Genomic DNA, 144,179 nt, shown 5'->3' with positions numbered 1-144,179 from the left:
ACAATCAATTTACTCCATTTTCAATATAGACTTCGACAAGAATGATTTGTTTATGCTGTCACATGAATCAGCCGCAGTAAACCAGACCTGCCGAAGTTACTTTTTCTGAACAATACAGTTTGCTCTATTTTTGACAGCTGGGCAGTTGGAAGAGCTATTGTAAATAGTGTGAAAACTTGAACATCATGAGGTAAGCTATCCTCCTTTAGATCTTATTCCTTGTGCCAAGAATACACCTCAGAGGCACAAAGGAGTACTTTGTTTTTGTCTCATTTGGAAATTGATAAATAATAATAACAATAATAATGTTATTTCACACCTGGATCTTGAACATGCTACCTGTGTGTACCAGTAGGCATATGGAAGAAAGGTAATTGTAATGATAATTTATTGTGATAACAGAACAATATTTCAGCTGGTTTTGGAAACTAGGGCTAGCTTGTAGTATTGAAGTTAGTAGGAAGGAAAAAGATACTAAAAAGTGGGCTGCCTGGTTTATGCTGAAGGGACAACAAAAGTTTTACATGCACGTCAAGTTGCGTCAGCTTAACTTTCATTTTTTGTGCAAGATTCTGTTTGCGTTCCTCTGGAATTGCTAAGGAAGCTTTCAGTTTCATTAAACTGACCAATGAGTTAAACCACAATGAACCCACTTTAAACATAACAGAAGTATTGCCACTTTCAGTGAGGTAGCTCAATTGTTTTACATAACAGGCTTTGCTGAATCTGGAGCAGTACTCTTACGTAGACAGGCCTTTAGTGCTCATTAAAGCAACGGAGTCATGTCTGCTTATATGAAGCCTGAATTTTGCCCTTAAAGAAATCTTTTAAATCACAGAAAAGAAAAAAAGAAAAAAAAAAAAAAAAGAAGAAAAGAAAAAGAAAAGAAATTATTGGTGTAAACTTAATAGTGGCTGAAGAAAAAGACACATCACAGATGATCAGAATGATCTGCTACTAATTGTTAACTTTGGCTCCATGTTCTCTAGCTCTGATTCAACCCACCTAATGGCTTTTCAATTTGAATGTTCTGCTAGAAAGTAAAACACTCAGTGCTTAACAGACCTTCATGATGGAGTTCATTTGATCAAGGCAGGCCCAATTTATAGCCTCTTCTCCCTAGAGTCTATTTACTTTTCCAGGATTATGATTTGCTGTTGTAATATTGGGATGTCAACAAAAGAAGCCGAAGACAAATGTTGTTGATTGATGGCACCCTCCTTTTCTCCAAGAGGAGTGCTTTATCAACATCATAAAGGACCTTATCCTATCCAAAAGCAGGGGGATTTTTGCGGCCATGAAAACCAGTGAGGGTTTTCTTTCATTAACAATGTAAGCAGTTCTGTAATCAGACGTATTTCTTCTGGGTCTGAGCAAATCCTGGCGCTTAATTTAAGAGTCTCTTTATTTCAACTCACGCTCTAAAACCAGAAAGTGAAGAGTGAGTATAGGATTTTAAGAATGAAAGCAATTTTTTCATCAACAGCAATTCAAGAATGGAGATTGCTCTTGCAGTTTTCTTTTTTTCCCCTTCCGATCTGCAGTTCTGAATATTCTGGGATTTTATTATTATTATTATTTTAATCTTGGAAATAAATATTTTAATTGAATAGTCCTGAGTATTTTATAGGCTTTAGTGGCGGAAATCTGTTTATGTAATTGGTAAAGTGCCTTGCCAACCATAGCTCGTATAAGTTGTTTTTCCTTCTATGAATAATCTCATTGACCTCCTTGGGGCAGGAATACTCACGCAGTCTTCAAGAATATTTAAAAGACTTGGCTTTTACTGGCGGTGATTTTTAACTCACACCACTCTGCTTCCTTTTCTGTCCTTTAATTAAAACCCGCACGGATCTGACCTCGGCACCGAGGGAGGCCAGACCCGGCCGGCTCCTGCCAGTGTGACCTGTGTGTGCCGGAGCAGTTCCAGCCGCTAGCAATGAGGGTCACTTGCATCAGTTAAGCTTTGCAAGATTAAGCCCTTCTCTCAGCGTTGGGACACAGAGCGCCGTCGGTGCCGCTGCCTCAGGAAATGCCCAGTGTCTTTGGGAAGATCGGACAGGCAGCTCCTGCCCAGCACAGCTCGAGCCACAGGCACTGGTCGTGCTCCCAAGCTGCCCTCTGGATCTCCTCAGTGGTCCTCAGACCCCACACAGAACTTTCCTGTGCCCGACGGCCCATCCCAGGAGCAGTGCTGCACTGCCCAGCTCAGCCAGCGCCGCTCAGGAAATGCTGTTACCACAGGTTGTGCTGCAGGTCTGAGCTTGGGATCATTGCTCAGACACACATCCTGCAGTGCCTGAGGTTTCCCAGCGCACTTGGCCTCAAACTGTGGACACACTACTGGGTGGTGCAGGTTATCAATGCCAGTTTCACTCCACTCAGGTTATTTCCTCCCCCCCCTTACCGATCCCATCCCACAGCATCTCCTTTACCTCCAGGAGACATCCCTTCTCCATCTCTGGCTATCAGTTCTTGCCTACCTCAGCATTTCCAGCTATCCCAGGAACCCTACTTCTCTTCTATCAGACAGTTCTCTTCCTTCCAGAAATCCCTCGAGTTTCTTCCTGGGACACAAGTGGCTGCACAGCAGCAAGGACCATGGGGAAGTGTTTCCCTGTGACACAAGCCCTGCTATCTTCCTCACACGTGCTCTCTCCCAGCTCTCCACACATGCTACCTGCTAGCCACATGCAGCCTAAATAAATTGACCTGATGTCTGTGTCTAATCACAGACAACATGATGAGTGGGTCTAGGCTAATGTATGAGCAGTATGGGTCTGATTCATCCGTTCATTTATGACCACCTGCTTTCCTACAGTTGCATTTGATTTATAAGGTGCAAGAACATAGGGCAAAAGTATATTTTCCTGCAAATGATGCAGCCTCAAACACTACTAGGAAGGCCTTGTATAGAACAGGCTTTAAGATACTGTAGCTTTGAACACTTATTGGTGAGAAAGTGATCCGTGCTTGTGTGCCCTTCCTCAGTTTCAAACAAGAAAGACCAGCACCACTTGGTGTTCTTAAACATGGGCAGTGGGGCTGGCATGGCCACCAGGCTACCAGATACCTGCCACAGTAGCAAACCCTCCTGTTGGTTATCATACCACACAAGTCTGGGGATATGTTTTGTGCTAGCAGATGGTAGAGAGCACTTATGGAGCAGTCTGGCTCCAAATCTCTAGTTGAGAGTCTACTCAACTGGTACCAGTCAGCTCACGAAAGCTCACGAAAGCTGCAGAATCGAAAGATGGGAGGGTTTTCACATGATGATCTAGTGTGAAAGCCAAAGTTCGTGCAGCAACTGCATCTTATGGACTTCTGACTCCTTTACATTACTTGCTGATCCATGCTGTCATTTGCCGAGGGAGTTCACCAGTAGATCCAAGTCATTTCAAGAGTGTTCAAGAGGCGTCTGGATGAGGAGCTGCGAGATACGGCTCAGTAGCTTGTGGTAGCAATGGTAACGAGAAGATGGTTGGACTGGATGATCTTATAGGTCATTTCCAACCTTGTGATTCTATGATTCTATGATTTCCTAACACAGTTAGAAGATCCACCTGTATTAGCAAAGATGAAGACCGCTAAGTGGTCTTGTTGGCTGTTCTTTCAATGTGAAGAGGGAGAGAAATGTTCCTTCCTTGCCAGCTGAGAGAAGTGCTGAGCCCTTCTTGTGAGGCTATTAGCATCTTCCATGAAGGCTGTGACAGCTGGGTATCTGGCAGAATTCAATCTGAGTTAAACTTGGAGCATGAGTTTTGGAAGCTGCAGGTTTGTGCATGGCTGCAGCTGCTGTCAGGTGGCCCACGGAGAGAAGGGACATGGTTTGGTTGGATTGGGGTGGTACGGAGAGCAATGAACACGCACGCTGGGATGGGATTTAAAGCTTCAAACCAATTAGATTTTTAATTATTTCTTTTTTTTCTTCTGTTTGTTAGCAATTGTGATTAACTACCCTAGGCCAGTTGATAGTTAAGACACATCTCCATTTAGGGACACCATATTCCTGCTGGTTTTGGAAATCTGTTTTGAAAATGAGACCTGAATTCTTTCTGATATACCTTCAATGCACAAAGACTATAGAAACCAGAAAAAAGAAGCAAGTTTATTTACTGCCACAAATTGAGAATGTTTATTTCCTAAACGCATTGCACTGCAATCTTGGAACGATGGCTTTTTTCCTTTACAAACAGCAGTCTCAATATCCTTTGCCTCACGAGTGTTTGATCTCACCACAGTTGATGTTTAGCCATGGTAACACTGCAGATCTTTTTTTCACGCCTGTTGCTTTTCTGCCCCCCCACCCCCACCCCCGAGACTGATTGATTTGGAAACTCTCCAAGCTCTCTCAGCAGTGGTATCAAATTCACTCTGTTCTCTCCACACCTGACCCATTCTGAATTTCTTTAAGTGCTAAAACTAGCAAGGGCCCAGCCGTGGGGAAGAAAAGTCAGGAATCTCATTGCAGGTTATCCCTGTGCAGTAAAGGTAGCTAATGGGCAGCAGTTTAAACAGACCTACAACAGTTTCTGTTAAAAAGGAAATTGCCAGTCAGGTTTCTTTTAGTATCAGATCGTGTATAAGAAAGAGAAAAAAATGCACACAGGTATTTGTGGAGCAGCTGTACCTGCTTAGACACTGCACTTACACACTTCACTTTCTCCCTACAGCCACTCTGTGGTCACATCCATCCATTTGCACCCCTTTACTCATGCAGTAATAAAAGCGACTCTCCCCCATGTTCTTCAAAGCTTTCATGAATGCAGTGCAGTTTAATCTGATATCTCATGTAATAATCAAACCAATCCCCGCGCTAATAGCTACACACATCTGTGTGTCTGCTCTGCACATACCTGACCTCTGGGAAATGGGCTCTGGGCTGGAGTGGGAGGTACTCAGGCTGAGAATACAATGAGTTTAAATGGAATAAGCTAATTTGTCACTGTTTTGTTATGATTGAATGTATGTGTTTAGACTGAAATTTAATTTAAATCCAATTTGTAACATCTCTGTGGGTGGGACAAAGGAAAAAAACCCAGAGGATGTATTAACTGGATACTGTACTGTGAATGTAATGGGACTTCTGAGTTCAATGTTCAATTAAAAAGCCCTGCATGTTCTTATTACTGTTTACAGGGGTGGGTTTGGAGGAGATTTATGTTACAAAAAAACTACGCAACCCTTTTTTGTCACTGACTCGTGTGCAGTCTTTACCTGGAGCATTTAAGCCGTCTGTTACTCTTGAAAGTAAATTTCAGTCTCCGAGGTTTCTAGAGATAGAAAGAGCATTTTTATCTAGACAGTTGCCTGAGTGTCATGCGTGCTGGTTGTTTTTTTTCCCTTCAGAAAATGAAGATGAATTAGTACAAGTGGCTGCTGTGGTCTGCTGTGATTCAGAGGAACGAACCATGCCCAGCCCCAGCCCCTGCGGAGCACGGTGAACTGCAGTAGGAAAAGCAGCTTGCCCCCTCTGTGCGCTGTGGTTTGCTGCTGCACACCTGGCTGCTGGGGTCCAACCTTGTAGGCAGGGCCCTGCTGTAGGAGTCACGATTGCTCTGTGGGCCCTTTTCTGTAATCACGGCTCTTGGAGGGGTATATAAATACATACCTATAATAGGTCCTGCAAAGCAGATGTATTTATTATGGACCCTTCAAATAATTACTTTGTTGCTTATGCAATATGTTCTTTCATTTGCATGTTATTTAACTAATATTAAGTAAGGACGTATTACAAGCCCTCAAAACAGATACATCCCTTATTGGGTAATTAATACTAATCTTGCAAACACATTAACAACACACAGACAGTAACAGCTACCTTAGGAGCTGTTACAGTCCATCTTGTAAATCCTTTCTTAGTGCACAGATTAGTTCACACTTCTTTGGAGATGCAAGAAGCTATGGTGTTGATTCCACTGCCAAGCCCAGGGCCAAGTCTGCAGGGATCCCTTCCCCTCCAGGACTGGGAATTTTCTGAATACAGCTCTGACAGTACGTTGGAAGGGTGAGAGACACAAAAACCTGCAACTTGGATCCAGTTCAGTGCCCTCCAAAGCATTTAGTTGGCATCAGGAATAAGGAAGCCAAGCCTTTAAAGATCACTTTGAAATGTGAATAAAGCTAAATAAATCAGAAGCCCTTTTAAAAAACTTCATTTTTTAAAGAAAACAAGAAATGTTATTCAGGATGATTTGTTCTCTGGAAAAAAAGAATAAAAATCTCTAAGCTCTGCAAGCGTGGTGTTTTCATGGAGATAGGAACGTGCTTACAGATAGTAACTTCCAGAAATGGTTTCCATATCAGCAGTGCTAACCAAAACAACTGTAAACATGAGTGTACTGTAATAATTTGTGCAGATGAGATACTCTCATATATATTTACTTGAATGGTTTTTAAAATTACTTTTATTCCTGGATCCCAGGACCTAACTTCTTTATCTTCCTTCCGAATATTTATCCAGGGCTGTTCCCAAGAACTACGATAGCCTTCCTCTGAGGAGGAATGAGCAGTATCTCCTACCAGCACAGCTCACCGAGCACGTGGTGATACAGCTGCCTGCTGTATTTGCCTCCAAAGAAATCAGGAACAATTCCGGGTGAGAAGAGGACTGTTTTGGATACAGGTCATATTGACAGTTCTAAGTCCCAATTTATTAAAAAAAAAAAAGCAAAAAAAAAAAAAAAAAAAAAGCAGAAGGGTGTTATAATGAATTGAAATTAAATGGATTTCAAAGATAGCCTAGGTCCACGTTTAAAAAACATGTAGAAGTCCAAGCAACAGTGAACCCAGAACCACTTTCTGACACCTGGAAATGCAAGGTTAGTTTAAGTACTGTAGTGAATATACTTTTGGTTTGGAAACTTGGCTTTCCACATACTCTCTGGGACAAGAAAAAGAATCATACATCAGTTGACTATATACAGCATCTTCTAACGTAGTCTGTCTAGAAAATTAGCATTCCTTCAATTTTCATACTCTATTCTCTTTATTTGCATTGTCAAATTAGTGTTTGTAGTGGAACAAAGGGAGATGTGCTATAGATAGTCCAACTTTCATTATATTGGCACCCAATGATGCAGGGGTGGATTACAGTTCATCATGGGAGAGTTACTGTAATTGTCTCAGAGTTTCATTAGCTGTCAGTCCTCCCCTCTGTCTGACATGTCAAAACCCAGAGACAGGCTGCTAATTTCTTGTCTAAAGCAGTCGCAGTCTCTAGAGGCTGAAAAGATGCACAAGAGCCTTCCTGTTATGCTAACACACCTGACAAGTGCTGAGTGCTCTCACCCCCCAGAGAAATCTGACATCAGTAGGTGCTGTGGGTGCTCGGGGATCTCAAGTGGCCCCATTAAGGACAGAGACCTCAGTGTTTCAGCTGGGTTGGGTTTGGTGTCTTGGTGCCCATCTCTGGCTCTGCCACTGACATCCTACCTGACCTCAAGTAAATCCCTTCATCTGCCCATTCCTCTTTCTTGTTCTCAAAATGGAACCTGAAGATTACTGTACCTGAAGATTAGACCATAAATACTGGTAATGTGTTCATTACAGCGATGGTTATTTTCTGGTATAGCGAATAATAATATTTGGATCTTCATTCCGTACATATTGAATCTATCCTAACTCCATGTGGGGATGAAATGTAGGTCCAACATGACCTGTATTCTTGCTTCTTTGAGGCACAGTCCTGATGTGCAGTGTGGGGACACATCTGCCCTGCAGCTGCAAGGTCAGGCTGCACGCTGGATCTCCAGACATGCAACACCGTTTGTTCCCTCCTGAAACCTGTTTTTCTCAAGTATATTGGAGGCATCTTCGAAGCTTTGTTATTTCAGGCCTTGCTGGGTCCAGAGCAGACCTTGGAGTGACTCTGTGAAGGCTGTGTGGTTTGGCCTACACAGCTGCTTTAGGCAGCAACACGATAAGCCACGGCCTGTGGCATCGTCACACCCTCCCACACTGGGGATGACTAGAATGCACAGTTGTCTTCCTTGTTTCCTAAACTAGAACAGGATTTAATAGCCCTTGGATCCTGCACAGATCGCAGACAAGCATACAGATCTCTCACAGCGCTAAGGGGAGGAAATCCTGAGAAATGCTACATGTCTGCAAGTCAACCAGAGTTGCAAGCAAACCTCAGCTCTCAGGGTCAGGTCAGCTCTTTCATTAAAATATGTTGCATCCAGCCATTTTGCATTTAAAGTAGAATTCAGATTTTTTTGTATGGATGGCACTGGTCAAAAATATTGTCTGAGCACTCAGATATTTATCTAGTCTGGACTGCAATTGCCTTTTGCAATTTTGCATCTGTTATTTTTAGCTCTGCCTTTCTACAGCAGGACCTTTTGGCATCTGTGTGGAACAGGAGCAGGGTCCTGATTTAGCACAGCTCCATGACACTGACACTGTATAACTGAAGGAAGGAAATAGTTCCCTTGGTATGTACTTTCCCTGTAAGCAGCATAGGGATGTTTGTTGCTATTCATTGAGGAGTAGATGCTGTAAGAAGTTGCAAAGAACTGTAGCTCTCCAACAGAGGACAAAGGCACAGAGGCTCCAAGGGAAACAGGCGACCTTTTTAATTCTCATAATGCTTACTCTTCTTTGCTTCCAAGATGAGCAAAGCAGTAAATATCAAGCAAAGGATGTTGATTGGTATGCACAGCTATTGTCAGAATAAAAATCAGTTCAGACCCCAGTGACTCTTGCCAGCCCTTGTTATGGCTGTAGAGACGTGAATGCAGAGAAAGTAAATAATACTTGCAATCCAACTTCAAATTCAGGCTACCCATCAGATTGTAAATCCAGGCAGACATTCTCCTTTCCAGAAGGCACTCTGGAGGATGGGAAGTTTCCACAGGAAGGGTGAGGCAGGGGGAGCAGGACCTGCTGGTGGGGGGAGCCGTACCATCAGCCCCGAGATGCTGCTGGCATCCTGTTTGTTCCAAATAACAAAAACCCGCTGCAGAGCACAACAAAACGAGAACTGTGTGTCAGGGCGTAGATACCAGCCTGGCCATTAATAAAACAATAAATGAAATTAATAATTTATCAGTGGATGTTTTTACTTATTGGGGTTTAGTTTTGTTTTTTTTTACAGCACTGCTAGAAGGATGTTTCCACTCAGACTGAACTGGAGTGAAATTACTTCTATCGCAGATAAAACATATTCAGACGAGTGGCATACTTTCCCCACAAAGCTAACTGCAATCCCAATTAACACTTCTCAAAACTGAATTTATTTTTTTCCCCTTACTTCCTAATGAGGTTTTTCCCTCCCTGCTGTCTTGATACAAAGCTTTATGCCGTATGAGTGTGTTCATATGGTGCTTGAGTGCGTTATCTGACCTTGATTGGTGTTTTGGGAGCCAGTTAAATAGATTACATAGAGGTTACCTTGACAACTGTCTTTGCTGATTTAGCAATGCAGTTCATTCTTGGGCACAAGACTCTCAGCAACTGTGGAATTCCACTGACTTCATATTAATCATTAACACAATGTTCTGGGGAGGCTCTGTCGAGCCAGCAATAAGGACTGTATTGAAATTATTTTTTTTACTGGGTAAATGTTATAGACCAGGAGATGTTTACAGAATGAAATGTTGTTCACAGTCATAAAATGAAAATATATGTTCCTGTTTATTTTTTCTCTCTCTTCCAGTTTCAACAATAATATTGGAATAATAAATCTCCTATCATGTCTGATGGGAAAAGATGGTCTTTTAAATGAAACTCTTTCCTTAACGCTGATCTTATACCGTACCTTCTTTCAGGTCTGTGCTGTAACCTCGCAGGCATGACAGATAGTTAAATTCAGTGTGCAAAAGCTTAGGAGCTTGGAATGTGATCTCTATTAACTTTGTGGAATTGCCTCTGATTTACATTAACGCTTCATAGCGATCAGAATCCGGCCCTTCTCAGAATGTGTTTGAAGCAAAAGATACCCATTTGCTTTTTCAAATCTGTGGTTTAAAAATTCAAACTTGTTTACAGTGTACTTGAACATTACAGCCATTATGTAGCCAGGGCTTTGGGCTTCGGGCTTTGTCTCTAAGATAAGGCTTTTTACTTCTAAGTGCCAACCTCAACCAGAATTTTGCAGGAGAACGTCAGGATTCTGGAGCTGCTTTCTTCAAAAGTCTGGAAAACCTTGTGTAAAGTAGAAGTCTTTTATGAATTAAATATGAAAATGAATAATGTAGTCAGGGGAAGGCCACCACATTATTTCTTCTGATAGGAAACTCTGCACCACCTGAGTTCATGTGCACGCCCCCCATTTTCCATCTGCTGTGTTGTGCTGCAAATCCAAGTAGTTTGAGGGTTGAAAACACCTTGTGTCACACAAAATATCGTGCATTAGGTCAATGAGGAACATGCCTGGGGTTTATTTCACAGGAGGATGATGACTATATGGAGTTTATGAGAGACATACCACTAAATATTTTTGGTAACACTGTTGTGTAATGAAATACCAAGCTTTTTGTTTAAATGCAGTCACTGAGATTAAGAGTCAGTTCATTACAAATAGGATAATCCCAGAGCAGGTGTCTGATGTTTCCAAACTCAGAAAAAGAGAACTAATTACAGTGACTTCAACTCCTGTTCTTGAATTTAGCGTTTGCCCCGTATGAGAAATATTTTCTTTTGACTGAAATCATACTGAAGATTAATCACTATCACACGTAAATGGCTCAGTGAGACATAACATACAATTGTTGTTGTATTCCTGATGCTGTGCCCCTACTGCCTTGGCATGCTGACAACATTCAAGACCAACATTGGGTACATCAGTAGCCATCAGTGGAAGAAACACTTGAAATTGTTGCGTGGCTGAGTTACTGTACCTCGGTACCAGCCTTGTTCCAGAGGAGCTCTTGCCAAACCTAGGATTTTGGAGCATAAAAATATCCAGGTCTGCGGCTGGAGCCTAATTTTGGGTAAGCACCAAAGTATCTCTGAGGCAGTGTAGTTGCACTTATATTTTGCTAGTACAAGCAAGATCAGCCTGAATCGGAAGCATGCTGATGGGGTCTGCAGGAAGATTTTCAGAATACTCAAATTCTTCACAGCAATTGTGAGTGGAATTGCTTAAGGATTGCTTAAGGAAAGGACCAAAACTTTGTTACTAGAGATTTTAATCTGCCACTTTAAAACGTTTCCAGTATGTGCTCTAGGGCGTTTCACAATCGGCAGAGCTGATTTGTTTTGGAGGCCTGTTACCTTGCAAGAATTCTGAAGTAACACACCTGGGGCCTCAGATCTTAAGGTGCAGGGTACTTCTGAGATTTCCTTGATGCCATTTCTCTTTTTCACTTCTAATATCTGGGTTTGAACATTGAGCACATGGGTGCCCAGCTGCCAGCCACCAGATTATTATGCAGTGTTGCAATATTGACTCTCCTGGAAAAGGACACGGTGAGGCAAAGCGTAAACTGAGAGAGGGTGTTCTGTTAATTGCAACAGGGACAAAACGCAGGTTTTATCAAAAGAACCTAAAAGCATCAAGTGCATAATTTCCGTATTTTGTAGAAATAGACGTTCCAACTGTCTCTGACTCCTCGAAACCCAAGGGCTCAACAGAAGTCTCCTTTTAGAACAAGATGCAGTGCAAACTGGCTTTAGCCCTATGTCTTTTTTGTGCTCGTGTGCTGATTTCTGCAAGCTGTGACCTCATGAAATCATCGGGATCAAACCCTTCACTCTCATCTGTCATTTATTTTTGTCCTAGAGAAGAGTAACTCCTCGCCATTCTGGCTCTGCAGGAAAAGCAGGGAAGTGTTTTTGTCTTTCACGAGGAGCCGTAAGGACTTATCTCCTGCTTGTATGTGAATATTGTCTGTAGACATGATAGCCCCATGTATTAATAATTACCGCATTCAGCTTTTATACCAAAAAAGGCTTTTCATGGATATCAAATTTTCACTGGTACCAGCTGTAATAAGATGTCCATCAAAGCACAACACCAGCTCAAGACAAACACTGGTAGTAGCAAGGTAGCAATCCTTCAGCCCCTTAACAAGCTTAGAAGTTTCAAAGGGCGCAAGAAAACTTTCCCAAGATCTCTGGATGCTGTTTGAAGTCCTGAGACCACCTCCAGAGATTAATGGATGCTTATGACTTCCACATTTGTGCTGAGAAATATATAAAAGCCAAAACTTTCACTGGCTTGCATATCACAAGAGGCAGCCATTGATAATTGGGAAGAAATTTTAACTAAATTAAATTAGCAGCATGGTTAAATTACGAAGAATTGAGCAGTACAGTAGGTTCTCACATTCTCACAAGTGGTCAAAATACCAGTGCTGAAGTTATGCAAAGAGTCAAATAAGGCATTCTCCAGGCTGATGAAGCAAGGGCTCTGGAACCTATTAATTCTTTTCCCAGCCAATCCTCCCGTGGCATAGGGGCATGGTTCCTAATGGGCATTGGATGGGAACAAAAGGCAAGTTTAGATGTGGCTACTGAAGGCTGTGCTAACTTCTGTTTGGGGACTGTCACGCAATTAGCTTGGGATCAGGTGATTTCAAAAGTGACCTCTGGACCTTCAGTTTTGAGCTGTGGTGTGCATTTTTTCATCATATCCCAGACCATACTGGGGCAGATGACTGCAGAATTAATTCACTACACTGCTCTTCTCTACATACCAATGAATAGAAACCATCTTGTATCTTTCAGAGATTTGTTCTTTTGAAATAATTCCAGAATGTGGGATTTGTACAATATTTGCCTGGGAGGAGACCCACTGCAAACTTTTGCTGTTACAAATGTTTTCCCACTGTAAGGGCAGAGCAAGTCCGAGAGTGCCTCCTTAGACTGAATGAATACAAGTCTATGGGGCCGGATGGCGTGCATCCCAGGGTCCTGAAGGAGCTGGCTGAGGTGGTTGCCGAGCCGCTCTCCATCATATTTGAGAAGTCGTGGCTGTCAGGTGAGGTCCCGAACGACTGGAGGAAGGGTCATGTCACTCCCATATACAAGAAGGGGAGCAGGGAGGACCCGGGGAACTACAGGCCGGTGAGTCTCACCTCCGTGCCTGGGAAGATCATGGAACAGATCCTCCTGGACAACATGCTTGGTCACATAAAGAATGAGCATGTGATCCGAGACAGCCAGCACGGCTTCACCAAAGGAAGGTCATGCCTAACTAATCTTGTGGCCTTCTATGATGGAGTGACGGCATTGGTGGACGAAGGGAAGGCGACCGATGTCATTTACCTGGACCTGAGCAAGGCCTTTGACATGGTCCCCCACCACATCCTCATCTCCAAATTGGAGGGAAGTGGATTTGATGGGTGGACGACCCGATGGATAAGCAATTGGTTGAAAGGCCGCAGACAGAGGGTGGTGGTCAATGGCTCTATGTCCAGGTGGAGGCCGGTAACAAGTGGTGTCCCCCAAGGGTCTGTCTTGGGACCGGTGCTCTTTAACATCTTTATTAATGACATCGATGAGGGAATTGAGTGCACCCTCAGCAAGTTTGCTGACGACACCAAGCTGAGCGGTGCGGTTGATACGGTGGAAGGAAGGGATGCCATTCAGAGGGACCTCGACAGGCTGGAGGGCTGGGCTCGGGTGAACCTGATGAGGTTCAACACGGCAAAGTGCAAGGTTTTGCATTTGGGCCGGAAGAACCCCCGGCACCTGTACAGGCTGGGAGGAGCGGTCCTTGAGAGCAGCTCGGCAGAGAAGGACTTGGGGGTCCTGATGGACGAGAGACTGAATATGAGCCAGCAGTGCGCTCTGGCAGCTCGAAAGGCAAATGGGATCCTGGGCTCCATCAGGAGAGGGGTGGCCAGCAGGGACAGGGAGGTGATTGTCCCTCTCTACTCGGCTCTTGTGAGGCCCCATCTGGAATACTGTGTCCAGGTGTGGAGCCCTCAGTACAAGAAAGACATTGAGATTTTGGAAAGGGTCCAGAGGAGGGCAACTAAGATGATCAGGGGGCTGGAGCACCTCCCCTATGAGGACAGGCTGAGGGAGTTGGGCTTGTTCAGCCTGGAGAAGAGAAGGCTGCGGGGTGACCTCATTGCAGCCTATCAATACCTGAAGGGAACCTACACCCAGGAGGGGAGTAAACTGTTCAGAAGGGCTGATAACAGCAGGACTAGGGGAAATGGTTTTAAGTTGAAGGAGGGAAGATTTAGGTTGGATGTTAGGGGGATGTTCTTTACTAGGAGAGTGGTTAGGCCCTGGAACGGGCTGCCCAGGGAGGTTGTGGATGCTCCGTCCTTGGACGTGTTTAAGGCCAGGTTGGACGGGGTCCTGGGCAACCTGATCTGAATGTGTATGTTTGGTGGCCCTGCTAGGAAGGGGGGTTGGAACTACATGATCCTTGGGGTCCCTTCCAACCCGGGTGATTCTGTGATTCTGTGATTCTGTGAAAGGTCCTTGATGTAAAAAAATAATTCCACCTGTATCTCATCACTCAGTGTAAGGGTAAAGATGTCAACAGACTGTGCAGGGAGAACAGTGCTCCAGCTCCTTCATACTGAAGTGAGATATACGTGTGTCCAATTCCTTACATGTTACCTGGAAGGTTTCCTCTGAATTTTACCAAGTCATGTAATTAACTCTGCTGCATCCCCCCCGGGACTCTGCAGTTCTATTTCTAACCATTCAAAGGCCACTATTTCAAACCCAGGCTGTCCTCAATGTTAACAGCCAAGAACAGGAAGCAAGAAAACTTGGATATGAGTCTGAATGGCAAAGGTTTTGCTGAAGCAAGACAAAGCACCAACTTAGAATAAAGAATGATTTTTCTGTCTTCTCAGTTTTTTGGGTTTTTTTTCTGTTTTACTTGGGGGCTGTAGATAAAGTAGGAAGAATTGTCCTCTTAGGTCAAGGTTGAAGACTTTGTAATGCAGAACAACAAAGCTTGACTGTGATCATCTACAGAGCACCTGCCCTGAGGACAAACAAACAATTCACTTTTTAGTGCTTTCAAGTATGCCATGTTGACTTTTATGAACAAAATACTCTTTTGAACCTTCTAGAAAAGAAAAAATGGAAACCTTAAGAACAAATAGAATTATATTTCATATCCTGTGATAGATTTTCTGTTTAACAGAAGCTGCAGCAGGCATATCAAATTGATCAGAATCAAGCATGTTATTAACCACATGGCTGGATCCAAGACGAAACTGCTTTCCCAGTTTCTTCCCACCTCACTCTTGCACTTTATTTTGCCTTCCATGTGATCCTGGGGCTGCTCTGCACTTTGCTCACTGCAGGAAACACACCTGAGATTAAGCTCTCGCAGTCCTTGTTTCCCCCCTTTAAGGACTCCAAGTTTTAACCCGTCCATTAGCTCTCTGCTGGTCTTTTTGCTCAGGATATACCTGTTACTGCTGAAAATTCATTCTCTGATCCTTTGGGCATGGACAACATCTACAAACTGTGTCTGTAGTTTGGCTTTATTTTTTCTGAGTTGGCTAGAAAAGACTTGTGTTAGCAATCCAATTCTCTCATGCTTGATTTCCCTGTATCAAGGTGATATTCTGAGAAGCTTTGCTAATCACTGCTCTGTAGTATCTTTTCCAGAACTCCCCAGCAGCTCCTGTTCTTCGCAGCCTAAAGAATCCCCTCCTTATACTCCGCTCTTCCATCACCTTCTCTGAGCAATCCAAACCTGCCTAACAAAACATCTCACAAGCCAACGCCGATCGTTATTTCAGACGACGTTCTGATAGCTATCAAAATTCAGAGGGACTGCGAGGAAAGAAAGCACTGTCAGACAGTGCAGGGCACAATTAACCAAGTTCACATAATGCTAAGCACAGATACTGAGCCATGTATTGTCAAAATACAGGCAAAATGAAAGGGAATGTAAATCTCACAGGTTCCCATCAGGTTGTAAAGGGACAACTGAGTCCAACACGCATGTCCTGTCCCATTCTTACCAGCTACAGCCAGGTTCTGGCCTGGAAATCCCTTATAAAATAATCATTTATTTACACTGCCTCACAGATCAGATCGTGTGATTATTTCAAGACTTATTTTAGAATGCTCATTGAAACATCTATATGCAAAGAAAATGTGTGTTTATGATTCTCCTCTTGGTTCTGTTTTCTCTAGATTCAAAGCCCCAGTTCCCACTTCGTGATGAATCCAAGTTCAGCTTCACTTCTGTTAGCACCACAGAGAAATCTCAGACAAGACAGATGCCTGCAGCCAAAAGAAGCCTTAAATTGAGCATCTAAAAATAGAAACCTACTGAATTTATAAATATTTTTTGCAAATCAACCTTTTATAACTACCCTCCTTTTGTAGCTATGGTAGTTAGCATTGAAATCCAAGTACATTTCAGCAAAAGAGAAAGCTGACCAAGCAGCCCAAGAAATTCTGCAGAGTTCTGCAAATTGCAGGAGGCCCAGGGAAGGAAATCACTGCATGCCAATTTCTTCCTACTGATTTCTATTGTCTCTACTTATCATATGTTGTATTAGCTATTCATTGTGGAGCACTGCATCTTCCACACAATCCTTACCTAGCTAATAGCCTGATTATATTTTATGACTTTATTCTCATTCAACATAATTTACTCTCAAGTTAGAAAACAGGACTGTCCCCAGAGAAACATCCAGCCCTTTGTTCTCTTTGTTCACAAATAAAATTAAAGAAGGACCAACCAGAAGTGTAGAAAGCTTCTATTAGATCTGCTAAGATCTCTTCTTATTCAGATTTGATTTCTGCTGCTGGAGACAAGTCTTGATATTTACATGGAAATATTGTTCATCCCCTTAACAAAGAGATAGTTGCTTCCATTCACTTGCATGAACCTCAGGCAGTCTTTACACAGTATGTATTCAGAACATGCCAGCAATTTCTTGCCATCCTGTACTCTCTCTGGCCGTGGGCTGGGCTCCTGTTTCATTGGAGTCATTCTGTTTACCTGGAGTCCATTTTAAATCTTCTTCTGTGCAACTGTTTCCCAAATTGCCTAATTAAATGTGATTACGAAGAGGAAGAAGTGGAGAAAGAGGAAGAGCTGCAGAATTTCCTTGCAATAATTTCCTTCAGCTCTTCTTCCAAAGACATGTTCCTCTCTCCCTTTCTCATACCTCAGGTTTGGATACCCCCATGTGACTCCTTCCAAACTGTAGGGCTCCTTTCTCTGCTTTCCTGATGCCAGCATGTGCACATCACTGTGAAGCCCACGACCAAGTCTCTACGGATGATTTCCGTTTATATCCAATGGCAGAGAAAACTTGGGGAGTTCTCTCTTGCTTGTCAGCTAATCTATTTCTTCTGATTTCACATCACTACGAGAGTATTCTGGTACAGGTAGCTGGGGACTCTTTTAAGCAGAAAGTTGCTCCCTGTTCTACTTCCATGGGAAGTCCTTGCTGTCACCTGAGGTTGGTCTGCACTTCTCTGGCTCTGATGTGGAGCTCAAATCACAGTCTTCTTCATGAGGATGAATTTTTTCTATCACTATCATGGTCTGGTAGAGATAGGACAAGGGGGAGCTGCTTTAAACTAAAGGAGTGGAGATTTAATTGCAAAAACGTTTTTACTCGGGGTGCTGAGCCTCTGGCAGAGGCTGCCTAGAGAGCTGTGAATGCCCTTTCTCTGCAGGCATTTAAGGCCAAGCTGGATGGGATCCTGGGCAACCAGAACCAGTAGGGAGAAACCCAGCTTATGGCGTAAGGTTGGAACTAGATGATCTTTGAGGACCCCTCCAACCTAAACCATTCTATGATTCTGGGACACTACGAAGTTCTGTGTCTAAAAACGACGCTATTGTTCGTATTGATGATAACGCTTCTCTAATTGCACAGGCCATCCAGCAAAGGATTTATTTCGCTGCTAGAATTTGTGGCAGCACAGGAAATCTCCTTTCTAAGCTATTCTGGCAAAATGCTGCCTATGTAATTCTTTGCTAAAGAGATCACTACCAGTGTATTTTTTTTTCAGCCTGGGAATCCTTTCTATTAGACCACTGTGAATTTCAATGGAAACCTAATTTGGGTCATAGCAAAGATGAGACGAGGAAGGCAAGAGGCATCATTACTGTACTTAAATCCTAGTCAGAGCAGACAAAAGGCCCCAGCAGATCTCAGTGGGCATCCAAGTAGCTCAGATACACGTATCAGCCATTGTCAGGGAGTGTGAACATTGATAATGTGTAACTCCATAGTGCCGTACACTAAAGTCAGCATGGACAAGACATATGAGGTATTTCTCTTACGTTTTTGCATTCCTTTGAATATGTAGAATCTTTCAATACGTGGATGCACGGCTGGTTTAGATTAATGCCAATGCACCTATCTATACCAGCTGACAACCCGGTCCACAGTTCACCAAGTGCTGTTTATTAATATTTTATTTTATTTTATCATTGCCACAGAAATGACATTGATGTACAGGTCAATTCAATCCTGCTGACATAGCCTCAAGGTTTTTTTGTTTATTTTTTGTTGTGGGTTTTTTTTCATCTCCCAGGAGCATCTCGTTTACAGCTCTATTTTTTTGGTTAATGTTTATTTAATAAGATCAGCACATTGACAGTCTCATAAGCTTGTTACTTTATGTATCTCTCAATTTCTTCAGCTTTATTAATCATCATGGTACTTGAAGTTGCTAGCATGAAAAATGCATTGTAAGAATAAATAATCATTATTATCAAAGTGCTTTCATAAAAATGATCTGTAGGATTAGATCCTTATTAGAGCAGCGTTATTAGTCATAATTATTATTATTATTATTACATATTTATTAGCAGTATCAAGATAGTGCAGCTTAACATCCACTTTCAGAATTGTCTTTGCCAAAGTCAGTTTAACGTGAAGATTTGAATTCCAATAGATTTAGTAGTTCGAGACAAGGGAGTGGGATTACAGTTGACATAATTTATCCCGCTCTGTACTTGCAAAGAGCTGACAATGTACTCAGTGCTGTACACAGCAAAACTTGTGTGAAACTCACACTTTAAGAAAAGGAAAGGAGGTAGTTGCATTAGAAGAGGTCTTTATTCCTTAATTCTGGAATCCGTGAGTTCCATGAGTTTATGGCTCTGCTGCTTCCTGTGCTGATTAAATTCTGTGCTTTGTCGTTCAATCTTTCCTTGACCGCACTGATGTGCACGAACTATGTTACTTGAATTAACCTTCATAAAGCATTTTGACTTACAGCTGTTATATGAGAATGGAGCATTTATACCGTATCTGAGAAGCAGCTCTACTCGTCTGGATTCCCGTGTCATACGGCAGTGTGTTTCTCATGTGTGGTTGTTTGGTTACTGTAACTGCGAGGGGAGGTGATGGGCAGACTGTGCACAGCACTCTTCTCTTTTCTCTTTTACCTGCTATGATATTACTATTCCTTCCCTTTGATGCTATAACCCAGCCAAGCTTGAAGACACAGGGATGAGAAAAGACTGACAAATAAAATATTGTTATGGCAGGTCATGAGACGGTGCTATTCGACGGTGCTAGTCTTCCAAGTTCCTCTTGCATTCTTTTCCCTTAATATGTGAGCAAGTGCTCAGTCTTGGGGAGACACACCGTGTTTGTAAATTTTAATATGGATAAAGAAAATCAAATAAACAACTTGCTTTGTAACCTCAGCCTCTGGACAGTTATTCTGGAGACAGCCACTCCCTGCTAGATAGGCATTGGTACTTTGCTAAAATTCCTGCACAAATCAATTACCCTGTTGTTGCCCTCTCTTCTCCTGGACTAATTTTCTCTCTGGCTTCCCTGTTTGTGTCACACCTCAAATTAAGTATCCCAAGCTTCTAGGAGCAAAGAGCCACACTGAGATACAGAAATCTGACTTAGATACAGGCTCGGCATGCACAGCATGAGGCAGGCTGGGTGCTTAAGAAAGAAAGTCCCAGCAGCCAGAATATCAAAAGGCAAATTTTTGAGCAAGCCAGGAGGAGATGCTCTAGAGAAGGACAAGTTTCTCTTGAGTGCATAGATGTCTCCTGGGATTCTAAACTTGCTGTTGAAAGTAGCAGCCAAAATAAGTCCAGCTCTTCTTACCAAAACATAGCGAGGGTGAGATCATTTCTTTCTGGCAATTGGTTATCTTCCAGGAAATGGGAAGTTCCCATCTGGGTCTGGCACATGGAATTAAAGTCAGGACTCCCAGATCTTAGAAAAGACTCTGCCCACTAGCCTTTTGAACTGCTGTGGGCTTTCTGCATCTTCTAGTGACGCTGCTCCAATTTGCAAAATACTGGCAATTCCAAGAATTCCTTTGCCATCCACGACACAGGCACGCAGCTGCTGTTTATGGGATCTCTGCCTCTGAATCTTTCTGTCTTGAGAAGAACCTGGCACTCATGAAGAGACAGCAGAGATCTGGGCTGAGGTTTGAATCCAAGTGAGTCAGAACAGGGTTTAAATGCCAGACACCCATGTCACAGGCATGTACTCTAGCTCCTTGTATCTGGGTCCTGGTACACATTGTAAAGGTATCTACTAAGTCGATCCCTGTCGATCACAGAATCACAGAACATAGAGTTCAGAAGGGATGTATGGAGATCCCCCAGTCAAACCCCCTGCTAAAGCAGGTTCCCTACCATAGGTTGCACAGAAACACGTTCAGGCAGATCTGAATTTCTCCAGTAAAGAAAACTCCCCCACACCTCTTGGCAGCCTGTGCCAGGGCTCTGTCACCCTCAAAGTAGACAAGTTCTTTCTTATGTTTGTATGGAACTTCCCGTGTTCCAGAGGTTGCACATGGCCCCTTGTTCTGTCACTGAGCACCACTGGAAAGAGCTTGCCCTCTTCCACTTGGCTCCCACCCATTAGGTATTTACAGGTGTTTGTAATGTTCCTTCTCAATGTTGTCCAGGTTGAACAGTGCCAGCTCTCTCTGCCTCTTGCTATAAGAGAGATGCTCCAGGCTCCCACCATCTCTGTGACCTCCTGCTCTCCAGCAGTTCCCTGCCTGCTTTGAACTGAGGACCCCAGAACTGGACACAGTGCTCCAGATGTGGCTTCCCAGGGCAGTGCAGAGGGGGAGGATCACATCCCACAGTTGCTGGCCGTGCTCTTTGTAATTTACCCCAGGATCCCATTGGCCTTCTTGGCCAGCAGGGCACAGTAAAAAAAAAGGGGTCCAACCTTGTAGCATTCACCAGCATTCAGCCCCTCTGCAAGCTGCTGTCCTCGTTCCAGTCTAGATTCTTGTCATTAGAATGCCATGGGGAGCTGGCTGTATTAGGGACATAATGACTCTTCCTCTAAGAGCACCAGACCCTTCCTGAGCTCAGTGGCCTTTTGGGGTATGCAAGGAATGCAACAGCAGGCTGCCAAGAGCAGCTGAGCAGTGTGAACTTTCTGCTCGGCTACCCTATTTAAAATGGATGCCAGCAGAGCAATAGATTGGCATCTGATGTTAGTTAGATAAAAACTCTGCTCTTAAGTGGTACAGTAGCAAAGTGATTTTTGTAAATCTCTGGAATTAATAACTACAGCTATTTGAGAAGAGAAACAGTATCATTCATACTGAAAAATATTCTCTTCCCTCCCACAGGGGAAGCCTGTGTAGGTGTGGAGCTGTAGTCTGGGAAATTAAAAAATGCAAATTAAAAAATGCAAATGTAAAAGAGAGGCAATGCTCGCTGCAGTGCTCTAAGGGTTTTCTTGAATAGCAGCAAATTAAAGAAATGCTATGTAATCAAAGTTTATATCAAGCCTATGAAAGAAAATCACCATTATCTCTAAATATAGTGATAGCACTCTCTACTCTCGGTCTTCTACACTGTGTACACATTACCAGTAAATTACAAAGATACTGTATTAGATTTCCAATAAGTCCTTGAAGAAAACGCGCATTACCTTTTTATGTACACCATTTTATTCTGTTGTGCTAAAATATTATGATTAGGACAAAAAGGTAGTTGGGCTCTTTTCCTTTCAAGCCAGCTTATCCAAATTTCTTCATTCTGTTTCCCTTTTCTGCTCAGTACCAGTGAGGACTTCCCAGCCACAGCTATTCACGTTATTGTAGTTCAGCCACAGGCTGCATTGATTGCATGCGAGTTTAGATGGTAGATACATTCTGCCTTTCACATCTCCTCTCGATGTATCCCTATATAACCCTACAGGGATGCTTTTCTCAGCTTCTCATCAAAAGATCTGTGGCCCATTCACATTTTACATGAAATGCAAACATGGGCTGTTGAAGGCAAGTAACTGCGTGTGCGTATGTTCTCTGCTCCTCATTTCGAGATAAGCACAATGTATTTTGAGAAGGAATGCTTGTACTGTAGATATGGTGCTGTGGTATCCCCATCCATAGCAATAAATATGTAATAGAATAATATGTTAAAAATGTTCTCCAAATTCGATGTTGATAATTAGAAATAGCAATTGGTGTTCCTGGTGGTCTTCATCCCACTGTCTTAAACAGATTTTCTAAGTGGAAAGTAGGGGCATGCTGGGCAAGTCCCAGTGGCTTAGCAGCCCAGGGGGTGGGCAGTATGGCTGAGAAAAAGGAGAAACAGCCGAACAGAACATCCTAGCAACATGCAGGTAACCTGTGGGTCTCCAAGGTGATATGTAACTGGGTTAGAGAGAGATGAGACCGCTGCCAACAAAAGTGGAAAATAAGCTATGATGGAAACTCATTCATTTGATTGGTAATCACAAGAAGCCTTACTTCTTCAAGCAGAACCCACGATCTGTTGGGCACAGCTAAGAGCAGAGATACAGCCATAAACCTCATAGCTAGGAATTGCACAGAAGGTAAGTTCGTGCCATTAAGGTCTCAATTCCCACACTGGAAGGAACTTGTATGGCTGCGTGCTGTGATGATTTTGCAAATTCCATGCATTTTTGTGACTCTTGGTCATTTCTCTGTGCCAGAAAAGGCAGTGGGGCTGAGCTTTGTGCATGACTGTCTCTGGGGTCCTGCAGAGATTTCTTTCCTCAAATGCCTCGGTGGGAGCTTGTGACCACAGTGAGCTGCAGAGTCTCTAGGCTGTGAGAAGCAGAGCAAAGTAAAAAAAGCAGATGTGTGTAAAAGCTATACAGCCCCTTCACAAGTGCTTGTGACCCCTGAATTCAGTTTCTATCAGCTGAAGATGTGTCTGCAGGCTGAGCATTACAAGAAAATAAAATGCAGGTTTGTGGATTTGGTGCATTGAGCAAATGAAGACTTCAGCAGAATCTCTAGGTAACTGAGGAAAGTAGGCCAAGCATGCCCAGGTAGATAGCCAATGAATAAAATATTTTTTTTACACTCTGATTTTAATTAAAATAAAGCATAACTACCCCATTGTGACACCGCTAGACTTACAATTCTTTCTTCACTTATTTAATCAGTCCAAGTAGATAAATCAGCAAACAGAGCTTACAAGGTCTCCTATATTAAGAGATGAAACTCAGATAGCCTTAACCAAATAAAAAGTTAATAAAACCAGAATTAATACGTTTCCCCAAATACCTCTGTGGATAAAAAGTACTAAGGGGTTTTGAAAGCAGCTTTTAACAATGTAACATGTAAACAGTACACATTTCTAATTTAATAACATAATATAGGATATGCTGCTCATTCTTAGTCACTGGACAGTGAATATTGAAATAAAATCTGGCTCAGATTGAGATACCCTGCAGTGGATAAAAGTTGATGTTTCCAGCAGCTGCTTTCACCATGATGTGGTGAGGTGAGAAAAGATTCCTCCAGGGCATCAGAGCTTACATTTCAGGGCCTGTCCATTCCTCTTGGGCTATCTGGCACTGGGACAAGAACAGAACTGCATTTGGGGTGCAAAATACTCAGTGCTAGGACAATGCAAGTCACTTCTTCTGCGACCTTTACTACCTTTACTACCTCTGAGTGGCAAAGAGATGCCATCCAAGTCGAATGCTGCAAACGGAGCTCACCATCGCTGTTCATGCTGCTCACATACGTACTTACCACACTTTGCTAACTAGCCCAGCTCTGCTGTCTGAACAGCGGGCTGTTAGGAAGGAACTTAAGACACGTTTCTATGATCAACATTCCAAGTACCTCAAGGTACGACACGTGAAATGCAGGTCTTCCTCTCCTTTGACAATTTAAGACTAAATTGAGATGGCTGCTCGGATTTTAAGATCATCAGTGCATCTCTGTGTTATCCATTTAGCAGCCTTGAAAATCTTCCAAATTGGCTGCCTTCAGCTGCTTAGAAGATTCCATTACTCTTCAAGGCAAATACCCTCATAAATGCTGCCACAGCACCAGGAGTGCTCAGAGGGTCTTTGTTCATTTCACTCAACATCATCAGAGTGCTTGAAAAGGGGCATTTGTGTTCTGTGCCTAATTTAATACACTTTAAATGTAACTGGCATCAGGAAAAGGTGATGAATTTTTCAAGGTCTTTAAAAAATCAAATACATCTTTTCTACCAGATTCTCATAGTCTCTTGCTCAGGACAGCTGGAGTCGATATTGGCTGCTTTATATCATTTAAAGCTGATTTTAAAAGTTACTGAAATCACTTTCACCTTGATGGGGCAACCTGGGCAAAACCAGGTGCCAGGCTAGTCACTTTCAGACAGCCTAAATCCTACCTTCCCGCCCTGACGTCACTGGAATTACCCATCTGTTTTAGTGCCTTGCTGGTTTGAGGACCACCTGGCTCATGTTTCTTACTAAAAGTGATGCGCTGAAGCACATCAGCAGGTGTTGAAGGAAGCTTGGAGCACTTATTTGGTGAAAAGATTGAGGGACTTCTACCTCTAAAGCCGTTAATCTTGTAACTTCCAAGCACAGAAATCAGTAATATTTTGCAAAGTCAAATTGTTCACGAAGGAACTGTGGGTGGTGTCAGTGCAGATCTTTTGCAGAAAAGATATTTACTGGAAAGTACAGAGAAATGTAAGTATTTATTTGATACAGGACAGCGTTTCTCAAAAATGTGACAAATATCTCTAGCAAGAAATAAACAAGGAAATGCAACAGAAGTGACCAAGCAAAGGGGAAGATGGGAAAACACGTCTAAAACCAAAAGTAGCATGGCCATAAGAATAATGAAATAATCAAATGCAAACAGCGGCTAGAACTGGACCACAGTCTGTAACCTTTTCCTTCCAATGTGGATTGAAATCTTTCCAAATATCAATTAATCCCTAATCTACCATGCATTTCTTAGTTGCTTCCTGTTCATTATTAATGGACTGGTCACCCTGAGATGAAGGTAGGAAGTAAAAGCAATTAAATTCCTCTCCCACCCCTGCAGATACAATTGACCTGGAGGATTCAGCTACAAGTAAAAATTAAAAGTCTCCCAGAAAGAATAAACATGCCCTTCTTGCTCCAGTGTCATTTTAGAGGCAGCATGGGAGAGCAACAGCAAACTCCTTTACCATAAAGCATCAGATTCTAAGATCCAGGGCTGATCAAGGAAAAGAGCAGGTGCCCGCTCTCGCTGATTTTTCTTGGTGTTGTTCTGTAGCTGAATGAATACTTTGAGCCAGAACTCCAGACACTGATTCTTTTTTCAGTGTAGAAAAGAAAACCCCATCTGTCTCCTGAGAGGTATTGATCCCATTTGAATTCGAAGAAACAATTTTAACCTCATGTTTTTGCGCAGGCTGACAGCCACAGAATTCAGTGAGGCTTCTGACTGTATAATGCGGTTACCTCTGGCCTGAGAGGGATACAGTCATCCCAGCCTGCAATTATTGCACAGACCCGTCAGCGAGGATAACAAGGAGAGCTCTGTGCCTGCTGTTTACACTCTAACAAGATTCATGTTTGTTTCTACGATGCTGTAATACTGAGGTGAAATTCTGCGCCTTTTGACCTGATCAGCATCATTTGTGATAATGTATGAAGATAACACCAGCATCTATCCAAATGATCCCAGATATCCCGCGGCTTAGGAAACGTCTCTCTTCTGCTTAGGAATAGTCTTAAGAAAAGCAAAAGGCTAGTGAAGATTATGTTGGCAGATTCAGGGTGTGAGGGAAGAAGGGAAATTCTGACTAGACAACACAGGAAGAAAGGGAAAAGAGCATGATGTTGTTCTATTGAAGATGAGGATCTGAGGGTCTCTGAGGCCCTTGATTATACCCCTCCTGTATGGGACTGGAAGTGTTATCTCAGTATTTCTTCTCTCATTATTCCTCCCTTGGTCTTTGAGGGTCAGAGAGCCCTCAGGAGGACACCAGTCTGGTGATAGCGAGAAGAATGGAGTGGCAGCAGGGACAGAGTCCATCAGAAACAGAACTGGTGGCACTACAGAGAACCAAAGCATGGCCTTGCCGGTGACAATAAAGGATTTAATGTGCTGTGCCGTTCCCAGGTGGGTCTGTCACATGCAGTCCATGACCTTCTTTGGCTTGGTTTAGAAATTAGCACCAGCAGCTTTGCACAGCGGTGAGCACTGTCCAGGAACCTGACAACTGCACAAAAAGGAAAGGTTCAAATATGATTGCTGTGGAATTTAAGAGAGGCAGACACAGAAATGTAAAAGCTAGGAAGAGCAAGGCCTTGCAGTGGTCGTGGTACTCTGACATGGAAATTGTCACAGAGTGGGAGACCAAAATCTGAAATAGGAGGAAAGCTGTGGAGGAGCTGGGTGGAGGAATGGAGACACAATTGCAGCATGCAGGGCTTCGGTGAGATACTGGCCACCCACTCTGTCATATTTATGTCTCTCTTAACAGTTTGTACCTACAGGAAAAAGAAATTTTGAGTGACCAACTTCAGCATATCTTTTCTCATTTCATTTACATGTGTGTATTCTGAATACTTTGCGATATTAAGGGCACGTTTTGTGAACTAATTAGTTTCTGCTTAAAGCCATCCATTACTCGGCCTCGTTTTGCGGTTCTTCATGAGAATACTGGGAAAGCTGTTTGGGGATATCCAGTGGACACTGCGATCAGCGGGGCAGCAGGGCTCTCCTTCGCATGGAATCCTGATGCAGCAGGAGAGCTCCGGGAGCAGACACAGAGCTGACTCATGCTCAGCCAGCGAGCTGGGCTCACAGAGGAGTACAGCTTGGTATGACTGGAATGGGAAACAGGAGGTGTTTGTTTTACATTGTAATTAGGAATGGCATTGGGAACACGGAGCACAGAAAGCTGGACTAATAGCTAAAGCTGAAGTAACCACCAAACCACAGGCAGGATGTAAATTGGCATTGTCATAAAAGACTCAAACAAAATGATATCAAGTACCAAGAACTATGCTTACATGGCAACAACTCTAAAGTAAAAATGAAGAAAAGCCACAGAACATGAGCTTTGGGTGATTCTGTGCCTTTTAGTGAGACTGCTGTGCCTGTTCTTTACGACAACATGAATTAAGGAGAGATCATCAACTTTAACTTTCTGTATGTTTGTCAGACTGAGCTTCTAAAGCAATTTGTTTTTCATTTAGTTATTTCAAAAGAATGAAAAAGACAAAGATTATATTCTGGTTGCTTGCCCAAACTCCTTTTTTTTTTTTTTTTTTCCCCTTTTTTCCCAAGAATCAAAGCTGTTTAATGTTTAAGAATCCTTTTTATAAGTACAAAATACTACACTTTACTCTTCAATAATTTAAAACTGATTCTATTAATATTAGCAAAAACGTCCTCGCAGACAGATTGAACTCTTATGATGCAACTCAAAGCCCAGCTAATTATGGCTCAGCTGTAAAGTCATAAGCTCTTGAAAAACAAGGTTTACCAGAGAAGCACTGACACAGCCTTAACTATGGCCGTGTGAATGGAGCCACTGTAATATTGTTTGGAAATAGTGTTCTAAAAGGGAATCTTGTGAAAAGAGATGCCAGCTGTTCACTTTGGAAACATTTATTTCATTGGCTCGTGACAAAATTGGCTGTGGAAGATATTATTCTGAAACAGCAACTTCTTAATTTCATTACAACCTGAAATCACTGAGAAAGACATGACAGCTCCCAGGAGCTGTGAGAAAGGACTGTCATCGTTTCTTTTATTTATACTGCTTTTAAAGTAATATACAACTTTCCTTAGAACAATTCAGGCTGGACAGGTCCTCAGAAAGTCATCTGGTGCTTCCCACTCAAAGCAGGAGATAAGACATGATATGCCATTCTTATTACATTTTTGGAACAAAGAGCTTCTTTCTACTAAGAAAAAAAAAAAAAAGAGAGAGAGAGAAAGAGCAAAAGAAAGAGGCTGCAGAAAGCTTGCTTTTTAAAAACAGTTTTTGCTTTTTGCAATACTTTACCAGACCAGAGCCACTTACTTTCGTCTGACAAGGCAGAATTCTGCAAGCATGTCAAGAACCACCTGCCTACCCTGCCATGCTGTACAGCCCAGGATCACACACAAACACGTCTTTAACCACGAGAAGACAAAATCTAAAAAGATAAGTGAGGTGGGAAAAGGTGAAAAACAGAGGAGTGTGTCCTGCTGACTGCCTTGTGGGGTCTCGAATCTGAGTTGAAAATATTGCTAGGTGCAGAAATGAGGTCCCGAATCTGGGTGCCTGCAGGGGATAAGCCACAACCACAGTGCTGCCCTAGTGATATTTTTACCTAATGGGAAGTAGCTCTCTGCCCTCAAAAACAAGATCTGGCTTGAGTGCCCTGTGTGCCAAGTGCAGCTTTTTCACCTCACAGCATCCTCGTGCCCCAGGATTAACAAAGGCATGGAGGGGTACAACTCTGTATGCATCTAGGTGCACCTGGCTACGATGATCTGAAACTATATCCAGTGCATCTTATCTTATACTTTATATACCCTACGTCTTATTATAAATCGCATTTTAATAGTGCAATGTTCCTGGTTATGCAGGGCAGCATGCAGCAGTACTTCTGCTTACCTGGGTTGTTTTACTTTAACATACAGTGCAGTGCTCAGGCATGGATGGCTGCACCTTCATTCCTTGATGCTACATCTTTTCGCCCTTGAATAGTGCAGGATGAACTTCTTGTGCTGGCCAGTGCTGCTATTATTGACTACAGTCTCTATCCTTTGCCATGTCATTGAACTTCCATCACCATTGGCTTCATTAGCAATTATTGTTTTGGTTAAAAAAAAAAGAAAAGAAAAATCTTACATCACACATTATAAGATGACCTGAGGCCGTTGTGGAGCTGAGTGTTCCCATAAGGATAATCCAGCCACAATATATCAAAGCGCTGAGAAAATATCCTTTGTCTCAGGTCATGCAACCAATGTGGCTGTTAAATGTTTTAAAAGCAGTTATATAACTGGCATTTAAAATGTTTTATTGAATACCCTCACTGCTACTGTAACTAAAGTGACCTTTAACAGAGTAAAACACGTTGCACCTTAAAATGGGATCTGATTAAAGATACCAAATGCCACAACGTGCTCGTGCTGCACGTGCACCATCCAGTCATACCGACCAGAGTAGATGCACCAGCTTTGACTTTTGAATGTTACTTTCAGCCTAAACCAGGCTACTTTACAGGCAACAATTATTACCAACTTTTAAACATTCCATGTAGTATTTAATGTATGAACACTTAATTACTGGAATTTTCTTGAACAGGTGATATGTTTTAGGGCAGACATCCACAGGGAACGTCTGATCGAGGGAGAGCTGGTTGATCAGAGGATTCTCATCTCTTCCCATGCTGTGATTATATTTTTCCAAGAAATAAAAAAAAATAAAATAAAAAACACAGAACTTGCTACACAATTGTAAAAGAAACCACAGAGTTGCAAGGAAGCAGAGAGTTGTTCTTACATACTAACATGGCAAGATGACCATGAAACTTCTTCTCTTAAAAGATTGCTTTCACTAGAAGCAGATTAGAAAGATCCACAGGGCAAACTTCTATGTAAAAATGCATTAAATGTCCCATTAGCAGTTACATGCCACTGATCTGTGGAGTTCCTAAACAAAAATACCTGAATAACAAAATGGAAACACCTTTGAGCTCAGGATAGGACAGGAAAAGGGAAAGGAGAAAGAAAAAGATGAAAAAGAAGAAAAAGACAAAACGGAAAGGAAAAGATTCGCTGGATGAGAATTGCACAGAGAGAGACTCTAATGAAGAACTAAAGAATCAGACTCTGTGATGATCTGATCCACTGAGAATGCAGAATCCCCTTCTCACTTTGTTTCTCTAAAGAGAAGTAGGTGGGGGAAAAGTTCCAGGCTGTGAGAACAAAAGACCTTCTCATCATTCTACTTATTTACCTTATGTAAATAATGGGTTATATGGTTATAAATGGGTTATAACCCTCACTATTTTTCAGTCAGGAAGTTGAGCCATACAGGAATAAAAAGAGGTGTCCAAGATCACCAAGAGAGCCTGGGACAGGGACAGAAGATTAATAGAGTCCCAAGCAAATCTTCAGATATTCAAACACTCTCCCTACCCAAAACTCCACCCCCAGTGCATGTGAAAATAGCTCACCCATATTGAACAAGCAGGATGGACAAGATTCCTGCTGGGCACTAGATTGTCTGGAGCAGGATTCAGGATCACAGGGAAGAGTTTGTTATCAGAGAAAATGGTAATTTGTTGATAAAGTGAATGCATTCATAAGTGAACTGAATGTACAGTTTGGAAAAAATCCATCCACAAACACTGGAAGAATGGTGTCTTACTGCAAGTGTCAAGAAACAGTGGGTAGTTCACAAAGCTTCGTGCTAAAGAAATGGGCTAGATAACTTTACTGCTTCTATTCATGCTTTCAGAATGCTTGCCATACTCACCTCTACCCACCCCAAACCTACAAGATACAGCCACAAGCTTGTAAATACCCTGCAAGTCTACTAGTTGAACATTCAGGGGATTAATTTAGCAACAGCTGCAGCACATAAAGAACAAGGAGAGGTCCTGCAGAAAGGGAAAGGTCTTGAGGCTGACTGCATGCTGCTGTTTTGGAAAGAGGCGGCATATCTCTGCTAGACTGGGTAATGAAGGGCTCTTGGGATGGAAGTGGTCCAGAGCACTGGGGGAACCTGACAGAGGAAAGATGAAGAATATGAGGTAAGGAATAAGGAATATGATAGGACAAGGATAAATAATATGAGGTACTGTAAGCTGTTTGAGGAGAGAAATGATGCTTTGTCTTTCCCACTGTTTATGTGAGGGTTGGCATTTGGCTGTGACAACCCCAGAGGTCGGCTGGGTGAGAGCAATCTGATGGTGTTGTTACTGAAAAGCTGGTATGCTTTGATAGTGGATGATCTCTGGAGCTACGAGGGGCCTTATGATAAAGCTTCCAGACTACAGGAAGTTAAGAGTTCTACTAAACATATAATTGTGGTGCTATTGAGATCAGAGAAGGCTCCATTGAGGGGTGACAGCTCTGGAACCATGATCAGCCTGCTTGCTGTGAAGAGGGAGGTTTGGGGAAGAAGAAAATAAGTCTGACATTTCTGAACGCTCAGAAGCAATCAGCATTTGTCCTTGGACAAACCAGGACTTGTCTGACAAACAGTTTGATTTTTACAAAGTGAGAACAACGGGATCACATATCCAAAAAATTATTTGTAGAGGGGAGTATTGTAGTCTGACCAAAAGAAGAAGGTGGATGCAGAAAGCACAGACAAAACGCATGCTTAAAACTAATGTCTTTGAGCAAGAATAGGAAGAACTGGAGAACTGGAACAAGTGGAAGCAATAATATCCCAGAATAAACAGCTGCAGAGCTTGTGGATAAAATAGCAGGCACAAAGGTGGTGGCCTCCATATGCTGCTGAGGCACGGGGCCACAGTGGAGATACCAGCCAGTTGGTAGTGCATTACTTACTGCGATACCTTTTTGATCATAAATTGTAATAATCACAAAGCAGGGGCAAAAGAGATGTAAGAAAAGTCACTTTGGAGCTGGGGAACCAGTAGACTTCCCATGAAACTTCTTCTAAAAGAAAAACATGAAATCACCCAGGGAACAGTAAATCCCAGTAACTGTTCGTACACTGAACTTCACTCTCTGATGTGCAGTTCAATCCCCCTCCACTACAGGGCCCTGGGGTGGAGCTGGCAATTAATCTACAATTGCCTGGGAGGGAGCAGGTCACAGCTGAAGGGGCTCTGTGGATTATAAATTTAGCAAGCAAAATGGGAAGTCAGAGCCCTGGTAATAAAGGAAGTGCCAATAGTTAAAGCTATAATCATCAGGACTTTAGGGCAGATAATCAACACCTATATGGCAATTTTCAATTCAATAAATAAAGCTAACCGAGTTGCCTAACAACGCCATTGAGCTGCAATTTCAACTGGCAGCATTATGTAACTGTGACAACCAGGCGAAGCGGAACAAAAAAAAGTGAAAGAGAAATGCATGTATATTTCCAGCCTTAGTTACTGAAGTAGTCAGGGAATGGAGCTCCGTGTTTGAAAGCTGCAGAGGAAGCAAACTACAGTCCATTTCAGGTACTCCTCATCAACACCCGCAGGGACTGCACACACACACCAAGTGAGAATTAGACAAAGGCACTCTCTTTCCTGACTCTGAATGTGGCACCAGACCCGTATTCTCACCATTCTTGAGCTAATGCAGTCCAAGTACCTTTAAAGAACCTGGAGGCACGGCTAGCCTAGGCTCAGCCACCAGTGTGGAATTTTGCACTGCGCCGTTCACATGCCCAAATTTACCATAGCAACCTCCACATCACATTTAATACACAGAGACATCCCTCCTCTTGCCTGTTTAAAGAGCCCTTGTTAAGTGGTTTTGCTGTATTTTAGATGCCAAGATGTCGGTAAGATTGATGGAAGGGCACACAATCAAACCTGCAAGGAGAGCCTAGCTTCTAGCTCATTATGTAAGAGAATTAGCAAGGCAGTTCTTTTGACATGACAGTCCATTATGGCAGCTGTCACTCATACCTTAGCATATGCTTTTTTTGTCTTCTTCAATGATTTTTTTTTTTTTTAAGGAAAAAGGTTGTTCCATTTCTGTTCATCATTAAAGTATTGTGTAATGTTTCGTGTGCGTGCATGGTAGCTGATCTGCATGGGCTGTGCTCTCTCTACAGTAATCACTGGGTGAACAAATGATCGTGCATACATGTGTAATTCTGACTAGGGTTTGTAATTCTGACTAGGGAGGCTCTTTGTCCCAGCTGTACACACACACAGAAGCTTAAATCTGCTATTTCTTCTCATCCATCTGATGCATTTGGTCCTTTCATATGAATATCTAGATGTCTTGATACAGAAAGTCTAGGTTTGCTTCCGGCAGAAATCCCACCCAGAAGGATAGTTATATTTATTTGTTCCCTTTTCAGGAGAGGAAAGAAACAGTTCATGCTGCATTAACTTATAGTGGCAGTTATAGCAGAATAATATTTGTACCTCTACCACTTTTTAGTAAAAGTACTTCTATGTTCTGAACAGAGTTGCATGAACAAAGGCTGGAAAGTGAGCTCATGCTGTACCGTGGTGTAAGTAGGAAAATGGAGGCACGGGGGAACTGGAAGGACAGACTGCATCAGAAAAATAAAGAGTTTCCTTTGCAAAGCCATGTCTTGACTGGTGGGCTCATCTGAGAGATGGTAACAGCAGCAGTGCACACTAGGGAGCCTGGGAAGCTAATACATTAAACAGCAGTGCATTTGCAGATAATGAATGTGAGTTGAGGTAGAATTGTGTTTTCAGGTCATGATTAAGAGAAAAAAATCATTTGTATTACAAGACAACTCTTGTAAATTGTAGCCACATCTCCCTTCAGTTCACACAAGTATATGACACACTATAGCTGAGACTGGGTGTACAGTTTTCTAGATGAATTTTTGGTTCAGTCCATAGATAAGCTGGAAAAAAAAAAAAAGCTTCACTGCTGCACACCCATCTTCCTGCTGATTTGTTGGGTTTTTGGTTAGTTTGTTTCCTTGGAACATCTCTCTCTTCTCACCATGTACAATGAGATTCTTTGAGGTAACATTAAAAAAAACTAAGGACAACTACTGCCACAAAGCTGGGCCACTGGGAAGGAGGTAGCACATCTGTCCACTGAACTGATGCACCTCCAGTAGAAGGCTGGCTCCGTGGGAACAGCAGGTTTCAACACAGTAGATTGTTCAGATGTTGCATTTATTAGTATAAGTAGAAAGTGGGGTGGCACTTGAAGATTGAAGGTTTCGGCGAGAAGTAAATACAAGTAAATGCTTTCTGAGGAGCCCTTTATAAGTTTCTCCAGTTTCTCTCCTCTTAGTTTATCCCCAAACGATCTGACGTTACTATTTAAATAATCCACTGTCACCTACAGTTCCAGCCAGGATGGAGCCTCCATACATGCACGCTACATAAATACCAGGTAAATGACAGTCTCTGCCCAATCATCAAGCAGACTAAGCTTTCTGTCCTGGAAACTGCTGACTGAGGCAAATATTCTTGTCCACACGCATAGGCAGGAATTTCTCGAGGGTCTTCAAAAGCCAAGGCTCAAGACACCTTCCAGAGCAAGTTTTGGACAAAGGTGTCACAACCATTGTCCCTGGTCTGTGGACTGAGCACCACTGGCTTTGCTAGCATTGCTCAGATGTGCAGTAGTGTGCAGGTGTTTGCTTCTGACCTTTCCAACCTTTCTCTGTATTCTTTTCCATTAAGGATAAATAAATGATATCCTGAAATATCAAACATGAGTCTGTTCACCTTATCCTTGCTTACTGCATGTTAGGTTTCCCCTCCTGTGCTAACATTTAATAGTTCCTTAAATAAATAATTATTCTTTCTGGGGAAAAGAAGATATCCACAAACAGTGAAAAATCTTCAAGGGCACTTCCTTCTACGCTTTCGTCCTAAGCCAGCCATGTGTTGACTCCACTCGGCTCTGATCTACAACGAAATCAATCAGAAGTATTCTATTAAATTAATTTGGCTTTGAATCAGATGCTGCCTCTGCAAACCGTAGCATAAGCAGCCTGGTCTTTGTGGTATCTTCCATAGCAGCGCGGTGCGGTCCCAGTCCTGCAGCCGTATTCTGGGAAAGTCCCTGTTGATGTCAATGAGCGCTCCTTTAACTGAAGTTACACAATCAGGCAATGGGAAGCAGTGAGCATACACTGCCCGCCCTATTAGATCCTGTAATCGGACTACTTCTGATAGGCTTCTATAAATGATTTTCTATGCCAGTCTGTGCTTGCAGCAGCACCTGCTCAGTTAGTCCCTCAATTCTTCACTTACTAAACCAGCTTGACACTGCAGGTGAAAAATTCTGAAGTGTTTTAATGAACTAGCTTGCACACCATTTGATTTCTATCTCTGTAGATGTTTCAGAAATCCTGAACTGCTTCATTCTATCACTGCCATCAAACAAAACTCAAACATATCGAACAGGCTTCTGTAAGAGGACAGGCACTGAATTTACATTGGAAAGTTTCTGTTGGGTCACTGTAAGCAGTTGTTTCCTGCAGCTCATTATAACTGGGAGATTTGACTGGCAACTTTTCTCAGGCTGCACGGGCATAAAAATTATGGGGCAGATCTTATAGTTCTGGCTTAGACAGCACTCCTATTGATCTCAGTACTTTTAGTTCTGGACTCATCTTGAATTCTAGAGAATGAAAAAAAAAAAGATTAATGGGAAGAGCAAAAAATCCACCTGAGGGATTTTAAACTCATCATTTTTCATGTTATACAAGAACTTGCATTTCAACGGGCTGACATTGCACAGAGGCAATCAGAGCTCTTTCAGTTGTACAGTGAAATAATTACTGAAATGCTCTGGCCATACTGGCAGAGCTCAGTTCGATGGGTCGGTGCTGTGTGCCTACTACCAAAAAGCACTCAGCACAGCAATTTCTGAGGCAGTGAGCATGCCACACGCTGCTGCGCCCTATCTCCAGCCCTTCCTTCCCCAGCAGCATCTGGAGAAAGGGGGCTGCAATCTGACTGTGAGGAAGCAGCTTCCTCTCAAAGGGCTCCACACTGACCTGTGTTCAGCAGGTTTGGTTTTTTTTAAACTGGTTTGATACCAGACTTCTGAAAAATGCGAAAGGTAAGATGGACAATAAGAGAGAGACAGTGATGTTTGTCATGGCCAGTGGAAGCCTTTTCCCCCTCTCTTCTCAATCCAACCCAGATGGCAATAATATACGGCCTTAGCGAAAAGATAAAACATAAAGTTCTCCTGTAATAACTTGCCTCCACAATATAAAGCTTCATGACCCTTATAAGGGGATGAAAGAGTAACAGTTTCACCAGTATTGCAGCAAAACCACAGTGTGCTTTTGTGGAATCCAAAAGGATTTGAACGTGACTTAGTCTGTAAGGAATGAGTCTTAAATTTCTTACACGTGGTCAGAAATCTTTAATAATCAGCAAAGCGCTGCTGAGGGAAAAAGAAGTGTGCTTTTTCTTTAGTGTGGGGCTACAAAACAGGTGTCTCTGCACAGTTACGAGTGTCACTGTTCTGAAGTATTAATCTGCTGGTATTTTCCCATATATTGAGCACAGTGCTCCGTTGTGTCTTTTCATAGTTTCTGAACAGAATCCAATTTAAATAGTTAAAATCCATTTACGGGTAACGTTCCTCACAAACACTGCACCATTGGGACTATTTGTCTTCCTGAACTTGTGCAAGTGCTCCCTGCATTAGCAGTTTAATCAGATTCGTTAATGAATAATGTTTCACTTACGAAGTAGAACTTATGTGCATTAAGCTCCTGACTGTGGAGGTGCCACAAGTGCAGGAGGAAAGGCAGCGCACCCTGAAGAACCACAGACAGGCTCCTTCATGCAATACCAACCAGTCAGGGACCAGTTTCAGATGTGCCCATTGCTCACCTGCTTTCCCCCAGTCCTCTGAAGGCAGCAGGGGTGAAAAGGTGACTTATTTTTTCCTTTTGGCACAGGGCAGAGTACAGGCAAGTCGACTCCTGCACATAACAACTTAACCCTGTAGGTGCAGTTGCTCTATTTCTAATCACCAGGATGCTTTCCCTCTGGTGGCTTCGGAGGTTAACTTTCCCTCTTTTGCTCAGTATTATAAGAAAATAACCAAAAGATGGAAGTTTGAGATAGGTATTCCGTTAACGTATTCAGCCCCGAGCAGGCTTAGCCTGATACTTCTTCAGGTCTAATTGTTATTTTTATCTTGAAGGTTCATGTTATGTATTTTCTTGAGTGGAATCGTTTTACTAGTCAGAACATATACAGGCCAGCATCCTCGTTGCATTAACTGGGCAGACCTTCTGCTGAAGTACCAGCAAGGTTTTACACCTGACTAATGATAACACACAGTACTGTGTGTGAAAGTTATTATTTAATTCTAATGTACAACAACGGGACAAGTAGGAAGAGAGGTTTTATTTCTATCTGAAATACTGAAAACCCCATTTCTCATTTCTTTTTACCACATTTTTGGCTTTGGGTGCCTTTGAAATGATTTTTTAAGAGAGATTTGAACTACGTCATAGAAAACTGCACACCATTTTTTTATTTTAAGGGACTGGAAGTACATATGAACTTAGATCACCCGATTCCTGGATTTACAGTGGAGTTTGTGGGGCAGCTTTTTGTCACTTTTCTGAGTGCAGATCCGAAAATCTAACGTGCTTTTGATTGCTTCAAAGTTAGACACTTGTTCAGGAATTTATCAGGTAATAGGAAGCGATAGCCTGAATCCAGATGTTAGTGATCAATTCCTGCCTCACTTTGGTCGGCAAAGCACTTCTGTCACTCTTTTAATGATCTCTGTCACCCTCCACAGGGATTTCCCACGCAGGGAAGGTTAGCACGGCCTCACGCTGAGCTGACAGCGCCTTCTTTATGCCATTCCTTTTTCGTATTGGAGCTTGTAACTCTTGCTGCGTGGCTGGTAATCAGACCGCAGAGAAGCAGGAGACATGGGTTGGTAGGCTGTACTACAGCATGAGGGGCTATCGGCCCCCCACGGCTGGGGCAGCCATCGCCCGTGGGAAGCACCTGGCTGTTCAGCCGGCTCCGTGCTCCATCCACCGCGGATGTGGTGAAGCGGAGAGCCGGGGCAGGCCTCGGCTACCAGAGCCCTCCCACAGCGCCCCTCAGCCATACTGTGCCCCCAGCACAGAAGGCAGTGAGCGGCAGCTCTGCTGCTGCCCCAGCGTGACCACAAACCCTCTGCGCACCGCTTCCTCGTCCTGCCCTCCTGCTGGCAGCTGCCCAGGTGAGGCAGTGCCGGCAGCCAGGCCTCCTGGCAGCAGCACAAGGCGCTTATTCAGGCTGCCACTGCGAGAAGTGCTCCCCTCCACCTGCGTTAGCCCGCTCTGCCCTGCTCGAGCGGCGCTAATTTGGGAGCAGAGTGCTGGCATTCTAGCCTGGGTCTCTGAAACAAACCTGTTTGATTTTTGGGGTTTTCTTTTCCCGTCTTAAAAATAATAAAAACTCGTGGTTTGCGCTTTCCTGCATTCCCCTTGCAGGTCTGGATCAGGGCAGGCAGTGGCTCAGCAGGAACACGGCCGTGTCCCGGCGGGGCTGGAGCTCGGGCCCCCTGCAGCCCGCCCAGCCAGCAGCTGTCCACCAGCGGAGGTGACGAGGAGCGCTGGCTTGTGCAATCGAGCTCCGGCCACAGCGTGCGCCTGGAGCTGACGCGGTAACAATGCGCACAGTGAGCGAGCCGGGCGGCGGGCCAGCCCTGCCAGGGTCAAACGCACGGCGCAGACGTCACTGCTACTTACTGCTCTTCTGCCATAGCCTTCAGTTCCTTCCTGTTTTTTTTTTTACTCTTTGTGGTGAATGCAAGCTGAATGCTCTGTTTCATCCCTAGCAGGACAGGGCACACCCAGTGAGAAGCAGAAAGTTCATCCTGGCTCCAGCCAAGCTCACAGACTTCACGGGGTTACTGTCAACACCGGCTGGTGGAGCTCGTTTGAGCAGGGAAAAACGACGAGCAAAACTTAGAGAAGGGGCAGAGCCAAATCTGTCAGCTCTGTCCAGAGCAGAGCCTAGGTAAAACTGCTGTTTCTTCAGCTCCTTCATCCCCTTATTCCTAGCAGAAAGGCACAAAGAAAACAGACTGTGATGGCAAACCTGATCTTGTATCACTCTGGCACTGCATTTCAGCTGTCAGGTGCTAGCGGAAGGACAGAAATCATTGAAATTAACGTGTATGTGACTGTGAATCCTTTCCTTGTGTACATGGGAGGAACAGCCTGGTATCTCCACCCGATCCTGAAGCTAAGCTCCTTCTGCTCTGAGATTTCCATGTAAGTTTGTATGGCTGCTCTTCCTAATTGCTGAAAGGCTTTTATTTAGCACCCTCCGCTGTTTTAAATTCTTTCTGTATCCTCCCTTCCGAGTGCACTATATGCTTTCAAGGCTGCAGAGCACTCCCTGCCCCAAGGAACACTACAGCTTGCCCTTCAGGTGATCCCTTTGGGTTATTCCACCCAGCCCCTGGCAGAGACTAATATTTCAGAATGTTGCTAAACCAACACCATTTTTCTGCAAGCTCCCCTCATCAATCCAGAAGGCTTGGAGGAACAGTTGCTCCATCTCTGGATCAAGATAACTTCTGACATCATGTAATGTTTTATAAATACTCGAGGCAGGTTTTTCAGGAGGGGAGGCACACTACCCATTATTAAATCCACAAGCAGTCAGCTCTGTCTGAGTTTACTCCGGCATTTAGAAACTTTTGAAGTTTTACTCCAGAATTCAAATTTCATTTTTTCAGGAGATGCAGGACATTCTTAGCAGTTTGGTGTGATTACTAGCACAGTCACATCCACACCAAAATTACACGATTTCATTTCTCAGTTATGTGAGTGCAACTAGATACCCCAACACCATCCATCTACCACGTACCACGCTCCTGGGGCAGCTCTGTACGCGCAGTCCTGGTTCCTTTCTGGACATTTTTAGCAAGGTGGCAAGCTGTGATGCCAAGGTATAAAGTGCATATGAAGAGTGGAGCAGCTCATCAGCACAACTGGTAGTAGAGCCAGAATGTACAGATCACGTTTCAGTGTGGACTGAACTGTGTTGTGTATACACCGGAGAGAAAAATCCCAAGCCACTGAGAATACTGTTAAATAAATAAAGTTATATTTATTTCTTTGACTCGAGAAAAGGTAGTGACTAAAATACTGAGGGAGATCACAGTGACAATGCAATAAATAAAATGTAATAATCAGTGAGTCCAGCTTCCCTCCTACTAAGTGGTCGAATGGGGCAAAGCAAAACAAGTTCTTGAGCTCCACGGTAATCACAATTGAAATAACTAGCTTTGGAGCATGCGAGAGGGGAGGCTATTCTTAGCCATGCCCTAGCTACTGTAGGTGAGCTGGCTAGAGAGGGAGCTGCTGCCGAAGCAGCTGTGAGTGTGGTGTGCAGTGCTGTACTTGTTTGCGAGCAAAGCTGCTTCTTGTATTGAGAATGCACAGAAACAACTGAGAAGAAACCAACTGTTTTAGAATACTTTAGGAAATAGGCGAATTAGATCTGACTGATAGTGATAACTGAAATAATGAACGAAAGACAAAAGTTGCATCAGGGAATTCTCAGACATCTTTCATCATGACAGAACCAAAAGCCATGCAAGATATGGAAAGTGATATGGAAAGAGATTTGTCTTTCAAGATAAGGAAAGATCTTTCTTGTTTTGGCAAATCGTTCCCAGTCAGAGGAGCAGGAGGCTCAGCTGCAGAGCAGGTTCTTGCTTGCACGAGACTGAGGGAAGTTGCTCAGACCTTGTACTCACAAGTATTTTTTTCAGCTCATGTGTAATGTGTGAAAGAAAATATTACTGAGACCTTACTAGTACTCAAGAAAGGACAATGAAATGCTCAGAAACAGGTCATGAGCTTATCTACAGTGATATTAGCTAGGATAAAAACCTTAAGAGATTTAAATGCTTATGATTCACTTCATATATAAGCACTGACTGATGAGACTGAAGGAAACATTTCCCTTTAGGGCAGGCTTTTCCATAATTAAACATTACAGGCACATTTCTTCTGGTTCAGGATATCAGACTACAGAGAGAGCTGAGCGACCAGTGCGCATCTTCCTACAAGGCAATCCCAGCTCTCAGGCACACCTACTGCTTACACACAGTCCATTTTTGTTTTTCATCACACAGATGCTTTGTTTTCCCCCACTTATTTCTTTATCCCCATTTAAAGCTTCTTCCCAAGTAACCTAGTTGAAAAACTTCCAGTCATTGGGAGTATTGATCTGATGTTACCTGTAAATAGCAATAGACACAGTGCTCCTTGATTGTATGCCTGTGTTGTTATTGTTGTTATTGAAGGACATACTGTGAGCTATGCAGAATATTATTCCAAGAGGGACTCCCAGTTAAACTGAAAAACAAAACAAAACAAAACCCTATTTCTGATGTACTGCAAAATTCCTTGGTACAGTCCCTGGCCTGCTTTGGGCAGAACCCTGCTTCTACCAGTTGGTGACACGTGGAGCAGCTCTGTGCATCCTGACTGAGGGAAACTGAGGGAATTCACAGCAGTAGCACGATCTGTAACAAATAACCGGTAACACAAAGGCATTAAAAGTTAAAATCAACTCCCATTTCTTTTGACAGATCTTTAAGTGCCTTCCGCTGGAAATCCTGAAGTTTGCAGTTAAAACAGAAATGTCTAAGAAGTATACTTTTGTCAGTATCTTTCTTGACTAGAGGCTAAAATTGAGTACAGTGTGTAACCGTGATGCAATAAAGAGGCTTCAGGAAAAAAAAGAGCATGAGATGTGTACGTTATAGATGTAAATATCACTGGCCGGTCTGTGCTGCAGAATAAATTGAAAAGCTTATAATGCGTTTCTGTCAAGAGGTTGCATAATAGTTAGAAAGGCAATACACAGTTCAAATTCACAGTTCAAGTCTACAAATGGCAGCAGATGGAAAAGTATTGATTCATATTAGTGACAGTAGAAAAATAAAGGAAATAATTGAGCTACTTCAGCTGTTTTCATGCTGAAAGAACAGCGCTCCTTTTACAGGTGCTCCTTGCTACTGGGTGTCAGGGTGACAGCTGTAGAGATGCCTGTATATCAACCACTGATTTACATCTTTGAGCTCTGAGGGCCAGATAAGTTAATTTTAATAGCTATCAATGCTGAATATGATGAATCTGTATTCAGCTAAAGCAACTGAAAGCAGAGTCATGTCTTAATGGGAACAAAAAAATAAAAAAAATTAAAAAAAAATTTACCAGATTCTCCAATGCTGAGAAGTGAAAAATGTCAAAGATGTAACCATAATACCTATACGCTGATCAGTCATTACCAACTGACCCTGGATGACTTAAATGATCATGAGATCACTTCAGTTTACACTGTTGGAATGAATTTTTCATGAAATGGAGAATCACTGGAGCACAGCGTCCCAAATACCCCTTTGTTCCCAGTTAAAATCCTTAATGAGATTGGAAAGACAGAGAAATCACTTCCACTTGGTTTTATCCCCTCACTGGGTTTGTTTCTGGTCATTTAGAGCAAAACATTTCTTTGTGGCATTTGTGCAGGATCTGGCTTTCTAATTTAGGATTTGTAAGATGCCTCTTTGGGGGCTGCAAGTGGACTGAACGGATTGGAAGAGTTCCCAAGAGTTCCTTGTCTTCCAGTCACCTGATTCTGCTTGTTCCTTTTTGCCCAGACAGCCAGGTTCCTTCCTCTGAAGTCAGGAGGGCTGATGGTCGGCTGCTGGATCTCCCCTTGAGGGTAGCAGGGCAGATGAGGCAGAGATCAGATGTGGGATTGTACCTCTCCCTGTAGAGCCAATGGCATGAGGATGGGACAGCATCCAACGTGCAAAGGGGCTGCTGGCATAACAAACCTCTGTTCTCTCGGCTCCTGTTCACTCCCTTCATGTCTCGCCTATCTTTCATGAGCAGGAATGCCAAGCTGAAGCAGGTAGGTCCCCGTCTAGCTGCATCTCCTGCGTGGTATTGTGCTGGTTCAGGGAGTTTGAATAGGATTCACCTTGAATACAGCGTCTCTTGCAAATGCAGCTGTCTGGATAGGTGTACCTGAACACAAGGCCTTATGCAACTCAGCCCCGGACCAATAAGGGTTTTGTAAATTAGGATTAGGACTTTAAATCTGATTCAGAAATGACTCTGGAGCCAGCTAAGGCTGTGAATCCTGTTACACAGGCCACATATTTTCATCAGCCTTTTTGGCACTCTCACCAGTAAGATGTTAACTTCTCCAGCTGAATTTACACTACCATTAAGGTAACTCCGGAAGAAACAGCTACGTGTTCCACTGGCTGAGCCAGCCCCGAGGGCCTTGCTTGCATCGCTTTGGAAGAGCTGGTGCGCCTGGCACCGGGAGCACGACCGACCTGCAGGCAGCTGACAAGGCCCACCACTCCTCACTTGTCCATCTGCCCCCATAAGACACAACGTAAACCAACAAAAATGACCGCGGTTTCTGGAGGAACCTAGCCCTCTTTGTAAAGGAGCACTAATGTTGGCTGCTGCGGGAGCAGATGGGATTTGTAGGACCCCCCAAGCTCCATCTGTTCACAATAGTCTTGATGAGCCCAAGATCCAGGGCACAGCTGAACGCGATGTCAGCCCAGCACTGTCAGCTGGAGGTGTGGCACAAATGGGTCAGAGCAGCAGGATTAGAAAGCAGAAGGTAAAAGCTTCTTTCTGGAAGATGACAGAAAACACTTTTTACTGCTGCTGAAATATACATGTGGTAACAGCAAAAGTCTAGCAAGGCCTCAATCTGACTCCCTGTCCCTGAACAGCCTCCTTTTACCTTCTAAGTTACCTACAGCTGTGGTACGCTGAACAAATCAGCTTGCTGACAGCAGCCTGCAACCTTTTACTTAGTGGGTGGAGCTGGCACAGCAGCATTTGTAACCTCAGAAGCTTGAATAACCCAGTTTCTAAAATCATCGTACTCGCCAGCCTGTGCAAAGAACATATAATTAGAGCAGCCTCGACTATTTCTATTGAAGCAGTTTTTGCAGCTTCTTGTTAGTTCTGATAACAGGAATGTTGCAGTTTCTGCACTAATTGCTCTAACAATCTTCTGAGGGCTCAGCCCTGCAGTTTGTACATACAGTTCCTGCTGAGCATACTGCTCTTACAAGTAAGGGACTACCAGCATAGGCAAGAGCAGGGAGCAGTGCTGGCTGATAGTCTGTAAGGCTTTTTTTTTTTTTAATTAAAAGCTAGAAGATACATTTTCACTTGTTACTGATATGCTTTGTGACTGTAATCTGTTCATGTAAGCATCTTTGCTTCCATGAAGATCTCCACAGCTCACCTCTGTCTGCCTCCGTGAGTTCAACTGTGACCTTCAGGAGCAAGCAGTCATTCTGTACTGGGGGAGGGAGGAGTGCCCTTGGGTAAAAAATGATGAGTGCGTCTCCGATGTCATCCCTTTGCTGATTAACTCGCTGTTTCACATGGGGAGAAAATGCTAAAGCTTCCTTCATGCTCTACTACTTGGACAGGTTTCAGATTCCCCAGGATGGGAGAGGTTATGCCTTGGTTAGCTGCTGCCCCCTGGTATTTCCAGTTCTGGAGTAGCAGGGCACAGCTCACCTCTCCATGGCATAAGCCCCTATAACTGCTCAGCCTTGGCTGAGACCATGGTTGCAAGCGAGCTTCTTTGCTCAGCTGCATTATTGTCATTGTAATCTCAAACTACATCTGTGCATGCACTAAAGACAAATCAACCACACATCCCAAAATACTCTAGGAGATCGTCAGAGCTTCCCCCCTAAGCTCCTGTTGGTGCCTTATGCGTTAGCAAGGCAGGATCTTGCCATGTGACACAGGTTAGAGTGGTGTATTAGAAATACTTCAACAAAAAGTTTATTGGTTGCTCTCTCTGGGGAATTTGTCTGATATGTTGCAATCATCTGGATATTTCAACAGTTTCAATAGACTTGCATCAAAATCATTTTACCATCATCTTGACATAGTAATGTAGTCTCCAGTGATTGCAGTGACATTATTTTGCCATCATCTTGATATCATCTGTTACAGCATTGTGGTCCCTATGCTCTGGCATTGCTGAGTGCTTTGCCTCATTATATTATTTTCATAAGCTTGCTCTGAGATTAGTACAAAGGAGCTGTGGTTTTCATAACCAGTTGCATGCATAGGGAGAGTTCCCTGAAATCAGAACAGATATTTCAAGTGCACTGATCAGCTATTTTAAGAAGACTCCAGATTTTTAACATTTTTCCTTCAAATGACCAAAATGTTTAATTCATACAAAGCTGCCAGAAAGATGTTCACTTAGGAGGTAAATGATGTTTTACTCAGAATTTGGCAAGAGTACTGAAAACTGGTTCCAAGTTATGCTTTTGTTCATCTTTCCATCACTGAAAGCAACCAAAACTTGCTTAATCTTTCTGAGGTGTGCAATGGAAGAAACACTGGATCACAAGCATAAGAGCACTGTGACTACTTCAGGCTGCAAGAAGCAAGGATGCCTGCATTTGTGGCCCACCTTATTCTGAATAAGCCTAATCCTCAACTTCATCATTTTAAGTCTTGATCACATTCACAAGCATATCACAAATACAAAGGCACAGGTCATTTCAGAGGTGGATACTCTTGTTAAATTGATTGGTACGGGTAAAAACTTGAGTTTGAGTTTGGCCACTTTAGTGTGGCCAGATTTAGATAGACCCATATTGAATTCATCCTTTCTAGGCGATTAAGACAAACTCAAGTTCTACAAAGGCAATGCTTATGTGAGAATGAAGCATGCACATAAGCGCTTGGAGAATACATAAGTAGTGGCAAAAGCTAGATGTAAAGATTCCCACTGATTTCAGTGGCTCCAAAATGGCATTAGTAGATTTAGATCGGGCATTAGAACTTCTACTTATTAATATTTGTAGAAACAGGAGGAAATTTAAGCTTGGTGCATCAGTCAGTGCACAGTGGTAAGCCTCTGTCAATCCCGTAAGGATTGGATTTTGAAAGTGAAATATGAAAAGCACTGTACTGTGTTTCAGCTCTCTGCAAACAGTAGGAAAAACTACAACGCTGACATCACTGGTTGACGTGGAACCTGATGCTAAACAGCAGTTCAGATTTTGCTACTGTTCTGCAAATTGCTGGGGGGTCTCTCATTCTTATAAGCTGGTTCTCTCATCAGTTCCGCTGGTCTCTTTTTCACCTTTTTATAAATTAATCACATTTTCTACAGAAAATAGCAGTTAAAACATTGTATCCGATGAAGGCGGTAATCCGTTTTTCATGCCTTCATAGGAGATCAACATGGAGTTTGGGGAAAAAAAGAGTTTATTTCTTATTCAGGGGGAGAAAGCGGCTGTTTTTGTTTGTTTGTTTTTGCAATGGACGTTACCCTATTCAAAAGTATGCACATAGCAGGAGTTTTAAAGTTTCAGCTTTTAAAGTATGTTGTATCACATTCCAGCATCAGTCCTTGCAGTGCTGTCTCTTGGTTGGCTGCCCTTTCATTTCTCTTCAATTACAGATCCCTTGAAAGCTGTATAGAAAGATGCAGAAGAATAATACAGGGCATTATTCTAGGCTTGCGGTGGTGGTAGACTTCACTACAGCAGATGTTCAAGAAATGACTGAACTATGGTATCCCTCAGAAGCTGCTCTAATGAAATACCATGAACAAAACTCACAGACACAGTTAACGTGTAATTGTGACAAGTCTTAGGATGATAGGGAATCTCTTTTTGTTCAAAACCAGAATCATCTGATAGTTCTGTAAGCTTTATTAAATATCCATTAGTCCAAAAATGAGACTGAAATCAGGCCATTCATACATACACATCTGCTGAGCTTACAGATGAATAAAACTTTGTGTTTCTCTCCCACATTCAGTGGGTTGGCAAACAAATAATTATTTTCTGTTTCTGTTTTGCTCATACAGAGCGAACAGATCTGGGTGCAAATACACGCAGCAGTAAATCTCCCATTGTCTCTAACCAGAGCTGTGTCTGGGTCCATCTATATGCAAGTTGTTAAGTCTGGTGAGAAAAAAAGAGCTGCTCAGTAACCCTGTTGGTATGCCAACAGCCATAACTGCAGGCTATTTTATGGTGCACGCTGGAGAACTATTTGTGCTAGGGAAAAAGTTTCTGACAGAAGCAGCCGCTATCCCTGGGATGAGGAACCGGGCACGTCCCTTAGCAATTTCTCTGTCAGTGGAAGGAGCAGCTTATCTTCCTAAGGCAGCCAAGGGAAGTCTGAGCCACTATCAGGGGAACGGGTGGACAGCTGTGACTGCAAGCCGAGTGGGAGGAGAGAGAGAATGGGACTTTTCTTTTTTGTAAGGAGTGGGATGGGAGTCGGATAAAATGAAAATAAAGTCGGTGTCAAAATGAGAGTGTTTAATTAAGAAACAGCAGCAGTGGAGAGCAGGGGCAGGAAAACAGCTGGGACTGTTCAACCTCCAGAAGAGAAAGCTCCCAGTGAACTGAGAGCAGCCTTTCAGTATCTAAAGGGGAGCTACAGGAAAGAAGGGGACAGACTTTTTAGCAGGGTCTGTGATGATCGGAAAAGGGGAAATGGCTTCAAGCTTAACAAGGGTAGATTTAGGTTAGATATGAGAAAAAAGTGTTTTATAGCAAGGGTGTTGAGGCACTGGAACAGGCTGCTCAGTGATGCCCCATCCATAGAGACTTTCAAGGCAAGGCTGGATCAGGCCCTGGGCAACCTGATGGAGCTGTGCGTGTCCCTGCGCACTGCAGGGGAGATGGGATAGACGGCCTTCCAACTCTAAGGATTCCATGATTCTCTGAAAAGTGAGGGACTGAAAATCACACAGTAGAGGAGCACTGGGGAGAAAGTGACCAAGTCAAAAAGCTGCAGGGCCTCCTAATTCTGTATTTTTGATAATGACAAACATTACCTCTGGGAAAGAGCCCATGCGGTACTGCTGCAGCCATGTGGGCAGGAGCTGTGGGAGGAATGTCCATGGAGAGTTTAGGCTGGCCCTCGGCAAGGGAGCGGGGAACCCAAGAAAAACTTCTGAGACTTTAAAACAGGTGATTAGTTCTTAGTTCTTGGCAGAGGTAGGGCCCCTTTTCCCCAGAGGCAGGTGGCTTTTGTGAGCCCAGATGCTGAAGCTGGTGAGATAAGGTGGGTGAGGAACAGCTCAGCACGAAGGGGAAGGGGCCCTCACTCTGGGGCCCCGGGGCTGAAGCACAGCACAGAACATTTAAAATGCTTCTGCAAGGCTCTGTGTGCATCTCCCATTTTACAACAATGAATGTAGTTGCTCTTAATTTATGGTAGGATTCTCAGAGCTGGCAGATCACCAGCGTTGTTTCTTCTCTCCTTGGATTAACCCAGCCAGCGTGCTCTGTGTTTCCCTGAGCTGCTTCTGCCAGTGTTGTTGTTTTGAATCCTGCTGCTCCAGCTAAGTCAATCAATCACCACAATCAGTGCTGGCATTGAGACACAAAATAACACGGAGGGAAAAAAAAAGAAGGGGAAAAAAAAAAAAACAGAAACAAAACTCACTGCTCTGCAACACAGCGAAGGGCTGGGTGGCACTGTGAAATCAAGAGCAGACACATCCTGCCAGTGGCTGCATCAGCTGGCGGCTCCCTGCTGTGTGTGTGTGTGCACACATGTGCTGTGGCTTTTTCTTTGCTGCTACAAGTTGGAGAAACTTGGCCTGGTACGCTAGAAAAATGATCATTTGAAACAACAAAATATTTAATGCATCCTCTTTGCTTCTTAACTCCAGTTCAGGCTAGAGCAGAATGGGGGAAGGATTTGTGATTAAATAGATTAGTTTGTGTATTTATAATACATATTTTATTAACGTGCAGCTAAGTGTTATTAAGTAAAAAAAATTGTGCACTAAAAACCCACCTCCTTTACAACAGCCACCTTAGGAACTGTACCTGTGCTCGTACAGAAGAGAAGTGCAAGAAGGCTTGCGTGGTTTTCTTCTTCATTTACCAGCAGACAAACTACACCTTTTGATATGCCCAAATTTTATTAATATCACATCGATGTCAACTGCACTGCATGAATTCAGATGCATTAACCTTCTCATTTATTGGCAACCCCAGCTCTCTGCTGCACTGCAGCTATAGTGGACAGAGACAGAGTGAGGATTATCTGGGACTGCAGTGCGTGGTGGGAACATCAGTATCTTTGAGATGGTGGGTGTAATGATCAAGACTCTAGAGGCAATTTTTAAGGGAAAATGAAACAACTGTCATTCAGTGTGTTCTGAACACTCCACTTTGAGCACAGACTCCCTGCGGACCCATGCGGACAGTCCCAAGCAGGGCAGGAGGCACAGTGGGTAGGCTGAGGTCTGTGTGAGCCTGTAACTTGGGCTTCAGCCTTTCTGGCCTTAATGACAGCACTGGGCGCTTTGCATCCCACTGAAACGAATGCTTAGCTAGCATGTGGAGTGCAGGTTTACCTTTATCTCAGAATAAGTCTCCTTGTGGAGCTGAGCTTTGGGTCGAGCACAGTCACTCATGGTCTGCAGAAGCCCCTCTGGGTTGAGTGTGCTGCTCAGTGCCTCAGCATCAGTGGGTAAACCTGCAGGCAGCCGTGCTGCAACTTAGCAAGAGAGAAGGCTGCCAGCTCGAGGCCCTAGCTCAGTAGAGCAGTGAAGCATCTGCACAGGAACATAAATACATGCAGGAGGGATTGCCGCTAGGCTGAAGGTAAAGCACCTGCTTAGCATGCTGCTGGGACTGTGACACAGGGGCTGCTGGGCTCTGTGCCGTGCTGGCAGCCAGGCAGACTCTGGTTTCACCACAGTGAACTTTCCTTCAGAGGGGAATAGAGGAGGGGAAAGACCTAGCAAAGTGACTTGGTTTTGAGGAGTCACGCATGTCCATCTGCAACTTTAAAAGCCTGGCTTTGGATAGGTGTACTCTTGGCATGCTCTTGAAAACCTGCACAGAGGTAGGCTCTTCTGCTTCCCCAGGCATTCTGTTCCTGTGCTTAACTAGCTGTATTACTACCGAGTGTTTCCTAATGTTTAACCTAAATTTCCTGTGCTGTTTAATCCAGTATTTCTTACCCTATCCACAGTGAATAATGAAAATTATTTATTTGTTTGCTTATTCCTTTCCTCTTTATGTGCACATGCATTAACTATGCCTTTTCTGCTGAATGAGAACCTTCCAAGTCTTCCCTAAGCTCGTGTTTCTGGGAGTTCTGGCTATTCTCTGCTAGTCCTTTTTTTCTCAGTCCACATCCCTTTTCATTTTTCTCTCCTCTCCTCTCCTCTCCTCTCCTCTCCTCTCCTCTCCTCTCCTTCTCCTTCTCCTTCTCCTTCTCCTGAAATGTGTTACCCCAAACTGAGCACACAGTTCTAGCTGTCATAATTGCATTGTATTCTGAGCAAACATCCTCAGAACAACTCGCTGTCACCTGTGCAGCCCTCCTCAGTTTTGCTGTAGCAGAAAGCAACTCGCTGTTCTAGCAAACAAGGCTGTAGTAGAAGCACTTTGCATTACACAGGGCATATGCCTGCAGAAATGCACTTCACAACATCCGTCCAGTTTGACAGAGAACTTCGTATGTTGAGGAAGGCCACCCTCCTCCTAATTTGCATATGACCGTGTTCATGAGGAGGACAATACTGGAAAGCTGTAATAAAGTTGAGATTTATCTACTGTTTTCCCCCTGCTCCCACTGAAGGAAATTAAATTAGTTTAACAAATCCGTGTTTCTGACAAAGCCATGCTAGCTGTTACTCATCTCCTTGTTATTTCCTGAGTGGTTACAAATAATTTGATTGTTTCCGTATTTTTCCAAAAAACTGACCTTCACTCACAGCACTTTAATTCCCCATTACAGCCTTTTCCCTTGCTAAAGCAAGGGAAAAAAGAAAGGAGAGGCACTATGTGCCAGTTTCCTGTTTTCTGGATGCTCACCCATGTTCCACAAGCTCTCCAATCTTGCTCCAAACAGTCCATAGGATACCCTAGGATGAATTGTATCTGATCTAGGCAACTTGAAAGATCTAATTTATCTAAGTACTACTTAACCTGTTCTTTCCCTGTTTTCACTTGTGTTTCTACCCCTTTGCCTCTTGTGCTGTTTCCTGCCTGATCTCATTTGACCTTTTTAGTAAAGATTACAACAAAAAAGCATTAAGCACTCAGCCATTTCAGCATCACCTGTCAATAACTTTCCCTGGCTGCTGAACATCAGGCCAACACTTTTTCCTCACCTTCTTCTTATTCTGAAGTATGGTTGCAGAATGCTTTCTCATTATCCTTCCTGCACCTTGCTAGATACGGTCCCTGCTCTTGCTTGACCTCCCTGGCTTGGGCCCTACATTCTCACAGCTTTCATCTTTCTCCTCAGCAATCCAACCTAGGCTCAGATTTCCATGTGCTCCTGGTGTCTGAGGTCTGCAAGGAGTCTGTGATTTAGCTGTGGTGGTTTCTTACAACACCTCTAATGATTTTGCTGCTTCGGGATAATTTGCACTTGTGCTCTTAATAGAACTATTTTAAGGAACTGTCAACTGCTCTGAACTTGTTCCCCATGAGATATTACTTGCCAGTTCTCTGAGTTTATTTAAGCTGGATTTCTTCAAGTCTGTTGTCTGTATTTTGCCTTCCGGGAGCCGTGAGTTTTCTCATTCCATGATGGCTATTGCCCAAATTGCTTTCTATTTTCTTATTTCCAAGCTTCTCTGTTAAAATCAAGAGCAAGGACTCTCCAGTCTGCTTCCCTGTCATCAGAGAGCTTGCATCCCGTGATACTCTGCGTCCTGGCTGCTATCTCCATTCCTCACGTCAACATCCCTTCACCATCTTCAAGCCCTATGTGCATGCATGATTCATCTTGTGTTCTCCACCAGAAGTAGCTCCGTCCATCTGTTCTCTGTGGCTTTGTTCTAGACACCCCCACCCCCATCGTGACAGCACCTGCCTTCATCCCCTCCGATGTTACTAGGGAGGGATTTTCAGCTGGTTCATTTCTTTCCTCATTTCCCACTGAGAAGCAATGCAGTTTTTCCCTTTTTTCTCTGAACAAACCATGCTACTGATATTAGTATTCTAGTCATTTGAATTATCCCAACAAGTCTCTCATGCCAATTCATCATTTTGATCACATAGCAAAGCTTCCAAGTCCTCCTGTTTGTTCCCCGTATTTATTGCATAAGTTCTTGTGACTGCTTTTTGGAATTGCACCCAGTGTGTGTCAGGAGTACCCCTGTGAAGTCAGTGGGTCATGTTTTGCTGCCGTTTACATGAATGTCAATCCAACATCCAACAGATTTACTTGCAAGAGGGAGAAGGAAGATTTTGGCCCATACAAATGAATTGTGAGTGAAACAGGTCTCATCCAGGAGGATTAAGTATGTCTGTCTAATTGCTAGATGTGTTATACTGTATGTAATCAGTGTAATGGCCATAAAATGGTTGCCACACCCAGAATATTTCATCACCGAGCTTTCTGAATCCTGTAATTGTCCTTCCCTTGTTACTGTGCTCCCATTAATAAGGTGCAGGGTTTTACATAACTTGAAAAAATAGGGAAAAAAATAGAAGTGAGAAATGTAGCTGAGGTGCGCATGAAAGCAGAACGTACCAAGTAGTTTGTGCTACAGTGAAGCAGCAGAATGTGGGGTAGAAAAAGTCTGCGTTTGAGGTTTCATGACTTTTTGCTTTGTGATGACTGGCTTCAAGCCCACACATTTCTTGAATACACAATAGGGAGTTGGGCAAGACTGCAGAAATAAATTTTATTAACACACAATCACTGCAGCACCAGACAGAATAATCTCCTTTAGTCTCCTCTAGCTGGCAGAGTCCTCTTTGTACCAGGTCAAGTCAATTAGCAGTATAATGTACGACAGGTTTTATTTAAAAAGGGTTTAATTAAAGTTTTGTTACAAAGCTCATACAAACTAACAATCTGTCTTTTAGGGATATGTATTATCTAGAAATTGATTTTAACTTAAATACTAATTTATAGACTGTCCCCTTTAATAAGTATAATTCCTTGGAAGATATTAAGGTCCTCCTGCCCCAAATAAATTCGGGTCCTGATTCAGCAAAACACATAATTACTAAGAACTTCAATGAGGCCACTCATGCACTAAAAGCTAAAGGTGTGCGTGAGCACTTTGCTGAGCTGCGGCCTCACTGCATAGCGACTGCACACATGGCTCAGTTCTGTCCTGTCTTTACTGAGAAAGATGTTTTGAAGACATCACTGATTCTTTTAAACATCTTGTACAGCCCATTAAAGATGGGAGCACACCCTTCAGCGAGATGTAGGTGGCTTTTCAATAGTTCTGGCAAATTCTTAATTCCTAATTTCTTATTCCTAAATGATTATAATAATAATAAATAATGATTTGTATGTTACCTGTGTATTTATTTACCCCCTCAAATACGGACGCCACTAATTCTTCTGTTTTCCTCCACTAGAAAGCCAAGGCTTGCTCCGCAGCAGATCTACCTGAGTGCGGCTGCATTAATTGATATTGAGCCACATCCGTTTCTGCAAACTGAGAATTACACCCAAAAACCTTATTTAAATAAACTTTCTTAATGAAAACTAGCTTTTTTATTCTGCTGATGGCTGAAGGACATGCCTGGGTTAGCTTACGGCCACGAAGCCACCATGATGGCTAGAGACACCAAGAAGCTGTGAGAGGCATGTCTTCTCTTCACAGCCCATTTGGGAAAATCACTTTTTTGTTGTAATGCTTACCGCTAAAGCAAAGCTCTCTCATTTTTATTTTTGCTTTTTAAATCTTTGAGGCACGTGGAACAGAGACCAGAATTGGCTTCGATTAATCTTCAGTCTGGTTCTACCGTGTCCTCCCCTGTGGTATAAATCCAGACTGCAGCTGGTAGGGGGCTGTATGCCTAAAGAAGTCTCAGCACCAAAACATTCAGACTAGCAAGCCTGTCTTGCCCTCCTTCTTTGTCTGAATGTTTGGAAAACCAAAATATAATTCAATTATCTATTTTTCCACTTTATGCTGAGATAAGGCAGAGAAGAAAGGTATGCATTTGAAATATGCATAAAGGACAGGCAGAGGGAAGGGGAGATGAGTGAATTCAGAAAACCTAATGAGAAGAATCTGTTGAGCAAAGAGATTCTGTGGGACCTGCACTGCACTGCCCTGCACTGTCACGGATGTTAGTGAGGCCTGTGACACTGCAAGCTGCTCAGGCTATTTCACCGAGATGGCCTTGTTTCAGCAGAGCTGTTGGGTGGGGATGCCTGGCCCTAGGAAACATCACAGCCTGCCTCTCATCTAGAAGAACAGGCTTGCTCCTGTAAAACTGAACCAGGCTTTGAACTTCTGTGCACAACTGAGGAGCACATGAAAGGGTACAGTCTGCAAAAATCACGGGCAGTCTGAAAGATTCACAAACCCAACTTTTTCGTGCAGGTTAAATGTAGGTTGGCTGTGCCTTATTTTACAAAAAGGGAAAGTGCCCATGGTTTGTTGCACAAGCCCTGGCACTCCCCTGGTGCGGGGCCAGAACAAGCGCCCAGCTCCTATGGTGTGCAGCCAGAGCTCCCAGCTGAGGTCACCAGGCCAAGAGATGTCTGGCCCCTGCAATTAACACCAATCAGTGAAAATATTTGTGTTTCTTGTTGGCCACTCAGCAAGTGTGTTTGTGGACGTTTGTTTGTTTGCTTTTTGACTTGCCATTTCACAAGTGCAGTCTGTGTGACCCTGTCGTTCACAGATTGAGGGAGTCCCAAGGATTTAAGGACTCAATTGCTATCTTCCTGCTCTGTGTGTACACACATACGTGTGCGCCTGGTGTGGTGGGATGGGTGTGCAAGAACCTCGTACATATGAGCACTGATGACCACCGTTTTGAATATGGGTGGAATTTTGGCGATCTTGTGTGAGGCCAGGAGCTGCACTCAGCGTCCCTGTGGGTCCCCTCTGACTCAGGATATTCCATGGTTCCACGGTCCCAGAGGCTGTGGCGTGGCAGTGATGGAAGCCCCGTGCTGGGGCTGGGCTGCAGTGCGAGCCTCCAGCTGGCGTTGATGCTGGGTGTGTGGGCACACGGGTCACTCTTAGGGTGCTATGGTTCTGCGCAAACACACGTGCAGGTTTAAAACTCCCATGGTTTTAAAAGCACGATTGAGTCTGGAGCCAAATAGATCAGCACAGTGGGAGTTCAAGCCCTGTAAAGCAGAACAAACCAGGTCTCCACAAGATCCTGATGCATTATCCCACTTTCATCCACCCTTTCCTTCCCTCCCCTCCAGAAACGGTCTCACCCAATTTTACTATAATGGAAAATAGGAACCAGAGTACACTAGGACTCCTCTAACAATCCAGATAGGACCCACAGAGCTTCTCACCAGTTTTGCTTCACCTGATCCAACTGCCCATGTGGGATAAAACACAAACAGTACTAATGCTAAAAGGAAAAGCGCAGCAGAACAGATAGTTGCAACAAGAATTAAAAAAAATCTGCATTTGAATTTAGCTAGCATCCACTATCCTTTTAACGTTTGGAGTTATCTTCCTCTGGAAAAAAAAAAATAATAATATTAAATTAAGGTCAACACACAAACTTCCTCTGCTTCCTGGAATTCTTACATATTTTCACTATGATAACATGATTTGTGTGTGTGTAAATGCGAGGGGAGAGGCGGCCGGGAGCTGGCGGAGAGCCCCCTCCCCCCCGGTCCTGGGAGAATGCCTGAAGCATGAGCTCAGCTGCTGGGCTCAGTGCATGGTGCCGTGCACTTCCACAAGCAAATCCACAGTGACACGAAGAAAGGAAGATCTGGGGCCCTTGCCTCTGGAGCGCTTGGTGTCAGTCAGGCAGCTCCCAAATAAAGGGCTGTTTATTTGTTGAACTGCCAAATTGTTACCCTTGGAGGGGGGTTGCAAAAAAGAGGAGGTCCTGGATTTTTCTTTGGTACATGCACAAAAAATGTGTTTTCTTCCGTTTGTTTTCTCTGAGAGAAGCCCAGGTCTCTGGGTTTGTTTTTCTCCCTCCTCCTCCCTCATCTGTAAATGCCTTCGAAAAAAAGGTGGCCATCAATTAGCCATTAGTTAAGCCCTTTACAGGTTTAAAACAAGCAGTTGATGGAAGCATAGGAAGAGGCTCTTGGCACAAAGCACGTCTGTATGACATGGTGCGCTTCCGAGACACAGAATTTAAATGATTTGCATATGGCCACCTAAATATTTAATGGTTTTGCAGTTTAGGAAAGCAGGCTGAAAGCTGTGCTATGCAGCAATCCATGATCCTGTCTGGCTCTGCTGGCGGTGGTAAGGCCTGACCCGATGTTCTGAGGGCCTGAGCCCGGTGTTTTGGCCCCACTGAACCTGTGGCCACTGTCTGGTGCATGAACTGCAAGCAGCTGGAGCTGTGTGTGCCTTCCTGGAGCCACTCGGGTTCCGTGAGCCTCAACCTGGCTCTGCTGTTCCCTCACAACGAAGCTCCAAGCTGGCACTGCCTTCAGTCCTAGAGGAGGGCCTCCCACCCCACCCACAGCCATGGCCGGCTCGCTTCATGCTTCCAAACTCAGAATTTTGAGATCCTTTCAAACATGCAGATGCACAGAATGCTTCTAGATGGCTGCAGGCAGCTGCAGGGCTCACGATTTGGAGGTGTGTCCAGTTATACAGCATGGGACGGGCCGCTCTTGAACAACAGTAAAATATTAACCAAGCTGAGAAGTTAAATAAAAAGAAGCAGCTCTTCCCAGTAGAACTGTAGCATTCTCTCCTCTTCACATTCTTTTGAGCTCATTCATTCCTTTGAGCTGCAATAACAAGCCAACTATTTGTATATGGTGAGACTTGTAATGGAGAAGAGAAGGAAATTCCCTTGGAAGAAAACTGGTGACTTGCTGTGCTTTTTGCAACACTCACTGTGCTTTCTTCCCCAGCCACAGATAGGCTTCTTCCCAAAACCATGGCAGAGCCCAGCTCTTTGGCCCAGTCCCCTGCTCAGGTCTCCCAAAGAACAGCATTTTCAGAGCCCTCGCTCCCAGTGCTCCTTCCAGCCAAGCACTGCCTCCAAGACCAGGGCCCAGGAGAGCAGTAGCCCTGGGACTTCTTCATATCACAGGCAGTTGGGTTTTTCTGGTCCAGCCTTGGTCACCCCAAATTCCTGTTGACACCAACGGGAGCTGCAGGTGCTTGAAAACCTCGCATTTCATTCATCATTCAGCTGCAGCCCTGTCTGGACAGGAAGACAGTAACCTTTAAAGAGCAACACTTCACAACCACTAAGCAACTAATATTTCATGCATTTGTATCACGGTTGGCTCCAAAGCCAACCCTGGCAAGTGTCTGGGGGTTTCTCTGGAGAGTCATTTTGTCTGTTTATACTGCTGATGTGTTTAAGGTGTTTAAGGCTGTCTCCCTGATCCTTCTTCATTAGAGGTAATTGAAATAGTTTAGAAGCCCGATCGTTGTTTGGCTGAGTCTTCCCACTAACAAGCCGCTGATTGTTCATAAGATATGGGGCACAGAAGGAGAAGTTTATTACCATTTTCTAGCACTCAGAACATCTTAGCGGCGGCTTGCAGGCTACTCCCCACATTTTTATAAGCAGTTGTGGATTCAGATCTGACAAAGCGCAGAAAGCCTGCTGCAGCCCACGACATCCTCCTTTGCTACAGTTTCACGGGTGACTTGGGAACCAATGTCCTTTGCACAGGACACACTCTTGAGGAAGAAATTCCCTCCAGTTGTCTCCCAAGGAGACGCTGTGCGGCCTCAGGAGCCAACCCTCCCTGCAGGCTCCAAGCAGCTCCACGGCCTTGCTGCACCAGGAAGTTTCCCTTCACCACCACAGTGAGACAGAGCTTACCACCTGCCTGGGGCAGGCCTGCAGCTCAGCCATGCCCATTAGAAGAGATGCCTCCCAAACGTGTATTCCTGGTTCCCAGAGTGACTCTGGGATGCTAACCATGCCTCTCTTTAGGTTGGCTAAAAGCTACCACGAGGCAATGTGGTCACAGGATGTCACATACCATCACAATGAGCATAATGTGCATTGCTAACTAAATGGTCAGGGACACTTGAATTCTCATCTCAGGAAAATCTCTCTCCTTTTTTTTTTTTCTGTCTCTTCGATACTAAAAAGACATGGGTGAATTGCCATTCAGCTCTGCTTACTTTTCCAGGACATAACATGCCTTGCTTCCCTTGAATACACAGCGCCCAAAGTCACAGGTACCAGCCCTGCAGGCTGTGTGGGCAGTTCTGCCCTAGCACAGCGAATGAGCTGATCGGGTTGTATAGGCAGAATTGAGATGGCTGTCAAGCAAGGATCAATTATTTTAACACTGAAGATGCTCTGAAGATTTTACAGAAAGAAATGTGATAATTGGAAATTGTACCCACTGTGTTTGTATCACAGCAGATCTGGCATCATCTCTGTATCACAGATGAGCCCCAACAGAGACAACTGCTCTTACCTCCATGCTGCTAGGTTTCATTGTTATTGATTTCAATTCAGCTGTCTTGAAAATACTCCCCCATAGCCCCTATAGAAACTGTGATAAATGTTCATACGATCACCTTACAAAAAGCCTCCAAAATAATGTGAATTCCTGGTGAATCTGAAGTGTGATTGCTTTCATCCTAGGCCTGGCTCTCCAAAAGCCTCAGTCTCGTTGCACCACAGATTGCATTATTGCTTACTGTGATAAGCATTCAGAGGGCTGAGCTCCCTGTAGGAGTGGTATGGCTGCTGCACACAGGAAAAGGAGTACCATCATTTGGCTGGCACACTGTGGTTAGAGCATCCTGTGCTACAGGTGTTTCAGATCCACCCAAACCAACTTAGTGGCTGTTCTTTTCTCTGTCATAGTTACAGCTATTCTTCCCTCTCTAATAATGGAATAACGCCACCTGCTTCAAAAGTGATTCCTAAGGACTGATCAAAGAATATTTGTTCAACTAAGAGAAGAATGAAGTCCTACATATATGTTAATACATCCCCGCTGACAGAGTGGCTTTTTGTTGTTCTCCTCTGTCTGAACGTGAGCAATTTATAGTCTGCTGGTGCATCTAATTAATGGATCTGATCCTTAAATTGAAGTGGTAGAAGCTTGTGATTTCAAATCCTGAATTTCCAGAAAAAAAAAAGACTTTGCCAAAAATTCGGGATATGGAGAAATACATCTAAATGCCAATGTTGGATACAGACAGAAAATAAGAGAGTGATCTGAAGCAGTTGCATATCTGTTGGTTCAGATTCACAGAGCGAAGGTAAACTGCCTTCAACACAGATATGTGGGAAGAACTTGGCCTCATCTAGCTCCCTCTTTGGTACTAGCCAAGATAAAAATACATCAGGATTACCAGGATCAAGAAAATAGCATATGGTGCTACCACAGAATGTAATACGTTTTAGAAAACCATGATTTTTCTCTTCTTGTGCAGTTCCTTATTAAACTAGATGCCATTCATTCTCTGCCTGGATTTTTCCCACATTTTTTCCCATGAAAAGAGAGGACACGCTTGAATTAATTGAATTGCCAAATGTTTTGTTCAAATAAGCTGTGGCAGAAGTAACTTCTAGTAGCCAGTAGCCCCTTCCCTGCAGCAGCGAATGTGCATTGCTGCTGTCAGCCCCCTGCACTGATTCCCTGTCCCTCTGCTCTCAGCATTCACGTGCCATGGGAAGCTGTGGTGCTTCCTATCCTCTCTCACTCTCTCCTTTTCCTGCAGGAGCAAGATGATCTCTTTGTAATTCAGGAAAACAAACCGTCTTCAAATACTTTAGGAAGAGCTAGTCTGCCCAGAAGGAATGTGAAGGTAAGCCTGCTGGCAGCTGCCACTGGCTCAGAGCCGTACCTCTCGCTGTCCTGACCTGCAGAGGTGTAGCACTGTGTGCATGGGCTGCTCCTCTTCCCACTGTTCCCATCTTAATTCTTGTGCCCTGTGCAAAAAAGCTATCCTGTAGATTCTGTTGTTTCTTCCACTGCTGTCAGCCCTGAAGGTTCTGTATTTTAGTAAATAGATAACTCATTATGACGTGCGTGCACCAAGGGAAAATTGATGGTAAAGAAAAGATTTCTGTTTTGGAGAAAAGCATACAAACAAAAACATGTTGTCAACGCTGAGATGGGCTTATACCACAGGCAGCACACAGCACAAGTGTCAGCGTCTTTCACCAAATCCCACAAATGCCACTGAACTTCCAGAAGCAGCCAATGACAGCCATCACATGAGGGCTCTCCCGTTGCGGGCAGGGAGCGTGGGGCGGCAGCAGGGTAGGCAGAGCCATCCCCAACCCAGAGAGCTTCCTTGGGGATGGGAGCTGGGTTTAGACATTGGGCACAACTGAAGGGCTGGGAGAAAGGCTGAGCGGTAGGGCCAAACAGAAAAAGGGGGAACGCCGTGCAGGTGCAGCCAGGGGCGACGGATGGGTGGGGGACAGCAGGCCTCAGCTGAGAGGGCGCTTGTGCCCAGACTCCCAGTGCAGAAGGAGAAGAGCACGGACCTTCCAAGTACTGGCAATTCGGCTGCCACTCTTGTCTGTAATGGAGGGTGCGGTACTGTCCCTGCCGGCCCTTCGCACTTGTGTGTTGTGTCACTTGCCCTGGACGGATCTGCACCTCAACAGAGTTAAGGTCCAACCTGCTTCTTTGTGTACAGGAGAAGTCTCAGAAGTCTGAGGCTGGAACTACCTCATAATTTAAATCTCGTGAGCCTGTTTCTTTAGGGGGAATGCAATTTCTCAGGACAATGCTTTCTTATGCATTTTCAAAACAAAATGTAAAATTCTGGATAGGTGCCAGAGCTGTGCAAGTCGTGCTGAGATTGTGTTGGGCATAGAGCCCTAACTTAAAAGCTGATCTGCGTTCCTGCACCGAAGGGGAGGAGAGCTTTATTTTTTTGGCTCAAGAAACCTGACACCAGTTAAGACAACACACTTCTTACACAAGGCTGCAGCCCAGCAAATGGATGCATATTCATATGACAGGATGTGCTCGGTAGCCCCGGGAAACCAAGATTTGAAATCAATAATTTCTAGTAAATCACAAACTGACATTGGCAACATCCTAGTCTGGCTGAGTATCTGTGTCACTACAGGCACTCTTCTTTAATAAACAGAACATGGGATGTTACATGCATTGGTTTTGCATTTTCTTGGCAACAGTATAAAAGTATAATTCCTGTGCTTGATCCAAGGGATCTCTGACAAAGGGAAAGGGGCAACATTTGCTTCTGTGGGTTTTATGGTTTTAAATCTCAGGGCCAATTCTGCCATCAGGTAGCTTATGAATATTCATGCAGATTGTTTTGAGTTGAAGAATATCTAACTTTGCCATGTGTCTGGCATGGAAAGAATAGCTGACAGTCATGAAACAGAGACTACTTTAAAATGTAGCACCAGCTCTAGTGAAGAGAGGAGCTTTCTGGGAATGAAATGGAAAATTAAGGAAGAAAGGTGAATATTTATTTCCTGAGGGAAGGAAAATTATGTGATCCTGCCTTCGAAAAACAACGAATGTAGAACAATTTTTGCAGATGTAGATACTTAAATCAATTGAAGCCTACTGCATCAGGTATGGACCAGAATCTCCTCTTCTGTTCACTTCATTAAGAGCTGAGTGTGATCCGTATGTCCCTGATCACTGCACAACATGTGTAGGAGCTGTGTGATCTAGCAGTTAGGCAGTGGTGAATCTAGAATTACTGCTACACCCTTTTTACATTATTGCATCCTTTTGGTGATACCTTACTTTCAGGAGGGTACAGGAATCAAACAGAGGAGCCCCACTGCATAGGCCCATTGCTACCACAGAAACCTGCCAAATGCCACCTGCCCACGTTTGCTCAGCAGGGCAGCACCAGCAGCCCCTGCCAGGCATCGTGGGATGTGTGCACAGGCCAGAGCCCGGGAAATGCCATCAGTTAGCAAAAGTTTTCAATCTATTGTTGCTGTTGTATTATTGCCACTTCTATCAGCCTCTATGCTTTTTAACAGAAGAATCTTATTAGCTGAGAGAGAATTAGAAATGAGGTGACGGTGAGTCCTGTACAAAGAATATTTCGACCTTGAAGAAGGCACGCAGGGTATTTGATATTTTCCTACCACTGCTTCCTAGCCTCTGTTCTGGTGGTGATCTGCACTCCAAATGCTTTGTGACTTTGTACGGCCCGGCAGTAAGCAGAGATGCAGGGAGTCAGAACTCTGCAGAGCTAAACCTGCAGGCCAGTGTTCACTGCATTGAAAACGAAAGGCCTGAATGACATCAGCAGACCTATGTTTACCCAAGAAGATCTCAGGTAGTGATCTCAAGTTTGGGTTGTCAGTATGGCTGTAGGATTTTGCTTCATGAAAGCAAGTGCAAGTCACACCAGTGCCAATGTGCAGATGTATCTGTGTGCTTACCTCAGCACCCAAGTAATCCCTTCCATTTCTGAGAGTCATAAACAATGTTAAGCATGAGTTTAAGTGTATTTTTGAGCTATGCAAATAATTGATTTCTGTATTTAAAATATAAGTTCAAAGCGGATCAATTTGGAACAAGCATTTGGCAAGCAGCATACATTAACAGCATGGCTTTAACCTGTACTTCAGTAGCAGCTGGTACTTTGATGCTATGTAACATTTTACAGAAGCACAGAGAAATTACCAATGGTGTTCTCAACTCCTAACTGCTAAGCACAGAGAGCTCTATTTTCCAAGCAGGAGACAAATTCAGCACTCGATTTATATAACTTCCTAAACTAGTTCAATGACATGTTAGCATGTCAGTCCATACTTTGGTGATTTCACCCATTATGTTCTTCCATGGGCACTCATGTAAATAATGATCTACCAAAGCCAAAGTTGCCTTCATCATCTGCATTCTTCTTTTGTGTCCAAATTGCTGGAAGGCCACATTGAAACTGTAGTCAACTGCACACAAATGAAAGATTTTTCCTTGAAGCTTTTTGTTTTTCTAAAGGCAATGTTTCTTAAAAAAATATTAGAATCCTTTTGGTTCTGAAACACTCATCTGTGGTAAAAATCTCCCCAGTTCCATAGAATCATAGAATCACAGAATGATTTGGGCTGGAAGAGAGCTTTAACATCACCTAGTCCCAACCCCTGCTATAGGCAGTGACACCTCCCAATAAAGCAGGCTGCTCACAGCCCCATCCAGCCCAGCCTTGAATGCTTCCAGGGAGGGGGCATTCACAGCCTTGCTTAGCAGTATCATTAAGTGCCTTTTGAAAATTATATCCAGAAGAAAATTACTCTGAAGTTGCACCTTTCATCTGATATAGGATGGGAGTTCTTGTGTTCTTGTTGGCGTTATGCTGACTTGTGATCGTGCCACACTTGTATTCTTCATTCCTTCAAGACAAACACAGTTGGTGCTGTGTATTTTTTTCTGTAATTTTCTACCAGAGGAATATTTTTGTCTCTTTTTTTTTTTTTTTTTTACGCTCTTCCTTATCATCCTGGTTATGTTCAGCCCAATAATTATCTCTACCCTGGAATGGAGCAAAACTAATTTGTACATAGAATCGTAGAATCTTGTAATCTTTTGAGCTGGGGGAGGTCCGCAGGATCACTGAGCCAACTCCTGACTCCACACAGCACCACCCCAGCTCTCTCCCTTGAATTTTACCTCTCATTTTCAGATGCTAAGTCTTCGTATTTTGGGCAGAATTAGGATATCTCTTGTCTCAGCTGGTGAAGAGCTGTGTATTTATCTTGCAGTCCATGCAATTTCACCCCCAGGAGACCCAGGAGCTTTGCTTTGAGTTTTAGCTCCCAGTAAACATGCACTCAAAGTGTTTTTCAGACAAGCCATTGATTTTACTCGATTTCTGGTCAAAAACATGCAAGTAGCATGCATTACATGATTTCCACCCATCTGCTTTTGGATCACCAAGAAATTCATGAATCCTTGAGTGAATTTGTGACCAGCCCTTGCTCTGCTCAGTTGCTGCTCCCTTTGGTGTACAAGACATGCAGTGGGCAGCCTTTGCCCACCTAATTCCCCATCCGTACTGATTCCAGGAGTGCATGGAGGAGTCCCACAGCACGGCCACACAGGGGCTCAGCTTTGGGCCTATGCTTAGCTCGCACTGCCCTGCAGGATGCAAACCTCTCCCTTCACCTTGGCCTCGTCTCAGCCCATCCCAACTGTCTTGGGGCCTCTCACGGAGCAAGCATGGCACAGGCAGTTATTTAGCACCTCGCAGTAACGCTTCTCCTTAAGTAGGTTAAAAGACCAGTTTTCCCAAAGCAGTGGAGCACTGGACAAGGATTACTCCTATTTGTATGTTTCAGAAAAGACCGTTCAGCGCACTCCTCCCATCAGGGTTAGTCTTCAGGTGCACTTTGCAGCTCTCAGGCTCTGGCGAGACGTCTCAACTGGGAAATAAATGACCCCACTTGTATGAAATGAGCAAAGCAAATGATGTTTTTCTGTGAATATTAAAGCTGCAGGCTGAGGAAAGGCCTCCTGTCAATTCCATTCTCACCCAAGTGTTCAGCGTCTCAAATCATCTCCCACCTTCCCAGGGAGGACACAAGCCACCATCTGACAAGCAGATCCCCTAGACAACTGAATTAAGACAACAACATGATGCACAAGCAGGTACAGGCCAGGTTCATACAGCTGAGTAACCCCACTCATGTTGCTTGCTTCTGGGGAAGCCCTTTGGCCGAGCTTTACATGGCAAACCATGCAAATTACAGTCCTTAGGACTTCTGCTGTTTGTCAGGAATTTCAGGTGACTGGGGAGAGTCATGAGTGACGTGGTTTTCCAAAGCTTCCAGACAGATGATGAGTGTGTGCTGCAGGTCCTGCGTGGAAGCATGGCAGGGATCTGCCACGCATTTGTCCTCTGCACACAGTGTGCTCGATGAGCACAGCCTACCCTGCCAGCAAACACAGGAATCCTGGCACCCACAACTTTACACACGAGCTAGAGGCGTGAGAAAGGTGCAAGCAGATGCATCCTTGTTGATGAGCTGATATTGCTGATATTTGTTAGCTCAGGGTTGTTGTGAAACATGAAAAGATGAGCTTGGTCTACAAGCCAAGTGTAAGCTGAAGATCACTGCTGGATGGAAATCTTTCAGAAAAGTGAGGCCAGATCCTGGCTCCAGTGGTATGCGTTTGGGCATAGTCAGTGGGTTTTATTAAAATAAGTTCTCAACTTTGTAGACTATAATTTTCTACGAGCTCTGTTTTATGGCTGGTACAAATCAGCCACTTCATTGGCAGGGGTGCAACATCTCCCACGTCTCACCTGCTGTCAGTGTACCGGACAGGGCTTCCAGCACCTCCAGGACAGTGGAACAGGAGGGACAGATTTAGGAAGGTACTGAAATTATTCCACTTATTCACTGACTCAGCTGCCCTTCTGACTGCCTGAAGTTTGCTCGAGAGGTGAGGGTGGGCTCTTAGCTTGCAGCTGGTGGTCTGTCAGAATGAACAGTCTGAGGCTGCACTGCTAACCAGTCTGCTTGCAGGCAGGAGGAGAGTGGCAGCTCTGTGTTTGGATTTGTACCTGTCTTCAGAAATATGAGCATAGCACAAAGCAGGGAAATGAAACAACTGTGCTGCTTCCTTCTTGCTAACCTGGGTTCACCTGTGTGAGGTGAATTTAACCCTTTTATGACTGTTCAGAATGCAGAATATTGTACAGTCATGGCATGAAAACAGGAGATGACACTTCTGCTCTTTGTGCCTGTGGCATCTTTTCAGTGATTTGTACACTCAGATTTGGGGGGGGGGAGTAAAGGGGAGTGCAGGGAAAGAATTCAATCCATGGACACTGTTTTCTGGAGCTAGCCTACTTTTGCATTACGTGAAATTGACGCCTTGCAAAGTAGGCTCTAAAGTTGCTCAGCAGCATTTTGCATCTTAAAATGCTGTCCACGGACTGCTGAATTTTTGCCTTTGTGTACATGAAAAAGAAATTTCCTTGGATCTTTGAGGTTTCCAGCTTCTGAAGAGAGGAAAGTGCTGCTTCCCCTTTAAGCCCCGAGCGGTGTGTGTGTGAGAGTGTGTGTGAGTGTGTGTGTGTCTCCTCCTCTTTGAGTGACACAGCACTTAGATATGCCTATCAGTAACTTAAACCCCACAAACTCCACCTTCTAAGTGAGGAAGCTGTGGGTTGATGGAAATGTAGCGAGCAGATTGAGACAGACAGTGAATCATTAGCAAACTGCAACGCCAGGATGAACTTGTCTGGAACCTAAAAGGAGAAAACAGTCTCCGAGTCCTCCGCGGTGCCGGGCTTTGCTAAATACAGCCAAAGTGGATCTAAAAGCTGGTTGATCCCCACTCCAAGATGCTGCTGGTTTCCCAGCGGGTAGAAGCACCACGTATGGAGCCGCATATTCCGGTAAGCACCGTTTGAAATCGATACGGCCGAGGAAGTCGGAGTTGCGCCGAAGGAGCTGGGCACCCCGCGGGCCGAGCCGGGCGGGCAGGGAAAGTTTTCGAGGGCGCTTCGGGGCAGTTGCCGGCGGCGGAGCGGAGCCCGAGAACTTGGCCGAGGATTCCGCCGCGCTCCGAGGGAGCTGCCGGGCCCAGGGACCGGGACGCATCTGCGGGTAGGGGACCGGGGGTCCGTGTCACTGCCCGCGGGTCGGTGCACGGGACGGGGCCAGGCGGCGCCGGGCACTGCCCGAATCGCAGCTCGCGGCTGCGCTGCATGAACGCCGGCGGCTCGCCTGCACGGGCGGCCGGGGGATTCTAATTTAAACTCAGAGCGGACAGAGGACGGTAAAGCCGTCACAGAACGGAGACTCCTCCGGGAAGGTGTCACACGAAGGGTAAAGCGCCTGGTGCTGAGCTGCGTTGTTTTTTTTTTTTTTTATAAAAAAGAACTCCCAGTATTTGCGTTAGCAGCGGCGTTCCCGGTTCTTTTGGGAGCCTGCAGCGCGCGTTATATCGGCAGGATTCGGAACAAAAGGCGCAGCAGAGCCCGGCAGCAGCCTCCGGGCTCCCCCGAACGGAGCGCACCACAGGCTGGGCGCCGGCGCGGCTGCGGGGACAGCGCCAGGTGCGGGACGCGGCGCGTGCGGCTTTCCCCGGGACCCAACCGCGTGCTGCTGCCCTGCGCCTCCGGCTGCCGCGGGTTCTCATCCCGACATAGAAAGCGCGACCGGGAGCGCCCGCAGGGTACCCGAGGCGATCCCCGGCCGGGTCCGGCGGCCCCGTGCGGCCGCGGCTGTCCTCCGCCCGCCGGCACGGAGCCGGCTGATGTTCCGCCGCCGTGCGACTCGGGCCTCGGCTCGGCGGCTTTGTTCGGCCGCGGCCGGCGGCGGCTGTCACGGGGTGACACGCCGGGGCCCCGCGCGGAGCGGTCGCTCGGCGAAGGGCAGCGCTTAGCTTTCCTTCCGGGCTTCTCCGCCTCCAGCCCGAAACAAAGCGCGCCGAGGCAGCTTTTGTTTCCCGGGGGCCGGCGGCGGAGCCCCGCCGTGGGCAGGGAGCGGCGGCGGGGGCGCCGCGGAGCCGCCGCTCGGTGCTGCCCCGGCGGCCGCGTGATGGCCGCACCGCGCCCCGTCGGAAGGCGGCGGAGCCCCGGGCGGAGCGCCACGAGGCGGTCCCGAGGCGGGGGGAGGGGGGTAACCTCCGCCCGCCCTCCCTTCCTCTCCCCTCCCCGCGTCGTGCAGCTCCGTTCCGACCCACGAGCGGCACTGAACGGCCCGTCCTCCCCGCAGCTCCCGGCCGCTGGGGCGTAGCACCCCCGTTATGTAACGCGAGTGTTCCCCCTCTCGGCCCTGTAATCCTCGTAATGCCGAACGGCCGGGGCCCGCCTCTCCTAGAGCTCCCTCCCCCCCCCGCAGGGCGAGCTGACGGAGAAATAAAGCCGCCGACGTGAGGCTACGCCATATGGTGCCTGCGGTGGGGGGCAGCTGGGGCGGCCTTAAACCTGCCGCCCCCGCCCCTGCCGTAAGCTGCCCCCAACCCTCTCGGCCCCCCCAGCCGCGTTACCGGGTGCTGCCGGAGAGCGGGAGCAGCGTGAGAAGTTGCACCTAAAAAAGCAACGATCTGCTCCTGGCACTGACCATTTTCAGTTCTCTCTCGCTGCCATATGCTTGGAGAGGAGGGGGGGGGGGGGGAAAAAAAAGCAATTTGGGAAAGATGCTCTCAGCTTAGAGGGAGGAGGTGGGCTGAGGGAGCGCGATACAAGGAAATTCCATGTTAGGAAAGCATTAGCAAGGGGTGACTTCTAATGTTTTCCTGCCACTGACGTTGACAGTGACACACATGTGTGGGCTGAAATTGGAACGTCACTGAGTTTTTAAACTGAACCAGGAAATAGTCTGTTGCTCAGGGATAGAAAACAAATAGTGTGCATTGCAAGGCAGGTAACAGGCGCTCCGTTGCTCCTCTCCAGTGTGTGAAAAGCTGCTTAATGCTTAGAACTAAGCAGCCCCGATGGAACTTAGCATCTTATTTTCAGAGTTTGTCTTTTTTTTTTTTTTTTTTTTTTTTTTTAAACTCGAGGTTTTCCGTCTCTGTTTTTAATCCTTTTAACTAAAACTTCACAATCGGAAAAGCAAATATTGACAGGGCTTCACTTGTAGTCCCTTGTAACTGCGTGGTTTGAACCTGCAAAGACTCCTAGATTTTTTTTAAAGCAAACGTTATTGTTAAAGGTTTTGGGGGGAGATTAGTAGTTACAGGAGGCAGTTGTATATACTGACTCTCTTGTATGGCCTCCCGCTCCACAGGTGGAAGTGTTTTATGAATACGGTGTGCTGCCGAACTGAGTTTTAATTTTTGCTCCGATCTCATTTCTACCTTTATAACGTGGTAGCTCACTGAGGTTTTAAATGGGTTTAGGGAGCAGTTGTGCCAGATGCCTTCTGAATGCATGTGAGATTGACTGTGAGTGCTCCCCACCCAGGTACCTGTCAGCACCGCTGTGCTGGGAGGAGGGCAGGAGGCAACCCAAGGCCAGGGACGGTGTTGAGAGGAGTCCCGGCCATCCCCTGTATGATGTGCTGTGCAACTCGCTGCTTCCTAGTCATTTAATCGATAAATGTGCTCTGTTGCTTGCTGATTCCATGGAAGTAGCCCTGAAATAACTTTTATGAGCTTGTGGCCATGGGAAGGTGAAGTAAATCTTGCAAAAGCCTTAACAAATGGACTCGCCCAAACAGGGGGTTGTCAGAGCCTCTAACGCGGAGGGAAGGCAGGATCCCCAGGTTTCACTGTTCCCTTGTACCTGCTGTTTCTGCGTTGTCAGCATTTTTCAGCGTCCAGGAGAAGGTGATTATAAGTTACGATTCAGTGGTAATTGATGTAGTCTCCAAATAAAGATAGTTAAATCAGTTTAAATGCTGCCAGCGCCTCTCCAAGGAGCCCTCTCTGTATCTGACACATTTGCCATTCACTTCTTTAAGGAACAGTTAATAAACAGTTAATAAACAGTTTGACTTGGTATTAAAAAAAAAAAAAAAAAAAAGTATTTCAAACTGAAGGAAGCAGAAGACACACCAAGGCTTCACGTTGCACTGGTTTATATCAATATTGATTTCTTTTTAAGGGAGTTTGTGTTATGAAGAGGGAGCTTTTATCCCCCTGAGCTCTTTGGCAATTATCTTCCTGCCATAAATGTTGATACGCACATAATGGATGTAACTAAAAAATCTCCTTATCCCAGCAGAAAAGGCTGACTGTTTGTTGGAGCAGAGAGAATGCTGAGAGTGTGAATAGACAAACCCATATGTCGCTGGTGAGAGAGATAAATGATGGACGAACGGGAGTTGGTTACTATGGATCAGCACAATAAACCAATTCCCATCATACACCTCTCTTAATAATATACCAGTTCCAATGCCACTGATGGGTAACCTAGGTAGCACCACTCAGCTGTAAGTTTTTCAACTGTTCTTTTATACAGCTCAAAGCAGAGTTGGGCCTGCTCTAATTTTTTCAGATGTTGGTGCTGCAGTTGTGCGGAACTTCCACCCTTGCTGGTAATGTTGAAGTGGAACTTTAGAACCTGGTTCTGAAATGCCAAATGTGTGCAATGCTTGTGTACTCACGACAAGTTTTCTTTCCTTTCACCCGTAAAATGGAATTGCTTAAAAATATGTACAGAAACTGTTTAGGCATTTAGTAGTGCCATCATTAGCGTTGTTTCTGATTGTACAGGACTTTGGAAGATACTGGAATGTTGTTTTGTTTTAAGTGAAAATAGCAAAAGCATTTTTATTAAGAAGATGAGCACACCTGCAGAACAGGCAGAAATCAATAACATGGTTTTGACTTTCCGTGACCCATTTCAGGGCTGCCAGCAGCTCAAAGGGAAACTTTGCAGAGCTCTCTGTGCTGCCATCACAGCTTCCTTTCTGCAATCTTTATTATTATTGCCAGCACTTTGCACAAAATCGACATCTTCGTCAGTTAAAGGTTTTACTTTATATCCTTCTCTTCTGCTATCTTTCCTTGCTGTTTGCAATTGCCTGGGCTGCTAACTCTATTCAAAATGAAAATGCATCTCAGTGACAACGTAAGCCCGGTGACTCCATCACCTCCCAGGCACCAGTTGTGCTACATGGAGTGATGCAATCAGAAAGGGGATAAGTAGCAAATGCAAATGTGCTATGAAGAGTCTTAATTCCTCTTGGGAAGCCTCCTCGCTGATAATAATTTTCTTGTTTTAAATGGAAGAAAATGTGTCGCTAAGTGGTTACTTGCCTTCAAGAGGCAAATGCTCATTTTGTGCACGTTTACATGCCGAGTCCCAGAAGCTGCTGGTGGAACTTGGCTTGGTGTGCAGCTCGGATGCTCCAGCATGTGCTCATCAGGAGGTGCAGGGGACCGTGCTGCTTCTCCTGCCAGGGCCCAGCACAGTGCAGTGGAACTTACCTTTGGGTGACACTGAGATTTGAACCTGGCTTTAAGGACTTTGAATAGGGAAGTGGGGTTGCTTTGTGCCCCCCATCCTGCTCGGTCTTGGCCACTGAAGGAAATGAGAAAGAAATGGAGCAGGATGAGGGAAGGTGCCATCGTAGGCTGCATTTATAGTGGATTCTTCCCTCCTGTGAGTGCCCAAAGGGTAAAGTGGGGGAGGGAGCTGCATGCTCCTCCCCTCCCTGGCCCAGGCAGCAGCTGGCAGGTGGCATGCGATGCCAGGGCCTGCCCTCGGGGCTGGTGGAGTGCCCAGGTGAGGGATGCAGGGTTTGGGCCGTTCCTCCCAGTGCTGCTGCCGTGGTGCCATAAGGCATTGGTGCACGCTGACCTGGTTCGAGACTGCCGCCCCAGCAGGGTGCCGGGCTGGCTAGAATTGCTCCTTGCAGGTTGGCAGAAACCAGAGTTCATCAGTGTGCCCTGTCCAAGGGCAGGCGTCACTTCGTGACTTGTTGAAATTCGCTTCGCTTTCCTCCGAAGGGGACTTGGCAGTGTTATTGATAAAGAGGTGTTACATAAGCACCCCATCAGGCATGTCCTAATTTGTTAATAATTGATGATCTGGGTAGTACAGAAATACCAGTGTTGTTAATGCACTCCCACACTGATGTGCAATCTCAGCCAGCCCCATGTTTTGCTTTTTTAAGTGTTTCCTTCATTCTCTTTTGGTGTTTGTTTTTTTCTTTTTTCAGCAGAGTTTTCAACTGCTGTGGTCGTGGTGCCCACCCGACTTCCCAGCTCAGGCAGGGGCAGCTGGGGCTCAGCCTGTCGCAGCCATGGTATGGATTACCTCTGCAGGGGAGGGTGTTAACTAGGTTATTGTTTCACCCCAAGGCAGCCCAGCTCTTGAGTGGCAGCCAGCAGGACACCAGCTTTCGCACCGTCCCCTAGCAGAGGTGCAATGCGTGTCCATAGGACAGGCTCCATGGGTGCCCCATTCCCACAGCAGGACTTCTCAGTTCTCTCCCCTGAGAGCAGGCTGCTCTCATGTGGGCTTGGATGCTGGCTGCTCCTATCCTGCTGTGGCCAAAGAGGCAGGAAAAATGTTTACTTCTGTCAACACACTCAAACAGAAATGCTTAAAGAGTTTCATCAAAGGGAGTGGGCTGACTCTTTGTCTTGCATAGTTTTGCTTGTGCAATTCCGTGGCAGTTCTTTTTTTCTCTAGAATTAAGCATCATTTAGGTTTGGGGCTTACAGCTACCCAGGATGTACCTGGTTACTGTTTTCAGAATAACACAGCGCACGTACTCCTGTGGGCAATGAAATCCATTGCCTGCGTCAAAATCAGAAGAAGCAAGGTAACTTTCTAGTTGTGTTGTGCAAAATAATGCCATGTTCACTTTGTTAACATCCAGAGGTGGATTATCCAGCAGTTAGGAGCCTGTTCTGCTGTGCCAAAGCCTGTCTTTAATGTCAGGTGGTTGATCCTGATCAGGCAGTGTGCAGCCCTGGCTGCTCAGAGCCTGCATCGTGCCCATCACGAGATGTGTGTGTTGGCATTGGCTACTCGAAGGCTTGCTCCGAATGCCAGCATTCCCCTCGTGCTCAGGGTGCACTCACCATCTCGTCTGTGCTTTGTGCAGAACTGGGGAAGACTGGCAAGCTTTCTGTCCTCTGCAGAGAGCCCAGCTCTGCTAAGCTGCCTGTCTGTCAGGGATTAATTTAACCTCTAATTACTACATTTTTTTCACAGTTTGCTGCACACGAGCATGTTATAACAAATACACAAAGAACTATGTCATTTTATTTAGCCACTACTCTGAAATTAATTTAGGGGGTATAGAGTCACATCTAACACACTTGGTGTTAAAATAATTGTGCTGGCATTAGAATTAAAGTACATAATCTTGTTGTTTCTAATGATACAATGGTACTAGTGTAAATAGGGCTGTTAACTTGTTAGTCTTAGCCACAGTAATAGAAATGATACTTAGTTACAGAGAAGTACCCAAAAGGATGGCATCAGAAAGAGATTGCCCCCTAAAAGGCATGGTTTGTCTCCGTCCCAGCAACCGTTCTGGGTTCGGGTTAGGTGTTCAGGAATAGTTGGTTGTTTTTTCCAAAAAGATCTTCCAAATTGCAACAAACAAATATTTAAGATGGTCTGGGTTTCTTCCAGCCTGATTTTTTTTTTTTTTTTTTTTTTTTTTTTTTTTCCTGTAACATGCGGCATGTTGGGAACAGTACAAAAGGCCATATGTCCTCTCCTGTCTGCTCATACTGACATCAGAAAGGCAGTATTGCACGTTGCATCAAGAGTAGTGTCTGGTCTGGAAGGAAGGGAAGGAGTCTGGATTTGTTGTGATGCATATAAAGAACTTCATCTTTTTGAGTTCTGTGTTCTGTAATATTTACAAGTAAGTGTCATTTTCGTTTGGATCGGGGAGGTTTGGATTGGGAAATGCAGCCTATCTGCATTTCAAGAACACTTCCTTAAAAGAGCTGCCTCTGTTCTGCCCCATGTCCATCACCTCTGAGCAGACTTGTTGACACGGCTTCAAAAATGCAATTTTTCACACAGCGTTGGATGTGTGGAGTTGTTGATTACACTGGCAACTTATTTCTAGTGAAAACAGAAGACGGGTGGTATATTTCTGTGTCATGTATTTTATGAAACACAGCCCAGCGTGGTAATTCTCCTCCAGTAAAAGCTTTTAGTGCATTTGATGGGAAATTTTCCCCAAAGATTCCCCAAGGTCAGGTAGGACACAGTTGTAGAGTCAAAGCTTGTGGTCCCTTTCTCAAAAGGAGGATTGATGTGGCATCCAGGCTCACAACAGCAGTGACACGGGATTGCCAAGACTATTGGAATAGATGGACGATTGATTCTCTCTGCTGCATTATTGCTCTGATTTCTTCCTTCAGTTCTCCAAATTCCCAAACGATAACCAGTTGCTGTGATTATGTACTCTAACAACTTCTCATCTACAAATAAACTGAACAGAAGTGGAGATCAGTGGGTGTGAGGGCCTCGGTGGGTTGGTGAAGTGGCAGTGCAGAGTGGAGGGCGGTTGGGTAGCAGTGTGGGATGGGTTGCAGGTTGCTGCTCTCACTGCTGGTGGAAATGAGTCTTGAAATAACAATCTGGAGATTTCCTAAGGTAAAAGCCAAGCCTCAGTAAAGCCTCTGCAATTTCAGAACTGTTAGATTTTATTTATTTTTTTTATTTTTTTCAGAGAGGTTGAATGTCTACAGCCCCGCTGGTCTCCAGAGGTGGAGGCAATTTTTGGAGTAAACAGCTCCCACGTTCTGACATGTCCTTTTTAAAATGTGAATAGTGGTGCTTTACCTTAAGGATGCTCAGTGTGAAGGTTTAACTCACTAAATATTTAGCAAAGCATGAATACTTGTAGCTAGCTGGGGTCTCTAGGGACTTTTCACATAGCTGGAAATTACACTGAAAATGAAGGAAGTGTATCTTACCCTGAGTCCCTCCTCGGGATGAATGATAGTTTTATTTCTTTGTTTTGGCTGAGGAAGTGGATTTTTTTTTCCTGAAGTCATGTCAGAGTATCTTCCTTCTTGCTGAAGCTTCACAATTTGGAAAAGAAAAAGCAACAAAAAAAAGAGACAAAAATGGCATCTACTCTCAGGGAGGTTTCTTAATGTTTCATTTTCTGTGCCAGATCTTCCTAGGTTAAGTTTTAAGCAAAGGTAAACAAATGAATCTTTTATGAAGACATCCATCATACGCAGTTCCACTCACACGCTAGAAGCTTTTTCCCCACGCAGCTGCATTAGCTTGAGAACAATTACACAGCGTGCATTTGATGTGGTTATCAGAATGGATACCGAGTGTAATTTCAGTTTGCTTTGAAGAGTTACTTTAAATCTTACTGGGATCTTCACAATTCCAAGTTTATATATGGAAATAATTTCTGAATTCATCCGGTGTTTCAGTAACCCGGTAGGTTGTGCTGGTTGTCGGACACTTTGAAGGACTTGACTTTTCCTGTTCTTCTAACTTACTTATTTTCTTAATTAACTCCGTCGATTTAAATAAAGTCACACAGACTGGGAAAACCTCAAGTATATACAGCGCTGCAGTCAGAAATACAGGCAAAAGGTTTTGATCTCTGACTGCCAGCTGGTGACTCATTTAAAAGGAATTTTTGTTCCTCCCTTTTCAAAGAGTTACTCGCTACCAAATAGTAAATATCTCGTTTTGATGCTACTGTACTGAAATGCCTGACATTGTTGGTGTGTAAAGTCCAAACTCTGTAAGATTATTTGATCACAGGCTCCATTAAGTTGTGTTTTCTTGCTTTTCTCTATTAAAAAATCCTTTGGGGGAACTTTCTTATGCTTTACCCTATCAGTTTGAGTGTATACTAAAATGGAATATGTTTGGTTATAATAACAGAGGGCCTTTTCCATGCTTTAAGCAGTGGATCATTCACATTATTTTTAAACACACAGGACTATGCGAGCACTAATTTCTTTTTAATTTTGCACTGGGGAGCATTAGACAAGGACACTGGAGTTTGTGTGAATCCAAAAGTTTCCTTTTGCCTTATATATCAAGGGTGTGTACTTAATATTTTATTTTTCTATTCGTAAAACTGAACATAAATTGTAATGAAGAGCCGTGGTCAAAATCCAACTCAATTAATGCCTTCCCCCCCCAAATTTCCATACTAATTTTGACTTTCTGAGCAGCTCCTTTGTCTTCCCATTCTTACCTATTCTGCACCTTCAACAGAAGGGCACAAAGGCGTGTTTGAATCCTCCATCTCATCTCCTCATCTTCTTTATGGATTGATTGGTTTGAACCTTACATAGCACTGGGAGGATGTTTTCTTGGTTGCAGCAACGCTTGTGTTTGACTTAAAGCAGAAAAGAGAGTGTGTCCAGGCTTTTCCATCTTTATGAGAAGCGAATCTTAGTCCCTGATCCCAGAAGGTAGATCAGCCTTAATTTCAAGTGAGAGTCGTGCATCTTCAAATAACTTCTTGTGTCAGTTGAAGTTCAATCTTCTTGAATTCCAGAGATGTAGATGAGTAGAATCTGAAGTTGAGGGCAAGTGTGAAAGATGTAAGAGAAAATGTAGATGCGTTTCCTGATGCTTCTCTCCCCTCCCCTTTAGGGCTCCCAGTCTGTCAGCTGTAATGGAGTGATTTGATTACTTTGTAGTGTTAGGCTAAAAAAGTAAATCTAAGTGCCTTGGGAATGGGGAACTGATCCAGCAATCAAAACCAAACAAGTTAATAACTGCAAAGTGTTTCTGCACACTGCTGCTGCTGAATTGCTACCACCAGAAGTGCTTGAGGGCAGCCCTGGCATGAGACCAGTCGGTGGGTGTAAGGATGCTCCCCGTGCCCTGCCAGTAACTGGGTGCCATGGGGTGTGCTCTGTGTTTTGAAGGAGAAGCGTGTGTCTTCTGTCAGGTACGAATTGTAAAAGCTTTGAATTTTGCAGGCTGAACTGTATGCTGCTTCCCCTTCTCTATCATTCTGATGTGCCTGGAATAGCTTGACTTAGGCAGTCTTGGTTGTCCTTGCTTTAAAATCCTTTCGGCTCTACATATCTTCTATTTTTTCTATTGTTGTTTTTCTTGCCTCTTTGACAGCTCTTCTCACCCTTCACCCCACCCCCAAAGATTCAGCCAGATTCTGAGCATTTGACTGTCCACAGAGAATCTGAACTCCAAATCAGCCGCTCTGAAGGGTTGCTGGCAGTCATGTGCCCAGCTGTGTACAGCCTGAAGTCGCCTGTCAGGACAGCGTGCAGAGAAATGTGAGCTACAGCAGCAGTGTCAAGTGCTGTGGTGTAAGAAACCCTCTGCTACTTGCCTGCATGGAACTGATTTTGGATGTTGTTGCTTGTGAAGATAAGGCATGGTCTAATTACTGGAAGTCTTATGCAAGCCAGCAGCTTTAATTTTATCATATCTGAGAGTGGCAGCAGTGGCAAGCAAGCGGTAAATGGCCGACTGTGGCTGCCCACCAGTCCTTTTGGAGCACCTCTATTGAAGGCTGCATGTCTGTCGGTCCAGAATGTAAAATGCTCATCCCTTTGCAGCCCTCAGCTCATCCAGAGAACATCCCTCTGCTGGTCGTCACACCAGGAGCAGCAGCAGGTTCTGGCCTTCGTGCTGGGCTCTGCCATCTGCTCCCCAAAACACAGCAAGACAAACTGTTAGGCTTTGCGAGGAGCACAGGGCTTGATTAACTTAAATTACCCCCCTGTGGGGCATGTTTGCAATGCCGAGGGGATTAGGTGGCACGCGTTTTAAAGAAATACATATTCATTATTAGGAAAGGTCGTGCAGTATTATCCAGTGGTCATTTCCTTTTGGAGTGTAGCTCTGGGTCTGCATAGCTGTTTGTTTATGCATACTGCTGGGCCCCAGCACAGAGGAGGACCAGCGCTGCGGCTCAGGCTGGCTGGGCTGGGGCAGCCAGAGCTGCTGATGGAGAGCCAGGAAGCTGACGGCCGAGCAGCAGAGAGGTGTGGGGTACGAGGAGGCCATGGTAGGGGTGAGAGCAGCAATGGCTGGGAGGGGCTGGGCCCAAAGGGAGGGTGAAGCCATGGGTTGGGGAAGATGCTGGGCGGGTGTCCAGGACAGGGTGAGATATGGAGAGAGGGGAGGGATGGAGGTAGAGATGGTACCTCATGGGCATGTCTGCCAGGTCCTGCATCTCCCAGTGCTTCTGCTCAAACAGAGAATGTTTCCTGTGTGCCAGCTCACTGTGTGCTCCCTCAGTGCTGTTTTATCTCCATTATATAAATTATTTTATTATTTGTTATTGTTATTATCTTAATTTTGCAACTGTTATTTCTTTCTGTACTCTTGCTTTTGTACCTTTGTATTGCTGTGCTGGAGGGGTTGGCCCCCAAGCAGCAGCACAGAGATGCGCTGAGGAACCAGACTCAGCGGTGATCACAGCCCCGTGTGGCTTTGGTTTATCTCAGTAACAGGACCTCTGTATGGGCACGCTGAGCACTCGGCAACCTGGCTGAGTGAAGCACTGCCTGCCATTCGGTGTGCTGCTACAGCATGCACCGCTGAGCCTGAGCCGTGCAGCTCCAGGCCAGGAGTCGTGGTGTGCCTGCGCTGCTGCTCGTGCTGCCCAAGTTCTCCATGCTTTCAGCTGGCACACCTGGTTCCTGCACAGGGCAGCCATGGGTGCTGGGCTAGGTCTGCAGATCTTGCGTAAAGATGTTAATAGCCTGGCACTCATCCCACACAAATGAGCAGCAGTGCCCAGAGCACTATGTAAGCCTCCCATGGGCCAGGCCTCGGGGACATCTGCCTGGCCATGGTGCATCCAGGCATTGAGGAGATGAGCTGGTAGTGACCCACCTTCCCAAATCTTCTTCCCCTGAAATTTGGGTTCATAAACTAGCTTTGGATTCTGCCAGCTCAAAGAGACAATCATATTCTCTTTTAGAGCTTCTCCAAAGGAAGGAGACACAATTGAGTGTTTATGCAGGCAGACAGGAGTGTAAAAGATTCTTTGGTTCTCTTCTCACATGCAGAAAAATGAGTAACTTTGCATTTCCTTATTAAAAAGGATCTGACTTATCAGTGTGTGTACCTGGAGGTGAATGCCTATGGACACCCTCCTGTAGTTTCTTTCCTCCATGGTCATGCTGCAAGTGGGCTTCAGCTAGTTTGATGTAACTCGTTCAGTGGCTGTCTTTTGAAATGGGAGCATCATTTTTAATTCTGATGTAAGCTGAGTAACAGGCAAATTCTTGATTAGCTTTAATTTAGCTATACTACTCCAGGAAAGTGTATTTCCTGAATTGCACAAAGGGCTCTTTAAAAACAAATCCTCGTGTGCGTGCTGGAGATCCGCTTGGTAGGTGTGGTGACCGAGATTAATGTTTGCCTGATGCCTTTCATCTCCCAAGTACTTTACACAGAACAAGCATTTCATCTTCCCAAGGGATGTGTGAATTGGGTGAAATAAGTTCTACTGTCTGCGCTTTACTTCATTAGGCAGGGAAACTGAGGCAAGGAGATCAAAGTACCTTGCTCAGTTTCGAAGAAGGCCAGTGCTGGAACTGTAATTTCTGGTTTCTCTCTGCCTTTCCAGCCTGGTGTCTCTTCTTTCTGGGAGGAGACAGTGGGACAGGCTTTAGAGTAACAAAATAACAAGAGCATTGTGAGGCACCTGAGCAGACGTGTCCTGCACCTTCCCCTCTGCGGGGTCTGGAGGTGTTACCCTGGGTTTCTAGTTGAGCTGCAGAGCATTGGTAGAACTCTCCTCAGGCTGATAAAATGTCTCAGTTTAACCACTGGTCCAGCCAGCTCGGAAATGCGAGTAGCATTGAGATTTCTGTGCGACTTCTTGAGATGTTCCTTCGGAGGAGAATAGAACATGCTTGAAACTTGTTACTGCATTTTAAGCATGCAGCTGTTTGCATGAATGTGGAAAAATGGTGTGTAAGGTTTGGATCGGGCTCCTCACCGAGTTCAGTGCATGTCTGAGCCTCATGGGCTCGGGGCCCTGCTCTGCAGCAGGGCTGCAGCACCCCGACCCACCTCCCAGCACAGTTTGTCCCCATGCTGCGCAGAGGGGCGATTGCAGGTGGTGCTGAGGAACGGCTGGGAGGGGCAGAGCAATGCAGCCCTGCTCGCCTGGCGCCGTTCAAAACATTTAATTAGTTGTTCTGAAAAGGTGGCTCTTCTCTCTGGAGGGAGAAATGGTGTATCAGCAAAAGCTGACCAAATTGATGTAGCAAATCAATTCTATGGTAATCCGTTTATTTAAACTTTGGTACTTAATTTTATAAACTCTTCTCAAGTGTTCCCGTGTTCCTGTTCATTAGCCGGTATCCTTTTATGCTGTTGCTTGGAGGTTTGTGCAGCAGATAGCAAAATGGCCAGAACATGCCACTCCGAACTGCTCTCTAAATGTAATTCAAGCAGGTCTGCAATAATAGTGCTAAAAGACGAGCTGTTTAGCGGCATTATAAATGGGCAAAGAGTTCAGGAAGGATTATGAAAAAGTAAATTTTTATTAAGACTGGAGGAGCTGGAAGAATGGACTGATTGCCCTGAGTCTTCTGGGCCCTCGAGCAATCAATTTCCCTTTCTAGTATTCAGTTACTTGCTAATTGTATTGATTTTTATCAAATATGTGTACGAATCAATTTTATATTTTAGTGTTGTTAAAAGCTTCCTTCCTTCCTTGCAGGCCCTGGGGCTCTGATCATTCTCCTTGTCTTCCTTTATTTTAATGCTTTTATCTTGGTGCACGTTTTCTTTTGGACATGCATGTTTCTCTTTAGGACTTGCTTTGGGTGTCTGACTGGGTGGGGATTTTGCACGGGTGCTGCAGGACAAGAGCTTCGCAGGCACAGTAGAACTGTCTGCTGAAGTCAGAATTGCAGGAAGGGGATGTGTCGTGTGGTGGAGTGAGTGGGTGCAAGTGACCGCGGTGTGTGACCCCCCGAAGAGCAGGAAGCACTGCTGGCGTAGGAGATGAATTGTGCTGCAGAGAGGCTGCAACTAGAAACAAAGACTGAGAGTGATGCTGAACGCGATGTGCTCGTACCAAATAAACATGAAAACGAATGTAACCGAAGTGAGGCTCCTAAAATAATGCAGGCTGCTTCGTCAGTCTGAACTCCATCATTTCTGAAAAGTAACTCATGTGCTTAGTAAAGTGGTTGCTGGAGACTTGTCTAAGCAAAGTGAGGGCATCAACCTCTGAACAAAATAAAACAACGTTCTCCATTGTGTTTGTTTATGCCCATGGCACTTTAAATTGTTCCTGTCAAGCTTACCTATTTTCTGGGATAGCATATACTCGCTCACTCTTTTTAATGCAAGTTACACAGTTTGGAGTGGAGAGAGTATCTCTGGCTTTTGTGTAAGCCTGAGAAATTGGCTCTTGTAATGGAAATGTTTGGGTATGTGCAGGCTGTCAGGTCCCGCCTGAGAGACTTTGAACTTTCAGTGGTGTGAGCAGAACAAGGAGGGCAGGGGCTCTGGCTCCCACTTGCCCACTGCAGACTTCACGGCACTGCGCCTTCTGCTCTTATTGCTAAGGCACTGTATTTCAAACTGCTCTTGTTTTCTATTAATTCTGGGAGGGAATTACGCTAAGAAGTGTTTGGGTATATTCATGTGTCCTGTAAAAATACAGGTTTCGTTAAAAAAACTTGTATTATGGAAGAGACGTAAAGTGCTTTCTATTCTATGCTGATCGCTTTTGTCTTTTCATTTTTGCTCTGGTTTCTGCTTCTGCTGCCCTCCCTTCCTTGCACAGCAGCTCCAGCTGGGAGCCCCAGCGAGAGCGCAGGTCCAGCAGAGTGCAGGATCTGCTCCCAGAGGCCGTGGGGCGGTGGTGGGAGGAGAGCCTTCTTCACACACGTGCCGTGTTTGCATGGCACTGTGCAGCTGGGCTTGCAGCACTGGGACCCCCAGCATCAGCTGAGTGCAGCCCCACCACGGGACGCCCCGTGGCCACGGCACCGTGCTGCCTTGCTGGGGAGGCAGCCCATGCCACGTTGCCTCTGGCTCTGCGTAATCTTGCGAACCGGGAGCACGGTTTTGTCACAAGGTTTATGCAGCACCTCTCGTATGAGGAGCTGCGCGCTGGATGAGCTGTGCGAGGGGTCATTACGGCAGAGAGAAGATAAACGTACCGGTTCTGCTGGAGGCTGTCCTCGGGCTGTTTGTTATGTGTCTCTAACACTGTCACTACATCACACACTTCCTCGATCTCCGTATTACCCTACAAGCCTGCCTAATGGGATCCTCTGTTGCTGATTCCGGCTTACCCTGACCTACTTCTTTCTTGTGTCCCAGCAAGCTGTCAGGAGCTATCAGAGCACTGGGAGCTGAAATAAACACTCACTGAGGGGAAAAGCGAGGCTGTCTCTGGTGAATTTAATTAGCTTTGTTTAACTGGCTTGTTTGCTGTGTAAATCACATCATTTTTAGTCAAATTTAAGGGATAAAAAAATCTGTAATTAAAATCAAATGATGCACAACCTTATTAGAAGTCAAGGGTTTTAGAAGTTCAGTACAAAAACTCGTTTAATTTGAAATGCATTTATGGTGCCCTGAATATTTTAGGGAAAAGAAGGCAGAATTTGAGGTTTGGTTTGGCAGAATCTTTTGGTTTGGGCACCTTTCATCAGGGAGGTAGGATGAATTTTGTTACTAGCTGATACTATTTTTCTTTGAATTTGGAGGGAAAAGAAATAGTCACTGCATTTTGCAATTAAGACTCGTCCTTTCATCTGTATTGCCAGATTAATGGGTACCATTTTTGAATCCAAATAAAAATTCATAATTGTTTCTTTCTGTCATGCAGCCAAAGCCCTAGTATATTGCCTGCATTTTGAATCAGTGCTGTTGCATGCGGCCATGGCTTGAAGCATGACATCTCTTTGCACTTCTCTTGCTTTCCTCAGTGTTAGTATAGAAATCTCTGTGATTTTGGCCATGGCAGACAAACGAAGCACTGACTCGTCAAGCCATCACTGGGCTGAATCTGGAGGTGCTTGTAGTGTTTGTATCAGGCGGTGTGTTACGTCTTTCAGGTGCTTTAGTATTTCAGTGTGGCACATATTTCTTTTAACAATTGATGTTCTTGCTCTTGTCAGCTTAGAGTCTAATCCTCTTGCTTTTGAAAATGATAAAAGCCCCATGAATTCCTAATGTTTCTTATCAAAATCTGGCTAAACTATAAAATGTCCGACCCCAACTTCAGATTCTTCTTCTGCAGAAATGTTACTTCCCTGCAACACACATACATACTGCTAGAGCCTCCCAAGCCCTCAGCTTATAGAAATCCACCCATCCTTGTGTTGAGCTACAACGTGAGCAGAAAAGGATTAAAGGACCACTGAGAGAGAGATGGGCATGGATGAACTTGCAGTGTGCATAAAGGTGAATTACAGAATAAAATGACTACACAGGGGTATGAAAGGAATTCAGAATCTGTTTCACAAAGCCGCAGTACTTCTTCCTGTCCTTTGAAAAGGGTGTAATGTTGGTCAAGCTGTAGTACCCCACGGAGAATTACTTTGGTTACGAATTCATTGAGAGTATAATGAGCAGCTTGATGGCTTCTCAGCAGCTTACCAGTTTACTGATCACTGCAAGAAATGCTCTTTCCTCAGAAGGAATTGTGGAAGTCCCTCAGCTCTGTGGGAGTGTGTGGAACAGGATGCTCTGTGGTGATGTTAGGAGTGGAAGTTGTGTGGAATTCTTATCAAATGAAACCCATGCTGGTTTTACAAAATACAGTCAAAATAAGAATGTCCTGGTGAGGGGTAAACCAACAGCAGTCTTCAGTCTGCTGAACTCAGGTGAGCTGGGAATAAAGAAAAGAGAGCTGAGGCATCCTGCTTGAAGAATTCATGTATCTTAAATGCTGCCCCTGGATGGAGACCAGAAAAGTGTAAGTGCTGAAGCTCCAGAAACTTTGCTTACATTCTGTTGTGTCCTGACTCTCCCTTATGGATTGAGATCTGAAGTATTTTTGGCATCTGAGCTGCGTAGAGTGGGAGGAATATGAGTACTTCTCCTGGGTCATTGCTCCAGGGAAAGTGGGTGAGATGGATGCTGCAGAGCTTTCGTCTTGCGCACAGAGCAGACCTGCTGGGTAAAGGGTTGTCCATGGAACAGGGAGATCTTTACAATCTGACCCATTGTGGGGGGAGGGAGAAATGATGTGACCTCAGTGCCTCTTGGGAGCAGCAAGATGCCCGAGGAGGGACGGGTCCCTGGCTGCTGAGCAGGGCTGGGAGCAGGGCCTGAGGTGAAGGGGCTGCTGTGGGACAGCAGAGTGCAGCGTGTCTGGCACAGGATGGGTAGCTGCACCCCGTCATCTCCACCATAGCACCACAGTCCTCACCTTCATCTCCCCAGCCTCTGTTTGGGGAGAGCACGCTGTCCTCTGTGGGGGAAGCCATGAGCAGTCTGCCTCGCGCTGGGAAAGCACCTGGAGTGTCTGGGGCACCGCTGCAAGCTGCATAATAACTGCTTAATGCCAAGCTCCTCACATTTGGCTGAGGTTGTTTTGTTAAATGATGCTTTGCTTAGAGGACAGGAAAGGGGCAAATGTTCAGTAAGACTGGAGTCGTTTAAGTTAAATCAACCTCCTCCTACCCACTATTGACATATCAAGAGAGCCAATGAGGCGTGTTTAATTACACATGCGCTGAGTTTACAATTAGTCTGCAGACGGTGATTTTTTTACTATTTTTTTTCTTCTAACCTGCATGGTTTGATCCTGTAAGCGGTCTTATTAGCTGTAATAAGAGCAGGCGTGGGTCAGGGTGTTGTTGTTGTTGTTGTTCATTTTACGTGTAAGTGGAATGTTTTTATCTTCTAGGTCAAACGATTCAATCTGATGCTCTAGTGTTACACGGTTTAGCAATCCTTCTGTTCCCCTTCGGCTTGTAATAAGTGACAAAAGTATGGCTTCTTGCTTGATAAATGGGTTAACAGTATTCACAAGGCGGGTAATAGAAATCCATATTAATAGGTGGAAATTGGCTCTTGATACCAGGCAGGAGAGTCTAATGAAAGTATTATTGTTTTAGCTTCCAGCTCCTTTGGAAGCTGAAAGCTAAATGCCTGTATTACATTCTTATTACCTATTTATCACACCATATAGCTGAGTGGATGTTTATTAAATTACATTCGTGTTTAATGCCTGTCTGTATACTTTTCACTGAACGTGTTCTCAAAGGAAATTTTCTGGAAGTGTTTCAGAAATGCACAACTATTTTCCCAATCTCTTTTTATAATGTAAAATCATTGTTGCCAACTGTCAGTATACAATTGGATTTGAAATTAAATTGTTTCCTGCTAAGCTGTAAGAACCAGCTAAACTTACTCTATTTAATTTAGGAAATAAATATTTAAAAAGCTGAAAAACGCACGGTGTTCTTGGGTAGGACTGATTCCATTCTAGTCTTCTACAATATCGGTGTTCCCAAGAGTTGGGCTTACCTAGTTTCAGCTTTCATTTAGCATTAAATTGCTTCATCAGGGATTTTACATGTGACCTTCTGTGTGTTTGGGAGTCTTTTGAGAATATTTAAAATAGTACTGAATATCATCAAAGATAAGACATTAGGATCCTGTTTATTAATCTGCCTGCTTACAGTGCTTCTTCAACACCGCATTCTTGTTTTCTTCGTAAGCATCGCTTTCAATTTATTCCATCTAGATGAAACAAAAAAGCAGAAGAACCCACAAAGAAACCCCACACAGCTCTGTCCTGAGGAGGGTCTCAAGGCCTTTCCTGCAAGTTCTAGGAGGAAAAAAAGAAAAAAAAAAAGGGGAGGTAGGCTTGGGTTATTCCCCACCTGCATGAATGCCATGCCCACGAGCTCAGTGTGAGCTGGGTCACAGTGTGAGTCAGGTGAGGACGGTAGCTGGTGGCCAGGAGCTGCTGGTGGCATCCCTGCCTTGCCATAGAGCTGCACTGCTTCCCGTGCTTGGCCAGCACTCTGCCTCTGCACCGTCCTGTGGCCGGACACCAGCAGGGACAGGTGTTTATCCTCTGAAAGCCGCATTGGCTGCTCCTGAGCTGCAGGGCCCTGTGGCTGGACATCGGTGCCAGTTAATTTAAGTGCTTCCAGTCAAGAGGTTTGACTCCCGCTCTCGTGTTAGGAGGTGTCTGTAAGGAGCAGAAGTTTGACAGCTCGGCCATAGCTGGGGCTTGGTGCAGGGGCTGCTGCGAGGAAGCTGCCAGCAGGGCCAGGCTGCGTGCTCTGCACTCACGTGGGTAAGACCAAGTCTGCTTCTCAAGGGCTTGGGTTCTTGTCTGCAAAAAGTTTAAATTCGATGGAATATTGCATTAATCCATCAGTACAGTCTGTGGAGGAATGTGATTTGAGCCATGCTTGCTTGCTCATATTAAAAAATAAAAAAGTTGGAGCTGCTGTACAGATTTCAGCTCTGCTGTGCAAATGGGCGCACGGCACTCTCAGTGCTGTAATGAGCAAGTTCATCACTTGGCCACTTTCACTAAAATTTTGCTGCCACTGCTCTCTAAAGAGCTAATTTTTATCATTAGTGGGTCCTGAAACGTGCAGAAGGTGCATGTGCTCTCAACTTACAGTGACTGAGAAAAATCGGTATGTTCTGCTCCCCTTACTGCTGTTCTACATCATACATTTCACTGAACAGCTCAAAACACCACTGCAATCATGCCACCAATTTATTTTTTGAATGGTGGGTGGGAGAAACAATAAATCACTCTCTTGGACTATGAGAAGTACTATTTTGAATAAATTTTAGCAGGCTTATTGGGTTTCCACATTTCACCTGTCTTGCATTAACAAGCTGCTACTAACCATTTTAAGAGCCACTGCAAACATTCCTTGGATTTGATGTGTGTATATATATAAGGATATCTCCATACAATTGAAGATAATAGATATGTTTATATAGAGAGAAAGTTTACCTCTGTTAGGCATTTCAGGTGCCATGGGATTAGGCTCTTTAAACTGTTATTCTGTCAGTTTTAATACTCCTAATTTACTTTTCAGTACTTGCACCTCTGCCTTACGTTTCCGTTCCCTCAGTTTCTTAAAGACTGTGCAGGCTAATTAGTTTCACTGATGCTTACGACTGGTCTCTAATAGCTTGCATTCTTTTGGTTTCTCATATCTAGATTAATGCTTCTGTATGTTTACTGTAAGCACTGCAGGGAATTATTTTTTCTCTTTTCTGTACCCCATAAAAACACACTGCAGCTCTTTACTGGACTTGTGCGTTGTAACACCTTAAGTTATGGATCCATTTGAGTCAAAATACCTCTTCAAAAAAGGACATGCAGTTCTTTTTATAATGATACTTATATAAGTGTTATATGAAATCCTCTTTTTTTTTGTTATGTGCAGTGTGACAGTACAGCAGAATGTATAGCACTGAAGTCAGCTACAAGATTTTCCGTTTTCCAACACGCCTTCGTCTCTTTTCTTATACCTGGAGCTTGTGATTGACTGTGCTAATTTTTGTTGATGAGGTCCTTTAAGATGAGACCTTGCAAGTCAGTGTTCGGGGAAGTCTTTGGTAAGAGCCTGTCCTTTCTAATGCCATTTATCTTACTCTTCAACAGCTTGTGCATACTTGAGTTACATAGATTTGGATCAACAGTCAACACAAAATACACAGTGTATGTTAGAGATCTTGTCAGCCCTACGCATAACTTGAAAGCAGCGAGTGGGACTGCAACCAAAAGCAGAACCACTCCAGGTTTCATAACTATCTGGACCGGGAATGCCCAAGAAAGCCTCTTTTTGAAGCCCACGTTACCTGATCAGCCGTGCTGATGCTCAGGGCCTGAGGAGAAGTTCCACAACTGCTCTGCCCCGTGGCGTGGGGACAGAGAGAAACTTGTGCGTGGAGCCTTCCTGCTGCAAGGCTTTGTCAGCGGCGTATTGATTGCACAGGTCAGCCGTGCGGGGTCACAGCTCTGCTGCGTCGGCAGATAGAGACAGAGGAATGGCATGCTGAGGTCACATTGGGGAGGAATTCAGAAGAAAACATTTTTAAAGCTCTATTTACTCAAACGGGGCTGTGAGGTATTGAGCTTGCACGTTTACAAGCCTTCAGTGGCAGATTAGGAAACCTTCCTCCCAGCTTTCACTGGGATTTTTCCCCTTTGTTTCATGTTTTTAGAGTTGAACAATTTTTAGCTTATCACTGCAACGCCTTATGCCTGCTTTTGTTTCTTGCAAAGCACGACAAAGATATTTCTCTCTGTGAAGAAAAACCGATGATTTTGCTGAATTACTGGATTTTGAAGAGATCGTGCTGTCATTCGTTTACCTTTTTTATTTCTTTGGGTTTTTGTTTTCTTTCTTTGTTTTTGTTTTGCTCAAAGTGCCTATGGAGAGCTGAGCACTGTTTGCACGTTTTATTTCTATGGTGCCTTTCATCACCCTATTTTAAGGTTAGTGTTGCGTGGCAGAGCAGAGATTTAGCAAACCTGCAGGGGCAGAATTTAAACCTTGCAGAAATCAGGAGGAATCGGATCTGAATGAGGTAATTACACTGATTATCAGCTGGTGTATGCTGTGGTTTAGACAGGCTGTGTAGAAACACTCTTTTCATTTCATTTACATCATCAGGAACCAATTAAAGCTATTCTTATACTTTAAAATGTTCTTACATGTACAGTTTAAGCTCACATTTTTAACTAACCCAATGCAGATTCTTTTTTTTTCTGCAGATAAGGGGTTAAGTTGCTGGCTAGCTGGTATCCTGAGCTGGGAGCTGCAGTACCTGCCAGTTATCATAGTATTTTCTCTAATGCAAAGTCGTGTTCCAGACTTTGTCTGTCACCAGATTCCAGTTCAAGCAGGGAAGTGGTGCCCAACTACTTCAGTGCAGGGAGCCCACCCTGAGACAAGGACAGCAAGAGAAAAGGCACCTCTGCAGTCCCTTGAGGATGAGGGTGGCAAAGAACGTGCCTGTCTTCTTCCTCAGGTTTGGCATAAAGGCACTGAAAGGAGAAAATCTGCATTTAGAGAAGACATGAAAAAAGATTCGTATGCTGAAGACAAGGTCGCTTTGACTGATGATTTTAATATCGCCACTTATTCCGAGCTTCTAAACTCCAAAATTGCATTTTTTTAAAAAAGAGAAGTTCATGTCTCTTTCTCCAGTGACTTAAAGCCCCTGAGTTTATGATTAGGGTAGATTTTTTAATATTTTAATATTAAAACTAATAAATTGTGCCTGTTAGATCTTCCAAGACTGTTCAGGTCGTCTGTTCCCAACAACAGCTATCCTTCACGCAGAGCTCTTTGTGAACACCAACCCTTGTGTTTTCACACAGCCTGGTGCAGATGCTGAAAGCTGCTCTAAAGAAGATCTAGAGCTCATCCAAGCACTGCCCTGTCCGTGCTCCCCTCTGCAGCCAGTGTCTGTGAGTGGAGGAGGACGATGGTCTTCTCCCTGGCCATGCCTGCAGAGCAGCGTGCGGCCGCTGGAGGTGATGGGTGCTGTGGAGACAGGGCAGGGGGCTGCTTCCAGCTGCAAGGCCACTGCAGTAAGGTCTGTGTTTTGGGTGAAACTTTCATTTTATGGGGACGAAAGAGGGGTGGAGGGTGCAGCTGGTGTGATGCCAAACGCAGAGGTTATTCAGTGTTATGATGTGTGGTGTTGCTCTGAGCGCCTTCTGTGGTGTGCCTTCTGAGCGCTGGAGGAGAGGGCTAAGGGTGTGCATTCTGTGAGATCAATAGCAACAATAGGAAAAAAGACTTATTTTTTAAAGGAGTCTGGAGGCCACCAGGGATAGGTTGCTGCTTGCCTGTAGCTGCAGATACACATCCTGCTCAGTCTAGAAATAACTACATGTTGGCACCTAAGTCCTGCCCAGTGCCTGGTCACCTGTGCAGTACAACCTGGTGAATTACATTTATATATATGCAGAATATCTCCATTTAATAGTAAAAAGCCTCATCCAAAAGAAACAAACAAGCAAAAAAAACCCATCCCACACCACTTTTGCATGTGGTAGCCCCCCAGAAGCTCTCTGGAATGGGCTGTGGTTCTGCTGTCAAGAGGTGACAGAGCTCTGTGTGGAACTTGGTTCTCGTAGCTGCAATTAGAAGGTATGGAGCAGGCAGCCTTGGTCATGGCACAGCCAGGACACCAGCCTGGAAAGCTCAAGAGTTGCAGTTCTTTCCTTTTTTGTTATTGCATGGTCTGAAAATGTGAAGCAAAGCCTGGGGAGCACAGGTCATAGCACGGTACTTTCCAGCACGGTGCCCAGAGCACCACGACCACGTTTCCTGGTGCCTGCGCTCTGCTGGTGGAGAATAAGCAGTTGTCTGCAGAACTCCTTTCTCCTGCACAACTCCTTTCTCCTTTTCGTTCCTTTCTGAAGTTTTCAATTGCAGCCCAGGCAGGCAGGGGCCAGGGGGCAGGCTGGAAGGATGGAACTGCTCATGAAAAGAAAGCTGCTGAATGGGCAGATTGTGTTGTGTTTTTTTTTTTTTTTTTTTTTTTTTGTTTGTGTGTTTTTTTTTTTCTGGGTGGGTTTTGTGTTCCCAACTCTGGTCGGCAAAGGAGGATACGGTAGGAACACAGCTGGGGCTCCAGCGTTTCTGGGCAAGCCAGCAGCTCTGCTCCTCCTGGTGCTCACAACCTGCGGGCACTGCCATCCCCCTGCTCTGAGCCCTGGAGCAATCCCCTCGCTGCTGTTTCTGGTTGATAACCGCTGTGCTCGGCCACGGCTCCGAACGCAAGGCACTGCTGCACCCCGCTGAGGTCTACTTTCTGTGGCCTGCGTTTCCAGCTCCGGTACCTAACAGTCACGTGGAGGCTGCCAAGCTGTGGGGAGGGGCAGGAAGGTGAGGTGTGTTATGTCCAGAGGAAAAATCCTAATCAAGGAAGTCCTGTTGATTTGGGACCCTTGGAATGAGAATTCTTCATCTGATATGACTGCCTTTTTTCTGACTCTGAGCTGCAGCAGTGAAACACCGAAATGCTCGTTGGGGGGGGGGGGGGAGGGGGGCTGGAGGGGGAAAGAACAGGGCTGCAGTTTTGTGTGCGCTGAAAGAACAGCTAAAAAAGAAGGGAGGGTTGTAGCACCGCTGCAGGTCTTCTGGCTGTTCATCTGAGTGTGAAGTGCTGCGCCGTCTCTCCACCTCCAAGGTAGGAAAAACAGTTAGCAGGAGCCTCGGCAAACACAATGGCTCTATCTCGCTCTATTATGCCACAAAGGAGTGGCTTGCTTAATCTACGAAATTAATAGAGCAGAGAGGAAACGGCTCTTAAAGAGATGTGTGTGTACTTCCTTCCTGTTCAGAGAACCAGGAGCCTGGGGCTGTGAGGTAATGTCATTTCACATAACTAGAGGGCTCTTCTCATAAAGGACAATTACAGTAAGTGTAGTGAGTCTGGAATTTCTGACTTTTCAGTGTATTTTTTCCTGCCTCGGTGGTGGGGATTTTTTTTTTTTCAAATCTCACATATTATTTTAGTGAGAGGTGATGCTGAGACAGATTTTGTCCCATGTTAGATTTTCAGGAGATTCCATAATTTTTTTTCCTGCCTCTTGGTGTATTGGTGGCATCAGAGAGAAGGCAGCCTGCTGCTCTGTTCCCTGCCATGCTTAGTACAGTAGTCAAAATTCATTCTGAGTGGTTGTCCTAAGAGAATGTCAGTTCAGCCAGAATTAACGGAGTGTAGTCTAGTAGAACAGCTCCTTTTTCACACTGAGTTGGCCCTTTAGAGCAGTGTGTTACTCTTGGTGTGAAGCCAAACTGACTGATAAGCAGCAGACTAGATTTTCCTGCACATGGTCAAGGCTGCTCACATCTATCCTAACCTTTTCAGCTTTAGGAAGACCTAGCACATAGAACAGTAAACCCCACCTAGCCATTGTTGGTCCAGAGAGAAGGAGAAAAGAACAAAGCGTGGCTTGCAAAGAAGGCTTCTGGACTTTTAAATTCCTTTAGGGAGAAAGATAGGAAGATGCAGAACAGATATAGCAGGGGCCAGGGTACTGCTGCTTCTATTCCATTTGATTTGGGACCAGGAGATGATGCTCGGAGCCCTTCAGGAGCCATCCTTAGGTAGACAGTTGATGCTTTGCCCTGCTTTCATTCCTGCATTTTCTTGATCATTTTTGTGTGCGATATTACGCAGCAGAAATATCTAATGCTGCACTTTAAACTGCTGGCTGGAGCAGCATAACATAACACAGCCATGTTGTGTGCCTTCTTAAAAAGAAGGGATGCAAGAAATGTCTGAGTCGCAATCAGAGGGAATAAGCACTATAATGACTATCTATAGCATACAAGCCAGTTTGTTCCCTGCTAGGAGCTTGATGTACTTTGCGTATGAACAATAGTGAGTTGCTTTGCAGAAAATGTGTTTTTGATATAAAGATTATCAGTGCTGCCACCTTTCTTCCCTTGTTTATTATTGGGCTCACCGCAGCAAATTTGCTGAGCATCAAATGCTTTTTCAGCTTTTATCCAGCTGCGTGATTTGTAACGAATGCTGCAAGCTGGGGAAATGAAGAAGTTTAAATTTGGGGCAGTTGTGCATCTATCCGCAGTTAACAAGGTATCTAATTTTTCTGCAGATTCAATACAGCTTTCCCACAGTCTTGGCTGTAGCTTCAATTATGCCGCAGTATTTTTGATTTGTTTCTGCACCTTTGTTGTTATCTGCATGTGTTAAACTCCAGCTATTTCAGATTTTCTTAATCTGGAAGGTGAGTTAAAGATCTGGCTTTGTATTGATGCTGCTCAGCACCTGCCAGAACAGGATAGCAGCATTTACCTCTGCAGCAGCACTGGGGGTCCTGACAGGCAGCAGGAATTCAGTGGGAGCAGTACCCGTTCCCAATGCTCTAGATGCATTTCCAGAGCAGCAAGCAGCCCTGTCCGCCTGTCAGCAGAGGAGTTCAGCACTGTACACCTGCAATTCATCCCCAGTCTGTTCCTGGCAGGACTGCTTGGCGCCATGCGACCCCTCACAGCCTTGGGCTCCTTCATATTACCCAGACAGGACCTGCAGCAGCTCCTGCTAACACAGATAGAAAAGCCCCAAACCGTCACATTAACACCCTGTGTCAGATTGCCCTGCCAAATGTCGATAAAGCTTACCTTGAGAGTTACTGCAACTTTTTTTCAGTGGGAAACGTCTGTTTTTTCTCTGGTTTGGGGCAGGTATGTAGCAGCATGCAGTTGTGACCCTGTCTGTTTGTAGAGTTACTGCGACTCATACAGTGCTGAATGAAAGTGGATGGCAGCGCAGCACAAGGTGGGATTGCTACAGAGTAGAATAGAAGATGGCACAATGAAGTTCTCAGGCTAAATGCCAATGTAAAATTAGCATTTAACCTCCCCCTTAGTGTCTGCCTGCTAATTGGGTGTCACCATCTATATCTATATAGTTTTTAGAGGCTGTTGCAGCAGTTACAATGTGATTGAAGTGCGTTGCATAAAATTATGATATCCACCAATGTTTTCTCCTGGAGGAGGCTCAGATCTTCCAGCCCACAGCTGGAAATAGTATTATTTTACTTGTTCTATTATAGACTTCCAGACACATACACAGCCCTCAGACTTGAAAGAATGTGTCTGCAAAGTGAAATAATAAGCATGTGCTAGACGCAGGATTATAAGCCTGTTTAAATGACAAGAAAAATTTGGGGAGATAGATGAGAACGGAAGGAATTGAAAGGCTTGTACCGATATCCTCCTCCACTTTCAGTTAGGACTTCTCTAACCAGACCAGGCTTACCTTTCTTGAGGCCTGGTCTGAGCATCCTGGAGAGCTTGGATAGTGAGGATTTTCTTCTCATCCTTTCTTTGGACTTCTTTTGACTAAACTTCACAGAGGTGTATTTCGTGACTTCTGTCAAGTTTCACTGACTTTCAAACATTTCTGCTTCTGGCTGTTCCCCCAAAATACACCTGACCCCAAACAGTTCCCTTCTGAAATCCCATGCAGGTCTGGGTTCCAGTGTGTGCAGGACCCCCGGGAGCAGGGGGGCCCGTCTGGCTGTGCGAGAGAGCTCAGCCCTGCCCTATGCCAGCCCCATCTTGCTGTCCACTCACAGGTAGCACACCGCTCTGGGGTAGCTGCAGCTCACTGCGGGCTCTGAGGTCCTGTCCTGTGCTGTGCATCATGGCAGCGCCAGAAGGCAGGCAATTTGCATTTTAATAACTTGCTCATTATGTATTTGTCTGATCTCGTCAATATTTTGCATTTTTAAAATTTTGCTGACTGCAGCCATCGTGGGCTATCACGTCAATAATTAGATCGCCTGATTTTAAACACCTCTGTTATAAATCAGAGCAGCCCTTTTCTACAGCCATTGCTTTGGCAGCAAAGCAGCTGTCCTATATACGAAAGGCAAAAAATTTGAGAAAGCATGATGTGCTGATTTGGTGTTGGGAATTCTTTGATGAATTACTTGCAGTGGTGGTGGTTGGGGACGGGGCTGATCCTTCATCGCAGGCACCATCATGTTGCCTGTCAGGTGAGTGCGGCTTTTCCAGCACTGCGTTAGGATTGCTGCAGACTTTACCTTCAGTTTCTTCCACCTGCCTCGTGAGGCTTTTTGTTTCATCTAAAGCTTTGAGCTAATGGCAAGCACATTAAATGTAAATGGCACCTGTAGGGCCCCCTCTGAATCTCCCAATGCAGCTTGCAGTGCAGTTGATGCTAGGTTTATCTTAATGCTTCAAGCTTTGGAATTACAAATGTTTGTGTTAGACACAGAGTCTCTTGTTTCTAGTGCAGTTATTTGTGTTGCATGTAGGTTCTGAAACAGGTCAGATACCACGAATGCGGAAACAACATTCTCTCTCTATACATAGGTATGAAGAGGGTGAGAATAAGCCGTAGTATCATTACAAAAAACGCAGCAATCATTTTGTTCTCAGAAGAGCTAACTGAATAGACAGGCAGAGAAACACCTGCTGAAATCAGGAAAGTTTACAGATGTTTCTGCAGTCTAAGCTCAAGTATGAAACAGAACAGAGGTCATTCTGGATGGAGAATAGTGCAAAGACAGCAGCAGAAATGGATTTCAGAGAGAGAAAAGCCAAATCCTGCTTTTATTTTAAAAACATCACTGATATGCACTGAGATACCCAAAGAGAAATGTGTTTGATACAAGGGGCTGTGGAGAGTCCGTGTCATGATGCCTGAGATCTGCAGCTGGCATCATGAAGTAGCTAAATGGGTCCTAGAATATGTCTGCATGGAGCAGCAAGTTTTGCTTCTTTACACCTGCATCAGGAACCAAAGTTGTGTGCAGATGTTTTGTAGAGACGGGCAAAGAAGCATGAGAGCTTGCCTTATTTGTCTTACTGTAAATAGCTTTTTGTTAAGCATGGAAAGACAGCAGCTCTTCCTGGGATTGTTTGCAGTTCTCATGTGACTGTTTGATGGTTCAGCTCGTTAATGGACTGGGCTTCTATTAAAAGTATTTGGTTATTTGGCAGGGGTGTGCTTCAGAAGCCAGGACCATATTACTGCTGCTGAGGGCTGCTGTCACTTTCTCATGTGGAGAAAAATGTAAACACATTTTTAAGAGGCACCAAAAATTCTTCCTTATTCTTGGATCGCCCTTACTGTTGAGCACACACTATGAGCAAGCAAACAGAGAAATTAGCTCTTTCCCTCCCTCCTGCTCAGTCCCAGTGCTTGCAGAGGTTTTAGAAACACAAGTTGGAAGCTCTTGATTTCAAAAGTTAAGCTCTTGCCCTGCAGTTCAGTTTCACGTCCCACATTAGAAATGTCGTATCACAAACGAGCAAAGTTTATTTTCAAGGAGTTGCTCGTATTGACACTTCTGACTTTGTGTCTGTCTTATTAGAGAACAGATTTGTCTTGCAGAAATAAGGAAACACTGTGTAGAGGAACATGCAGCGTGCTGCTGGGAAAGGAGACTTCCGTAAATGCAGAAGCGCAGCCCCACATAACCCTGTTTCTGCCATGCATTGCGTTGGTGCCCAGTTAGGCTCATTGGAGTGGGTTCAGTGCTGTGACCAGAGCTAGAGCAGTCTGAATTCTGCAGAAATCAGCAGCAGCAGTGGCATGGCAAAGACGCTGGATGATTGTTTATGACCTATAAATTCACTGCGGGTGCAATAAGGGGTGTCTTCTTGGCAGTAAATAGAAAGCACGAGAAGGTAAGGCAGTTACTGTAAAGAGGAAGATCTAGGGAGAAAGAGATTGCTTTCGTCGGAGGACTGATAAATTGTGGTGCATTTTTCCTTTAAAGTTATTTGGCATTTATCTTCCCTTGTTCTTATGTAATTAATGGGGAAGCAAAACAGGAAAACTGTACTTCAGTTTAAGATGTCCAAGAGGAAAACAGATTTATCAGAGAAATGCATGTTGTATCAGACTGCGCCTCCTTACTCATTATGCTGTCTTCTGTGCTTGGATGAAGTAAATATAAAATGCTGGAAAAGTGCTACTTTCCATCTGCTGTCCCAGTGACTGTGCAAAGAAGCAAGGTGAAGGAGTTTGCCTTTGATTTTCTTAGTGGAAGCAAAACTAAGATGACTGTGAAAGAGAGAAATAGAAAAGCTGAAACCTGGCTGGCAGGTTTACCCATTTTTTTGTGCATCATCGCCTCTCATGTCTGCACAGAGCTCCAGGAATATCAGGTCTGAGAGTACAAGATAGCTTGAGGTTTTTAATTTTCTGTGGATCTTAGAAAATCAGCAGTTGAAAACGTGCATTTTCTTTCAGATGCAAGTACAGTTAAGCGTGAAACAGGGTGCCAGCCGCCTTCATAAAAAATAATAATAAATTAGGTGATAGATTTGGCTTTTTATTTGTACTTGGCCCCATATCAGCCTCCAGTGTTTGTGTAAGAAAGGCTGTACAAGTGCAAGGTCAGGAATTGGTGTGCTGCTCAGATGTGGCATGGAGTGAAGGGGAAGAGCTGCTGTGAAATGTAAAGTTTCCTGCCCATTTCCTGTATCACGCCTGGCAGACCTTGTGAGTGAAGCAAGGGAAGCACGTACCGTTTTTCTGCAGTTCCAACAGGCAACCTCAGTAGGAAATTGGCTCGTTTTGAAGAACTGGAGCCCTGTCCCCAAAGCAGCCACATGAGCTGGATGGGGTGTGCAGGGCTGTGCTGTGAGCTGGGGATGGCAGTACTGGTGGGCACGAGGAGTGAATGCTAAAAAGCTGGGCCAGGCTTCCTGTGTTGCAACCAAGAAGGGAAGCTGGCTGTCCATTAGGAACTGAGGAACGGGAGACCTACGAAATGCATAACAATGCTTAATGATGCATGCTGGAAATATTGTCAAGGGCCCAAACTAATCTGGCAGGAGCTTTGCATAGTGATTGGGATGGAGGCAGGAGGTTACGGCCATAGCAGGTACTTGCAAGTCAGTCCATTTGAAGAGGTTTCCCCTGATCTGCATTCCCTGCTACAAAGCAGTATCTGACAGCCTCTGCGTCACCATAAAATGGAGTTACCTGCAGCTAGTGGCTGGTCTGCTTGAATCTACATTACCTTTGCAGTCAAGCAGTGCCTCTCAGCTGGAGCTCAACAGCTTCTGCCTGCGAGCTGTCATCTCTTGGTGTCACTTTCCCATGCCTAAGACATCCACATTCACCAGCATAACTGAGCTGAGGAGGCCTCCACCTGGTGCAGCCCAGCCACACGTTGCTGGAAAGCCTCCAAGCCCAACGTGTGCAGCGTCCCATGGAGGTCCAGCTGTGCCACCTATGGGGAAATGCCAGCACGGTGCTCACCCACACCAAGGTCCGACAGGTAGCTCAGTGCAGCCCTGGCTTTGGGACGGCCGAGCCGTCAGCTGTGAGCACAGCCAGAAGTGACGACATGATCTCAGGCAGCTCTCTGTACGTGAAGGGACACCGGCCTCTCAACTGGGGTGAGGCTCCTGCGGTTCCCATAAGGCTTTTAAACTTGAAGCTGGACACTGCTTACTGTGGCTTTTGTGACAGATCAGAGCAATCCCGGCAAACCTAAGCATTTGTTCTCAGTTTGCAAGGCCCTTGCGTCTCCCCAGCAGTGCTCAGCACAGCCATCCAACATGACAGTTGTTTCCTGATCGTTGCAGTTTTATCCCCACCAGACCACGTAACTGTAACTGAAAGAGGAAGTTTCTTCCATTCTTTCATTGAGAACAAAGAGTTACCGGCACTTCAGCTCAGTATTTGGGAAGATTTTACCTTTCCTTCAGGTTTGCAGAGCTTGCTGTGAATACCTGTATGCAGCTTGCCATGGCCGTGACCTGCAACTGGCTGCTTCCCCTGCAGGTCAGGTTCTCCCTGCCCCTTCCCAAGGAGACTCCAGGGGCATCTCCACGCACACGTCTGCAGGTGGCTTGAGCCCTTCTGGGAGAAGTAGATGTAAATTCTTGACAAATTGGTGGATTTGAAGACAGCTGGGATAAATGAATGTGGGAAAAGGTACCAGCATTTTACCTTCATTGCTCTCCAGCATTGCAGGAGAAGTATATTCTTGGGCTTGAAAACTTGTAGGGGAAGTAGTGTAATTCTTGTGGGCAAACTGAAATGTCATAACTAAAAGACAACAGCAGTTTTTTCATCCCAAACCAGGTATATGCAGTTCAGATGTTCTGACCTTTCAAGAATGTGTTTGCTCAGCTCTATGTCTCTGTTAGGAAATGGAATGATATTTTGCTGTTGATATTCAGAAGAATGCAGTGAGGTTTCCTGTAGATCTTGCAACCTGCTGTTGTGTTGAGGAGCCCTTAGGACCATCACCTTAAGGGCCGTAACCTGGGATGTCAGCCTCACATTCTGGGGATTAGAGGAAGCCTCCACTCATTCAAAAATGAAGTCCTGTAAAAAAGGCTCAGAAAAACCAAACTGCCTGCATTTCTTAGCTTTTCTCTTTGACTCGACACTAGTGTTACTTAGTGGAACACTTCAAAAATAATAGCTGTGGTATTCCTGATAGAACATGTATTGTGCTTAAAAGGAAAAAAATAACTGGGGGGAAAAAAGGAAAAGAAAAAAAAAAAGCACAGTTGTGTGTTGTGGACCTAATGCATAGTAAGAGCTGCTGCCTGTCTGCTGCCACCTGTGCATCTCAGCTTTGCTCTGGTGCTGCTGGAGAGCCCAGGGTTCACACACCTCCTGTACTCACGGCTATACCTGTGATAAGGTATAGGAATCTAATGGAGACCACCTATTTGGACAGCCCCCCTGTCACACAAAGCATTTTACTAACAGTGTTTGATAGCCTGTAGTGATAGGAAAGAAGGTAAGTTTGGGTGGGGAGGTGGGGAGGCCATTTGTGAAACAGTCACAAGGTCTAAGGCTTTCTGAGGTTATTCAAGTCATCATGTCTCCTTGCAATTAAATTGGAACCGAATGCCTAGTTCTCCTAGGCTCATCTGCAAAACCCAGCTAAGTCACTTAATGAAAAAAAAATAGCTTCTTTGTGTAGTTCCCTTCCCTTCACCATTAGCAGGATATGTGGGATTCTGTAAGTACTTCCTCTGCAAATCAAGATGCTGAGGGCTGTTGTCTCTGTATGCAGCTCCAGCTCTGTGTGGAAAGCATTTCAGATCTGAAGTTTCAAAAATCAGTCATCTGATGAACACAGCTCTCCTGTGACAGTCTTTCTCTCATCCCATATGACTCCAGAACATTTCCTCCACTCAGACTTGACCCAGCTGCTATGGTTGCATGCTGGAACTGGTGATGCTGTAGCCATTACCAAAAATACCCCTACAGAATGAAGGAACAAGCCTGGGGCAAACCCAGGCCCTCCTGGAAGCTCACACGAGACAGTCAGACTACAGTCAGTAAGTTTCAAGCTCTTTTTTCTTCTCTGCAGTACATCTTCATAGAGTTTTACAATGAGACTGCAACCACGTGAAGCATTCCAGAATGGAGCAGCGTGCTTCATTCTGTGTGTTCAAAACTACCTCTTCTGTTATGACAGATAACTTCAGGCTGGCTACAAAATCTGTAACAGGGATTGGTAACCCTCCAGGATGATACTTGGCACTCAAGAGCTAACACATGTTTTTGTTTTGTGAGCATGAGTCTAATAAAATGGCTCACTGGTTTAAGATGCCTCTGAAAACAAGACACAGTTGGATGTAGAAATCACGATGATTTGGCAAGTTCAATTATTAACTTCTCTTGCAGAGTTAAACTTTGACCAGAAATTTGCCATGAACCCACGGGCACATCCTGCTAGGAAACAACATGGAGAAATCCTTCACTGTCCTCCTTGATTTATCCATGCTGAGCGCAGTCAGAGTATAGAGCTTTATTATCCCCCTGAGGAAGTCATGGCAGCCTCCATCCCCTCTACAGAGCAGGATGCTCTCACGTTTGCACATTTCAATCCTTTGATATGGCTCTGCCCTGCTCAAGACACTGCATCCGAGGAAAATTTGGCTGGTCCCGGACTGGCCTGTTGTATAGGCTGCTTTCACCATGTTTCAGGAGAAAATTGAACGTGATGAGAAGCCTGAGCTATGTTAGCTATGCAGTGTCCTGTGGGATTGTTTTTGAACACAGCAGCTAAAGATAGAAGTGCACCACAGAGATGCTAAAAATACTGTCCAACTCTACGGTGGTTGTTTAGCATGTGGAGTGCTATAGTTGGCCTTACACAGACAAAGGGAAGATGCAGTTTTGCAATTTGAATATGCAAATGAAATCCTGATCTTGCAAATGTGCAGTCAGATGCCTGAATGTAAAAAGACTGCTTATATTCCTGAAGTTAAGCATTGGCAAGACTAAGAGTTTAATCAGTTGAATAGGAAGTCATCAGAAGCAGCGTGATTGCGGCACAATGTGTGACTTCAGTTCAAAAGAAGAAAATACTCTTTGCTTGGTTAAGATCAGATTTTTACATTCCACATGTGGACGGAACCATGTTGTCCGATAAATCATCTCTTACTAACAGCAGGCTGCAAACTGTTTCTTCTTTGCAATTTATATGCATGATAAAGTAAACATTGTTTTAATATCAGTGGGAATGCACGCTATGCTTCATAGCTTTCAACTGCGTGACCTTTAAAGGCAGGACAAAGGCTTGGAAATTAGAATTTACATAAAACTGAGAAGCACAGGGAGCTTAAAAGGCTGTAATTCACTTCTGCAGCAAGAACACCATTTTCTCTAACATTGTTTGCACAAGTCAGCATTTATGTTGTCAATTTGCAGTGATGAATGTGTGATTAACATTACATCTAGGACAGAGGGGAACTGGTGTCTGTAACAAGTTAAGGGGTTCTGTGGTTAAAATCTGAATGACTGAAGCACTGCATTTTTTGCTGGAAGCAATTGCTCCAAATCCTGTGTATTTTCAATTTACCCCTTTAGTTAATGAAAGAGTGAAGAATGCAATCCCATCCCTGCTAAAGTCAATGTCCTAAAATATTTATTTCACCGAGGCCTGTTTTTCAACAGCTTGATGGCTTCAGGGATGGGGTGATGATCCGCCTTTGGTTTCATTTCTTTAGGAACACCGGTTTGCAGAAGCCCTTTAAGGGTCCATGGGTCAGATACCATTCGAGGAGTGTGTGCTGGAGGACCCAGAGCCCCAGGGCAGAGCCTTCACACTGCTCCAGGGCAGAAGCCTACAAATAGCATCTTCCAAAGAACTGCTTTCCTATCCCAGATAATGCATGCTGAGGAAGGTGGAGCTGTTGTGCACAGAAGGATGGAGGTTTTCAAAGGAAGTACTGAGAGACAGATGTTCATAACCAGAATCTTCTGCTTTACAAATCACTCCTGATTCTGGCCTTATCGGTCTTTCTGCACCCAGGTTCCGTGGGACATTTGCTTGATTCGTGGTCATTCTTACTTTAACTTTTACTTTTTTCTTTACTTTTGAGGCTTGTTTTGACAGGCCTGCATTAATGTCCTGCTGATGGTTCCATTTATTGGAGTGCAGAGGAACATCGAGGAGGAGCAAAGGGGTAGGGTGAGGGGTAGACGAGGAGCCACTATGAACGTTTCCTTATGCTGCCCGTGTTTTCTTAGAGCTGTGCTCCTGTTTCTGATGACAGGTAGAAAGAACTTCAAAGTTCTTTTAAATATTTCGTCCCCGGCTAATCTGGTTATCTGGTAAATGGTAAACCTAGATGCTGATTTATGAACGTATACAATCTGTTTCCTATACAAAACTCCTGTTATCTTACAGTCATTGCATAACTGTGACAGCGTAACAGGCTGGAAAAGAAGAAAAAAAAGTAACTTTCAAATCCCAGGAGACCCAAGTAACAAAACCGTCTCTTTTGGCTCAGTAGAGAGGGTTTGAATTCTTGAATATAGCTGTTGCAGTGAGATTAATGTAGTCTACAAAATTACTGCAAAGTGTTCCATAGGACTTTGAAATTAATGGACTATAAAAAAAGATATAAAACAATACTGCTGGTATTAAAATGAAGGTAAGATGAGGTAATACTTGTGGAGAGACGCTAAGTCTAAGATTGATCTTGATTTACAGCCAGATATGAAAGAAACACTCTTGTACTACATCTTAAAGCCTGAAAGGTAGAGAGCTTCTGTCTTCAGCTGTCTCGTTAATAGTGCTTGTCATTACACGGCGTGTGGAAGCAGCAGCCAGGCAGTATGCATGGCGCAGTTGCTGCAGGTCTTCAGATGACTAATTAAGAGGCATCTGCACCGAGATCGCCTGCTAGCAGCACAACACAGGAGCAGGCAGCAGTCCTGTTCCTCCAGATTCATTTGTCAATAGCAGTTTTTCCCTTGGAAAAATTTCCATTCCTAACGATGCCATTAATACTGAAAGCGGATGAATTGTTAAGGACGGACAAGGTAGAGAGATGCTGAATTTATTTTGATAGGGCAGATCTCTGTTGGTGCCTCTGAAATGAGATTGGTTCTGTCTGACCTGAAAAGTAGCAAAGCTAACGTCTGGTTCTTTTTTCTTTCCTTCTTTTGTTTAAGTTCTTTTCTTTACAATAAAGGTTGCTTGGTCTTTTCTGTGCAGCTGGCTTGCATGGAATGAAGAAACAGGTATATTCTTGGCTGTGTACTTTTTTTTTTTGCCTCGGAGCTGATCAATATCTTCACTTTGATATTAAGGACGATACCTGGAATTTTAGACAAGGGTAATCAGAAAAGCCCTGATCACAAACTTGCTGCTGTGCGGCCCAGAAGATGTTCAAACTTACAGCAGGATGTGGATTAGCTGCATTTCTGTCATTATGAGCTTAACTGCATTCACAAAAATCATTATGAGAAAATCGTATTTGTAGCATTTCCTTACCTTTAATTTTTTTTTAAGATTTATAAAAAATGTAATACGTAATGCTCTCGGTAATCCAGGTTGAATTTCCTGTTAGTTTCTGCGGTTTATGCTTATTGTAAGGTCGCATCCTTCTGGTTTTGTATAGTCATGATGTTTTGGATGTTTGTGCTTATGAGCCAAATCATGCAGTTCTGGGTATTTGCAGCCAAGATTGCTTCTTATGCTGTGTGGTTGGTTAAGCGGGGAAGGAGGCAAAAGAGGAAGGAAAGCAGCAGATCAGCAGTCATTTAAAAGTTCACATGCGTTAAGTAGTAGCAGTTTCTTTCTTGCTCTTTCAGCACAGTATGGGGTTCCTTCAAGGACGTGCACTGATTTATTGAATAAAATGAGGAATCGCAATGAATGGTGATGCTCACAGGGAAAGGGTCACAGCAAGCTTCTGCCAAGGGGCCCCGTGTTGGCTGTGCTGATGGGAGATGCAGCTGCACACATGTAGCAGCGTGTGTATAGGCTAAGCAGGCCATGTTAATAAAACTGTTCTAAAGATGGCAAATTTCATGTTGCCACTGTAAATTGCCACTGTAAATTATACATCTGGAGAAACTCCAGATCCATGTAAAAATAATCCAGCTAATTCGTACAAGCTAACCAATACCCAGTGTGCTTTCATGGTTAAAATGACAGCTTGCCTCCCCGGTTCCTCTTCCTACATCCTCCCCTCCAATTGCCTATTTCCACGACTATGAGGAATAGAAGGAAATCCAGCCCTGTTTATTTTCCCTGTTCATAATCCTTTCTCCACTACCACAGCTCGAATGGGAATGGATCTGCCACCTTTCCAGCCTGCAAATACCAGGCAGACCCAAAGAAAGACCTTTATCTCATACTCCTTAACTGAGGAGTTGGGATATTAGTACTTTTAAGCTAAGTGAAACACTTCTTTGGCAGCTTGAAATCGCATTCTGATCTCTTCCTTGACAATGTGAAATGACAGCTTTAAGTCCATCCATGCTCAAATCACTTGAAATCAGAAGGGTCAACCAGCCTAAAGCAGTAGGAAAAATGAGGTTTTAGCTTATGTTTAATCTTAGCATGGGGAAAGTGACTGGTAGTTTTAATTGCTTGAGCCCCCTTGAGTTCTCCTTGTAGCCTCGGATGTGAAAGCATGCTTCTTGTTCCTGGTAGTCGTGGACTGCTTCAGCTACTCACTGTATGCCTCAGCAGGAGGCATTTCTTTTTGGATTCAGATATGTAATGTGAGCTTCTGTTATCAAATGGCAGCTAGCTTGCACAAATGAGAATCTGCAGATGAGCTAAATGCACTTAATGCAGGGGCAGGTTCTGCTGTCGTTAAATGGGATCTTTGCCCACAAGCATTTGGGTTTTGTTGCTCATCTGCAAGCCAGCCTGCTACTAAAAACATCATGTCTGATAGTTCAAGAAGCACTGCAAGTAACTGCTGCCATTTAAGAGGCAGTGTTATATCAGATACACTTTGCAGCTTTCAAACACTAGAATTCTCACCTTTTTTTCCACAGTCTGTCCTCAAAAATTAGCAGGTCATTGGAATCTATATAGGTTGCGAAGAAGCAAGCAATATACAGCACAAACCTTTCAAATTGTGTATTCAGGCATGGGAGAAAAAAAATTGTGACATTTTCTTGTTTTATATGGAAAATTGCCAGTTTCATTTTTTCATTACATGACTGTTTTTGTCAGAACAGATAGAAACATTTTGGGCTGATGGGCAGATAGCTCTCGCTGAAGCTTGTTGAAGCCACAGAGACTGAAGTCTTGATGGCTGAATGCTGCAGTTTGCCTCTGGCAAATACATGCTTCCAGTTTTGGCAGTGTCGAGTGTTTGAAAGAGACAAAGAGTGAAAGGTTCTCTGGTCAGCTCAGTTGAGCAAAGCTCAGATTTTGTACTGTGCAGAGGGAAAAAACAATCTGCAACAGATCCTGGAAAACAGGAGAGTTGAGACCCATGGAGTCTCAAGGGAATGCTGGAATTTGCAGGCTGATGTGTTAAAGCGAAGCTCTTCCACTCTTCTCAGGCTGCTGCATTATTCAGCCTTTCCACTGAAAATTAACTGTGCTCTTTTTTTCACAATTCTTTATCTAACCTTCACTCTTGGTGACCTTGATTCCCCAGGTTTCTGAGGCACCAGGGTCTTGCTCTGAAAAGCTTTGAGAAAGGCTGCCAGAGAACACTAGCAAGTACCCGGGAGAGACTGAAACATTCCCCATCTGCTTGTTCTCCTCCTACCATCATTTCTCTTTTCTTTAATCAAACCAATAGAAGAGCCAACACCTGGGTTTTCCCAAGAGCTACAAGGGCTTTGTGACTCCTGGAGAAAGAAGGTTATCTGACTTCCATTCTGGAGGTCCCAGATTGATATATTTCAGACTCTTAAGTCAAGAGGGTTGCCAGCAATGATGGCTGCAGGGAGTCAGAGGAGCTGGACAGGATGCCGGAGGTGAACACGGACTGTACAGAGGTGGTTTCAAAATGGCAGTGTCTCACAGGGCTTGGTTCCTGCATGAAAATGCTTGTGGGTGTGGGAATCACTGCTGTAGGTTGGATCACTCAGTGGCAATGAGTGGGGTGAGGTGGCTGCAGATCAATAATCAGCACCCTGCGGTCGCTCTAAATCAAGGCTTGAATCTCTGACAGGCTGCAGCAGCATGAGAGAAGCACAGAAATACCTCACCAGACATTTTTCTTTTTTTGTTTCTGCTTTACGCTGTCCTAAACAGACATCTGCTGTTACATTCAGCTTGTATTTGGTGGAAGGGGAACGAAAGCTGCACAGATCCTCCCAGTGGGTGGTGGGGGCTCTTCCCTGGCAGCTGGGGTGCAAGCAAAGGCCCAAGGGATGGAGCAGAGCAAGTGTGGGCTGGCAGCAGGCCGTGGGACAGGCTGGGTCATCAGGCTGATGCGGTAACCAAAGATATCTTGAGCTAAAGGAAGAACGAAAGCGCAGTGATGGCAAGGCAGTGAGCCAGACTGGAGAAGCTCACGCGGTGTGTTATTAAAATCCAATGGCACCACCACAGTGTGCATCTATTGACAGTTTAATCTCTCTGCTTCAGCTCTCCTCGCTTGCAGCCATTGCTGAGAAACAGTAGGTCTGTAGAGGCCAGCACTGCTGCGTGGGCTCAGGGAGCAGCAGGTGGAAGGAGCAGTGGCGGGGCGCAGCCTGCAGCCCTCAGCTCCCAGCCCTCCTGCACAGCACAGTGCCCGCACAGCATGCTGTGGGGAACGCTGCCCTGTGCAGAGCTGCTGTGTGACAGATGAGATGTTTGCAGCCACAGCTGTGGAGCTGCCGGGGAAGGAGCAGTGTAAACAGTTATTATTTATTCTTGTTACACTACCATTAGGAACCAGCAGTGTGACTCGTCTGGAACTTGGGCCTTTCCCAGAAGCACACCCGTTCATTCTGAAAGCATAGCAGGGCCGGGACCACGGCACGCTCACTTCTACAAGCAAACCAGTCAGATGTTCCCTGCATCAGGGGGCTTGTCTTTGTTTCCTAAGTATTCCCCAAAAGAAGCTCGCACCTGCATGCTGATGAATTGCAATGGATTTTGACAAGGTCGCAAAGTTTGTTGCTTATCTGCTCAGTCTTAGCGTGCAGATGTGAATGGGGTTTTCCCATACGTGGCTGTACAGCTCCCAGCCAGCTTAAGAGGGTGTTAAGTGTTTATATCATATTTATATGCTCTTACCAGTATTCAGTTTGGAAGGAGGCTGCCCAGCATACAGCCAGCAGAGAAAGGGAAGGAGCATATTCTGGTTCTCTCCTCATGTCTGCTGATTTTGTCAAATAGCATAAACCCTTTCAAAAGAAAGAGATAAAGAATGGGTATAAATCAGCTCCCTTCTCTGGGAATCCAGGGCCAAACAGGGAAGCGTGCAATTCAGAGGGAGCTGGGAGATGTGCTGGCTCCATCAGAGACCACCTCAGTGCAGTGTACGGTGTGGGAGGAACAGTCACTGTGTCTGACTGGGGAATATTTCAGCTAGCCTGTCCACCCTGAGGAGAGAGTTCTGTTTGTCCCTCATACTTCATATTAAGTGCCTGGTGAAACACTGTTGTCTAGTTTTTTTCTTTGTGATCTGCTTGAAGCAGAGAGCTGATGATACTCTGTCATCCCTTCCACCCAAAATTACTCTGTAATTTGTTTAGTCCACTTTAAGAACGGTATCTTTCTCAAACTTGTGGCTGTAGACAAACGTATCTTAACCAAATGCAATACTGTGAAATTTTGTGGAGTTGTACCTGCCAACAATGGAGGAAAATGGTCTTCTGGACTTCATAGTTTTCGTGCAAATATCCACCTGGGAAAAAAGAACCTTGCTTTTCAAGAGAACTTGACACTCAGCTAACATCACTGCACCTCTTTTCCAATCTAGCTTACTTAAAAATCCTGTCCCACTTTTGGAACGCCTGTGCTTCTGAACACCATGGCTTTATTTTACCTACAGTTACAGTCTTGGGGAAATGGGCTTTCACATTACTCCCCAGTGCAACAGTTAGACAATACTTTTTAAGTGTTTAGAAAGCCCAGTTTTCTCCCCAGTAGCTCAGAGCACAGGAATGTCCTTTGGCAGGGATGTACATGCCAGCATGTCAGCTGGCCAAGTGTGGGAGATCCCCCAGCACCGCCTGCTGCAAAGTTCCCAGTGTGCAACTTGGGAACGTGTGGTGTTTATTTTGGATGTGTGAAGCCTGTGTAAAGATTCCCTATACATGTCTGGGTTTAAATATATGTAGTTATGCTCCACCAACGTGTTTCAGCCTACACAGGGCAGCATCTGTTGAAACATGTACCTCTGGCTTAGTTTTGTCAAAGAAAATGAAGGAAAACAATTTCATCCATCATTAGACTACCATTTGGGAGAAGATTTAGGCCTTGTTCCATTTCCTGAAGCGATGCAAATTTTGGCCTCAGCAGCCCAGAGAAAAAATCCACTCCCTGGTGCTTCAGTCTCTGGCAGCGATGTAAGGACAGGCTCTTGCATTCAGGGTTAAACCAAGCATGGCACAGCTGGCTGAAGAGGGCTGCTGGGCAGCGGCATGCAGGACACCGAAAGCAGCACTCCCCAGTCCGGGCCAGATCCAACTCACTCGTGGTTTCTGGGAGCAGCTTAGGGTAAAGCAGTGCAACTGGAGGCCACAGAGCAGGAGCAGTGATTGCTCTGGTATGGAATAGCTTCCTTAGAGGGTAGGTGAAAAATGTCCATGCAAAAAGGTCTCTTTGCCACAGCACCATTCAGAACTGCTGTGTGGTGGGTGAATTTCTCCTAGAGCCTGAGCAGCCGCTCACCATAGCATACAAACCTGTATTTCCATCTGCCAGCACCCTGTTCCTCATGTACAACTAACTTGCATCCTCTCACTCACCTCCAAATACCCATGTAAGTTGGGCGTTAACACGTAGGAAGGTATCTGTGTAGCCTGATCACATGCTGGCCCAAACTTACAGTCTTCTCTCTGCCCACCAATTTAGAAACAAATGATGTGAGAGCACTCGTGTGTGTTCAACAGGCTACTGGGAAACTACTCCAAGTTCCCAGCTCAGAACAGCCCCAGTTGTGGTGAGTTACTTGAGCCCATGGCAGATGGGCTGAATTTCAGGGTGGCCACTGGCCATTTGTACATTGCAGAAGCAGCTGCACCACGTGCCCATATTGCGCCCTGCAGCCTCGTATGCCCCGTGATGAGCGTCCTGTGGCAACAGCTCTTTGAGCACCAAAGCGGCTGTTTGTGTGGGGAACTTAGGAACGGGTGAGATGTAATATTCAGTGCAAAATTCAGAAGCCAGTCGTACCCACCGCAGCCTTAGAGTGGACATGACTACGCTGGCAATACGTGGTGGGGTTCTTTTAACGCTGCAGGCAGGTATTACAAGGAGAGAGGATTTTTTTCCTGGTGCAAGGTGATTAGCAGTGCTTTGAACGGTAGTTCAGGGCTGGGAGAGGTTGTTCTGTGAGCTGGCTTAGAGGAACAGTGACTCTATGGCTTCTCCATTGCTGACAAGATATTTCTTTAAACACCACCTCCCTCTACTATTACACAAGAGCAGAAGGCTTATTTCCCTTAACTTGGAGCAGCAATGTTAATGTTTGATTAATCCTATGACATACAGGTCAAAGTTGTTAAAAATGAAAGCCACAGATGATTATATTTGGAGGAGATGACTATATTGCACTGAATTTGTGATAGAGACGTTATTTTTAGTTTCAGTTTCTTTCTAAACATAATGAAGTTGGTTTATTTTTCCTCCAAAACTTGTGGATTTACCACTACACCATTTCGTAAAGATGAGGTATTTCTGTCGTGGTATTTTGAAAATACTTCAGATTTTACAAATAAGTTGCATCCTAATGTAAATGAAGCCCATACTGCCAGAGACTTAGGAAAACAAAGAAAAGTTAAGATTTTAGCTGTTATTTACTGTTAAGAAAACCTAAACTATCTACGATTAAAAAAAAGACTGAAAGCTGAAAGTCTGATTAGATATGTAATTGAGGTCTTTTTGTTTGTTTGTTTGAGTTTGTTCAGAAAGCATGCCAGTTATTTCAGAATGAAGAATGTAAAACAACTTAGTTGTCTCAGGTCTGAATTTAATCCGAGTCACTGGCAGGAGGTGGCTAAATTCAATCCAGGGTTTCATTCATTTCTGCCGTTGTCTAGACCATGGAAATGCTGGCATGTTTGTTATGCAGGGAGTATAATGTCTTAATTGAGATGATACCAGAAATGATTTTAAAAACTTCTATCACAGTTCAGATGACAGGCAGTGTTTTATAGCTTTAGCACCTGTCTTAGGGCCAGCACGTGAGATCGAGCCTTTGTCTGACTGTAACTCATCTGATTTCAGCAAAGTCACACCCACTTAAATCCTGATTGAATTTGTCTCACGTGATTGGTTTTTTAATTGTGCGGTTTAATTTTCAGTATCTCCAACCCAGTGTTGCAGTTCGGAGCTTTAGAGCACGTTAGTGTAAGGTCAGTAACCATCTTTTCCATTTTTATTTTCCCAGTTACAGGGATCCATTAAAAGAAAGCTGGAAGATGATAGCTCTCCTGCCTCCAGTGGTGTGCCTGATGTCATTTTCCCAAATGACAGTAAAAGACTCTGTCTCGATGATGTAACCCTTTCCATGGGCCAAGGTACCAATCCCAGTGTGGCGTGTCCAGAACTGCAAAGTTCTCCGTTCTCCAGCAGTCACAGCACTTCTTCCATGGCAGTCACAGGTCATTCAGTGCTCTTGGAAAACAATCACATGAATGGTAGTGGCATCGGCTCCCCATTTTCTGTGCCACCCAACACGGAAATAAATCAGAAGGGATCAGTAGGAGGGCAAGGTAACAGCATTGTCCACTATGATGAGAAAGGAAACAGCTTACAGTCTGTGGACCAGGAGCTGCAAGATCTGTTGGAAGAGCTGACAAAGATGCCTGATCCTTCTCCCAATGACCTGGATCTGGAGAAGATTCTGGGCAGCAAGGCTGAGGAGCCACTTGGCCTGAGTCATTCTCAGCCAAGCATAAGTACCACTCCAAAGTCCTCCCCGCAGACTTCCCACTTGGAGAACCATGTTGCTAACAAAGACTTTTCCCCAGGCTGCAACCCAACCAGTGGAGGATCTCCTCAGATGAGGCCATCATCTGCTGGAGCTAACTTCCAGGTTCCTCCCTCAAACAAACCTGCTGCATCACCCATCTCTGCAGCAGCTCAGAGCAAGAACCAGCAACCACCCATGCTTCCAGTACCCTTACCCAACATACCTGGCTCCAACTGGCATGCTCAGCAGCTAAAGCAGCTGGCAGCTAGCAAGCAGGTGTCTACTACAAAGCAACAAGTACAGGCTCCTAGCTGGCCATCTATGTCTCCTCCTGGTCTCTCTCCTCCTTACAGGGCAGGATCATCCCCCCACCATCAGCCTTTCAGTCCTCAAAATGTTATGGTATCTGGTATGCCTGCTAATAATTTACCAGGAAACAACATTCAGAGTCCTCAAAACACTCTGCTTTCAAGCATGACTTCCAGCAGCACCCCCTCCAACGGCCCCTCTCCTCCCTACGGATCTGAGAAGCTTTCCAGTCCAGCTCTGAACCAGCAGCCCTTCAGCCCACAGAGCTCCATGCTGCCTGCCCTGACAGCAGCCAGCTTACCAGCCAGCAACATTAAAAGTCCACAGAACAACTTGGTTGCCAGCATGGCTTCCACAAATACTGGACCTTCTCCACCATACAGGCCAGAGAAACTGTCAAGCCCCGCTCTGCATCAGCAGCCCTTCAGTCCTCAAGGTCCATTAATCTCTAATATCACTCCCAACAACAACCCCACAAGTATGCAGAACTCACTTTTTAAATCAATGACTACAAGCCAGTCCAAAAATATGAACATAATTATGCAACAGCCATCTGCTAGCTTACAGCCAGGTCTGGTGAATGAGAGCCCTGTTAACCAAGACCAGTTTTCTTTCAACAACACCAAGCCACTATCTCACTTTGCCTCGGAGTCAGCTACCCAAAAGATGTCACCCCTGACAGCAGGACAAGGGCAGCAGTCGCTCATTCACTATCTCCAGCAGCAGCAGCAGCAGTCTCCAGCCGCCCCACAGTCCCAGCAGGCTAACAGCAGCCAGTTCCTCCAGCAGCAGTTCCGGCAGCTGATGCAGCCACATCGGATGCAGAGACACATGCAGTCTGCCACGCTGCCATCTCAAAACAGACAGGTGAGTGTGCTTCTTCGGTCTTGCTGGGCTTACGTGCAAACGTTGAGTTACGTGTTTTCTTCTTTTTGCTTCTCTTTGTGTTTCAACTGTGACGTCGTCAAACTTCTGGGCTGTGCACGGTGTATGAATGGACAACGTCCTGGAGTTATTAGAAGTAACTTTGTTCGTGTCTTCACTTGAAATGTACTTTAATTCCATTGTGCACTGTCACCTCTAGCCCAGTGGAGAATGTTGTGCTATTAGGCAAAACCCACTTCTCACTACTGAAATAAGTTATTTTTAAATGTACAGATTGTGTTCTTAGGTATATTGTAAGCGGTAGAGATGTTCCCATAATTTGTTTTCCATCTTTTTTTTTTCTTTATTTTTTTCCCCTTAATGCCCTTGGCTGATTTCATCTCTATGTTATGTTTCTGAGGCCAGAAAAGATCGGGGGGGTGAGAAGTGAAGTTAAAATATGACTCCTTGATGGACAGCAGGTCAAACAGTACAGCATCTGAATAGCTAAGAGGCAGACTTGAAATACCTGTTGCCAGCATTTGCCAGAAGCAATGCCCTGCTTTGGATGAGGGCCATTCCCCACCCTTTGCTAAGCTGCAATACCAACTGAGCTTGTATGTGCAAAAATGTGACTGGCAAGATTGAGAAGCAGCTTTGGTTTCTCTCCAGCAACCTTCTCCCTGAGACCCAAGTTGAGGTGCAAAGCACTATCTGCTGCTACCCCAAATTAGAGAGATTTGCTGAGTGTTTCAGGGCAAGGAAAGGCTTGGGGGCTCAGTCTGAGAGCTCAGCTATGAGCAGTAAGTGGCTGTCTTTTCACTAGGAAGAATAATGGTAGGACACAAACGGAACCCTGCCACCAAAGCCAGCTTCAATTAGGCAGAACCAGCACTGTGGCAGCAGAATCCTTAGCCCAGCCGTGTGTGCACGCTTACACTGACTCCTCATGGTGCGCTGAAACGCTTCTGCCCCAGTGATCTGAAGGCTGATCTTCAGAGCTTGCATGGACCTGTTCCAGAGAGCTGTGCTTAGATGGGGAATGCAGACCCTGAATTTCTGTGCTTTCCTACCTCCTAGGACTTCAGCTCTTGTAGAGATGCATTTCTTCAGTGCGGGTGGCTTAGTGTGTAACTTTTTTTGTGATAGCAATGAAAAATAAGCAGCTAGTTATAAACATCAGCTTTGTAGTGGTAAATTAACAAGGTGCATTTCCACTGTGCCTCTCTGAGATTGACCCAAAGTTGTGTAAACCCGGTGCTCCCCTGCTTTGATCCAGCAGCTGAGGGCAGAATGGCTGGGAAGGCTCAGGATCCCAGAGAGTGGATGCACAGCCGAATGAGTGAGTTGCTGCAGCTTTGTGACTTAGTGCTGATCAGGGGTTGTACACTGGAGGCAGTGTGAGTGAAAAATATTCATGGTGTCTTACTGCACTTCGGACAATGGCTGCAAAGTTGTTAAACTGCCACGACACAACCTGTTTTGACCCACGTCCATAACCTTTGAGCGTGTATCTTTTCTCTGGCTCTACCGCTGGATCTGTGGCATCACCACGTCCCTGCTGTGTTCCTGAGGTTTCCTGTGCCCTCATTTTTATCTTACACCTCCAAACCCCTGCAGTGAATCTCTCTGATTGTCCAAAACCAGCCCTTTTCAGCAGCTTTTCCACTGCTCTGCCTGTGCTGCGTTTCCAGGTGCTTCTCACTGTCAGAGAGGTAGCATCATCTGGTGCCTATCAGTAATTATCAAAGATGATAAAGACAGTGATTACAGGCAATGAGCATCTCGTTTCAGATTAGTTAGGTAAGCTCCCGGTGCCTCCCTCATGTTACAAGTAAGACTGGTGCACTAATTATGCACCAGATGACTGTGCTTTGGTTTTACAGTGTGCTGAGCCACCTAAGAAGGATGGTGCATGTTCAGAAGCTGAACTTTTTGCTGTGTTTTGATGATTTTACTGTAAATCTCATAGGAGGATGTGGAATCCTGCTGCTGAATTAAAAGCAAATGGCAAAAAATGAATTTTTTGGAGTGAAAGGACAGAAAATTGGAAAATATTTGAGGTGTGAAACCTTAAAATTCTGAGTTAGTTGCTGTTTGTTTGAATCTAGCAGGTAGGTCTGCTATTTGTCTGCAAGAGATCTCCTACCCACATTGAAACATACTGAGATTTTGGGGCCGGCCTGTACCAGTTTGGGTCTGTGATGTGTGCTGGCAGCAGTGGCTGTGGGGTCAGCGTCCAGCAGCACGGCTGAGAGCCCACTTCAAGGTTTTTGGAATCTCGGTGCCAGCTTTCTCCTGAGGCTGGTGACGAATGCGGCTTCTCAATCACAGAACAGCTGTTTCATTAAAACACCACAAGATTCAGAAGACGAGAGACAACTTCCGCATCTTCAATAACCAGTAACTGTCCGATGGAAAATTGCCTTTTTTAGCCTCACTGACGGAAACCCACTCAAAGAAAACCAGCAGAGTTCCCTGGGATGTTGGTTGGCATTTGAAAGTTGTCCCCTTACTCTGTGTGCACGTTTGGGAATGCGACTATCATTTATCAAAAGAAGGCCAGGTGCTCTCATCTTTTGAGCAAGAGGTGCAGCTCGATACAGAAGAATGTGGACGGTGGCCAGTTGGAGGGAGAACAGTAAACCACACAACGTGACCCTTGTCGTGGGAGAGCAGCACGTGGGAGAGAGCTGTGGCTGTGCCCCAGCCCAGGGTGAGCCGTATGCTGTTCTGTTCAGGCAAACTAACGCCAAGGCTCCACGTCCCAGATGCTGGCTTCTTCCTGGTGCATCCCAGCTGCAGCGTGTGGGTGTGGAACATAACAGTGTATCTCTTCAGTGTAATCAGTCTGCATCCCAGAGCCTGGGTTGCCTGGACGAGTGGCAAATCTGATAACGTGTGATCTTTCCACGTCTGAAGCGCTGTGTCTTTGCCGTTGAATGCTGACTGATAATGATTTAGGCACCAACAGTTTGCGTTGTGTGATATTGCAAAGCCTGGTGGTACTCACAGCGCTCCTGTGGATACGTGCAAGTTTTCATTGCACTCATGTACTACTGGTGCTTGCTGAGTGAAATTACACTCAGAGGTCTGGACTCACAAATCCACAATATAAGGTGGTATTAAGTGCCAGGGAGTCTCCTGAGCTGCCCCTGCTGCTTTCTGGGCTGCAGCTCAGCCCTCTGACTTTCTGCTGGCTGGCTCTGGGTGTGTGAAGGCAGCATCTGCCCAGGCAGGTTGAATAGCTGGGCATCTCCCGCATTTTATGTCTAAATACAGCTCGTACTTGCAGATCCTCTCTTTTGGCATGTCGGAAATACTGGGCTCAATTGTGCCTCCAGCTATGCTGGTATGACATCCCTGAGTTCAGAAAAGCCATTCTCTTGTTCCAAGCCATGTAAGAATAGTAACGGGCCCTCGTGAATGGAAAGAGGAGTTCTCCTGCTTGTAGGAAGAGGAGCTGGGGATCTCTGCGTTGCAACCTTTGGGGGGCTGTGAGTTTTCCATGCCCAAGTCTGCCTGAGTTAGTTTCAGAGCCCTGGGGAGGGGGCTTCAGAGCCCTGCTCTGTGACACACTTTCAGACAAGACCCGATGGAGAGGCTTGTTTTCTTGGGGGGACGTGGCTAAGAAATACCTGTTGTTTGGCTGTGACACACTGCACATTTCTGAGCTGCACTTGCGCTGTGGGAACCAAATGTGCTATTCTTAGAGCCCTCCACACTTGTGCTGACATCCAGATAGCTGTACAACGGGCTGCCAGAGCAGGGTGTGTTTGTGTCAGCTCCATCACCAAAAATTATGGAAAAGGAAAAAATTATAGCGAAAGAAGCATAGAGAAAAGTCTTGCAATATTAATAGCTGTATTTTACTGTATGCTGACTGTATGTGAGAACTGAATACTGTGATGAAGATTTAAAAAAAAAAAAAAAAAAAAGAACTCTGTAAGGGACTTGAGAGTGTTTGTTTAACTGTGGTTAAAGAAGCAATAGAGTATCTGAGTTGGTGGAGTAAATCACAGGTTGCAGAAACACCAAAACCCCCAAGCTTCATTAAACGTGCTAGGAGGAAAAAAAGTGAACAAAAAGTCTTGCTTCTATGCATGAGCTCTCTTAAAATAGAAACAAAGCTGCAGAAGAAGTGCACTGTTGTAAAGAGTAAACTGACCCAGAGCTTAGGTGTTAAAGGTTAAATAAATATGATGGAATGTGAAATTCAGCTTTTATTAATATAAGAATAGAAATGTACATTCAGTTGTGGTATGTACAGGAAAAACATAGTGGGGATTTCTGAAATGGTGTACATTTTCCTATCACACAAAACAAGCTGTGATGTCTTGTATTATTAATAAGACTGGAATCCCAGATTTCATCTGCAGTTTCAGTCTTTCCCTTGCCCCTTCCCTTCCCCATCCCTTTGTCTTTAAGCGTCACACTTATCTAACTGTGAATGAAGTTCTGCTTGGTCTTTCCCACTGATCTTCCCCTTTTTCATCCTTCTCTTGTTTCTTCTCTTTTTGTTTTTCCTCTTCCTTCTCCTTTTCCTTCTCTTTTCACAGGAAAGACTTTTATATATATATATTTTTTTGTAACTAATGCTGCAGGGAAGAAAAACGGATTTGATTTCAAAGGGCAGTGATAGCACAATACTCGAGCAAAGCCTTTGAGGTAGCGGAGAGCTTTTGAAGGCAAAGGAGCAAGCCCTTCAGCTAATTAAGTGCTTTTGACTGGACGAATAAAGGAAGCTGGTGATGAATCTGGATTGCAGCAAGCAGGCAGTAAGGCTGAGCCTGGAGTTTGACCTCTCTGCATATGTAAAAACATCTTGAACGGTCATTTCTGAATTTATATTTAGCAGTGCCGTTGCAACAGTGCTGGTATTTTTTGCTCAAACCCAAAGATTCCCCTTCCCAGGGGAGCCCAACGGAGGCTATTGCACAGCCAACTCCTGCCCGCCCCCACCACTAAGTGACGTTGGATGGCTCTTGGAAAGTAAGGAGGAGGCTTTTGGAAAGATGTGGGTGTTGGCCGGCTATGCCAGCAGTAGCCCAGTATTTTCAGAACTGCAGAAGATAAAAAAATCAGGTCTGATCTCCTCACCGTACTGCTCTTTTGTGTTGTTCTGTTAAATTGCATGCGTCCTTCTATGCTGCCTTCTTTCAGGACATTTCCCTGCTGTAACTGAGCCTTGCTATCCATGCCTTAGTCTTCACTGTTCTTTGGTGTGCAATCAAGTTTCTTCTGGCACCTCTGCTCAATGCACGAGTTGTTTCTCCCAGTTAGCCCCCAGTTAGCTCCCAGCAGAGGGACCACGAAGTGCTGGGTGTGGGCAGGCTGACATGGCAGCCGCCCTTGTTTTGGTGGAGAAGGAAAAGAGGAGTATTTAGCACACCATGAACATGCAGATGGAAATGGGACATCCCAGAGAAACGTAGGACGGGTCACTGAATGACAACAGTGTGCTTTTATAGTCTGTCCTTATGCCCAGGGCATGCAATTTAAGCAACAGACAGTTTTTTCCTTTTTCCCTGCAGTGGGGGTAGGAGAGAAGCTCTTCTGTCAAACATACGGGGAAAGTGGTGTTATTGTGCTAAGTCTGATTCATTTGATGTGAAACCAAATTCTGGCACCCACGTGTACCAAAACCTCTCTGATCCTGCCAGCTGGGCCAGCTGCTCTCTCCCTGGTTTCCCAGATGCCTTGGTAGGTTTACTCGTGGGCTCACAGTGGCTGGGTCAGGCCCCAGCACCTGCACTGACCCAGCTGTAGCTGTTGCTACAATGCACTCCCTGCACCCTCACTTACACCCATCGCTCTGCACCAAAAAGGTGTTCGTAGCGCAGCGTGCTGATGAAGAGCAGTGAGGGAGCAGTTTCCATGACCCTGCTGTACACCCAAATCTTGCTTCATCTCTCCTGCAAATTCCCATCAATCTCAGAGCATCTGAACACCAATTTGTGCCCCACTTCTGGAAGGTTCATTTGTTCATTGTCTGTATTTTTGCAGTTTGTGGGCCTCGCCTCCAGCTAAACACAGCATGGCGTTCAGAAAACGTGCTCACCTCCCCAAATCCATGGCCTTCTCACTCTCTCAAATTCGCTGCCTAAATTAAAAGTTAATTTGAGCACGTTTTGTGGGGATGTTGAGAGAGGTTGTGCCTCCCTTTTGGGATGGGGGGGAGAAGGTTTCCATTTGGTACTGTCGTGCAGCAGTCTAAAATTGCATCTACGCTCGCAAGGCTGAGGCACCCGTGGCTAATTAGTGATTGGAACGAAAAGCAGGCAGATGAATCAGGCAGCCTTCGGGGGGCAATAAATCAGGTGGTGCCTCCGGGCGGCGGGGCAGGGTGATGAGAGCTGCCCACTTCATCCTGCTCGGCTCCGCTGCCATTCCTGCCCTGCTGCAGCGAGCGCTGCACGCGAAATAACAGCACAGACGTGTTTTGGTACGGATGCGATACCTAGAAATAACTTTCCTGGTAAAGTGAACTCAGTCTCTTTTTCTCTGGGCGTTTTGGAGAAATTTCAGTGTGTGGGTGGGGGAAACAAAGCAGTGGCTGTAAACAGGAACTGATATTGTCTCCGTGTCTGAATGGAGAGAGAAACTGGACTGGCTTCGTCGGTTCCCTCGTACATCTGCGAGTCTGGAAACACTGGGATGATTCACAGTTTGCTGATTAATATAGGAGCAAGCAGAATAGGGTGAATTAGCGGCCATTAGAGATACGCTCTGTATGGCAAATGTCCCCCTAGAACAAATGATGTTTCACGAAGATTGCTTAGAGGAAGAGGTAATGGGTCTTAAATACAAATTAGAATCAGTCTCGTCAAAGCTGTTAACATTAAGATTTGAAAGCCAAACGCTATTACAAGCTGTCTTCAAAAACTCTGGCCGCTTAGGAAGTGTATCAGTCTGCCGTGTCGGCGTTGCAATATTTCTGTCTCAAGTACTTTGGACTATTTCAAGCAGCCTGCACTAATAATTGATAGAAACTCGCAGTCAGAACGGAGCAGCTTTTTTTAGGGCTTTGAAGGCTAATCACTGTTACTTGTACGTTTTTAGGTTAAATCTTTCACAGCATACCTAAAGGCAAAAATTATCATATCAGTCCATAATTCTTAAAAGCTCTCCCGGCAATTAACAAAAAGTAACCCTGTATTACAGTTTAACCCTTTGCATATGGGGATGTGAAAAGAACAAGATAGGAAATACATTACTGCAACATAAACAGTGTTCTCTGGCTGACCGGCATAATGATTTAGCAGTTCTCCTTGTAGTAATGAAACAAGATACCTTAAATCAGCGTCAGACAGATGCAGATTTGAATGCAGGTTCTGGACAACCTGTGCCAAGGTATTTTTCCCCACTGGAGAGTTGTTAAGAACCCATTGAAGGAGGGGGGAGCCTTGTGAAGCAGATGGGGCAGTGCCATATCCTGCTCTGACACGGTACATGAATGGCTTGATCTTGTAAAGCCTCAACACACACACCTAAATTTACCCAGCAGGAGGTCATCCCAGGACGACTGCGGGATTATTTCTGAGAGCAAAGTGAATCATGTATGCTCGTCTTTGTGTGTTCAGCAAAGATCAGAGGTGGAGGAAGAGGATGCCTCAAAGGGCAAAGCAATCATTGGCAATGGCAGTTCTGAAGAAAGCCTTTCTCTGAAGAAGGGAGCTGGAAGCTTTGGTGACCTGTGCCTGCCTTAGTTCAAGCTTGCGTTTGAATAATTTTTGGCTCTCTGTCTCTTTGGGGATCATACCAGCATTTTGTGGATGTCCCAGCCTTCAAAGAAGCTGAAGTTTTCATCATCCTGCTGGTTATTTGCAGCCCTCCGGGCTTCAGTTTTCCAGTTGTGGGCAGCAGGAGGACGAGCTGCCCCTGCATTGGTCACAGCATAGCAAAGGGAAAGGAGGGGAAAAATCTGACCTGGGGCTTGTTTGCTGTCCTTTTCTTTTGTGGTTGTGGGCTGCTACTGTGAATGTTTCTTCCCCACCCGGAAAGATGAGGACATACTCTTCTGGGGTAACAGTAGTGTCCCTGTCGTAAACCAATTTCTCTCACTGCTTTAAGACTCGGGGCTTTTGGAAGCTTCTCTCTGCCTAATGAACGTGTTTAACATTTCCTTTACTCTCCGGCATTATTAAGTGTAAACTGTTACTCTTCTGGATTGAAGTGTGGTTTACAAGGCACTCGCGTTGGGACAGTCTGTTTTCTTTTACAGTTGCTCCAAAGGGCGCACTTAAACAGTGCATGAATGGTACGAGTGGTACTTACTTTGGACAGCCGCCTTTTCTCCTCCTTTCCTTCAGCAGTACTTCTGCTTTCTACGTGGAAAGGCAGTGCTTAGCAGCACAGATGCAGAGTGAAGATGAGCCACTTCTTCTCCTTTCCCCCTCCTCCCGAGAGGTATCCCGTGACTTCCTCTGTGAGCCCATTAATCGCTGCAGCTCAAAATTCAGCCTGATCAAAGGAGCAGAACCAAGTTGAAAAGTGCACATCCTGGCAATTGACTTGGCTGTTTATAGATTCCCCGCTGAGCTCGTTTAGAGCCGGGATGAAGCCGTTCTCCCGCAGGTCTGCTCCTCGGCTCGGCAGCAGCGCTGCGCTGGGTGCCACGCTGGGATCCCCGCGTCCCGCAGCGCCCATACGGAGGCTGAGTGCCCTCCTGGTGGCTCGGCGCAAGGCCTGCGCTTGGCTTTAGGTTGTGCTTCAACTGCAGGAAAAGCAAAGAGCCTGCAAGCTGAAGGTGCCCGCAGTAAATAGTGATGATTCGGTGTTTTGCAATGCGCGCGTCAGGTTTCTGTCTCTTGCAGCTGTCCTTCCTGGGTCGCGAGTGGGAAGGAAAGAATTAAAAAATACGCAGGGGAAATTTGTAAACAACGTGAAATTTCTTGTAAAAGTTTTCTTTATGATGTGATGACTCACTTAAGGAATACAGTTGTTTTTAAAGCCTATTTATACACACAGCTAGAAACCCGTGCTGCTTTCTGTCATTAACAGTCTTGTTGGTTCTTGCTTGCTGAAAGCAAAAATGCAGGCTGCCCATACCTGTGCTGCTTTCTGCAGATTAACATCTGATTTTGCAATCTGTACGCCTCTCAAATTCCAGTCGTTGTAGACGGGAGTTACGGGTTCTCCAGGAATACAGTGTGGGGATCCTGATGTCATCAGCTCAATTCTGTGGTTCCCAAAAGTGTGCTCATATTTCCTGGGGAGTGCTTCACTCGATGTGGAGGTTCTTATCTCATTACAGTGAGTTATTGTTAGTGAGATGTGAATGGCATTCTATTATCGGAAAATATTATGTATTTAATGGTGTAAGAGTACTTAAGGTCAGCAGGAACACAGAACCACTGATAACACCACCATGGGCAGTGTGATGGCCCTGAAAAAGGAGTAAATCTTTCTTTTACTGAAAAAAGGCACTAGACATGTCACCGCTCTCCCATGGTTCTGGACTTCATCTAAAAGCTCCCGTGTTCAGTTATGCTGTATTTTCCATTTGAGAAAACAAATAACCATTTAACAAGATTTAACATTTCTTTTATTATTAAAAGAAAGATTATGACAGTGAAGGGGGGAAATGGACAATCCATTTCATGCTCAGTTCAGTCCTGAATTTTTTCTTACCTATATAAATATTTCTTATTTTCTTATTTATATATTTATATATATATATATGAGGGGAAAAAAAAAAAAAGTTTAGAAAGGACTGTGGCCTTCATCAGAGACTCTGTAAGAAATAAGATTAGAAAGGACAGCCTGACTTGGGTGACTCCATGCAAGTTGTGGCAGTACGTAGCACTGCCAGGCTTCTGCTTATAGAGCAGCTTTCCTCCAGTTTAGAAGTGAGTTAAAATCCTGCTCTCTCTGTGATTTCTTGTTTTTTCTTCTCGTATTAAGGCTTTTCATAAGATGGAATGCTGCCTGGGTGCATTTGAAATACACAGTTCTGACTGTTTCCCTTCTGGTAGAGGGGAGGGCACCTGGCTGCCATCTAGATTAATGCCAAACTTAATGGTGAGCTGATTGTGAATGGTGATGCTGTACTCCTATTTTCTCCTTATCTCTGGGTACTAAACTGTTACACTAATGCTTTCCAAACAAAACAGTTTTGCCAATTTCTGAAGAAACAACAGAACAAATACCACAAATACCACCACAGACACACTGGAAGGAATCCTGCACTGTAGATTATAAATGGAAACAGTTGGCCAGAATACGGAATTAAAGTAATCCCTTATATTAGGAGCCTGAAAATGAGATGACCTTCTGCCTATGCCCTCTCTAGTTGGGGTGTTTCTCCCTACCTTTGCTGTGCAGAAAACAACAGCTGAGCTCTGGGAAACTGGAGCACAGGCTTGCAAATATTACAGGCTTCAAATGCATTGTATTTTTAACAGTAGTTCGTGATGGGAATGACAGGAAGGAAATGAGCAGAAAACATCCTAGTCTATCTGTATATAAAATCTTGCTTGTGAAAGATAGAGTTACCGCAGTAATGATCAGCCACTAATTGATTCACTGTGCTACAAGACAACTGCTGCACAGAGGAGCCCATTTTCACGCTCAAACTCTGCTTGGGTTGTTTGCTGAGGAGGGGCAGGACGGGGTTATAAAGCAGCCGCCGCCTTCAGCCCCGCTTTTCTCAGAAAGAAAAAAAAAGAGACAGCGCCAGCCAAGATCTCTTTCCTTTGGAAATTGTGGCTGGGAAGGGCCCCTTGGGCTTGTGAGACCAAGTGGGCAGGCAGACAGCCCCTTTCCTGCCTCGCAGGCAGCAGGCAGCCCACGGAAGCGAGGCACCAGGCTGAGTTGGATGATGCACTGTGCTGGGCAGGGCGGCAGCATTGGCCGCAATGGGTTCACAGCTGTTGGTTCTTCCTTTCTCCCTCCCCTGCCCTCCCTCCTCCCTCCTGCCTGACCCCAAGCAGATCCAGCACTAAGGACTCCTGCCTGCCCTCGGGAGATGCACCAGAGCTGGCCCCAGTCGCTGCTGCAGCCTCTGCCCTTGTCTGAACACCCGCAGCAATCAGGGAGAGAAAGGAAAGCGTTAAGGAAAAATAGATTCTTCAGCTTAGCCTGGTCCTCTGTTGCTTACTTCTGGGTTTGCTGTGACATGTGCTTGTGAACACTGCCTTTCCCTTATGCTCTTTTGGGGTATTGCAGTTGTGAAGCATCCAGTGGGACAGGGAAGGAAGGAACCTTCTGGAGGGAAGGACAGCTGTGGGCAGTGCAGAGCTGCAACCTCGCCCCAGGTTGGCGGCCTGTTACAGGCAGCCTGCAGGTCTCATTTTGGTGGTGGTGCCTGTGAAGCACCTGACAGCGAAGTGCGCTTGACCCAGCTGTTCCCAGCAGAGCTTTTCAGAGCCTTGCAGAAGTGTACAGGTTCCCAGGCACTCAGACTTGCAGATTTGCATCCATCTCATAACCCAAAATTGCCTGAACCTCGTGTTTGTGAAGGACACAGAGATTTTCTTAATTGCTTTCACTCCCGGATTTTAAAATGTGAAAGTGTGTCTCGGTGCTTTAGCAAGGAGATGCCCACCAGCTGCAGCTCACCTGCTCTGCAGTGCAGGACACTGCTGCTGCTCAGCCAGCCTTCCTGCTTCTCTTCACCTCCAGCAGCAATGTCAAGCTAACCCAATTCTGCAGCTGGTATTGAGTGCCAGAGGCGAGCTGTGTAAATGTCTCTTTAATTCCTGCACTTGCAGAATTTCGTGTGTATTTTTCCTCCAGTTCCAGTGACTCACAGAGTCCTTGGGGCGGAGGCAGGGGAGAGCAAGAAGGCTATAACCCCAGTCTGATTTACTCATCTGCTCAAGCCAGTCGTCAGTGAGCCTTTCCTCTTTCTATCCGCAAAGATGTTGCCTCTCAGGAGCCTGTTTGGCCTCCCAGTTATAATTACGTCACCAGCAGTTTTGCTCTTGTCTGTCCCCTGAGGCCAGCTGCCCCTCCTCTGCTGGGTGCCATGCCTGGGGGCGGCAGCAGCTTCACAGCCCCACACCGCCGCTGCACGCTGCATGCCGGCCTGCCTGCTGCCTGTGTTCCATGACGTCCTTCGTAGCATCAAACAGAAGCGGAGCGGGCACTGGAGCAGGTTTTTGGCACGTTTCTTTTTGGGCATGTAATGGGCGCCGTGCTGAGGGCTGGAGGGCACTGCTCCTGGAAGGGAGAGAAGCAACCGGGTGCTGTGGTGGTCAGGGGGATTTGTGTCTGTACGAAATGGATTCAGAAGTAAGGTGCATGTAAGTGACTTTCATTTTTTAATCTGTTCAGCATGCAGCCTGCAGTTAGATTTGAATTAAAACCAGCTCCACAGGCAACAAAGGCTCTTGAGCCTCGTTGCTGAGACCGGAAATCCATTGTGGCATCCTGATTAGTGCTGGTGAAATCAGAAACCTCCCTCAGTGCCGATAGGAATCTCGCAAATGAGAGTATAACCTGTTAATCCTGAATTTGAACAAGAATGATTATGCAACCCCAAGCCAAGTCCAAGATGCACCATACCCGTGTGCCCCTCCACCAGCAGGAGCTGCTGCTGGGGAAGGGTGGGTTCATACCCTGCAGCAGCTCCTGCATGCAGCCCTGCTTTGTGCCAGGACTTTGGGGCCAGAGGAGGAGGTGACGCAGGAGTGAGGCTGGGCGGTCTGCATGGGCTAAGACTAACACTGGGACTGCTGCTTCTGTGCTGCAGGACAGAGCCACTGGTTCACAGCCTTCCTCGTGCTGCTGCCAAAGAAAGGGAGGGCCATCCGTGCTGATACAGTCCCATAATAGTGCCTTCAATTGTGGGTAACAGTAGGTTCTGTTTTGTCCCATGCTAATAACAAATTCCAGGGTATAAATAACTCTGCAATTAAAACAAAATGCCTAACGATTTACCATTTAACACCTATGCAGTCTGCTGGAGCCTTGGCTTCATGAGAGCTCTGCTCCTGCCTTGAATATGGTGTAATTGTTTACAAAGAACACATGGATGCTCCGGTCATTAAGAAATGCCAGCTGGGGTGCACAATGGCACCAGGGAGCAGAGAACAACTAGAAAATCTTGTGCCGAGGCTGCAGAGAGCTCTCACTTCAGAAGCACTGCCACTGTTTGCTTTACCACTTCTGTAGCCGGGCTTGTGTGTGCACAGGGGGAGGTGGGAGCTCTGCACAGCCGGGAGAGCCTGCGGCACCCAGAGCTGCTCCGCGGGCACAGCACACAGACCGAGGGCAGAAATGTGGGTCGGCACTGGTTTGGGAGCTGTGAGACCTGAGTTCTGTGACAGGCTGGGGCCGGGAGCTCTTCAGGGCTCTTCAGAGGGTGACTTGCCCCAGACACGCTGCGTGGAGGTGCAGCAGGGAGCTGTTCTATCAGTGAGCCGGGGCTTGGCACTGCCTGCAGCGTGGGCCATCCCTCTGCATCTCTGGGAGCAGCAGCTGTGGCGATTCGATGCACCGAAGTCGTGCTGCTGCTGGAAGTCATAAAGATACCTGAAATAGCTGAGTTCTGCCTTAGCAAACATGTTCACTTCGGTCCTGTTTTTCCAGCGTAGTGGCTGGGAAGCACTTACCTTTGATGGTGCTCCTCCACCTCCCCCGCCTTGAGCAGCACCTGCTGGGGGACAGGCTCTTTCCAAGAGCAATACCGGCTGGCTCCTGCACTAAGTAATGATATGTTTAGCTGCAATACATGGAAGCTGGGGATGTCTCGAGGTGGTAGTTATCTGGAGACTGGTAAACAGAAGAAGGTAAGATCGGAACTCTAACTGAGAAGGCTTGTTTGGGTCTGAAGAAAAGAACTGTGAAACCAAATAATAACAGTGTTTGAAAAAATCTGCTGTTGTGTGTCTCATGCCAAAATCTGAGTTATTCTTACAGGGGGCTCTAAGCATCTTTTAACAAGGAGGTGAGGAAAAGGAGCTCATTGTCTGCTCCTTGTTTTCATACTAGGTAGAAGTGAACCAGGAATCCTGCTGCAGCTGAGTTTTTCCCAGAAAAAGGAATTTATTTCACATTCACTCAGTGGAGAAAAGCTTCCAAACAGTCTGTACCTAGATTCTCTGTAAGAAGTGCTCTCGAGGTTTCCAAGAGTTCATGCAGGCTTCTCTACAGCCTGCTTATATCAGAGGAGCAGCATCCTGATACAGTGTTTGTTCTCCCAGCTCTAAACAAGCCACTTGTATTTTAGAATCAGAAGTGTTTCAGTTGGAAGGGACCCTTAAAGGCCATCTGGTCCAACTCCCCTGCAGCAAGCAGGGACTTCCACAGCTTCATCAGGTGCTCACTGCTTGGTCCAGCCTGACCTTGAGTCTCCCCAGGGACAGGGAACCACCACCATCTCTGAGCAACCTGTACCAGTACCTCACCACCCTTAGTATAAAAAACTTCTTCCTTATATCCAGTCTAATCTCCCCTCTTTTAGTTCAAAACCATTTCCCCTGGTCCTGTCACAGCAGACCCTGCTCAATAGTCTGTTCCCTTCCATCTCACAGCCCCTCTAGATACTGACAGGCCGCTCTCAGCTCTCCCCACAGCCTTCCCTTCTCTGTGCTGCACAGCCCAGCTCTCAGCCTGTCCTCGCAGGGAGGTGTTCCATCCCTCATATCGTTTTTGTGCCCTCCTCTGGATGCGCTCCAACAGCTCCGTGTCTCTCCTGTGCTGAGCACTCCCCATCTGGACGCAGCGCTCCAGGTGAGGTCTCACAGCACGGAGCAGAAGGGCAGATCCCCTCCTCGCCCTGCTGGCTGTGCTGCTTTGGATGCTCCCAGGATCCGGTTGGCTTTCTGGGCTGTGAGGGCACAGTGCTGCTCATTCCAGCTGCCATCCACCAGCACCCCAGGTCCTCTTCAGCAGGGCTGCGCTCCATCCTTACACCCCCCAGCTTGCCCTGGTAGTGAGGGTTGCCAACACCTTGCACTTGGCTTAGCTGAAACTCATAATGTTATCCTGAGCTCCCTGCTCAGCCTGTCTGGGTCTCTCTGGATGGCATCCCGTCCCTTGGGCATGTTAGCTGCACCACACAGCGTGGTGCCATCTGCAAACTCACTGAGTGGGCACTCAATCCCACTGTCATCAATCTCCATCTGGACATTGAGCCATGGACCACCACTCTCTGGGTACGATCTCACAACCAGTTCCTCATCCACTGAACAGTCCACCCATCAAATCCATATTGTCTGTCCATATAGTTTGGACAGAAGGATGTTGTGGGGTACCGTGTCAAAGTCCTCACTGAAGTCCAGATAGGTGACATCAGTATCTCTTTTTGTCCACTGACACAGTTACACCATCATAAAAAGCAGCAAGGTTGGTCATGCAGGAGGTGCCACCGGTGAAGTCGTGCTGGTTATCCCATATCACCTCCCCCTCTTCAATGTGCCTTAGCACAGCTTCCAGGAGGATCTGCTCTATGATTTTCCCCAGCACACAGATGAGGCTGATAGATTAGTAGTTCCCTGGGTCATTTTTTCTACCCTTCTTAAAAGTGGGTGCGATATGGCTTTTTTGCAGTCCCTGGAGTCTTCACTGGCCACCATGACTTTTCAGATATCATCAAGAGTGGCTTGATGACTGTGTGAGCCAACACTCATGGGATTCTGGGATGCATCTCATTGGAATCCACAGACTTAATTTCAGGTTCCTCAGATGGTCACAAGCCCGATCTTCACTTTATGGAGGCAGAGAGGATTATCTCCATCAAGAAATGAACGGAGATGTCAGCAGTGGCAGTAAGGATCCAGGTTCAGAACTGGCTTTTCCAACCTGGCTATCCTGACGTAGAGAAAGGAATTTGTCAGTCTGCTGACTTCAGCAGGACACCTGCTGACAATCTGAGCACTTCTGCTTGGAGACCTCAGTGAGGATGTGGAAAGTACCAGGTCAAAAAACTGAAGCCTTGGTCTTAAAGTGGAGCTGTTACTTAGGTCTGACAGCGAGTACTTCTTTGGTTCTGAGGAGTGGTTGGAGCTGCTCCTGGAGGGCAGCGGGGGGACTGATTTAATGCTGCATGTCTTTTCTGCTTTACGCTGAACTCTTAATTATGCCTGCATTTCACTGCAGATTAGCAGTGAGCGCGGTGCCGAGCTCGAGCCCCTGGGGTGCAGCAGGCGTGCAGCCCTCGTTGCGCCAGCCCTGCTGCTCGCTCCTCAAGGACACAGGCGCGCCATTACGGTGCGAGGACACTCCGTTTGCTTTTTATTCCTCTTTTACATCCCTCCCCCCGCCCCCTTCTTCTTCTTTTGTGTAATCGTTGCAAAACAGGAACAAATGAGTGTGTCACTTTAAACCATGAAACCACTTAGTCCGTAAAGACAGATTTGGTGTCTTTGTGCTGGCGGTGAGGGGCCAGCGCAGCACTCCATAGTGATCCCAGTGTTCCTCCCTGCCCCTCACCCCCCCGCTCTCCACCCCCTCTGCAGCCTCGCTCTGTGTTTGCCTGCCTCTGTTTTTGTGGTTGGGAACCAGCAGAAGAATGGAATGGATTTAATGATTTGTTGGCTGCAGTGCCGGCATGATTAAGTCAATAAAGCTGCAAGCTGAAAACAGACAGTGTAGTTACAGTATATGACTTTAACCTTGTTAATGCATGTTTATGTCCTCCTGCCCACTGTATAGCTGTATGTTGCATAAAGGAGATCTGACCAATCTTTAACCCATTAAATAATTCATAAAGTGAGAGCAGACATCAGCTACTTGCAGAGCGGATCAGTAACCATGGGGTCAGCAATAACTTTGGCTCCCTGGACCATATCCAGCGTGTTTAAACTCCGCTGATGTCACCAGGCAAGCTTCTAACCTTAATCATTTGGATGTGAACAAAGGGAAGTTAACTGTTGACACGCAGTGTCTCTGCAGAGGAAATGCTCGGAGCACCCTGCAGTGCCGGGGCATGGGCCAGCCCCAGCCTTCTGCTGTCTTTTGTGTGCTTCCTTGTTGCCTCACAGCAGAGCCCTGCTGGGCCAGCTGCTACCTGCGCATCTCCTAAACTCCTCTCTTACGTGACCAAAACGCACAAAGTTACGGGGAGGTGGTGGACCTGAGAAGAGGGTGTTTGTAGGTGCCTGAGTGTTTTTTCCGTCATGGATAAATTTTGATTTGAAAGGATCTCCTGCCTGGTAAGTGATAGAGAATGGTCTGTGACAGGGCTGGAGGCAGACTGAAGTCAAAGATGCAGGAGAGGGCATAGTGCAAAGTGGGACTGTTCTCACTGAGGTGAAAGCTCTCACCGTGCCATAGCAAGCTGTGCCCATGGCCGTTGCAGCGCTGCTCCCGCAGCACGTAAGGGGTGAGCTGTGGGGCTGCAGGGATGAGCCACAGGTCTGTGGCTGGGCTGCGCTCTGCTGAGCTGCACTGCCAGGTCAGAGGCCCCAGGGGACCATTACATGTTGGTGTGGTTCAGTGCTGTTCTGAGGTGCAGCTGGCTGTGGCCGGACCCAGGGGTGGACGTAAAAAGGACATGACAAAATCTTGTTTGCAGTGGGAACCAGAACAAGGCCCTCACTGGGGAGAGGGCAAAGTGCAGCTCGGACCGCAGCGTGGCATGGAACCCGGCCCCTGCTGCTCCGGGGGCCGATCCTGTTTGGGGAGAAACATTCATGCATTTTGGGGGAAGCTGAGACGGAGAGAAATGAAGTGACCTGTCTGCAGGCACCTGAAAGAGCTACATATGGTAGAACTGGAAACCAAACCTGGTCATGCGAGCCCTACTCCATAGGGCCAGGTTTTATCCTGTGACTAAGCCATGAAGCAAACTCACCTTTTGAGATCATCTCCTGTAGGGGTGGCTTGGGAGTGTGCCTTTAATGATCACATTTTCTGCATCTCCTTCTGACAAGCTGCGTGCTCACAGCCTCATGAGCCAACCACTGCTGTCAGTCCAAAGGGAAGTTTGCTTGTGCAAGGGAAGTCATCACTGGCTCACGTGCCTCAGTGCACATCTCGTGCGCAGGTGCGCCTGCAGGCAGCCCTCTGGGATGTGCACATCTGTCCGAGTGGGGCTGCTGGGGCTCACAGAGCACACAGTAAAGGCTGTCGCACCATTACTCAGGAACCAGATGGCTGCATGCTGCACAGCGTATCTCAGAATCACTCTGTAAGCCCAGCGGTGAATTTTCCGATGCCCCAAAGCGGGCTGGGGGCACTGCTGCTGCTGCTGTGCTGCAGCCAGGCGCTGGGCCGAGGCGGATCCCTGACTGCCACTGGTTGGTCTCAGTCCCACACTTATCTCCTGCCGCTTTATGATCGCACTCATGAGAATTCTCACACTAATTTACCTGGCTGTTCTGGGGGGAAGGGGTTGGCTTTGCTGTCATCTGGAGCAGCAGTCTCTGCTTCAGAGAAGGTGCTCCACAATTTCTGGCGTGTCACATTTGATGCAAGCGGAAATTCTGTGTTCTGTTCGTGTTCGGTTTTAGCCTGCAACTTGGTGTGACGCATCTGAAAGTCATTTCTAGTCGGTCTCTTGATTTCGATGGACAAGCCTCCAACCACCTGGTAATGTTTTACCCTCTGCAGGGTGCACAGCAGCCGTCATTGTTGCTCACTGGCTGCTGGGTTTCTTCTGCTTGATGCAAAGCAGTCTCCCAAGCGTATGCTAATGCTGAATGGGGGGGTCCCAACTTCTGACCCATTGCTAATACCCTACAAGTCACATGAAGCTATCAAGGATCCTTGAGCTGGAGTTCAAAATGCCTGCGTTATCAGCAAATAAACATCACTAATTGCCTCTAATATGTCACGCAATGGTTAAATGACAAGATCCTTATTAATATGCGTGCATATCAACCTTTTCAGTGCATGTGAGGGGGAGTATGAAGTGGTAAAATTATTTAAAATTAGTGGGGAATATTTACAGGAAGGCATAAAGAACTGTCAGTCGAGGAAAGCAGCATTTTATGTTCTTGTCCCGGATGACCTTGTTCCAAGGACAAATGGGAGCCTGATGAAATGAAGCTGCAGATGGCTAGTGAGCTCAACTCTGTAATAATGAAATGACACAGGAAAAAAAATGAGACATCTACAGTTTGTAAATACAGTCTGAATGGAAGGGGAGAAAAGGAATTTTTAGGGGAGATGGAGCCGACTTGGTTACAGCAGTTCGGCTTCGGGTGTTTTAATAACAATTTCCATTTTAAAAAGTAATGGTCTCGCTCCTTGTTCTCGGTGCTCAAGGTCACCCTGTGTATTTTTTCACGCGGTTTTAAAACTTGGATCACGAGGACTACCTGTTCCTGGCTTGTTAGTGTCCACTGTTTCAGCTTACTGCTGCTCAGTGGATTTTGTTTGCTAAGTTGTGGGGCAACTTTTAGCGCCAGATTGGGCAGCCCCGATTATAACCGCGTCAGGGGTGTGAATGGTTTCATCTGCTGGGAAGCGAAGTGATGCTTTGTGCAGGTTTGCAGGCGGAGCGCTTTGCCAAGTGCAGTTATGCAGCCAGGTGGGCTCACGGGGCTCAGCAGCTGCCCTGCAGCCTGAACCGGTGCAGGGAATTTCGGGAGCTTCAGCTCAGAGGAATGAAGCGATTCAATGCCTTGTGTGACCCAGAGCACCGCACTGCAGCTCACAGTGCTCCGTGGAAGTGGGCTTGTGAAGGACTCACTTGTATCGTTAGAAACCAGCAAAGATCTCAAGATTTCCAGGCTTGGACTTTGTTAGAGTGAAATCTTCGCTATTGTTTGGTGGGATATTTCTGTTCTCTCTCCAGCCCTTGAATTCCCCATGCAGCCGATGCATTTCTCCCAGCAGGTGCTGAGCTAAGCCAGCTCCCTTTGCATCTCAGCCATGCTCTGTTAGGGAGCACGCCTTGACGGAGCACTGTGGTGACTCGAGTCAAACCACTTTACAGACACAAGATGCTGTAGTTTGTCACTGCAATTCGTGCAACCTTGTAAAGACAGGCAGAAGGACTGCCGGCCAAAATTGGGTGAGATAAATACAGTTTTAGATTATCTCATTGAATTTATAGGCAAGCTGCCCTCCATGAGAACGAGAGCATGGTGTCAGGGGTTGGAGAATCATGATAGCTGTACAAGCCAAATAGAAATATTTTGATCTTTGCAGAGTTCAGTTTTGTGTCTTGACTGTATGTTACACAGACACGTACAAAGCCCCTGTCTCTGTACCTTTGGGTCTCTATGCCTAAAGCCAGCAGTCGGTCTGGGCCAAAGGATCTGCTTGCAGGGGGTGCTGGAGGCTCGCCCCGTGCTGCCGAGGAGCTGTGTGCCCTGTGCGCCCACTCTGTGACCCGTGTTGTGCATCAGACTCCTGTTTGCCATGCTGCCTGTGAGGCTGGGGTGTTGCAGTGCTTGATTTCACCTCGCGTGCTCCAGCGTACATTTCCACCTAAGAGAAAATTGCAGCTGCAGTAGTTCACTCGGGATTATTCTGACTTTCTGTTATTGTGATTGCTGCTTTTGTTCAGTGGCGTGTTTCTGTTGAACAAAACCAGCTGATATTTTTGATATTTGCACAGGAGTTTTAACTAATTTGTTTTTGTTTTTGCTTTTTTTAAAAGGGGACTCTGTTTCCATCTTACATCTGGGTGTGTTTTGACAGGTACTTTGGGTACTCCGGTTTTGTTGGTTTTGTTCTGTTTTTAATAGCGTGAAGGAGAGCAGCCATAGGGAAATGGGGATTCCTTCTGTGCTGCTGAAGGGAGGAGCTGCTGGTGCAACTGCCAGCCAGGTGTGGAGGGCTTCTCTGTCCCAAGCGGAGGAGGACAGCCTTTCAAGGAAGCTGTGCATGCTTGTGAATGAGCAGAAAGAAAAGCTGAAAAGAATTTTCTTTTTAAAACAAAACCATATACTTATGGGTCACTTACGGCCTTCAAACAAAGTCTTTTCCTGATAGCCTCAGGATAGTCTTAGAAACCTGAGTCTGCTAGCATTTCACATGCTCGTGTATCAAGGAAATGGGTGAAAGATGGGTAGAAAAGGATCTGCTGGGCTGCACAGCTTGTTTTATCTGTGTCCATACGTTTTGTTAAAACAAACAAGCAAACAAAAAGCTTTGGAGCATTTTTGAACTGAAAGGCTCAGTTTTATCTTGAAGAGCATCTCTGAACTGTGGGCAGAATAGAGGGAAAAAGAAAGAAAACTTCCGAAGAGCAAACAGAGCGTTTTGTTAAAGGCAAGTGGCAGAGCAAGAAGCATGCAGAGCCCCGAGGACGGGGGGAAGCAAAGCGTAGCATCTGACAGACAGTGCTCTGCCCAGTGACCTGGTCATCCCGCCTGCTTCGTTTGTGTGCCTTGGCCACAGAGATTCAAAATGTGAGTCTGTAGCTGGGCCCGGTGTCCTCCTTAGTGCGGATGGCATCACGGCTTGCCTGTAGCCACAGCAGGTCGTTAGACAGCCGAGAGTCTTTTGTGGCTTCACTGTGGCCCAAGACGCAATATTCACAGCCATGCGATGCTGTGGGTGAGCCAGCTTGAAGCGCGCTGCCGTTCCAGCAGTTACCTCGGCAGTCTTTGTGCAGTGCTTGCACCTGGCTGTCGTGGCTGTGGCCTTAGGAGAGAAAACCCACTGTGGGCACGAGCGAGGGAGCCTGAAACCAGTGGTTGCATTTCCTCAGCAGAGTGCAGAACTCTCTACACATAACAGATGTTCTTAAAATACAGAACAAAACTCAGTTAATGAAACTTCACCCCACCCCTAGAGAGCATCTGCCCCTGCAGCGAGTGCAGATCCACTGAAAGGATTATTTATTATTTATTTTAAATTGTTATTTATTATTATTCTATTTCATTTCATTTTTTTCCATGTGATGTCTTGGTAAACGCTTCGACTTAAAGCTATCTTTGGTCACAAAACATTCAACAGCATAAAGCAGTTTTTCCACTCCTCTTACCTGCAGCCAACATCTACCCTGAGCTACCCATTCCCTTTTGTCTTTTCCTTTTATTCTGCAGTGCTGTGGCTCTTTTCCTTCTGCTATAAGATAGGTGATTACTAGAGTCAGCTGGATTCCCCCTTTAGCGTGGAGGGAATCTTTCTCAAATCAGTAATGCCTTTCGAAACTTTTTAAATGCAGCTACTGTATGAATCTTTTATTAGAAGCATTTCTGTTCCTCCACTGCTGGTAATACTTTCATATGGGAAGTACGGTTCTTCACCTACTCTGCAAATATCTCCTGCAGTTCACCAAGCCGGGTGTCTCTTGGTAACCTTGCTGTGACCTGCTTATCTGTTGGAACCACAAAGAACTCTGTCTCTAATTAGTCCATCTGTTAACTATTGAAATTCACGGCTTGGTTTTATTGTCTGGGTCTGTAACGTAATGCAGAGCTGTCTCACCTGGCAGCTTATTCCTTATAAAGCACATGAGCCATTTTGGTGCCGACAGCTCTCTCTACAACATGGACAAATGACTGTCCAGGAGCCTGCAGTCCCCTTCGTGCCCCTGCAGAAATAAACTGTACATTTCCAATTGCTCTGGGCTCAACTCAGTAGAACATGTGAATTTCTTGGTTATATTCTTCAGAGTTACGCTGTACGATGTAGCAGATGGGGAAATTTAATAATAATAAATGAGTTTACTGTTTTCACACAGTCTTAAAAAACAATGAACACTCTTTATTAAAGAGGGATTTTTACGTATTTGCCAAAGTGTGATCAGAGCTCTAACTCAGATCCTCAGAAAGTCTTGCTTTTAAATCCTTTTTGGACTGTTTGTTAATGAGGATTCAGAGGAATTAGGGGCCATAAATTGCTTCATTCTCACTTAAGCGAAGCCACAGAAGTGGTTGCTGGATGTCTGTCTGAGTGGTAGGCACCGGTGCTGATTCGCTGTGCTCTTGTGGAATGGCTCATCTTCGTGCTTCCTTACGGCGGTTGTGCATCTCCTGTGCGAGGATGTGAAGGCTGGGTGGAACAGCCCACCAGTGATGTTGGAAGGATGCAGACCCATAGCAATAGGCAGTTGTTCTCAGTGGGAGTGTTTGCACTGTGTGCCCGAATGCTTTTTTGGACCAGACCCGCGCTCATACAGTTGGACACAGCCGTTCGCAGCACAGTCTAGCAGTGTTCCCTCCTGCGCACGCTGGGCTGTTGTGACAGGCCGCTCTCGCTGGTGTGTGCCGCTGCTTTCCCCGTCACCATCAGTGCCTGAATGCAGATGCAGACAGTAGGCGTTCCTGCAAACCTGCAGCCCGATTCTTTGCTCCTTGCTCTTGAGGTGAGCACGTTGGATCCCCAACTCTTGAACACTGGAAAGCCCTCAGCACCGTGCGGGAGCTCCAACCTGCCGTGTGGCCGTGTGCCGAGCAGCAGCAGCACATGCTGTCAAACCCAGCGCTGGGTGCCTGCCATTGCCTGGGGATTCTGCCGATCTGATGGGTTGTTACAAGTTTCTGGAGGGAAAAGTGACCAACCCCCACCAACGCCCGCGTGCAGACCCGTATGTTTTGCAGATGTGTGTTTGCTCCTGCTGCCAGCCTTCCCCGCTGGGACAATGGAACCCTCCTCTCTTTGCTCCCCTCGTGGCTTTTAAATGGGACGCTCTGAAAGAGAGTTGAGCTACGTTTATGGCGTGTTCGGCTGGGCCATAATATGGGAAAGTGATGTTTCTTGGGGAGTGCTGAAGAGGAAAAATGCTTCGAGTTCATTAACCTTTGGTCCAGATAGCAGTGTCCTTTGGACTACACCAGAGCTATTCTTAGTGTTTACACAGTTATTTGTGATTGTAAGGGAATGCAGTAGTTCCCACTAGTGGCGAAAAGAGAGAACTTGTTGTTTTTTTTAGCTTAACCTATATGTGAACTGTAGATGGAAAGATTTTGAATTCATTCCTCGTGTTCCTACCCATGCTATTTTGTCCTAATTTCCCCAAAAGCAACATTCAGATGTATAGGTTGTTTCTTTATCCGCTAATTAAGTGTTATACAACTTTGCTCTGAAAAACTCAGCAACCCATTCTCTGCATTTGCAAATGAACTTTGCCGATTGTCGTTATTGCTGTAGGGTGCTGCAGAAAATCCCATACAATTACGCCGCTGTATTGCCACGGTGCAGGAGCCGCAATCAGTAATGTGATTTACACTTCTTTGCCATTAATAATATGGAAAAATCAACGTTATTTTCTTGATGATGTTTAGGAAGAATTAGAATGAGGTGGACATGATTAGGCAAGAGACTTTAATGTTAATGACTTGTTAATGCGATAGCCCTGAGCTAGACATCAGAATGATTGTCCCTGCACTAAACTCGTTTGCTTCAGTAAGCACAGACCCTCTGCACGCAACAAGACAAGTTGGGAGGAAATTGGATAGATGGCAGGGATTGTGGTGGTAGGAACATTTCGGTGTCTTTCATGTGCAGAGTACACAAACTGAATCCCTGCACTTTCAAATATTCCCCTAGAGGCAATCTGCATTATTCAGAGCTTAACTGTGGCTACAGAATACTGTCTGACATGAAAGCAGAATGCTGGCTTTACATGAACTCTCATATTTACATCTGTAGTAAATCATATCTACTTTTTTTCCTCCCCTCCCTCTTTTTCTGTGGGAGAGGGAGTAAAATGGGTAGGAGGGAAGGGGGAGGAGGAGAGTTGTCCAGCAGGATTGTAAGCAAAGCACCAGTAATAAAGTCTAGTCTTATGAGACTGCCCATGAATAGGAATGATAATGAGACCGGTGATGAGCTGCAGGTTTGTGTCTTTTAGTAAATTATCTCCCAGGCATTTACATTTCATCAATTGTGCTTTTGCATAATAGGCCGAAGAGCTACAACAAAAGGAGGTACCATAAAAATGAGTAATTTCAGTGACCTTCTTGGTAATCGCCCTTACAAAGAATGTCTGGGAAGGTGCTGGGTCGTTCCTCGTGGTGAAGCTGCCGTGGAAAGGCACCCTGGGCCCGAGGAGCCTGCCTGCTGATAAATGTCTTGCAGTGCTTTCTTTTGGCCACCCTGAAACATGGCTCGTATCCTGTTTTCTCCATCTGAGCATGCCTCTAATTGTCAGATGTCAAAAGGCAACTACCATTTTCTTCTTGCTTATCTCCTGATAACATTGATTCTCAAACAAAGGATGTGGGCTTCCATTCTGAAAACAAAGGAAGCACTGCCTAGCTAAGGACGCTGGATATAACATACATACCTCTCCCTGCCAATAATAACAAACCATCGTAAATAATGTAGAGGCTGGATGTGAAAATGGAGGAAGGGGGATGTACTGGTGCTGCTGTGCTGGGGCATGGCACTTGCAGGATCACTTGCTTTCTTGTCCTTGATGTGGCCTTGATGTCTTCCCTTGTTCTCTTGTATTTCCCTGACAACTGGCCAGCTTGTCAGATATTTTGACTTTTTTTTTTTTTTTTTTTTTTAATTCTTCTGCCCTTTGGAGTTGTGTTCATGGTTCATTTTTATGCTATTTTTTTTTCTCATTCCCCACAGTGCTCTTTAAAGGCAAGTCCTCAGCTGGTGGAAGCCAATACAGCCAGGAATCGAGAGAGCTGTTTAGTACCTGGCCATGATCTGACCCTGTGTTTTTGTATGTTCTCTCCTTTCACAAGTAGCTCCCTCCTTCATTGCCCCGCCACAGAACCCACAGGAAGCATTTCAGTTCAGGTCCAGCTCTTCCTTGTCTTTCTGGGTCTCTGATCTGATATTTCCTTTTCCATTCTTCAGCCTTCAGTTTTCTGTTTTCTGTTACTGTAGGTTTCTTCTTTATATCCATTTATCAAGTCCTGCCTGATACAACTTTCCTTATGTCTTTCAGTGTAACAGTTGGGGAACTGGTGGGAAATATGATGCTTTACTCACATCCCTTCTGTCAGCTAGGCAGCCACGTGAGTCCAGTAATCGTAGTGAATCAGCCCCATAGCCCTGGGCTGGTCACAAAGAACTTCAGGTTCATCTTTTGCCTCCCTCATTTCTTCTTGTGCTGACCCCCAGAAGGCAGAGCAGTCACCTGGCGCTTGCTGTCACACTGTGCCACGTGGGTCCTTGTGAACCCACAAGGTGTTTGGCACGAACAGACGAAGACCAGAGAAGAGGGCATTAGCAGAGAAGAGAAAGGCTCCTGTTGTTGTCTCCCTGATGAGATTAATTTTCTTTTTTTCATCTTTCTTGGCAGGATCAGAATCCTGGACTTGTTGCCAGACTTCAGGAGCCGGGCTCTGTCCCAAGTGGAGGCGCTGTGCCGGCACCAGCCACGGTGAATGGGTACACCATGAGGAACCATTTACTGAAGCAGCAAATAATGAAACGACAGCTGATGCAGGTACAGTGCTGAGTGCTTCTGTGGGTTCCTGTGCCATCCACCTCACTGGAAGGACAGGACTAACTGGAATGGGAAAATCACCAGTCAGCAAACACCGAGGAGTGACCTAGGAATTGCTGGGTTGAGTCAGACTAGGGCTGTGGTGCATCCAGGCTGTTATCCCTAAAGGAGACCAGGGCGAAGTGCTGCTCAGCAAGCCTGAGTTCAGCTCTACCCATTCGTGTGCAAGGAAAGAATTCACTCATCTCTGTATCCCTGCTGTCGTGTTGGTCAGCCTCAGAGCTGGAGGAAAGATGCTGAAAAGGGAGGCTTGAAGTACGAGGCAGGCCAAGGAGACACGTCCTTCTCTTTCTCTTTGATTCTCTGGAGATCTCCCAGAGCAGATGATAAACCCAGTACATCCAGTACTGGACTTGGCTGTTCTCATTGGGGACAGAAGTCCCAGTGCAAGGCTTGAAACGTGCTTTGTGAAGGAGCAAGGGTGAGGGAAGCTCACGGGGGCTGTGTGAGGCAGCACTGAGCTTGTATCTCTGGCTTTCTGAGCTGGGTTTGTGGCAAGGCTCATTTCTTTGCTGGGAAATGATGTGAGAAGCAGTTCAGTAAAACTCTCAACTGTCCTGTTCACTGATAAAATTCCCTTCCAAAAACAACTGTACCTCATTGTCATCAGTTGGCTTCAAGCTTATCTGAGCTGCTCTGGCACAATAGAAGTTCAGCAAGGCCTCAGCACCATTCGTGGGAAGTTCCCTGAGTCACAGCTGCTGTCCACAGCAGGGACACGAGCGTGGTGGTGGGCTCTGGGGTCAAACATTTGGGGAGATGAATCAGGGCACTTGGAGAAAGCCAGCAGTGCTCTGCTCAGGGAGCAGCTTCTGGGATCCAGGGCTTCTTGTGGTTCACTGCTGTGTTCTGGTGAGGAGTGGCAGCTGGCACCGCAGGCAGTCCACGTCAGAGAGCTGTTCTGCAGGCAGGGTCGCGGCCACCAGCAGCCTCCTGTTTGGCATTGCGTCCCTGAAATGCTGCTGCCAACTCTGTTCACTCCTAGGCTCTTGGGCACCTTTTGTCCCCGGGTCAGGTACTCCCACGCACACATGCAAACAGCCCAAGAGGCGCTGGGGAGACACCAGGATTTCTCCAGCCTCTGGCAGCGCCATACTTCACTCATAAGCTGGTGAACACGAGGGTCTGTGTGTTTGTCCACCTCCCCCTTGGCCTTGAGCTGCCTGCACAGCTTCTGCTACAGTCTGCACTTCCAAATGCGGGGCTGTTTAAGGACACCTCTGCAGAAAGGGGGCACGTGAGCAATTAAGATCAGCTCTGAAATGAACTGAGTGAAATGAAGTCTGGGCCGAGTCTCATCAGAGGGATGTGTGAAAGGTTGTTAGTGATGACAGTGGCTGCACTTCGAATGTCTGCTGCCATTTCTGTTTGTCAAGAAACTGCAACCTGACTGTTATTCCCCTTGTTTTCCAGGAAAAGCAGAGACAAAACATTCTGGGAGTAACATCTGAGCAGAGGAATTTGTTTGCAGCTCAACAGATCAATCAGTTTCAAGGTAAGGGGGGAAGTGGCTTGCCTTGCAAAGCTTCAAGGAGCCAGAGCCTAGGATCTGATTAAATACTCAGTGTTTAATCATTCTCTGCATTTCCCATAAAAGTATTTCCCATTTTATCATATATCATGAGATTTGCCCACATCCTTATTGCTTCAGTAATAACTCGTCACAAAGCACGCAGAGCCCAGGTGGTAGAAGCTAAGCATGGAGAAGCAGCCATTAGGGATGTGCCGTGTTTTTGGGGTGAAGGTGTGCTCACCAGCTAACGTGTCTCTCTGTGTGCAGCTGTGCAGCAGCCCATTCCTGCTGACTGCAGCCAGCCAATGCCAGCCCCTCCGCCCAACCACCACATGCTGCCATCGAACCCAGCCATGCTCCAGAGCACTTTGGGCACCAGCATTACCCCAGTCACTGCCAGCCAGAGCAGCGGAACGATGGTGATGATTCCACACAACCCTGGCAAACAGCAGGCGGTTTTTCCACCTAATTCCGACTTTAACATCCCGCTGCGGCCAAGCCAGAACTCACTGGCCATGAACTCAGGGTGCCAAACCGTACACAGCCACGCAGCGGTGCAGCCGGGCATGCCGATGGCTGGCTTTAATTCTGGCTCCTTGGTGAATCACTCGGCAGCTCAGCAGCACTTGAGACAGCCGAGTGTGCCAAGAATCCCCAATGTCTATCCCAGCTCCTCTGCCCAGATGTGGACGCCGACTGCGGTGCCAAGAATGCCAAATCAAAGCCAAATGGATACCAGCATGCAGCAGTTCTCAAGTAACGCTCTTTTCTCCAAGCAGAACGTGCGACCAAGTGCATCGGGTCAGCAGTTCTCCCAGCAGGCTGTAGTGCCGCCTAATCAGATTGCTCCCGGAGTGCAGGTCAGACAGATGCAAAAGCTAAGCATGGGACAGCCTGGCCAGGGCTTGAGCTCAATGAGTAATCAGAACTTGAGACACAATTTAACCAGGGGACCGCTGCCAGCTATGAATGTTATGAAATCGATGCCACAGGGAGTGTCCAGCTTTAACCAGCTCAATCCCCCCACGGGCCTCGGCCCACCAAGCTACCCCTCTGCGGGGCAGCCGCCCGACGCCTTCAGCAGGATGAGCGCGGCTGCCGAGCTGCCGCAGTACGACTTCGTGCCCCAGCACAGCAGCAACGTCCTGCCCGCCAACTGCGCTGATACTGACTTCCTTGACTCGCTCATGAAGAGCAGCAGCAGCAACGACGAAGAGTGGTTGAACAATCTGACAATGATAGATGACATTTTGGGGCAGCACGCTCAGAGCTCCGGACACGTGTAGCTTGGAGGGAAGCAGTCGCTTTGTAAATACCGTACGTGTGACTTTCAGGTGCGGCTCGTGGCCCGTGAGAGCTGCCACTTCTTTCAGTACAGAGTGAATAGACTCAGCCAATTCTTTGCCTGCATCAAAGTTTAATATTGGCAGTTTTTCATATCAGTGTATATATTTGAATATTTTGTAAATTATGTTTTCCTAAACCTTAAATGTAGAAGTATTTATACTTCTTTGCTGGTCTGTTTGTAAATAAATCTATAGCATAACTTTTGGTTTTATTATAGGGATTTCATTATACCTTGTTATAAATATGCAAATAATATTGTTAGTTTCAGTAATACTGTGTATTACAGCATAAAATACTTATGTTTTTGACATAACTTAACACATGAACTAGGGGTGTCATTGCAACCAGACTATGCAGAAACCAAGAGTGGCATCTGTTCTCCCGCATCAAGAGCAAAGATGGAAAAGTCGCTTTGAAAACGAACCAATACATGTGAAAGGAACTGCTGATCGACTCGTAGCTCAACCCTGCAGCCTCACAGAGGGGTGTGGGTCCGCCCGGGGCCCCCAGCACAGTCAGGAACCTGCCGGCAGGGATCCGCTGCAGGATCAGGGGAAGTCCTCCACCCGGTACGCTCCGGTGTGCTGACTTGGCATTGACAGCGCACCTCCCGTTGTCCTGCAGTGAGGGTGCACTTGTGACGCTGCGGCTGTTGACAGAGGTGCATGTGCGTGTGTGTGTGTGTGTGTATATGTGTGTGTGTGTGTGTGTATGTGTGTGTGTGTGTGTGTCTGTGTGTGTGTGTGTGTATGTGTGTGTGTGTGTATATGTGTGTGTGTGTGTGTATATGTGTGTGTGTGTGTGTATATGTGTGTGTGTGTGTGTCTGTGTGTGTCTGTGTGTCTGTGCACCACAGCCGGCTGAGGGGCAGCACGTGGTGACGCGGGTAAGGCGACGATGCCGGTCTGACATCGCCAAGGTTCCCTGGCCGCCGTGTCCTTCGGTTCTGGTTTGCACACCTCTGCCGTGTATTTTTGTAGCGTACAGGTGATTTGTTCCTGGTTTTAAGGCTTTTCATAATTTCTGTTTTAATGTGAGACTTTTTTCAGGGGAAAAGTCTATAAACATGAATAGTTAATTTTTGATGTTTTTCTGTCAGCTACTATACTGTCCTATGTATATTTAAGAGTCTGTTTATAAAAGATTCGCTGTACTGTAAACTTAAAATGTTCATACTTTGTGTAATCATATTTTAATAGTCACATCATACTTCGCAATACATTTGTAATATAACGTCAGCTTCAAGCACAGAATGTTTTTTTCTTCATACCATAATAAACTGCCAGGGGAAAATTGTGTATATTTCATGTGCTCATTTCTTAGCTACAACGTTCTGTACCTGCCAGTATTTGAACTAATTTGATTTGCCCCCAGATGCTATGATGTCAATTTAGTTATGTGCACAAATATGTGTGCTTTAACAACCTTAACGCGCAGATAGCATCTAGAACTGTCTCATCTAACAGAACCAGCAGCCACCCCAGATTTCCAGGGCTGATGGGGAAAGTGAGCAGTACTGCCCTTCATCCCTCGCGTGCTGGAGGACATCACCTGGGGGATTGCGTTCACATTATCCATGCTGGAGGAAGGTGATGGGTGAGGTCAGCCCAGCCTGTGTGAACCCTTCCTCTCCAGAACGGTTTCCTCCAGAGCCAGGGACAGGAAGGAGCTCCTGAAGCTACAAGAGAGTAGGGCTGGAGGTCGGACAGGAGCGCACTGCTGGTCTGTTCCCAAACAGCCTGGTCCCACGAGGGGTGCGGGTGTTTGAGAAAGCAGGGCCAGGATGGGAGAAGCCATTTTTTCAAGCAAAAGAAATTGGCCCCACCAAACAGTTGCCCAAATTAAGCTATAAAGTCAGCGAGGCTATGAATGAGAAATAAATGGCTGCCTGCTTGCAGACAGCAGTGAGGGGATGAATGCCTCTGAATAAGTCTGTGACGGGGACAAAGGTGAGTTTGTTTGGCCATGGAACTTGGCAACGCTTCAGCAACTTTTCTGCTGTGAGCCATGCCCTGCTCTGAGTGTGGGCCTGGAGCCGGCACGGCACGCAGGGGGATGGGAGGACTGCTGCCCACAGGCATTTCTTTAGGATAGTAAGAAATATAACAAAAACAGCCTATTTTCATTCCTCATTTTGTTTTTGGCAGTGAACCTTTCAGTTGCGCAGAGCTTGGGTAACATGCTGGGTGGGAATGTCTTGTGAAGCCAACTCTTTCCCACCGAGTTTATGAAGCACTGTTTATTTTGTACCTGAGTTGTGCACCCATTTGTTTGCACTCTTTTTGTCTGGTGTCGGAGCTGACAGAGCTCCTCTGCTCTCCATCTCAGGCCCTCGTGTCTCAGCAGGGTGCTGTGAGGAGTCGCAGCTGTGCCACACTCTGCAGGTAAGTGCTGTGTGATTATCTGCGGTGCCTCTGTGGGTGATGGATCTCAGTGCACCTCAATGGCATGAGCCTGGGCTGCTCTTCTTCTGTGTGAGCTGTGGCTGTGGCTGGGCAGGATGCCTCCATGTACAGACTGGCCATGGGGAACCTCAGCAGCTGCAGCACAAGCCCTGCACCGCTGTTCCGCAGCAGTCTGTAACAGGCAATGATTCCATCACAATGAGTAGTCTGCTTTTATCCTGCAAAAAGTACCTTTGTACTTCGCCATCCCTTTTTCTTCTCTTGTTCAAGTGTGAAAATGCCCAAAGTCTGGACCTTCCTTTGCTTCCATGCTCCATATCACCAAGAGCAGTGGTGCAGCAGTAAGGCAGTAAGACTAAGCACATCGGCAGGGTCAGCCTGCGTGTGCTGTGGCAGCAGAGCACAGCTGGGGACACACGTCAGCTCAGCCTGCAGCCCAGGCCCACTGCATTTGCTGCTGTGGAAGCGCAGAATGGGTTTAGATTTCTAAAATAGTCACAGGAATGAAGCGTCCACTGTTAAAAGCTGTCATTTATTTCCCAAACAAGTTACGTCACCAGGCTGCCCTCGTAATTACAGCCATGAAAACAGAGGCAAAGCAGTAAGCTTTTTCCTCTTGGGCTCTAACATAACATCAACTACCTATAAAGGGCAGAATTTCCACAGTCTTGAGCTCACTAAGAGCTCATTTGTCTGAAAGGTTAGTGGCACAGGTAAGTCAGACTTTAAATTCTGTACTTACTATGGAAAAATCCTTGTTGATTGTATCAATCTAAGCCAGCCCATTTTTTACAAAGTCAAAACAGAAAAACACACTCATTCCTATAAAAAGAAGCACCCAGAGAGCTCCTAGGAACAGAAGCCACGGGAGCCCATCAAGCAACTTCCCTGTGCAGCCCAGCCCTGACTTATGCAGAACCTGAGCCGTGCTGCACGGTGACTCTCCAGGATTGATTACACGTCTTGCTTAAGAAGCTTTCAACAAAGGAAGCCGTGCTGATGCTGAAGTGTAAGGTCAAGTTCTCTCATGTAGGATGTTGTAAATCAGGAGCCATTCCACTGCCTGCAGCGAGGCAACCCCTGATTTATACCAGTCCGGGAGCCGGGGCGAGCACCTGGCAGGGGCTGGCACTCACTGTTGGTGCCACAGATGTGCCCATAGCCCATGGAGAGGGCCTGGAGCGGTGCCCAGCGCAGGGAAGGCAGGCGTGGGGCGGCGCAGCCTGCTGTGCACGCTGTGCAGGTGGCACAGCCCCACAGGGACACTTGTTCCTGCCACATCTACCCACCTCCCTATGTGAGCTGAGCTCGGGTTTTGGCGCTTAATAGCAATTTACTGCTCAGTTCAGCTCTGTTCCCTGCTATACATGTATAGCAACTTTGAAAAATATGAAGAAGAGTCTGAAAGAGGGCAGTATGTTTTAAATGCCAATAAGGATCTCTCTAAGGTGAGGTAAAACCCGAGTGCCAGTTGGCAGCTGCAGGAGTTACGGAGAACTGAAGGCTCTGTCTCGTCAAGAGGCCTCCTGTGTACGATGCTGAGCAGAGCTAGGGAAAGGCACCTGAGTGAAGATATCTGCCTTGAACCAGGAGAGCTGCACTTAATCACAGACATTT

The 144,179-nt window shown here is 45.6% G+C and overlaps 1 protein-coding gene across 1 annotated transcript; it reads left to right on the top strand.

The window, feature by feature from the left end:
* The first annotated feature begins 65,812 nt into the window (after positions 1-65,812).
* MAMLD1 (mastermind like domain containing 1) lies at positions 65,813-140,900 on the top strand. Its single transcript, XM_042876525.1, has 5 exons — positions 65,813-66,080; positions 109,334-111,034; positions 137,091-137,237; positions 138,711-138,792; positions 139,078-140,900. The coding sequence occupies exons 1-5, from the start codon at positions 66,027-66,029 to the stop codon at positions 140,094-140,096; spliced, it is 3,003 nt and encodes a 1,000-aa protein (XP_042732459.1). The 5' UTR covers positions 65,813-66,026; the 3' UTR covers positions 140,097-140,900.
* Positions 140,901-144,179: the final 3,279 nt, after the last annotated feature.

The sequence above is a fragment of the Lagopus leucura genome, unplaced genomic scaffold, assembly GCF_019238085.1.
Source record: "Lagopus leucura isolate 7727_CA_CO unplaced genomic scaffold, USGS_WTPT01 Super-Scaffold_100016, whole genome shotgun sequence".
In the NCBI taxonomy this organism is placed as follows: domain Eukaryota; kingdom Metazoa; phylum Chordata; class Aves; order Galliformes; family Phasianidae; genus Lagopus; species Lagopus leucura.
This window is presented reverse-complemented; position numbering and strand designations above follow the sequence as displayed.

Coding starts and splice junctions, on each gene's coding strand:
- MAMLD1 (XM_042876525.1), top strand. CDS start 66,027: ATGCTGCTGGTTTCCCAGCGGGTAGAAGCACCACGTATGGAGCCGCAT. Junction 111,035..137,090: donor TGCCATCTCAAAACAGACAG/GTGAGTGTGCTT, acceptor CTTTCTTGGCAG/GATCAGAATCCTGGACTTGT. Junction 137,238..138,710: donor TGAAACGACAGCTGATGCAG/GTACAGTGCTGA, acceptor CTTGTTTTCCAG/GAAAAGCAGAGACAAAACAT.